A 104,760-nucleotide genomic window follows, 5' to 3' on the forward strand; every position below is an offset into this window, starting at 1 on the left:
GTAAATTGCTGATAGAGCTGAGTACTATCCCAACGATCAAGCTCTAGAAGCATTTTGGGGATTGGAAGAAATACTGGCAAAAGCTTGTAATGTCTAATAGGGACTACTTTGAAAGAGGTAACATTTATGTAGATGAATAAATAAAACTAATTGCAAAAAATTAAAATTCCTGATACTGCTTGACTGCACCTCATAAAAGATATTCTCAGAAACGTTACTGAAGAGAGTGGAAAAATAACTAAATCCACAAACTGGAGAGGACCGAGGAGGCTTCAGGAAAGGCAGATGGTGTGTACAACAAACCTTTAATCAGGAGCTGATAATTGCATATCAGAAACAGAGAAGAACGAATTTCATCCTCACATTTGTAGGCTTCAAGATAGAAAAACAACACTGAGTTTGGATGAAAAATCCAGTGAATTGGTTGAAGATACCTTAAGCATCCAATGTCAATTTCAGAGGAAAGCTTCCAGAGTCTTTCAACAGCAAAACTGGAGCCGGATTGGGGGATGGACTCCCACTTTGGCTCTTTTGTTGTTTCCTTGATAAATTGATCATAATGGTGACAAGAAATCAAATGAATGGTTGGAATGCAGTGGGAGACAGTTAGAATACAATGGGAGGCTAGAAAAGAGGAATACAATTAAATTGTCTGATATTCATAGATGACTGTGATATTGTTGGAATAATTAGAACAGGAGGCTAATCAAACCACACAACTATACACACAAGCAGCTGAAGCAGATCTACAGATCTCTGTCCAGAAGGCACTGTGATGATGAAAATAAAGACAGTTTGTGGATGAGTGACAGCAGAGGGAGGAAAAATTAGAATTCAGAGAGACTCAAATATCTAGGGGACTGGACAGCAACTAATCTGACAGAAAAAGAAGTAATGGGAGCTCGAATAAACAAGATGAATTTAGTAATACAAACTATGTACATCTACAATAAGAAGAATCTTTCAACCAGTGCAAAATAAAGATGTTAGCAGACAATGTCTGCCCTGAAGCCCTATACACTTCAAAAAGTCTGAACCACATAAAACAGGATCATTTGTGGAATGAAGAATTCTCAGGAGGATATTTGCCTCAAAGAATAAGAGCTGAGTTAATCAAAACCTATATACCCAAATAGGGAGTCTGACATCATCAGGAAAGGGGGCGTACTGGTAAGTGTTACTGGCTGGCATGCTGTGGGTAGCCACACCCCATCACTAGCATGTATTTGTTACTGAGTATTTATCATTTCTGGAAGGTTCCCAAAACTTCTTATGTTTGTAACACACACATATTTTTGAATATTCTGTGTTTGTATAAATAGCAACACTCTTCGTGCAAGAGTTCCGTTTTGTACTGGCAGTATGTTGATATCTGTTATCTCTCAGTGCTAAGTGTTGTACTTCATAGACAATTGTGTTCTCAGATTTGAACTTTATTGTTATTACGACATGACAATATGTAATGATGAAGTGAAATATATCAATGTGGTGGTGTAATTCATGAATGTTTACACTATTTATGTATGTCAGGGCAAAGGAAGCCAATAGGTAATTATATAAAAATTCAGGCTCTACTGATCACATGAAAAGCCCGTGCTTGTAGCCACTGTGTGTTGACTAGCCAGTGACAGCTACGATTTTATAAAGCAAGATTCCACCACCGTTCCCCATATGATATGTTCATAAAATGATTAAAACCTACAAATAACATGCCCAGTAGTAAAGAAACAACATATTTTAAATGAAGACTTAAAAGTATGATTGCAAATCTGGCATTTTTAAGTCTTGTGTTTACTTGTGCAGCTGTTCAAAAAAGTTGAAAGCAGCAGCCAAGTTGCTGAAAGACTACCACCCTGTCCAAGTACTAAATGTGGAATGGTATGAAAAAAGATGTCGAATATCAAATTAAGGAAGGACAAAGTTACTCAGAACAAAATGAGGATTCTGCTTAAAATTAGGACAACCCAGAACACATTTGAGTGACAACATTGATAAAGCGGGTACTTTGAACTAGATGAGTTGAGACAGTACATATGCTCTAAGACAAAAAAACAAAAACAAAAAAAGAACCTCACTGTGAAGGAATTTTCCAAATGGAACAGAAATCAGTAGATATGATATACATGTAGAGACAAACAAATGATTACAATTTCAGAAAAATTGAATAATTTATTCAACACAAAGATTTTCACAAATGGAGCAAGTCAATAATGCATTGGTTCACCTCTGGCCTTTATGCAAGCAGTTATTTGACATGGCACTGAATGCCAAATTCTATCCAATATGAGTGTTAAATCATCAAAATCCCGAGCTGGTTGAAGAGCCGTGCCCATTACGATCCAAACGTAACTCAGTTGGCGAGAGTCTGTTGACCTTGCTGGGTTAGGCAGGCAGTAGAAACTCTCACCAGAGGAGGAGGAGGAGGAGGAGGAGAGGGGGGGCAGGTATCTTGCTGAAATGTAAGCTCCAGATGGTCTGCCACGATGGGCAACAAAACAGGGTGCAAAATGTCATTGGTATACTGGCCGTGGATGACAACCAAAGGGGTCCTGCTGTGAAATGAAATGGTACCCCACGCCATCACACGTGGCTGCTGGGCCGTAGGGCCATCGGACATTCCACTATTATCTGGGATGTCTCCAGACACACGTTTGCTGGTCATCAGGGCTCAGTTTGAAGCAGGACTCATTACTGAAGATAGTTCAACTCCAGTCAGTAAGATTCCAGATCAAATGTGCCTGACACCACTGCAAATGGGCTTGGTGAGCAGAGGTCAATGATAATTAGTGCAGGGTGTGCTTGAGCTCAGCCCCCTCCCCCCCCCCTTTTCTGTAAGATTCCTATTAATGGTCCTTGTGGTCACTTAAGCACCAGTTGCATGTCAAATCTATGATAAAGATGAATCTGGGTCTCCGAGCACCTCGCTGATGATCGCTCAGTCCTTACGTTGTGTGGTCTCTCTAGGTAAACTGCTTCCATCTTGACACTAAGTTCAGCCATGGTTCACCCATTCCTGCCAGCATCATCGAATATGGCATCACTCCTAGTCAAATGTTGAGCGATATGCTGATTACTCCAACCAGCTTCTTTGAGCCCAACTACACGTCCTCTCTCAAATGCTGACATCTGCGTAAACTGTCTATGCAGCTGTCTGCAGGACATAGTTACTGTCAAACTGAGTATACGGAATTAAGACACTTGCATAAAGTTTTGGCCACAGCATTCATCAGTAAAAGACACACAAGCAAGCATACCTCATGCACACATGACTGCTAACTCCAGCATCTCGGGCCAGCCTGAAATGCCCAAGATGCTGGCTTTGATGGTCATGTGTGCATGAGGTATGTGTGAATGGTCTGTGTTTCTCTTTTCCTGATGACAGCCATGGCCAGAAGCTTTATGCAAGTTTGTTTTTAAGTGTTCCTATCTGGAGCTTAATGTTATCTTCTTTATGGTAAGTAGCAACCTGTCTTTTCCTACACTGTTGATATTCGTACCTTAGAGTGTATACAGTTTTGTCTACGATACTAGACTACCTAATGTGACTGGATGTACAGGAATTGTTCTTCAGATGAGTTTGTAATATTCCAAGGTCACTCGAGAAATACACAGCTGAAATATTGCACAGTTATGATGAAAGGGGGCATAAGAGTAGCTGGGTGACTGAGAGAGTGAATGTTGGACTACAGATTGAAAAACCTGGGGTTGAGTCCTCTGTCAGATCTAACATTTCTTATGTCACTTGCTGCTTCTTTCAACTCTGGCAATGGTTTATTAATATGAAAAATGCCTCCATGGTTTGTAGTCTACCTTTAACTAATTAAGTCAATGCAAAGGTCAAGCAAGCACATACCTCCTCCAATAGGTCCAGTAATTCGTAAAGCACTGTGGTGTTCAAACCAACCTTCCAATTCATGACAGTTACATCTTTTTTCTATGTGTCAGATGTACCAGTATGTGTGAGAATGGAACACACGTTGTAAGACAGAATGATACAGAAGGGCAAAAAACCTAAGGAGTTGTGTTTTGTCATTTTTTGTAACAATTATTGACAAGGTAGGTCTTCAGAGTAGGATAGCCAATGGTGCAGCCATTATACAGTAGTATGAATTAAATGACCAGTGATAGTAATTTGTGTAAAGAAACATAAGTACATCACCCGTCCATTCTAAAAAGAACAAAATAGTTCTTTTATTTCAGATGCCACTGTTATACATCATCAGTGGTATTGCCCCAATATTCAGAGTAGAGTAGCTAGAAAGGTTTCATTTTTCTCGTGGATTGTGTAACAGTATGAGCAACTTCGGAATCTACCATATAAACTGAAGTATTGCCAGCTGTTCCAGAGATTCTGCATAAATTTGAACATCCCAAGGTTCTTGCAAGATGAGTAGTTGACTTAAAGGAAGACTGCATAAAATGAAGATGTGTGTAAACTAAAGGCAAAGATAGGGGGAGCACAAAGTCAGTTTCTTAGGCATTCGAAGGACCAAATACTATTGTTAAATGAAATGAGACAGCAAGTAGCACACTATGAAGTCAGAATAAATAGATAGATACTAGCATAATTAAAGCTGTGAAGTTGAGTCATACCTAGGTAGCTCAGTCAGTAATAGTGTTGTTAGTAAATGTTAAACATTCAGGTTTGAATCCTTGCCAAGAAAACATTTTTAATTTATCTAGAAATTCGGGAAATTCCAGTCAGGATGAAAGGTAACTAAGAACAGAGACTCTGATTGCCATAAATTAGGTGACTAATGCAGCCAGTGTAATTTAGCATGTTGATTGCTTTGCCAACAGCCTGACACTGTCTGTCCGCCGCAAAGTGCCGGGTGTGGTCTGGCGATGAAACATCCATCACTTTGTGTGTGGCAGTCAGTATTTTAACATGCTGCACCATTAATACGATCTATTAATTTTGGCAAATGTAAAAAAAGGGGGTTGTCACCAGCACCAGAAAACATGAGGCATAACATGATGATATACGAGGGCCGTTTAGAAAGTAACCTCCGGTTGATTTAAAAAAATACACCAAGTTAAATAAAAATATTTTAACACTTTCGCTGCGGCATCAGTGCAGGCGTGCAACTCTCCAGTGCTGCCCGGCAAGTGCGTGTGCGGCCCGGTAACACTGTCAAAGGGCAGGTACCGCTCGGAGCCGACGCTCCTAAGCACACCTGAGCTACAGGCTGACGCCAAGACCTTGTAAGATCTGTAGAATCATGTTCTATACTCACCTAATGATGACACCCTAGGTGCATTACTTCAAATAAGCTTCGAATGTATTGTGGACATGTTTTAAAGTCTGTTTGCTATCTGACACTTGGGTCACAGGCGTCATTCAGATGTTCGTGATTTGTTGATAATGTGACAAAAAATACAATTTGGAATCCAAAACGCATATTCTTAAGAAGGAAAAAAAAGGAAACTGGATACATCTGAAATTATATTTACCTTAAATGTGCATTTTTAAGACTGACTCTGATAGAGGTCGTCAATTTAGTAACATGTTTGCTCCTGGTGTGAGAGAATTAGCCGTCTACATTTATCACAGCCGCCCAGGGGACGCCCGGATGTGTAGAAATTAGCAAGAGAAACACTTTTCCTGCTCCTTTTCACATTGGAAGTTCCGTTAACCGCCATTACGAACAATATACGTTCGACAACTGACCACACAAAACAAAAGTTTACAGGCTTTGTTGCTAGCTTAGACGCTGCAGCTAGACTGAGTAATATGACACTGAGCGCGAACGCTTATAAGCGTCAGTCGCACTGGCTCGTGGCTTGTTGTGACGCTTATAAGCGTCAGCCGCAGCGAAAGTGTTAATATATACATCTTACAACTACATCTTTGCACTATTTTTCTACATAGTCTCCATAGCGATTGAGGCACTTATCGTATCTCTTCACAAGCTTTGAAATTCCTTCTGCATAAAAATCACCCGCTTGTGCCTGGAGCCAGCCTGTGACCGCATCTTTGAGCTCTTCGTCGTCATCAAACCGCTGTGACCCGAGCCATTTCTTCAAATGCATGAAGAGGTGATAATCACTTGGCGCCAGGTCTGGGCTGTAAGGTGGATGGTTGATAACGTCCCACTTGAAGGACTCAAGAAGGGCCGTTGTTCTGCAAGCAGAGTGAGGATGGGCGTTATCGTGCAAAAAAACGATACCGGAAGTCAGCATACCACGGCGTTTGTTCTGTATAGCCCGTCGTAGCTTTTTTATTGTTTCACAGTACACGTCTTGATTAATGGTCGTACCACGTTCCATGAATTCAACCAACAACACCCCTTTGGCATCCCAAAACACCGTTGCCATCAGTTTTCTGGCAGAAAAATCTTGCGAGGCTTTTCTTGGTTTGGTAGGCGAATTTGAATGTGCCCACATCTTTGATTGTTCTTTTGTCTCAGGGTTCACGTACTTAATCCAGGTTTCGTCACCGGTCACGATTCTGTTTAACAATGGTTCTCCTTCGTCCTCATAACGTGACAGAAAGTCTAATGCAGAGGCCATTCTTTGAGTTTTGTGGTGGTTGGTAAGAATTTTGGACACCCATCGTGCACAGAACTTACGGTAACCCAATCTTGCTGTCACTATCTCGTACAAGAGAGTCTTAGAAATCTGTGGAAAACCAGTAGACAACTCCGACACTGAGAAACGTCGATTTTCACGAACTTTTGCATCAACTGTCTGAAGGAGTTCGTCAGTCACCAATGATGGTCTACCACTCCTCTCTTCATCATGAACGTTTTCTCGTCCACTTTTAAATAAACGTACCCATTCACGGACAACTCCTTCACTCATAACTCTTGGTCCGTACACGGCACAAAGCTCACTATGAATAGCTGCTGCAGAATATCCTTTGGCTGTAAAAAACCTTATGACAGCACGCACTTCACATTTGGCGGGGTTTTCTATTGCAGCACACATTTCAAACTGCCACAAAAACTAAACTAGCGCAGGTACGACGTTCACTCGACCACGGCTTGATGCCGACTGACCTGTTGAGTGCGTGAACGCACAGATGGCATCGCTACTCCCCCCACAACCCGCACTGTGACCAATCGGAGGTTACTTTCTGAACCGCCCTCATATTTGGGTGAGTGTAAATGCTAAAAGGAGTTCTGAAACTATTCTTGATCAATCCAGATCACAGAGTGAAATATTTAGAGATGATTAAGAATATTACCAAAGACAGAAGATTGCTGTTAGCCCTTACAGCTAAGAGTGGATATTACTTACTCTGAAACGTAAGTTAGTTTGTTTGTGTTCCCAGAAATTTGTTAGGTTGTGTGTTCATAAAATCTATCTGGAGTATTACTATTGGACATATACTTGAAAAGGAGTTATTGCTGATAAAAAATCGATCCATCTATCCATCCATCGTATTCCATAAATCTCAACAAGGATGTGGACTGTGTCAAGTTATACATTAACAGAAGATAAGCAAATCGTACATTGAAGTAACACTAAACTATCACTATACTGCCTAATGCTTGTTGTTCTTATGCCAGCTAATTTTCAGTCCTTGAATATATTCATATTGTGTGTGTGTGTGTGTGTGTGTGTGTGTGTGTGTGTGTGTGATGAGGTATGTTTTTAAATTAGGATAAATTCCCAATGTCTTGTTTTATGGTAGATAGGAACTTGTCAAATAGATTGCTAGACAAGCAAGTCTACATGATAACTATTCTGGTGTACATCAGAGTTCAATTGAAACTGATTTTTGTTATCGGTAACAAAAAGCTTTAAGGAATAAATATATAGGGAAGTGAGTACAAGAATTGAAAGAGCCTTAAAAAGCTTCTGCAAGAAATACAGCTGTCAACTTCACCCAATAGTCTTACTGCCTGCTTCTGCTGAATAAGCACATTATTTACTTTACATGCACTGCCCCTGAAGATAAAGATAATTCTCTGAGACAAAACGCAGTGAAAATATGCAAAATAAGCCAAGACTCTTTTTCTTTAGGTCAACACAATAAAAAAAATGGTTCTAAAACAAGCTGAACTAAACAACTTTAGTATATTTGTGTATTGAATCCCTTTAATCTGTTATCCAACTGTAAACCTAGGAATTTAACACACACTGTGTTTCATTCAGTGTGTGACCATTAACGTCTACTTCTGGTGCCAACACATCATTATTGCTTGTTTTATTTGCATCATACAGTTCTTTATGAGATTAAGATTAATAACAAAAGAGCTGGCTGTGAATTACTTGTAGGGTGTCTACTAAGTAAAGTTTGGATTCTGATCAGTATGCTTGTGTCAGCAAATGTTACAGGTTTCAATTCATCTTTTAAAGTCATTGGAAAATCATTTGTATAGGTTAAGCAGAGTTGTGAGACCTTGAATGTGACATTTCCCCATTTTGAGGTTACTTCCATGCCTGTGACACTATCTGTTAGTGAGATACTCGATTGAGTTTCAGTCCAGGGAGTTAGGTTGCCAGGAGCCTTCGGTAAATTCAAACCATGCCTGTACACATTTGCGTTGTCCTGGTGGAAGATGCCATTGTCGAACAGAAAAACAAATTGCATGTGGGCTTGAACATGGTCCCCGAGGCTATACACATGGTTGTGTTTATCCATTGAGCCTTCTAGATTGATGATATCACCTACGGAATGCCACAGAAACATTCCCCAGACTATAATGATCTTTCCTCCAGCCTGGACCCTTCCAATAATTGTTACAGTTTTTGCTTTCAGTAGTTTCATGCTATACATGCTAATGGTCATCTGTTATCTGAAAAGGCCACCTGTCACCAGTCAGTGGACGTCCAGTTGCACTTTTGGTGGGCAAATTCCGGCCTTCTTCACCAACTAACAGCAGTCAGAATGGGTGCATGAATCAGGTTTCTGCTGTGGAGGCCCGTATGTAGCAACATGTGGGCAGGCAGTTGCTCAACAGTTGCACATCTATTCGCCTGTACACATCTCTGCAGCTGTCATTTGCCCCATCATCTATGGCCCATGGGGCACTACTTTTGCTGTAGCACCAATTTTGTACAGTGCCATTTTGCCATGCATGGTATACTTTAACCACGGTGGCACCCAAACAGTTTACAAACATAGCCATTTAGGAAATACTTCCAGCCTTGGCCTGAAAGTAAATGATCATGCCCTTTTGGACATCAGATAAATTGTTCTGTTTCTGCATTATGACGATGATTACACTGTTTTTTGCGTGCCTTCGACGAGCTTTATATGCCCTCCACTGCTAGTGCTGACATCTTTGAGTGGTTATTGCATCTTGACATCGAACAAAGGTGGTGGTCAAATTAATATGACTACACCATGTACAATAATTGCTTAAAACAGAACAATATTCCAAAAATATAAACAAGAAAAGAGTCTTCAGTCCTCAGAGCTGTTGACCTATCTCATTATCATGCCATCTCCATAAGACATTTGAAAGGATGCTGTTCAATAGTCTGTCACCAAAGACTGACAGCTTACGTATATCTGAACAGCCCAGTTTCAGCCCCAAAGAAACTGCACAGCTGAGGTAGCTCATCTAAGGCGGCATACAGAGGACAGGTCTGAAAGTGGGAAGATCTATGGAGAAGCATTTATTGGTCTTTCATCTGTTTTCAATACATCCAACACCATATAATGCTGCACAGGATCTATGCTCTGACCCAGAACAATGGTCTGATTAGGATAATTACCACCGTCCTGCACAAGAAAACATTCTGCATTGAGTTGCAAGCAAGACACAGCCAATGGAGGAACCAAACAAATGATCTATCCCCAAGCAAGTGTATTGTTATGGTGCTCTTCAGCATTTACATAAATGATCAGCCAAGACATAATCCATCTAAAACTTTCATATACGCTGATGACCTCACTTTGACAATATAGACAAGTGATTTTGAAGAAGCAGAACAGGTCTTGACACAACCTGTAGGAATGTTTTCTGATTACTGTAACAAGAACAAACTGAACTCTAGTCTGCACTTTCCCCCTCTGAAACATAAAGGCAGGAAGAAAACTGAAAGTGATTTGGGAAGGCATCAAGCTGGGCATTGTTTTACAACCTTGGATTTAACTTAAAAAGAGTCTTACACAGTTCACTCAGTTACAGGCAGCACTGCCTTAACACCAAACAAAGTGTCCACTCAACTCTTACTCATCTGGAAATTTGTCAGTAGTAATTGTGGTGCCTGACCCCTGGTGGTCTGTACATGTGTTTGGCACTCTGTTTCTCGGCTGTTGAATATGCCTGCCTAGTGTGGTACAAATCCGTCCACACAAAATAAGTAGGCACAGCTGTTAATAAAACTGCAAGGCTGATTACTGAATGTCTGAAACCAGCTCTTGTTGATAATATGCACTGCATGGCAGGCATTGCTCATCCTGAAATACACCAGGAAGTAGCTGCAAATGCTGAAACAAAGAAAGTCAAAGAAAATGAGTTATACCCACTGAATGGAAGCACTCCATCAAGATCTAGGTTAAAGTCTAGGAAGAGCCTTTTACAGTCAATGTCTGCACTAAATTATCAGCTGAGAGAGCCAGATCAAACACGTGGGCAGCCAAAATAAGTCACCTCCAAGCAGGGGTAAAGCCAGCAGAATGTTTACCAGCTAAGCATCTCAGACTGGACTGCATGGAGGTCATTAAAAACATTACGAATGGGTGTTGGCAAATCTAAGGACAAATTAATGAAACAGGGATAATTGCAAGGGCCAACACTGTGTGAATGTGGAGAAGTACAGGCAACAGAACATCTGTGCCAGTGTATATATTGCCCTGATTCTTGCAACGAAGAGTTGTTCAGGGCACAAGAAAATGCTGTGGCATTTGCTTGTTTCTGCATAAAGAGTGTCCGATTTCCATTTTATATGTGCATATATGCATAAATTCCTTTGATTTCCTTACCTAAATTGTAAGTTTATAGAATCCAGTTGTATGCTCCTGACTCAAGTAAGTACATAAATTCCAAGTCTGCCACTCTCCACTAGATGGCAGCGGTATATTTGGCTGGTTTTTATTCTTACATTGTTGTATAGATTTTTTTTTTATATTGAGATATCTCTTGTTTCTAGGTGTTCTTGCCTCAAACATTAGGCCCTTTGCCCAATTTGTCTGTTTTACCATATTTAAGAAGCAACATTCAGAATGTCCTTTCCAAGACCGTTTTTGGACTTTATATCTGTACATCTAGAAAGGAATATTTGTACCTTAAGAAGAACATCTTGGAATCATCCATAAGTATTATAAATTAAGGCCCCCACCCAGTTTTTCTGTCTATGTGGAGGCTAATCTCAGTAATTACTGCAGGGATTTTGATGCAGTTTCAGTAATAGATTGCTTCAATAGCAATTTTTCTGGGCCAGGAGATAAGAGTAAGGCCAGATGACTGCATTGTGAGGCCATTACAAACTACTGCTACTGGGAGGCCTGCATGAGCTATCACTGGCTTCCTAAGTGACCTGCAATGCAGGTTATATCAGACATTAAACTGATACGAATAGACTTAGAATTAATGTTTAAGGGGTGTGAAGGGAAATGTAGGAAAAAGTCACAGAAAATGTAGTTTGCCAGGTGGCAAGGGGCTGTAGCTCTCACCAAACTAACACTGCAGTCAGACAGACCAGGTGGTACAGTAGCTCGTAGCTCCCATTATTCCAATGAGATGTCATACAAACATTAATTATGTATGGGATGGTTAACTTACATGCCTCTTGAGAACTTTGTTGGCATTCACTGCTTAGATTGTTTAAGTTACATGAAAGTGGTGATTTTCAGTTACTTATGCAGTTCTCTGGGGAAAAAAAAAGAAAGAAAAAAAAAAGAAAGCTGCTGCGCCAAACAAGATTTCCAGCAATTTAACTGATTAAAGGATGCTCATCATGACCAGGTGGTGTACATGTTGTGATCTGGGTGCGGGTGTGCAGTTGTACTTACTTTCAAAAAACTCACTAAAGATGGTGGACTATTGAGATTGGTGAAGATATTACACATTGGTTGTGAACAGGAAGGCATCAGAGTGCAAAGGTAGCAATATCTAGTCAAGATCATGGGAAAAATGTCTGAAAATCTTGACTTCACGTACTGTGCTGAAAGCAGATTCTGAGTTCATACATCATATGGAATGTCCACAGGACGAATAGTGTTTACCCATTTGCTACAAAATACTGCGAACTAATGCTTGTCAATTGTATATGGCCTATCATACATGAAAGAACTCTGTACAAACCACACACAGTTGGCTTCACCACCCTCTTCAGTCTAAATTTTTGTGTATCCATGGTAAACTGTGCAAATAAGATAATACACTGAATGCATTTTGGACTGTTACAAACAGAGTAACTGATCCACCTGCGACCATCCCAACTGGTTATCTGCCCCCACACTCATTATTTCAAGCACACAAAATAAATTGACATCAAAATGTAAGGAGTCTGTGAAATGAAGCATGAAGTAGTCATCATTAAGGGGGCACTATCACTGAGAGTACCAAGGAGTGAATAATATCCATCAGATTGGGAAGAAACAGGCTAGTGCCCAGTGAATCAATGCATAGTGCATCAGTTTATTCAGCTAATACACAACAGTTTACTTCAAATCTGAGGAATTCCACTTGTATAAAAAAGTTCCATCTAAATGAAACTCACTGTATTGCTTTGGAGGGCTCAATAACTCAAAGAAAGATTTTAACTGCTACTGGTTTCAAAAGTGGCCACTGTATATTGGTCAGAGACAGAGAGAGATAGAGAGATGTGCAGTAATTATCAGTAAGCCACACCAAAAATTATCTGCCCAGAAATGTGCGCAGGCATAGTTGCATTCTAAAACATTAGATAAAAGTTAATCTCGTAGTTTTAGTGTGTGGCTTGGTAATTTACCTTTTCTCCCCAATGATGTACAACAATGCCAGTGTGGCTGCAGCGGCTATTCTCTCTTTGTAAATAACTTTGTCTCCAAATGTGTCCATTTCAGTTTTCGTCACATCGGCAGAAGGAAATTAGGACGTAACTTGGTAGTAGAATGAAAACTTGTAACTTACATTAGAACTTTTACTTAACAAAATACTGAGGCCCAATTAGATGCATCATTCTCACACTAACTCAGAAGAACAAGTGACACCAAGATCGGTGAAGAGAGACAAATAAGTTATATAAAATAATTGATATTTTTGTTTTTCAATTTTCTGTCAGTGTAGATATAATCACGCATACCTACAATATCTTTTTCCATATGGAGATAGTGCGAATATATATTTATATGTATAGGCCACTTAAAGACCTATGCAACTGGTGTACTTCCTACTTCATCTTTAGTTTAGTAGTTAGATTCTTATCTGTTCTTACACATGTGTGTGGTCCCAGACTTGTCCAAATGTGTGGGTCATCTTTCAGCATCGCTGCTTCTCCAGTGCTAAACAGTAATTAGTTCTGATGGTCAAACAATTGTTTGGTTAGCCATTCTCACCGAAAGTGCAAGGGGTCACATTTACACAGGAAACTTGGCTTGAATGCATAGCCTGTCACCCCTTTAGAATGTTAGTATGCTGGATGTGACGCCAAGGAGGAGACATAGAACACTGACCAGCTCAGCAGCAGGTAGTCATCAGGCACAATGGGAACAATCAAAAGATTGGCGGAGTTATGGTGGCTAATATTGCACATACATACCAGAATCAGTAGTGTTCATACTATTTGCTATTCAGATCTCCCCATAGCCTTTAACTACAGATATAGTCTGTGTGGAAAGTGGGATGGGATCTTAGCTGATGAACAATAAAATTAATCATCACTGAAGTCCAGTTTTCTGGGAAAAAAAGAAGAAAAGCAACTGGGAACACCTGTGAAACCTCCTTTAATTGACTAGGCAAGTCATCTCAATGGTCACAAGGAAGGCCACACTACTACTAATAGGATAATGCCAAGTAAACACTAGAGATAATGTAGAGTTTATTATAGACAGAAAAGATAAAGTTGGTGACTCCATTGTGGCTGAATTAGAAGAAATAGTGCAGTGGATCACAATTAGGATTAAGTCAGACATAGATTACTTAGTCATTTCACAAAGTACAATGGTGTGAAAAAAGTCATAGGATACCTCCTAATATTATGCTGAACTTCATTTTGCACAGTATAGTGTAGTAACTCGACGTGGCAGAGACTCAACAAGTCACTGGAAGACCCCTTCAGAAATACTGAGTCATGCTGCCTCCACAGCCGTCCATGATTGCGAAAGTGTTGCTGATGCAAGATTTTGTGCGTGAACTTACATCCCATAAATGTTTTATGAGATTCATCTCAGGCAAACTGTGTGACCAAACTGTTCAGAATGTTCTATAAACCAATCGCGAACAACTGTGGCCAGATGACTTGGCACACTGTCACCCATAAAATTTCTGTCATTGTTTGGGAAAATGAAGTCCATGAATGGCTGCACATGGACTCCAAGTAGCCCAACATAACCATTTCCGATCAATGATCAGTTCAGTTGAACCAGAGGACCCAGCCCATTTCATGTAAACATAGCCCACAACATTATTGAGCCACCACTAGCTTGTACACTGCCTCGTTAACAACTTGGGTCCATGCCTTCATGGGGTCCGTGCCACAGAGTCCTCCCATCAGCTCTTATGAACTGAAATTGGGAATTGTCTGACCAGGTCATGGTTTTCCAGTCATCTAGGGTCCAACTGATATGGTGATGAGCACAGGAGAGGTGCTGCCATAGCCAGTTAACCTCAAATTTTGCCACACTGTCCTAATAGCTATGTTTGTCATACATCCCGCATTGATTTCTTTGGTTATTTCACGCAGTGTTGTTTGTCTGTTAACACTAACAGCTCTACACAAATGCTGCTGCTCTTGATCATCGAGTGACGGCCATCGGCCTGTCTGTGGTGAGAGCAATGCCTGAAATTTGGTATTCTTGACAACACTCGTAACATTGTGAATCTCTGGATATTGAATTCATAATGATTTCCAAAATGGAATGTCTCATGCATCTAGCTCCAACTACCATTCCATGTTCAAAGCCTGTTAATTCCTGTCGTGCAGCCATAATCATGTCGGAAATCTTTTCACAGGAATCACCTGAGTGCAAATGACAGCTCCACCAATGCAATGCCCTTTTATACCTTGCATACGTGTTACTGCCGCCACGTGTAGATCACTATCCCACAATGTTGAGAGGTGGAAAGGTAAAGAATGGGATTTAAAAAAAATTAAAATAAAGAAATCTATAAACAAGATTAATTCAAATTTCTAAGAATAGCTCCTGTTTGTAACTGTTTACACGAGGCCTGTTCAGAAAGTAAGCTCCGATTGATTGCCAAATTGAAACCACAGTGAACATCAGAAATGTTTTACTTGTAACAATTAGCTACACCTTTCAGCTACTTCTCTACGTAGTCGCCGTTCTGACTTAGGCTTTTGTCATAGCGTTGTACCAACTTTTCAATAGCCTCATCATAGAAGGCAGCCGCCAGTGCTTTCCGTCAATTCTCCACGCTGGCCTACACCTCGTTGTCTGTGTCAAAATGTTGTCTTCAAAGACAGCGGTTCATGTGACCAGAGATGAAACTCAGGGGGAGACAATTGCGGACTGTATTGTGGGTAATCTAACATTTCCATTTGAAAACGATGCAGGAGCATCTTCATTGCCCCTGCAGAATGCGGCTGAGGATTGTCGTGAAGACGAAACAGCACGACAGTTATGTAATGTTAGCTGCATAGCTTCATGCGAAATTTCTCACCAGGCCTCGTACTTGGCGGCAGACACTATTTTCTAGACATCTTTACGCACTCACTGCGAGCTCAGAAATGAGAAGAGCGACGTGATGCTAACTGGGGTTATACTAGAGATACTACCCAACACATCTGTGCAAAGCTTTATCGGATTTTCATAGTCGTTTCCATTTCGCGACCGATCGGAGCTTACTTTCTGAACGCCCCTCGTAGTATTACTTATAGATCCTACATTTAAATTGGGTGGGTTGGGGGTTCTTTATTATGCAATTTAAAGATCTGCTTCCTGAATCTGGGAGTAATTAGGAAAAAGGTAAATTCTTTAGTCATGCAACTTGAAAGTAATGCTGCCCAGAGTAGAAGCTGCACATAGAGGATTTAAAGAATTATGGTGGTCTTGATCACAATTTACATAAAAATGTTGATCTGAAGTGGAGTACCGGTAGTAGAAATTATGATTGGAGTTACTGAACTCTTCTTGTTATAGAAGAAAGTGGGTTGTTAGTCAATTTTGCTTAATTAAAGTAGGTTACCTCTCAATAATTATCAGATTCAAGGCAAGTTACAGACAATCCAGTAACTCTTAGGGAACTAGAGGAAGAAATCTGATATATGGTGTTTGGAATAATAAAAATGTCTAATGCCTAGAGCAACTTACAGAAAAATGGGAAATGGTTTATGACAATGCCCACGTCATATGCTGAGAAACAATTGGTCTAATGGGTTCATGAACTTGTTAACTTGGATATTTACAATTTAAGTACATACCTGATCATTTGTTACATAAAAAACAAGAGCAAAATGAAAAAAAAGTGCCTTTAGCAAAATGAAAAAAAAGTGCCTTCTGGTTACATGTGGAGTCTTCTGAGGAGAAAAATCAACAGTTTTGGATTTGGGGAATGAGATGGATGTGAGAATGAAAAGCCTTTTTGATACAAATCAAAGCTGTATTAAACATTCTTGATTTTTTTTTTTAGCTGCATCAAATCTGGGTGAGGCTTCTAGCTTTTGATGATCACCATCATCCTCTATTTCAGAGCAAATATCTGTTGTGGTTGTTGCTGTGGTGACCTTTTGTAGTTCACAGACGGCTTGTGATTTGCTGATGTCGTCATTACATCATGCTCCCACAGGTTGTCGCAATGTTACATTGGTGGCACCACTGCTCCCATAGAGGCAAAAACAATCCAACAAATTTCTCTGTATCTTCTCATTATCGAGAGCTTGCTTGCCCACACCACTAATATAATATCCACTGTTCCTTGTTCTCAGAGATTCTAGGGTCCTGGGAAGACGAGAATCTTCCCAGTACCCTAGCTGTTTTCCTATATGCAGCACTGCAAAAGGAAGAGCATCATGAGATTCTTCAGTATTTTTGGTTGTCATTTCTTGGCATGCTACATTTGTTTCTGACAAGAACCATTTGCATTCCAAGATTAAATATGGAATGGTTGTGGGGCACAAGATATAAAGCTGTAAGGAAAATTGATGAATCAGCTAACCTAGTGCTTGGAACTCATATACTAAACAAAATAATTGATACAGAAAGAGACTAACTCTTAATGATGAAAAAACTATTAGTAAAAGTCTTAGGGGCACCACACTTCAGCTTCATAGTGCTAGTCCTTTAGCTAAGGAATCTAGGTCTTATACATAGTTTTTATTCAAAGAGTAAAGTTAATAGTACTAAGCTTTACATTTTCAGTTAATTACATCTATTGTTTTTAATAGCTCTTCATCAAATCATCTGGGAAGAATCATTGGATAAGCTCATAAGAAAGGAATGGAGTGGGAAAGTTATTCACATGGCTCAACAGAAATGAATATAATTAGGAAATTAGATTATCTGGATTGTACATGAATCTTCATGCAAAGTAAGCTAGTATATAGTCTGTTCACAAGGTAGACTTGTTTGTCAAGAGTTTGAATTTGAGATAAAATGAATCTGCAAAAATCAAAATTCATATCCTCTCTACAGAGAATGCAGCTTGGGTGAGAAGAATGCAGAAGTTCAAATATGTTTTTTGAAAGAGGATGTGTATGAAAGGACCTACAGAATTATTAAGCAAAAATTACATACAAAACTCAGCTAATTTATATTATTAAATGATGTGGCCTCTCCAAGTATTGAGCTTCTTCCACGAGTAACGGACATGGGCAACATTCAGCTAGCTGACTCCAGTGATGTTCTGCAGGTCTTCATCCAATTAGTCTAGTGATCTTCTTATGGTCTGTCTCTATCTCTTGGACTCCATTCCAGCACTGCCCTTGTCCATTAGCCGTAATTTCTTCTGGCAACATGGCCATCCCATTGCCATTTCATAGAGGCTGTTTTTCCATATGTCCTTGGCATACATAATTGACCTGATGTCTTGTTATTTTACTGTTGTAAATTCCAACATAGACCTTTCCACAACTCTTTGCAGTTTTTAAGTTTCTATCTTGTATATTCATGAAGTGTCAGTCTCACAGCCATGAGTCAAAAACAGGGAACAGACGTTGGGCTAGAACTATTTTTTTAAGTTTCCCCTGAAGATGGTTGAATATCTTCCAAATGAATGTCAGCCTAGCTTAATGAGTTGAAAGATTTGCTATCTTATGTTACATAACCTATTTACAAGCTTGCCAGAGTGACAGTGTCCAGTAGTGTGTATTTGAGTTGTTTGTTTCCTACCATATTACATTTGTTTGACATAACTTTTGTTTTGGAAAGGTTTATGTCCAGCCCCACTGTCTGACATTCAGAGGTAAGACCCAATACCAACAACTATAGTTCTTGAAAATCATTTGCCATTAGTACAATGTTATTTCAACTCTCAGGTTGTTAAATCTCTTTCCGTTGATCCTAAATCCTTTTAATTTCCAGTTTACAGTTTTGACACTGCCATTTCCACGATAGCAGAAAACAGTTTGGGAGATGTGGGACCACCTCGTTTCACTGCTCTGTGAACTGGAAACTCTGAAGTTGTTTCCCTGACACTAATAAAACCTGTAGATGTTTCCTATATATGTTACAGGATTTTAATATAGGCTTTCTCCACCCCTTGTTCAGCTAAGGCATCCACAACAGCAGGATAGTTAATTGAATAAAAGAGCTTTTCGAACTATAAAAAGGCTATACACAGAGGCATCCAGTATTCATTTACTCTGCCTATTACTTCTCAGAGAACACACACATGCTCTAGCATATTGAAGCTGCTGCAGAATCGAGCCTGCTCATTGAATTGAGCTGCATCAAGGATGGGACTGATATAATTTAACAATATTCTTGTTAACGTGTTGTACACAATGCAACTTAAGCTTATGGGATGATAGTTTTTCATGTTGTGAATGCTTCATTTCTTGTGGAGCAGAATTGCTTTGTTCTAAGAGGGAGGGTTCAATGCACAATAAACAGATGAAGTAAGTGCTCATAAGTTTCCTCACAAGCAAACTTCATAATATCAACAGACAACTCCACATAACGAGGAGCGTACCCTCTTTCAAGGTATCAATAGCATATTTGATTTTCAAAGGATGTAAGTCAGGAACTTGGATACATTGTAGACTTTGATACATTGGAGACATGAGGTAATGTCGTAATTAGCCTTTGTTTTGCATGTAGGTGAATGTAAAAATTACTGATGAAATTTAAACTTTCCTCTTTGTCAGTAAGTTCACGATTGTCTCCATCTACTGCAATAATCTGTTTCTGGCCAATCATGAGCATAAATTAAGCTTGTTTTGTTTTCTAAACTGGATCTGAGAATGATCTCACTATTTTCCTTTCTCAAGGTTTTACAAGGTTCAGAACACTCTATCATGTCATCATAACTTCCCTCCTCATTTTAAGTAAATTTATAGTTTTAGCACTAAATTTTTAAAGTTATCTTTATTCTTACTTGAACCACCAATTTCCTGTGTGGTTAAAACAACTGCTTTTGCAATATCTTCTGCCACTAAATCTTTAAATTTAGGCCTGAGAATGTGCCGGAAGGTTCCTTTGTTTTCTTTAGCTTCTATGAGATTAATAATACTTCTCTTCAGTCTAAAAAATTTGTACGTTCATTCCCTTGCATTTATCTCAACACACTACTAGCCTATGGTCATAGCCAGTGCCGAAGTTGTTTAAAACAGAGGCATATTTAAGAATGTAAGGATTTAACGGTATAAAGTCTATCACACTTTTAACATTGAAGTTGGGCTTCTCTTTGTCCAACACACACACACACACACACACACACACACACACACACGTTTCTCTCATCAGCTGCATATTTACCAACTACCGTTTCAAATATGTAATGCACCATGGCTAATTGATAAGATATTGCATTCTAAAGAAGTGGTTTTTGTAGACCAAGTTACTGGGAACTATATGTAATATGGAAAACTCGACAGAAATATTCTCTCTTCCACTGAAGAAACAGCTTATGATGAGAGCCACAAGCATAAGTGAGACCATTCTTTTTATTACACAGATTAAAACACACTTTGTTCTGTTTAATAATACAATTTTCTTTTTCTTGGGATTATTATCTACTGAGGAAAACTATGCACATCACAAGAGGGGGATTCATAACCAATTGAACTGCACACTGTAGAATCGTCTGTCGTCTCTCTCATAGTAAATCTGTTTCACAAATATCATGTAAGCACTGCTGTTCTTATAAAGAAATGTACTGTGACACTGACAGTCTTGTCGGGATGAATGCCAGTTGTAGATTGTTAGATGGAAGAAAGAGAGTTGTTTTAGTTAACAGTTTATAATTTGTGTTTGTACTTTGTAAACAGATACCCAATAAATACAGTGAAAATTTGACGCACAGCCTGTTATCAGATATAATTAGCAAAACAAAATGGAAAGGAAAATGTGGGCAACTGTCAGTTTCTCAAAGACAGTGCTACAACAAAAAATGGGAATAAAGGGTCTACGACCACACAATATTTTTGTGTTGGGGCAGTAGCAGTTTGTTTCATACACAGTAATTGAATTTCATTTAATTTGTTTCCATATACTTCCTCAAAGAAGTGAATTGCTCCTGTGTATTTTACTTTGTAGGCTAGTGTTTAATAACTTCTTCTAAGTTTCTTGTGTAAATTTTAGTGCATTTTATCTTCCTAGTGTAGTATAAAGTAGAGGCAGCTTAGCAGCAGAACTTAAAGCAACATCCAGCAACTTCTTGGGATAATGTCACATTACTTACAATATAGACAAAAACTGATTAAATATGTCTAGGGACTGTGCATGTTGTGTACAGATGCAGGGGGAATTGGCCACTGTCCGTAACTGCTGAAAGCTGTGTTGGCCACTGTCGGCTGCTGCCTTGGGCTGTGGTGGAGTTGAGGCCCCTGAGATGAATGGTTTGGCTCCTCTGGAGCCTACAGCTCTGCTAGAGTTCCTGATGCTGCTGCACTTTCAGATTCACGCGTTCTGGCCAGTCAACATTTAGCTGACAGTGATTGGTGAACAGTGGCGAGGGTCGCGAATCTCTGGGTGGAAGACAAAAGTGCTACTGGCTAACGATGATGATATTTACTGTGTACTATTTTATTTAATATTTGTTGTATTAAGAAAGAGGATTTTATTTTAATTTGTATTGTATAATGTGTCAGATGAACTAAGGTAGGATGCCTGAACACTGCTTTCATCCACAATCTCTGAAATATTTGTGAATCATGTATGGTTTAAAGCTGCAATCAAGATATTGATAAAAAATAAAGATTATTATTCCAGTTGAGCAAAAGCAAATTTTCACTAAAGGCATTGTGACATGATACAGAACACAATTTTATTCCGACTATTCTAAAATAAATGATCCTCTTCTATATGAGACATTTTTAATGACGTTAAGAAAAAGTAATGAAAATTGTTAAGAAGAATATTTGTCTAAAAAATTCTGAGACTGATTTAATTCCCAGCTTATAAGCAATTTCTGCAGTGGCAGCTTGAACTAACAACTGTAAATAACACATGTGCATTCGACCAGTTGTGCAATTGTGAGCAGGAAATGTTAAGTAGCTAACATGCGGCAGCTGTGCATCAAAGTTGTTGAGTTACAAATCACAGCAGAACACCATATCTAAATCAAGACATTCTCCACATTATTTCGACGAAAAGAAAAGCGTTTGCAAAGTCTGTCCCACACACTGTGACTCCTGAACAAAAACAATGACAGACATTCATCTGCAGTGACTTGATTAAAATGCAAAATGGGGACAAATCTTTTCTGGAAAAAATCATGGGTGACAAGACTTGATGTTATCAATATGAACCAATTACAAAACAACAAAGTGCAGAAATTCACACAAAGGGTCAATGCTTTCATGGCATAACCGACATACAGACTTGTAGAGCACCTGAAGCATTAGAACCACCATCTCCAACTTTCCTCTATTTTTTTTTTTTTTTTTTAATTAATCCAGTCTCAAAAATTTTTGGACTGATGGCTTAAGTGGTTCTATGTTATGTAAATGACTTTTAATCATGGTAGGAAACTTATAATTCTTTCATACAAAAGAACAGATTGCTAATCACCATATAGCGGAGACGTCGAGTCACAGAGAGGCGCGAGAAAAAAGACTGCTTGACAAGTGAGCTTTTCGGCCAAAAGGCCTTTGTCTAAAGCAAACACATACACACACACACACACACACACACACACACACACACACACAAGAGGGATAGCAGGGGAGAAGTCGTGAATGGTAAAGAGCTTTATGCTCCTTTCGCCCACCACCCAGATTGCTTTTCCCATCGTGCACTGTGCAGTTGCTCACACTCTGGCTTCAGCGACCAGACACAGTGGTCGCGCATGTGTGTGTGTGTGTGTGTGTGTGTGTGTGTGTGTGGGGGGGGGGGGGGGGAGGGGAGGGGCACGTTTTGTCCACTTTAGGCAAAGGCCTTTTGGGCAAAAGCTAACTCGTTTAGCAGTCTTTTTTATTGTGCCTGTCTGCAACTCAACATCTCTCTTATACGGTTACTAGCAATCTATCCTTTTCATTATACTCTCATTATTCCAGCCTGGATTTTCTGTTGAAAGTAATATAAAATATATGATGTACTGTGTGTACAAATTTGTCACCATTAAGGGCCATGTCCACTGCTTTTCTCCAGAGGAAGGAGGTTTTCATAACATGCAGGCAATGCAGTATATGGAAACAACAGTGGTAGCCAGAATTTCTAAATGCGTGGATGGCAAGTCAGGTGGGGAGCCATAATAGGCTGGGCGGAACAGCTAGTAAATCACTGACACAGTGCACCAGAGCAAGCCATGGTCAGGACAAGCAACCACACACAGTGGATACATTCGGGCAGAAATCTAGTTTCTGCAAATGTCGTGGAAGAAATAATAGTGTTTTACACCCCATCGATGATGGAGTACTTAAAGACAGAGTATAGGCTCTGATAGAACAGGGATGATGAAGGAAATTGGCTGAGTCCTGTGCAAAGGAATCATCCTCACAGCTGCCATAACCATATAAAACTCAAATTGGCCTGCCCCTGTAACGATCTGAGCCCTATTCCTCCCAAATTCAAATCCATTGTTATAAGGATACAAACCTTTGCTATCAACTTTATAAAACAGACAGGTTAGCTGTTGTCTTGGATCCTATACGTCATCAGCTTTAAAAGTTGGTACTGGTCAATTTGTAACTTCCAGAGTCTCCACAGCGGTGGCAGGGTACTGTGTGTGACTAACACCTGATTATAACAGACAGCAAGTTGTAGAGCGTGTCTGTGAACCAGGAAGGAGCCTCTGCAAATGACCATGGAATGTGCAACACCTTAAGCATCCTCGAGTGATGTCATAAACTATTATTAATTTTCAATCTTACATGTTCTTTTAATAAAAGTTCCAGTCATTAATGAAAGTTCCAGGAGAGCTCTTCAACATGTTATTTGTGATCAAATGACTCAGTTGAAGTCTCCTGTGGTGATGAATATTATCTGAAGAGTAAATATATAGGAATGCTGATGTCACTTATTAGTGTGTAATAAAGGCAGTTGGAGGACTGAAAAGAAGTGTAGCATTCAAAGAAAATAATCTTCACATAAGAAAAAAGTAGTAAGTGAATAGTATTATGTTAAGGAGAAAAATATTGGAAAGCATTGATCCCTTGCACTGTCTTAATCACTGTACTCAGTGCGTACATGCAGTGAGAGCATATCACCTGTGAAGCTTTTGATGGTTATTAGTCAGTCAAGATACACTCTGTAGCAAGGTGTGCACTTCATTTTTGCACTAAATTTGCTGTTCAGTACTTACCTATGTGCAGGACCTCCTCATAAATTTGACCCACTACCGCCTTGCAGCATTCACACAGTCAAACATTGAATCTCTACAGCTGTCCCTTGTTTACCTGAATTAAATTTGTTGTAGTGAATTAACTAATTCTAAAAATATCTGGCTTGCCATTGATATCATGTATGACTACGCAGATGCAACACCCTCTCCTACTTTCTTGCTTTCACCCCTTTCTCTCCCAATCCGAAACCTCTGTCCTATCCAAAGGCCTCACCTTCAGCCCCACTCCCAGATTCAACCAAACAGCCCTTGTCAAAGATTTACTGTCCTACACTCATACTCTCTGCTGGAAATATCACTTTGCCACGAAGAAAAATGATCCTAATCCTACTCCTAATGATCCAACTCCCCAAGACACCATCCAAATTGAACCCTGCCTGGAACAGTTCCGTCCTCCGTCGCAGCGGGACCCATCTCCTCTTCCTCAAAATCACCCCCTCCAAACCTTCCAGGAATTTCTGACTTCCAGCCTTGCATCTCAATCCTTCTTAAAAAACCTTAATCCTACTCCCAACATCACCACTGCTGAAGCCCAGGCTATCCGTGATCTGAAGGCTGACCGATCCATCGTCATTCTTATTCTTCCGGCGGACAAGGGTTCCACGACCGTGGTACTTGATCGTCGGGAGTATGTGGCTGAGGGACTGCGTCAGCTTTCAGACAACACCACATACAAAGTTTGCCAAGGTAACCCCATTCCCAATGTCCAGGCGGAGCTTCAAGGAATCCTCAGAACCTTAGGCCCCCTGCAAAACCTTTCACCTAACTCCATCAACCTCCTGACCCCACCGACACCCTGCACCCCTACCTTCTACCTTCTTCCTAAAATCCACAAACCCAATCATCCCGGCCGCCCCATTGTAGCTGTTTACCAAGCCCCCACAGAATGTATCTCTGCCTACGTATATCAACACCTTCAACCCATTACATGCAGTCTCCCATCCTTCATCAAAGACACCAACCACTTTCTCGAACGCCTGGAATCCTTACCCAATGTGTTACCCCTGGAAACCATCCTTGTAACCATTGATGCCACTTCCTTATACACAAATATTCCACACGTCCAGGGCCTCGCTGTGATGGAGCATTTCCTTTCACGCCAATCACCTGCCACCCTACCTAAAACCTCTTTCCTCATCACCTTAGCCAGCTTCATCCTGACCCACAACTTCTTCACTTTTGAAGGCCAGACATACCAACAATTAAAGGGAACAGCCATGGGTACCAGGATGGCCCCCTCGTATGCCAACCTATTCATGGGTTGCTTAGAGGGAGCCTTCTTGGTTACCCAGGCCTGCCAACCCAAAGTTTGGTACAGATTTATTGATGACATCTTCAAGATCTGGACTCACAGTGAAGAAGAACTCCAGAATTTCCTCTCCAACCTCAACTCCTTTGGTTCCATCAGATTCACCTGGTCCTACTCCAAATCCCTTGCCACTTTCCTTGACGTTGACCTCCACCTGTCCAATGGCCAGCTTCACACGTCCGTCCACATCAAACCCACCAACAAGCAACACTACCTCCATTATGACAGCTGCCACCCATTCCACATCAAACAGTCCCTTCCCTACAGCCTAGGTCTTCGTGGCAAACGAATCTGCTCCAGTCTGGAATCCCTGAACCATTACACCAACAACCTGACAACAGCTTTCGCATCCCGCAACTACCCTCCCAACCTGGTACAGAAGCATATAACCACAGCCACTTCCTCATCCCCTCAAACCCAGAATCCCCCACAGAAGAACCACAAAAGTGCCCCACTTGTGACAGGATACTTTCCGGGACTGGACCATACTCTGAATGTGGCTCTCCAGCAGGGATACGACTTCCTCAAATCCTGCCCTGAAATGAGATCCATCCTTCATGAAACCCTCCCCACTCCACCAAGAGTGTCTTTCCGCCGTCCACCTAACCTTTGTAACCTGTTAGTTCATCCCTATGAAATCCCCAAACCACCTTCCCTACCCTCTGGCTCCTATCCTTGTAACCGCCCCCGGTGTAAAACCTGTCCCATGCACCCTCCCACCACCACCTACTCCAGTCCTGTAACCTGGAAGGTGTACACGATCAAAGGCAGAGCCACATGTGAAAGCACCCACGTGATTTACCAACTGACCTGCCTACACTGTGATGCATTCTATGTGGGAATGACCAGCAACAAACTGTCCATTCGCATGGATGGACACAGGCAGACAGTGTTTGTTGGTAATGAGGATCACCCTGTGGCTAAACATGCCTTGGTGCACGGCCAGCACATCTTGGCACAGTGTTACACCGTCCGGGTTATCTGGATACTTCCCACCAACACCAACCTATCCGAACTCCGGAGATGGGAACTTGCTCTTCAATATATCATCTCTTCCCGTTACCCACCAGGCCTCAATCTCCGCCAATTTCAAGTTGCCGCCACTCATACCTCACCTGTCATTCAACAACATCTTTGCCTCTGCACTTCTGCCTCGACTGACATCTCTGCCCAAACTCTTGGTCTTTAAATATGTCTGCTTGTGTCTGTATATGTGTGGATGGATATGTGTGTGTGTGTGTGTGTGTGTGTGTGTGTGTGTGTGTGTGTGTGCGCGAGTGTATACCCATCCTTTTTCCCCCTAAGGTAAGTCTTTCCGCTCCCGGGATTGGAATGACTCTTACCCTCTCCCTTAAAACCCACTTCCTTTCGTCTTTCCCTCTCCTTCCCTCTTTCCTGATGAGGCAACAGTTCGTTGCGAAAGCTTGAATTTTGTGTGTATGTATGTGTCTGCTTGTGCTTCTATCGACCTGCCAGCACTTTCGTATGGTAAGTCACATTATCTTTGTTTTTAAATATATCATCTTATAATTGTATCTAAAAACAAAGGTGATGTGACTTACCAAACGAAAGCACTGGCACGTCGATAGACACACAAACAAACACAAACATACACACAAAATTCAAGCTTTCGCAACAAACTGTTGCCTCATCAGGAAAGAGGGAAGGAGGGGGAAAGGCGAAAGGAAGTGGGTTTTAAGGGAGAGGGTAAGGAGTCATTCCAATCCCGGGAGCAGAAAGACTTACCTTAGGGGGAAAAAGGACGGGTATACACTTGCGCACACACACACATATCCATCCACACATATACAGACACAAGCAGACATCTTTAAATATGTCTGCTTGTGTCTGTATATGTGTGGATGGATATGTGTGGATGGATATGTGTGGATGGATATATGTGTGTGTGTGTGTGTGTGTGTGTGTGTGTGTGTGTGTGTGTGTGTGCGCGCGAGTGTATACCCATCCTTTTTCCCCCTAAGGTAAGTCTTTCTGCTCCCGGGATTGGAATGACTCCTTACCCTCTCCCTTAAAACCCACTTCCTTTCGTCTTTCTCTCTCCTTCCCTCTTTCCTGATGAGGCAACAGTTTGTTGCGAAAGCTTGAATTTTGTGTGTATGTTTGTGTTTGTTTGTGTGTCTATCGACGTCCCAGCGCTTTCGTTTGGTAAGTCACATCACATTTGTTTTTAGATATATTTTTCCCATGTGGAATGTTTCCCTCTATTAATTCATCTTATAATTGGGTAGATATGATAATTTTCCTATTGATCTCCCATGTAAAAAACAAAATCATTATTTTAAAAAGGTACAAAATGCAATTGCTCACTTGTAACTGATTACTGTGTATTGATAGTCGTGTGTAATAGCTCAGGAGGGAGGGGTGGCGGGGGGGGGGGGGGGGGGGGGGAGGGGGCGGGGGGGGGGGGGGGAGAGAGAGAGAGAGAGAGAGAGAGAGAGAGAGAGAGAGAGAGAGAGAGAGAGAGAGAGAGAGAGAGAGAAGCAGAGGAAATGTATTCTATGTTGGCAGAAAGCAATGGGCTGGATAGTAAACTTTGTATGTGGTGTTGTCTGAAAGCTGACGCAGTCCCTCAGCCACATACTCCCGACGATCAAGTACCACGGTCGTGGAACCCTTGTCCGCCGGAAGAATAAGAATGACGATGGATCGGTCAGCCTTCAGATCACGGATAGCCTGGGCTTCAGCAGTGGTGATGTTGGGAGTAGGATTAAGGTTTTTTAAGAAGGATTGAGATGCAAGGCTGGAAGTCAGAAATTCCTGGAAGGTTTGGAGGGGGTGATTTTGAGGAAGAGGAGATGGGTCCCGCTGCGACGGAGGACGGAACTGTTCCAGGCAGGGTTCAATTTGGATGGTGTCTTGGGGAGTTGGATCATTAGGAGTAGGATTAGGATCATTTTTCTTCATGGCAAAGTGATATTTCCAGCAGAGAGTATGAGTGTAGGACAGTAAATCTTTGACAAGGGCTGTTTGGTTGAATCTGGGAGTGGGGCTGAAGGTGAGGCCTTTGGATAGGACAGAGGTTTCGGATTGGGAGAGAGGTTTGGAGGGAAGGTTAACCACTGAATTAGGGTGTTGTGGTTCCAGATTGTGTTGATTGGAATTTTGAGGTTTTGGAGGGAGTGGAGCTGGAAGTGGGAGATTGAGTAGATGGGAGAGACTGGGTATGTGTGCAATGAGAGGAGGTTGAGGTTTGCTGGAAAGGTTGTGAAGGGTGAGTGACTTGCCTTTCCGGAGGTGGGAAACCAGGAGATTGGATAGTTTTTTGAGGTGGAGGGTGGCATACTGTTTAATTTACGGTTGGCCTCGCTGCGATGGAGCATTTCCTTTCACGCCGATCACCTGCCACCCTACCTAAAACCTCTTTCCTCATCACCTTAGCCAGCTTCATCCTGACCCACAACTTCTTCACTTTTGAAGGCCAGACATACCAACAATTATAGGGAACAGCCATGGGTACCAGGATGGGCCCCTTGTACGCCAATCTATTCATGGGTTGGTTACAGGAAGCCTTCTTGGTTACCCAGGCCTGCCAACCCAAAGTTTGGTACAGATTTATTGATGACATCTTCAAGATCTGGACTCACAGTGAAGAAGAACTCCAGAATTTCCTCTCCAACCTCAACTCCTTTGGTTCCATCAGATTCACCTGGTCCTACTCCAAATCCCATGCCACTTTCCTTGACGTTGACCTCCACCTGTCCAATGGCCAGCTGCACGCGTCCGTCCACATCAAACCCACCAACAAGCAACACTACATTATGACAGCTGCCACCCATTCCACATCAAACGGTCCCTTCCCTACAGCCTAGGTCTTCGTGGCAAACGAATCTGCTCCAGTCCGGAATCCCTGAACCATTACACCAACAACCTGACAACCGCTTTCGCATCCCGCAACTACCCTCCCGACCTGGTACAGAAGCAAATAACCACAGCCACTTCCTCATCCCCTCAAACCCAGAATCCCCCACAGAAGAACCACAAAAGTGCCCCACTTGTGACAGGATACTTTCCGGGACTGGACCATACTCTGAATGTGGCTCTCCAGCAGGGATACTACTTCCTCAAATCCTGCACTGAAATGAGATCCATCCTTCATGAAATTCTCCCCACTCCACCAAGAGTGTCTTTCCGCCATCCACCTAACCTTTGTAACCTGTTAGTTCATCCCTATGAAATCCCCAAACCACCTTCCCTACCCTCTGGCTCCTATCCTTGTAACCGCCCCCGGTGTAAAACCTGTCCCATGCACCCTCCCACCACCACCTACTCCAGTCCTGTAACCCGGAAGGTGTACACGATCAAAGGCAGAGCCACATGTGAAAGCACCCACGTGATTTACCAACTGACCTGCCTACACTGTGATGCATTCTATGTGGGAATGACCAGCAACAAACTGTCCATTCGCATGAACGGACACAGGCAGACAGTGTTTGTTGGTAATGAGGATCACCCTGTGGCTAAACATGCCTTGGTGCACGGCCAGCACATCTTGGCACAGTGTTACACCGTCCGGGTTATCTGGATACTTCCCACCAACACCAACCTATCCGAACTCCGGAGATGGGAACTTGCTCTTCAATATATCATCTCTTCCCGTTACCCACCAGGCCTCAATCTCCGCTAATTTCAAGTTGCCGCCACTCATACCTCACCTGTCATTCAACATCATCTTTGCCTCTGCACTTCCGCCTCGACTGCCCAAACTCTTTGTCTTTAAATATGTCTGCTTGTGTCTGTATATGTGTGGATGGATATGTGTGTGTGTGCGCGCGAGTGTATACCCGTCCTTTTTTCCCCCTAAGGTAAGTCTTTCCGCTCCCAGGATTGGAATGACTCCTTACCCTCTCCCTTAAAACCCACTTCCTTTCGTCTTTCCCTCTCCTTCCCTCTTTCCTGATGAGGCAACAGTTTGTTGCGAAAGCTTGAATTTTGTGTGAATGTATGTCTGTGTCTGTTTGTGTTTCTATCGACCTGCCAGCGCTTTCGTTTGGTAAGTCACATCATCTTTGTTTTTAAATATATTTTTCCCGCTTGGAATGTTTCCCTCTATTATATTGATATCAATTATAAGGTGACCCTGATATGAGACAACTCCCCCCCGCCCCCCCCCCCCCCCCCCGGCCCCCCTTTTTTTTAAGACTCCTCGAGAAAAACTCATTTTCAACATATTCTGACTAATCAAAATTACAAACTGTTTATTGATAAATTAAAAGAGTTAACAATATACCTGTTTGAAACATATGTCTTATATCAACTGTCAATAGTCTGATACCACAAGGAAGAACAAAATAAACATCCTTTTGTTGCTTACTATTAAGCCAGTCATCACCACTTTTAATCATAATCACTAGTATCATTATCATCATCATCATCTTCATCTGTAATTGCATGTTGCCAATAGGATGAGTTTCACCAAGCCAATGGGAAGCGGGAAAAAAGGCAGTGTATTTCTATATAAGAGCAGCATTGAAATTTGCAGTCTTGGCTGACACATATATTTGGCTGTTTCTTCAAAATATGTCATGATCGCTGAGGTTGTGGTTAGGGCAGGAACTAATAGTACAGGTTAAACTGCTGCAAGTGAAATGGGCATTAATAAAATTTATATTCGTGGTTGTCATAGATATTTGACTGTTTCTTCTGAATATGTTGCAATGTCTGTGGTTGTGTTGATGGTGGGACCTGAGAACACAGCTGTTTTCTCCAAATGCATAGGGATTTCACTTCTATATCGACATGAAAATGTGACAATATTCCTTCACCTCCTGCATCCAAACAAGTCATCTGTCCACTGCTCTCTCACTGGCTGTGTAGAATCAGCATTGACGCATCCCCTTTCATTCCCATCATACATCACAGCGAGCGTTGAGAACATTGCTGCACAAAACACATAAGTATGCCACTGGCCATGATCTAGAGTTACAGTATTCTGCTGAAATGTGTACTATCGTCGAGTATTTGTTTCATTTTGAAGTAAATTCAGTTCTGACTATGAATGGATTCAAGCAAATAGCCATTTAACTGTGGCAGACATTTGTAAAAAGCCAAAGTACAGAGTACACTTTACCATGATTGGCAAAATGATGACACATGTTGTCCACTCACCGCTCAACTCCTCAGATTAGTTCTAGTCCTTGGCAAAGCTGGAGTCACTATTCCCTCTCCCAAATTCTTCAAAGTAAATCTGCACATGATCTCAACTGCCAAAGCTTCATCTGCAAATAAATGTATGATGCCACCCCCCCACCCCCCCCATATTGCATTGTTAGACAGACAGACACTGACCTCAGCAACAATAGTTTAAGCTGCTAACGTAACAAGTTGGTTAATGAATTTGGGGAAAAACTTCGTCTTTTAATCTGGTAAATAGTAATCATTGTAAAGAACTCACTGGTTTCTACATTATTGTGTGTGTGTGTGTGTGTGTGTGTGTGTGTGTGTGTGTGTGTGTGTGTGAGAGAGAGAGAGAGAGAGAGAGAGAGAGAGAGAGAGAGCAAATTCTCTTGGTAATATTAAGAGAGACAGCAGTAATTGAATGTTTCTGTTTGTAAGTGAAGAAGCAACAAATATAGGGCAAGAGGTAATTCATATTTATACTTTTCTGTCATTTCCCATTTGGCAGACCAGCATTAAAAAAACTGAAAACAAGTATTGATGACAAATGTATCAGCATCAAATCAGTCTGCAAAAGTCTCTGAGTCTGGCACTACATATGAGGAACATTCAACATGTTTAAAATCACAGTAATATTCTATATCAGCATATACAATTATTTTCAAAATTATGATTTATTTTCTGATAAATTAGGTAGGATTTTTGCCATTCCCCTGTTTAAGACAGTCGCTAATCTTTCAAGTGTTGTACTATCCAATTGCAGTTTTTCTTTCAATTTAGCACCCATATTTTCAGCTTCTGAATAACCGGCATCAGCACAGTAGCGGATGCAGACCTGAAAAACCATAACATATAAGTTGACTTTTATGAAATTACAAAGCATCAGAAATGGAATAATGTTTAAAGAAGTTACTCACAACTGCTTTTTCACTATTGTTGACTGCAATGCAAGCATCCAGAAGTTGGTTTAAAACTGTAACCTTTGGCAAGCCAACAATTTTGTGATGTTCCTTGTCAAGCTTGTCCAATACTGCAAATGCCTTTTCAATCTCTTGGCCATTCAGCAACAGAATAATGATGTTTCCAAGATTTTGCCCAGTCCAACTGTTTAGAAGTACACAACATACACGCCTTTTGACAAGTACATTAAAATACTTTCAACCTAAGTATTTCATAAAATCTGTATGTTACCTGAGTGCAGATTTAACATCAACTTTTTCTTGAAATTTGTTAAAAATTTCCCAAGCTACATCAGCAAACTGTAGAGCAGTTGGTGAATCCACTGGTGGTAAATTTCTGGCCATTGACTCTAAAAGATTGGATATCAATTTCTCCCTATCAGTGTGATCAAAAGTGACCATATCTGACCACACTCTTGGAAGATGATCAACCTGGCCACTTAAGTCAATGGCTTTAATCACCTCCTGTACATACATAAAAAAGGAAAAGACATTTAGATAATATTTAAAAAACTTACAAAATACAAGGAGGATAACTTCTTTTAAATTAACTTATTTAAAGAACGATAACTTGGTGCCCCTGCTTCCAGTTTACCAAAGTGCATAATGCAGCTACCTAGCAATCAGTTACTTGCAGTTTTAGAAAGAACCTTCATCTTATACATTTAGATCTTCATTACCTAAAATACACCTCAGGTTGCCAGCTCATATGGGTGGAATTACTACATGTCATCTTAACGGCCCAAAAGAGTTGTGATCAACCAGTTAGTGTCACTAATTGCAGCTTCATGCCCTCATCTTCGCACAAAAACAGAAACTGTGTCACAATAGTGAAATTGTACAATGCAATAGAATGACACTTTATTTCATATCTGCCAATCTCTTGAATCTCCAAGCTCAGTCATGAATGTCAATGTGCCTTCACTGTCCCATTCATTTGCTTTTTTGGCTGAGAAGAGGCTCCTAGTTATTGCTTGAAGATTGAAATTTTATACAGTGCAAGTTTTATTTCACTTCAGAAAATATTATTTTTGTATCAGAAAATTATTCCATAGAACTAAAGACAAGCAACAACTATCCACTATTGCACTATGAATAAGCTTATTGTTAGCCACAATGTGAAATAAGTCAGTCAGATACAAATATGGCACAACTATGAGACAGAAAATGTATAGTAAAACAACCTTTAAAAAACTTACAAGACACAGAAACAATATAAAATACATGTAGTGATTGTGATACCACACTAATTATTTTTTGTTGCCAAGATTTTTACAACTGAGATTCAAGATATCTGGGAATAATTAAAAAGCACGTGTCTACTCAATCAAATCCAGCATTTTTTTTCTTCTGGACATTATGATCTCAGTGTGTTTACAACCATAAAACACCAAATGGGTTATTATTATTGTTATTATTATTATTATTATTATTATCATCATACTTCGTAGTTGGCGCTTTTCAATAACTGTTATACAGAAGAAATCACTGTTCAATAGCAGTAGTTGTGGATAGCTATAGATATAAATATTTGCCGAAATATGCTGTATTAATCATTTTCAAAACAGTAGATTAAAGAACCAGATCTAACACTGTCATTTAGCAAAATACACTGGCTTGAATCTTGACATAAAACAACAAAGATTAATTTACCTCCATAACACTTGGTTCTGGAATGTATATATGTGGAATTAGTTTATTGTAATATTCCATAAGGACATCTAGAGGCTCACTTACACACAGGAGAGCAAAAAAATGCCGACTGGAAGAAAATAAGAACACACTGTAAGACAATACAGCATAAAATCTGAAGACTTACAAAAGACTTATTTCTTAACATATTATAAAGTAGATGAATTATTATATTAGTTATTCATTGAACACCTGACCATTGGTAATATTTTAATAATGGTACTTACTAGTAGATTGACTCTTTATATGAGTCTCCAATCAGATCATAATTATTTCCTCTGTGCAGAAATTTATCCAACCTGTATGCCAGTTCTTTATCCTGAAGATGATTTCTGCAAACATCCATTGCAGTAACAAAGAAAAATGTGTCTTTGGGATGTGTAACTTTATATTCTTTATTTTCTATGTAGTTCATTATGTCTAAAAGAATGGAGCTCACAGGACCTCCTGAAAAGTTTGAAAAGAGACAATTCAATGAGTTACATAACACTTCAGAGTGAAATCAATGTACATATATATAAATATATGTACACTTACTTTCCTTGCAGAATATCATAAGTAAATAATAATAAGATCCTAAACTTGGTTCAATGTTTATCCTTCTGAACTCTGATAGTATTTGCAGAGCATATGTCTTACTGAGTTTCTGGGAACTCATACTACTAATAACCTCCAGAACGGCATTTAATGTACCAACATTTGGCACAAGTTCCTGCTTTGACATTGCCGTCAGCAACTCCTGAAAATTAATGGTGAATTAATGTCTGAATGAAATAAACATTTTTGCCTTTACTATGAAACTATGTATTTTAGACAAAATTTAGAAACCTACACAAACCTAGCAGAAAATTCCTAGTTATTAAACAATAACAAACAAGTACTAAATTTTCCTGCTTAATTTTCAATATTGTGAAGCTAAATTGGTTTACTTTTTGAAACACATTTCTTACAAAACACGAAGAAAATGATTAGAACTATGCACATACATTTACTTGCTTCTGTCTGCAATAGTTACAATAACTACATAGCTACAGCAGCCAATGCTACATTAGATGAAATCTTAGGGGGGGAGGGGGGGGGGGGGACATTAGAAAGACGCAATAATGTCATAACCCATAACTTAAAAATACTATTAAAGATTTTACACATTATTTTGATGTAAAGTCACTGAAAGCCATTTTCATTCCATTTACTGCAATCATCCTAGCAGAAGCACAGTTCAGGTGTATTATTACGTATGCTAAGTGCAGATTATGCAAACATATTTGGTGCACTACAAACTCATTGCCATTGGTTTCTTTGTTCAACTTGACAAAAGACACTATTGTTTTTCATGCACATAATTAATTAAACAGTGCAGATTAATTCAACTACCTGTTGCTGCCACTAGTGACGATTATGATTCTTGAGCACTAGCATACATGCACCATAAACATGCACTTAAGCCTATGGAGCAAAATCTATCAAAAGATGAACCTATTAAAAAGCTGTTACAGGGCTCAGCAGTTTCTGGCAGCCCATATACACTATCACTAAACAAATATGAGATGTTAACATGGATTTCAGAAACTTACTTCAATCAGCTTCCATCGCAATTCATTACTTTCTCGGAGAAAATTAGATACGCGGATGAGAGAATTGTATGCTTCAACTGTAAGTGGCATACTTTTCTGAAGCATTTCTTGATACAATTGCCAAGCCCTCTCTACCTGATAAAATCGGGTCATTCCCTGGATAAGAGCACAGTATGCAGAGGCATCTGGCGATTTCAAAGAGGTGAAGATTTTTTCAGCAAGACCATTATCTCTGAAATGAAATAATATTGTGATTCAATGATTATGTTTATTTATACAATGTATGAGCAATTTAGTTATCTTTTAACTTGAATTGTGCTTCAGTATTCTTACTTCCAAGTTTTTCTTAATCTTGCGTAACCTCGGGGACCTTGTCGAAACCAGTGTTCCTCAATCAGATCTTCTGCGTGAGCTTCTTCACAATTAAAAAAGCAGATTAACTCCAAAAAAGCTTGTTTTATACTGGCAGGAACATCTAGAACAAAAAATAATAAAACAGTCAAATGAAACATTACCTTGAAGGTGGCTGTGAAGTCAGAGCCAGATAAAATCTGCTCGACATATACTCATCTGTTTTAGCTTTCTCATTATTTTCTGAACAGGTTTGTAGCTATCTTTCTGTGTTACACTGGGTGCAGTACATAATTGATTGTTTACCTGGAGCTGCCGTATACTTAACTGTGACATTTTGAACAAGCTTCAAATGGCTGATATAGAACTTGTGTTTGCATTACGAGGAATTTCTTTATAGACTATTCATAATATTAACAAGAAGAAGAAACTAGTCTCCATTCAGTACTTGAAGAGTGTAACGAGACATCCTCCTCTAGCATTAATATCCTCAACAGTAGTTGTTGATACAAGTATTATTTTTCAAATTTTGGACACATCAATATTATCTCAGTTGCTTTTCTGAAAACTTTCATACAATTTTATACACAGTGCGTTATATTTCTGGCTAAACTTTATTAAAAGAAATTATTTTATACAATATTTTAGTTTCAATGTTGTAATCGTTAAGTACTAGTTCTGAATGTACAGTTATATTTTTTTTTTTTTTTTTTTTTTAAGGCAGACTTAAAACTTCTATTATTAATTACGCAATCCCGTACTGTTCACTGTGTTTATTTCTGGATTCATTTATGAAGTAATAATTGAAATTAATAATGTAACAGAAACAAGTAGGAATTCGTTTGTTAAGAAAAATTGTAAACCCTTTGGAATATTGTTATTTCCACAGAGTGTGGGAGTTGTAAGCATGCCTCTGATGTGACTGGACGTATTTTTGTGCGACCAATGTAATTTCAGCTTTGTTAATGTGAGAAATCAAAAGGCTGTATGATATAATAAAATTTGAGAAAATATATTTGTGTAAAAACAAAAATTCTGCAACAACAATCTTCAAATTTATTAGCTCAATCCAACTATGAGACCCTAAAATGTGAGATTTTTGTATAATAGCTTCAAAACTCAGACCCCTACCCAAGAAGAACAGGAGCCATCTCAACACGACAAGCTCAGTAAACTAGAAAGTTTATTTGAAATTTTGCTCCTCTCAAATCTTCATAAAAGACACTATGTAATGTGGACTATAGATGGAAGTAGGAAGGAGGGGGTAGATTACAAAAGTAAACACTACAAATGGCAGCAGGGTTCTCTTGAATGGTAACAGTGAGATGGTGTGGATGGAATATCTCACAGCTTGCATGGGAAGACTAAATATGAGTTTAATAACTACTCGTATGCCTATGCATGAGGCAGAAATAAAGTTAACAAAGCAGCGATGTGGGAAGTGTCTAACATTTCTGATTCAGCGGGATGAAATACAAAAATTTTTCAATAAGGCATAGCTGAAAGGTGTGAGATCATGCTATAGGGATGAAAAGTCACCTTCCATATGCCTGACCTGAAGATGAGCTCGAAAAGGTTAAAAAATTAGTTGTTGTTGTTGTTGTTATGGTCTTCAGTCCTGAGACTGGTTTGATGCAGCTCTCCATGCTACTCTATCCTGTGCAAGCTTCTTCATCTCCCAGTACCTACTGCAACCTACATCCTTCTGAGTCTGCTTAGTGTATTCATCTCTTGGTCTCCCCCTACGATTTTTACCCTCCACGCTGCCCTCCAATACTAAATTGGTGATCCCTTGATGCCTCAGAACATGTCCTACCAACCGATCCCTTCTTCTGGTCAAGTTGTGCCACAAACTTCTCTTCTCCCCAATCCTATTCAATACTTCCTCATTACTTATGTGATCTACCCATCTAATCTTCAGCATTCTTCTGCAGCACCACATTTCGAAAGCTTCTATTCTCTTCTTGTCCAAACTATTCACCGTCCATGTTTCACTTCCATACATGGCTACACTCCATACAAATACTTTCAGAAATGACTTCCTGACACTTAAATTTATACTTGATGTTAACAAATTTCTCTTCTTCAGAAACGCTTTCCTTGCCATTGCCAGTCTACATTATATATCCTCTCTACTTCAACCATCATCAGTTATTTTGCTCCCCAAATAGCAAAACTCCTTTACTACTTTAAGTGTCTCATTTCATAATCTAATTCCCTCAGCATCACCCGACTTAATTCGACTACATTCCATTATCGTCGTTTTGCTTTTGTTGGTGTTCATCTTGTATCCTCCTTTCAAGACACTCTCCATTTCGTTCAACTGCTCTTCCAAGTCCTTTGCTGTCTCTGACAGAATTACAATGTCATCGGCGAACCTCAACATTTTTATTTCTTCTCCATGGATTTTAATTCCTACTCCAAATTTTTCTTTTGTTTCCTTTACTGCTTGCTCAATATACAGATTGAATAACATCGGGGAGAGGCTACAACCCTGTCTTACTCGCTTCCCAACCACTGCTTCTCTTTCATGTCCCTCGACTCCTATAACTGCCATCTGGTTTCTGTACAAATTTTAAATAGTCTTTCGATACCTGTATTTTACCCCTGCCACCTTTAGAATTTGAAAGAGAGTATTCCAGTCAACATTGTCAAAAGCTTTCTCTAAGTCTACAAATGCTAGAAACGTAGGTACATAAAAATATAGTAGTATTTCACTAGCAATTGGTCACAGCTATCTGTACTTGTATTTAATGATAATCAATGTACAAAATTTGATTGGAATTATAGTGAGACAAGCAACAGATCAGATAACAAGGAGGAGGTAAGACAAAATTTTCATGGGGCCAAGAGCTTAGTCCCTTTCCCTCATACACTGAAGTAATAATTATGTTTTACATGGAATAACATGAAGTTCTTGGACTCCTCAAAATCAGCGATACATGGTCCCCATAGGACATTGTCTCTGAAAATGGAAATAGGTCAGACAGGAAATGTGACATTCAGCAGGTGTATCCACCAGATGTTTTTGACACTGCAGAATTACATGCAATTTTTTTATATGAAACAAACCATTTAACATACGCAAGAATATACTGAATGTTATAAAGTGAATATGTAAATAGCTAAATAAACACACCCCTTAATTCCTTTTGTTAAATTTTATTCAAATACAGACATGAGATTTGCACTGATGATTGATCAGTGAGAGAAGCATTTTAGAGAAATGGCCTGCAAAGCTCGACTCATAATGACATGTAATGGCTAATGAAGTAATTGTACATGTGGATGAAATTTTAATAGCTAGCTAAAAGTGTTAACACTCAGTGAGTTAGTACACATGGTTCTAAATGCTCTGGAAAAGGATGGTATGAATTATCTAAGCTTGAGTTTTTAGAAAGAGCACTACAATTTTTGATTCATGTAATCAGTGAAAGGTGGATACTACCTAAGATGAGGAAATTAAAAACAAGAAAGATTTTGCTCTTCCTACTAATGGGAAACAGACAAAAGCAATGCTGGTGTAGTTTGTACATGGTAAAAAAATTTATTTTACAGTTATTTAGTGCTAGATGTTTTGGAAAATTATTGAAAATAAATGAATTGTGGGCATGGTCTAAGGAGTGTGAAGATACTTTCAAAAGATTAAAGAAGGAAGTGTCCAACAATAAGGTTTCATGTTGCCCAAATTTTGACTTACCATTTTGTATGCCAGCTTGTGTCTGTAAGTGTGGCTCAGCAACTGAAATTGTAATTAATGTGGAAGTTGATCACATGTCTATTGCTTTGGCAAGTAGGTCCTTATCCACACATTAAAACAATTACAGTCTTTCAAAATTAGAAGCTTTAACCATGGTATGACAGTTTCAGAAGTTTGAGTATTACTTGTTGGGCTACAAAACCATAGTTTAAACAAGTAATAAAGCATGTTTAAAGGATGGCACGACAAGTATAAATAAGGAAGTAAAAACTATTAATATGTGCCCGTGTAACATCTGTATCTAATTGCAATAGAAATACGGGTACAGGATGATTTAAGTTTTTTAGTAATGAGTTTTGACCTGAAGTAAGGAATGATCTACATATTCATCAAATTTTACTCTATCATAAAATACGTAGGTTGGAACTTAGTGGCAACACTGCAATGGAGACATTATGCAATGGAATCTGCTATTGTCACTGATAGCACATGTTGTTGACATACCTACCTTACCTCCGAGCAAATGGACTCACCCGTCCCATGTCACCAGCATGCGCACAATCAAGGGAAACACAGTCACTTGTGAGCGAGCAGTCTAACATAACGGTGTCACTATGTTCTCGAAACAGGAACAACGGAGTTGGATGAAGATTGAATGTGCCAGAGGTCGTACAGATTGACAGTATCATCAAGGTCTTCAAGAGGCATGCGGGGAATCGGCATTGCCATACAGAACAGTGGCATGTTGGGTAAAAGCCTTCAACGAAGGTCGCCAAACTATGGCAGACATGCATCGGGCAGGTCACCCTAGTGTCTCTGAAGAAGTAGTGGATGCTGTTACCGCGTTAGTGGACAGTGATCGATGCCATACGATTCGTGAGCTTGTCCACGAAGCCAGATTAGTGCATACGACTGTGCTTCGCATCCTGAAGGAATGCCTGGGCATGCATAAAATTGAATCATGATGGGTTCCGCATTACTTGAAGGAAATGCAGAAATGGATGCATTATGACGCTGCTCAGACACACTTGGAGCGCTATGAGCATGAAGGAGAGGCTTTCTTACGCCATATCGTAACACTGGATGTGACACGGGCCACAACTGAAACACTAATCCAATGCATGGTGTCATTATGGGTTGCTGCAAAAGTCGAAAGTATGTCAGAGCCCCAGTATAGTGAAAGTTACGGTGATTCTCGTGTACGACTGAGATGATGTTATCCTAACGCATTACATTCCTCCACAGCAGACAGTCAATGCACAGTATTACTGTTCATTTTTGGAGCATCACCTGCGACCAACTTTGCGAAAGAAGTGGCGACACTTTCTGTGCAACCCTCTCATCATTTTGCATGACAATGCTCGGGCGCATACAGCGCAAGTTGTGGCTGCTCTGTTCAGTCGATTGGACTGGGAAGTACTGTACTATCCACCATACTCCCCGGACTTAAGCCCTTGTGACTTTGATTTGATTCTGAAGATGAAAGAACCACTTCATGGCATTCGCTTCAGAACTGTTCCACAGGGGGAATACATGGGGCACATTTCAGTGAACGGAGATGGAGATTCTGACAGAGGGAAGTGAGATGCATTCCAATCAGCAATCCCACCAATGGGTGGTGATCAGGAGGGAGACGTCCCGCACTTGCAAAGAAGACAGAGTACACGGGATGGTAAGGGAATCTGCGAACTGCGATTGTGCAAGAAACCTGGAGTTGGCTTTGTAGAGCGGGAATCTCCGTTTCTGTGAGGGGACTAGCAACAGGACTAGTGCGAAAGGCACCATTAGCCATACGCACCTTGCAATGGTGAACAGGATCAAGTATTTTCAGAATGGAAGGAGCTGCTGAGCCATAAACCTGACTTCCATAATCTAGTCTGGACAAAACAAGAACACAGTAAAGATGGAGAAGAGTAGCATGGTCTGCACCCCAAGATGTATGGGCCAGGAGGAGGAGAGCACTAGGTTTCCGCAAGCATGTAGTCCTCAGGGGGGGCGAATATGGGCCAGCCACGTCAGCTTCTCATTTTAAAAAAAGCCAATGAAACGGGACTGTGCTGCAACATCTAGGAGCTGGTCACCTAAATAAAGTTCTGGATCAGGATGTTCTATGAATTGATGACAAAAATGCAAAACCTGCGTTTTGGAGGGAGCAAATTGGAAGCCACGGGAGACAGCCCATGCACAGGTCCGGCGGATGGTGCCTTGGAGCCGGCACTCAGCAGACGCTACCGAATGGGAGCTGCACCAGATGCAAGAATCGTCGACATACAACGCAGGGGTAACCTGAGGGCCAACAGAGGTTATAAGCCCATTGATGGCTATGAGGAACAGTGTGACACTTAATACAAAACCCTGTGGGATACCGTTCTCCTGAATCTGTGGTGTGAAGTGTCAACTGAACCCGGAAAAGCTGGTGGGATAAAAATTCGGAAATAAAAATCTGAAGGGGACCACGAACTCCCCAGTCATGGAAGGCAACTAAAATGTGATGACACCAAGGCATGTCAAAAGCCTTATGTAGGTCAAAGAAGACTGACAATGTGCCGACAGTTAGTAAAAGCCTGTCAGATTGCAGTTTCCAATCTGAGTAAATGGTGAGTTGGAGATCGTCTTTCCCAGAAGCCACACTGATAAAGCCCTGAGATTCGAGTACCCAACATAATAGGAAACTGACCATCCTCTACGCAGTTTACAAAATACATTCATCAGGCTAATTGGGTGGTAGCTGTTGAGAGATGTTGGGTTCTTCCCAGGCTTAAGGACGGGGATAAGTATACTGTCTCAGCACTGTAAGGGGAAGGCACCCATGAGCCAAATGTGGAAGGGAAGAGTTGTGTAAACCAACACAGTAGGTGACTGCCAATAAAATGTTGGGTCTATTACATTTGTTACTGTCAGTTACTACCCACTGTGTTATGTCTATAGTGCTACAGGTATTGTATGGTTCTTCTTTCATGAAATATATGAGTACATAGTGTACAAACTGCCAGTGACTGCCATAATTTTCTTCCTCTTATCATCCATACTTTCTAATATACAAACTACTTTCCAAGAGCCAAAATGTACTGCAATAAATGTCTATAAAATGCTGCACTGTACAATTTTCTTGCTGTGAGACAGTTGCAATTCCTGAAATCCTTTGTCAGTGGTCTCTGGCCTGCCAAGGAGCACCGCTGTCCTGAGTCCGTGGATAAACCACGAAAATCTGCTGCATTACGCCACACACAAACAGATCTGGCATGCAGGCAGATTGGTGAGACTAGGTCCAATGGGCAGGGCCTAACAGTAGTGGGAAATGATGGGTTTTAGATTGGCAGGCTCGATCCTTTAGAGATACCCATAGAAATGGCCTGTGGTTTTTGCCCATCATAGAAGGCCACTGAGGCCATGGTGATGAATCCATGCAACAGATGACTTGCGTGAATACTCTGAAAGTCAATACTAATGAGGATAGGTAGCAACTCACCTTAAAGATGATCACTGACCTGCAGACAGGCACATAGGAAAGACAATTACATTCTCACAACTAAATTTTTGGCCATAGCCTTGGTCAGAAAATGAGAGCGCACGCACATTCACACAATCATTCAGACACAACTCTTGCACACATGACAGCTGTCTCCGGCCACTGCATCAACAGTCTCTAAGAATCAGATCCAGACAAACCATTTCTCACACCTCCCTGCTTATCATCAACAGCTACCAGGTTAGCAGCAAGAAGTGGTGGCAGCACCGACTGCAAGCTGAGGGGAATGGTAGAAAGAGAAGAAGCAGTAAGAATGAGGGAGTAGATAAGTGGCTCACGTACTCAGCTGCACCCATCCAGCGACGATGCATGACACCTCAGTAGACGAATCATTCCCTCCTATGAGACAAAAACGAGATTTTTCCAGTGTTTTTTGTTTTTTCAAATTTCCCTGATATTCCCGACACATATGAAATTACCTGATTTCCTGAACTTGTGGCAACCCTGGCATCAATTGTGGAAGAGAGTATTTCGAAGGAGACCATGCATCATAAGCAAAAGATAAGCGTAGAAAAATTTTGCGGACAAAGTCCCGGAATTTTCTGAACAGACCTTGTACATATGGTGTCCATCAAAGTTTAGCACTTGCCTCATACCTGTTATTTGACCTAGATAACTGTTTTACTATATGCTAGAAGACTATTTAAAAATGACGATTTTTTACTGATTATACTAGTATAACGTCAAAGGGACCAAACACATTCATACAGACATAGCCAGGAAAATAGTGCAACATGCTTGTAACTGATTCAACGCGAACACCTTAACCCCTATCTAACTCACATTACGCAGCTAAAACAAATAAAAATGACTTGCAGCTATAAGTAGCAGAGAGAAATTAACACACACTACATGTGTGAAATTACAAGACACTCAGATGGATAAAAAACTGAGATAGCACCACCATATGACAAACTTAATCAAAATTCTTAGCTCTGTCAGTTTTTACTTACATATCCCTCTCATTCTGTAGACCTGCAGACAGAATTGCAGGCATACTTTTACTCAATATTGTTCTGTGACCTAAACTTTTAAGCAATGCAGAACATAAGAAAGTACTTATTCTACAGAAGTGTGCTGTAAGAATACTATTTGCAGAACCCTCTTCAGAGACCTAGTGATTATTACACTCAAATGCTAACACATATACTGCCTAACAGTATTTGCGGTAAATAGTAACAGAGAATTCAGGATGTGCGCTGAAATTCACGACTACAATCTTAGAAGTAAAAACTATCTCCATGTTGTCTATGCATCAGTGTATAGGGATCAGAAAGGAATTTTGTGTTCTGTGGCAACTGTCTGTAACTGGTTGCCATCAAATATATGCTAGCAGATAGTGTAGGCTAATCCATTCAGTTGATTTCTACCTCCTGGAGGAAAGTGTTCATGTGGTGGGCACAGTGTCCTCACACATTATTGTCTTGAGAGATGAACCCATCAATGAAACGTTGACTGTAGGGCTTCCCAATACCACACAGCTCTTAAAATACTCTCAACAGTGATAAGAAGTGTCCTACATCTGTATATGATGCTATCCCAAAACACTGACTCATCTCCATGTATACTTGAGACATGTACTGGCACCTGGCCTCTGTACATTCTTAAAAGACAATTATGGGGCATCAGACAAATCCTCCACTCACTGGTGAAGGGAATCCAATGTTGGTGACACAGGTTCCACTTCCTTTGCTCACCTGTTTTTTCCCTCCTGTTTGTAATGTGTGCTTAGAGACCACACTGATCATGTGGAGATGACATACTGTCTGGTTTGATACAGAACTCCGGGTCGCCTCTCGAAAGCAGCAGTGTGGCACTCTGTTGCATTTTTCTCAGATCCCAGCAATCTGTTAGCTGGTATTATACCGCGACAAGATAGGTCTTCAGTGTTCTGCCTTTCACTATAGCTGCTGGTAATCCTTCCTGTCATAAACTGCCACCGTGTGCACAATCTACACTTGAAATGGCCCTTCAAAGCAGGTTTGGGGACTGAACAGGGTGCTCAAGCTGCGTAATCCTCCTCAAACTTGGAGACTAAGTATGTCTTATCGAATTGCACACAGAGTGGATGTTTACTTCTACCTGCATTAGACAGTTTGCTGTGTGTCGTGATTTTCTGTGGTCAAAATACTATTGAGAAGTAGGTTTCTGAATGAAAAATAAAACTATGCAAATTATGAATGTGGTGTGAAACTCTTTTTTGTGCAGTTTATATTTAGAAGCAATATATTTAGAACACATCTACACAGGTACCCTGCGCATCACACTTAAGTGCATGGCAGAGGATTCATCATATCACCTTTACGATAATTCTCTGTTATTCTACTCTAGAACAGTGCACAGAAAAAATGAACACCTATACCCTTCTTTGTAAGCTCTGATTTCCCTTATTTTATCATTATGATTGTTTCTCCGTATGTAGGTTGGCACTAATAAAATATTTTCGCATTTGGAGGAGAAAGTTGGTGACTGAAATTTTGCGAGAAGATTCCACCACAACGAAAAACACATTTGTTTTAATGGTGTCCATCACAAATCCTGTATCATGTCCATGACAATCTCTCTCCTATTTTGCGATAATACAAAACGTGCTGCTCTTCTTTGAACTTTCTCAATGTAATACATTAATCCCATCTGGTAGGGATCCCAGATCGTGGAGCAGTACTCGAAAAGAGGACGAACAAGCATAGGGTAGGCAGTCTTTTTAGTAGATCAATTATATTTTCTAAGTATTCTGCCAATAAAATGCAGTCTTTGGTTTGCCTCCCCCACAACATTTTCTATGTGTTCTTTCCAATTTAAATTGTTCGTAATTGTAATTACTAGGCACTTAGTTGAATTTACGACCTTTAAATTAGACTGACTTATCATGTAACCGAAGTTTAGCTTATTCCTTTTAGCACTCATGTGAATGAACTCACACTTTTCATTATTTTGGATCAATTGCCAATTTTCGCACCATACAGATATTTTTTCTAAATCATTTTGCAATTTGTTTTGACCTTCTGATGACTTTCCTATACGATAGACGACAGCATCACCAGCAAACAACAATGGCTGCTCCGATTGTCTCCTAAATCATTTATATAGATAAGGAACAGCAGAGGGCCTATAACACTACCTTGGAAAACACCAGAAATCACTTCTGTTTCACTCTATAACTTTCCATCAATTACCATGAACTTTGACATCTGTGACAGGAAATCACAAATACACTCACATAACTGAGATGATGTTCCATAAGCACGCAATCTTGGCACTTGTGTGGTACTGTGTAAAAAAGCTTTCTGGAAACCTAGAAATACGAAATCAATTTGAAATTCCTTGTCAATAGCACTCAACACTTCGTGTGATTAATGTGTTCCACAAGAATGATGTTTTCTAAATTTGTGTTGACAGTGTGACAATAGACCATTTGCTTCAAGGTAATTCATAAAGTTCAAATACAATACATGTTCCAAAATCCTGCTTCACATCAATGTTAATGATATGGGCCTGTAATTTAGTGGGTTACTCCTACTACCTTTCTTGGGTATTGGTGTGACCCGTGCAACTTTCCAGTCTTTGGGTAAGGATCTTTTGTCAAGTGGGCAGCAGTATAAGATTGTTGAGTATGGAGCTACTGCATCAGCATACTCTGAAAGGAAACTAATTGGTATACAGTCTGGACCAGAAAACATGCTTTTATTAGGTGATTTAAGTTGCTTCTAGAACTCCAAGGATATCTACTTCTAAGTTACTCAGGTTGGCAGCTGTTCTTGGTTCGAGTTCTGGAAATATTTACTTCGTCTTCTTCAGTGAAGGAATTTCGAAAGGCTGTGTTTAGTGGCTCTGATTTCACAGCACTGTCGTCAATAGTATTTCCACTGTTATCGCGCAGAAAAGGCACTGACCGTCTTGCCCCTAGCATACTTTAAATACGATCAGAATCTCTTTGGATTTTCTGCCAGGTTTCGAGATAAAGTTCGATGTTGCAACTATTATAAGCATCTCACATTAATGTTTGCACTAAATTTTGCGCTTCCATGAAAGATTGTCAATCTTGGAAATTTTGCATTCATTTGAATTTGGCATGTTTTTCCATTGTTTCTGCAACAGCGTTCTGACCCGTTCTGTGTACCAAGGGGAATCAGCTCCGTCGTTCATTAATTTATTTGGTATAAATCTCTCAACTGCTGTCGATACTATTTCTTTTAATTCAGTATACATCTGGGCTACACTTACACTGTTAATTTAGAAGGAGTGGAGATTGTCTCTCAGGAAGGCTTCAAGAGAATTTTTATCTGATTTTTTGAATAGGTATATTTTTTGTTTATTTTTGGAGGATTTGGGGGTTACAATAATTAATCTTGCAATGACAACCCTGTGTTCACTAATGCCTGTACCTGTTTTGATGCTTGTTATTAGCTCAGGATTATTTAAAGCTAATAGGTCACGTGTGTTTTCACAACCATTTATTATTCATATGGACTCATGAGCTAACTGCTCAAAATAATTTTCAGAGAATGTGTTTAGAACAACTTTGGATGATGTTTTATGCATACCTCCAGGTTTAAACATGTATTTTTGCAAACATATTGAGGGCAAATTAAAGCCACCACCAACTATAATTGTATGAGTCAGGAACATGTTTGAAATTAAACTCAAGTTTTCTTTGAACCTTTCAGCAATTGTATCATCTGAGTTGGGAAGTTGGTAAAGGATCCAATTATTATTTTATTCCAGTTGACAAGAATGACCTCTGCACACACTAATTCACAGAAACTGTCTGCTTCAATTTCGATACAAGATAAACTACTTCTAACAACAACAAACATGCCACTGCCAACTGTGTTTATCCTATCCTTTCGCAACACCATTAGGTTCTCTGCAAAAACTTGAGCTGAACTTATCTCCGGCTTTAGCCAGCTTTCAGTGCCTATAACGATTTGAGCATCAGAGCTTTCTATTAGTGCTTGAAGCAGTGGTGGTAATTTCCCAACACGGTTCTGCATCCATGTAGGCCGCATATTCCTTGATTTGCGCCACAGGGTGGTTGGATTTCAGATTCCGCTGGATAGGTCAGGAGTCCACTACATGCAAGAGGCAGCTACACGGGTAGCAGGGGCTGTATGGATTGGACTGGGCGGTTTCTTGGGTTAGAGGGTCTCGGAGAAATACAAAAAGGGCTTCAGTCTCAAAGGGTGTAGGTAAAACACAGGAAGAACATAGAGACAGGAACCATTGGTATAAGAGTTGTAAATTGTCATCAATTTGCAACTCTTATACTGCTGGTTCCTGTCTCTACGTATGCACCTGAAAAAATGTTATAGTTTGAAATCTAAGATCACAGTCTCTCTTCATCCTAGGATCTGAATTTCCGACCTTCGCCAATGTATTCCTTCCTCCTTCCCGAAGAGGGAACTATCAGTTCCAAAAGCTAGGATAGAGTATGGCAGTAATGAAATTTTGCCATCTTGAGATAAGTACTGGCCAGCAATTCTAAATCTTAAGTTTATAAATAATTTAGTGACATTTATTGCAGGAAAATAATTAACTGTTCTAAAACGAAAATTTCTCATGGCATTATCATTCCTTGTCAAACATTTTGGAAATAGTAATGTACTTAGGGATTCATATTTACATATATACTTAACACTTCTTGAGTCACAATGTAGATTCCTAAACAACCTTTAACATTTCAACTACCACTTCACTGTAACATTTTCTTCTACCCAGCTTTTCCCCCATCTATGATCATTCACATTGCAAATAATTTTGCAGAAATTTAAAATTTGTGCCTCTGACAGTAGGCTACTATGAATGACTCATTCACATTGTTTTTAAGTAATAAAAAGCACAGGCTCAAGTTAGATAGCCCAAGCTGTTCCCATAATGGATCATCTAGTGAGGGATAGAACACTACTAATTTTCAGCAGGGTTTGTTAATGTATTCACTCCTGTGGCTATAGGTAAATAATGCTCTTTGCAGGTGGTGTAAGCATCACAATTAACCCCAGAAGAGACACACAAACAGATGGAATAACAAATGAAATTTTTACAAATATTATAAGTCGTGTTTCTGAAATTGGTTGATCACTTAACCTCGAAAAAATAATTCATTCATTTCTGTGCAGCACAGGATATATCATCATCAATAACAACAAAGCAAAGTGTAAAGGAAATACGCAAAATGGAATGTTCAGAATACCCGGCTGTACACACTGATAAGAGCTTCAATTGGAAATGATGTATTATAGGGGTACTTAAAGCATAAGTTCAGCAACATTTCCTCTGAGAGTGACTGCTGGCTTCAGCTACCAAACAGTATTTTGCATATGCTTATTCATTAAAGTCAAATGGAATAAAATTGTAAGGTAGTTCCACTCTCAGGCACAAAGTACTTATCACACAGAAATATGATGTAAAGACACTGTCAGATGTATATAATCAAGAATCATGCAAGCTGAACAATTAGTTATACTAAAGCAACACATTATGTTTATTGTATCAGAAGGAAAATTCACTGTACCAAACTATAAAATAACAAGAAGACAATAATGGCTGGTCAGTTTTATCTTTGGGAGATGAATGAGAAGAAGAACCTTTAAGGATGTTCACTGAATTAAGATATCCATTACCGAAGTAAAGAAGCTACTACAAACTGGATTAATAATTGACTACAATTAAAGCACAGAAGGGAGAAAAGTATGCAGTCACAAAAATATTTGACCATGTTCCTTGTGAATTACACACACCAACGGACAATGATGAAAACAAAAAGTTTTTTTGCTTTACAACTCCCCTTTATCTAATGAATTTTTGGAGAGATTTTACAAGTAGATTAAGGAGAACACAGAAGTCAATTATGTGATCAAATTTTTATCCAAAAAATGTACAATATTTTGAAACCAACTGATTTGTCCTATATCACATCAAGTTACCATACAGAACTTGCATACAGCTGAACAAAACTACACATAACACAATCCAGAAAAGCGGATATCGTGACTTTTGAAACATTTACTTCTATGGCATAACAATCCACTGCTCTACAACAATTTTAAACTTTCTCTCATCATATGTCAAAGAGCACAGTCATGTACACAGAGAAACAATTTCTTTACTTACCAATATTACATAAATTCAAAACTAAATCCATTTCTTTCTTAAAATATGCACAAAACAATATTATACTTGTAGCTGGACCAGAAAACTGGGTAAAATATTATTTCCCTATCTATGACATCTTATGCTCTGCTGCCTCACCTTTCCCTGCATTCTCAAGAAGTTGATAAACTGTTATTGCATCCGAGACACGACAGTCTTCAATAAGTGTCTTTAAGGTATCTGTGTCCACATTACTCTCCTCTGTATACACTTCCAGTGGAAAATAATCCTGAAACAATAGGTGAGAAAATTAAACATGAGGATACACAATTTAAATATTTTTTTCTTCAAATAATCACGAGGAAATATCTTCCCACAGACAACAACATCGCAATTAAGATATATCGTCTCAAAATTTACATCACATAAAATGAAAGTAAGTTCCATAACTGAATTAAAAACAATATGTTTTCAATACAAAAGCATCAGCAATGTAATGCTTGCAGATTTTTTACAGGGTAAAATAATGAAATAAGGGATTTGAGCCCAAGCCATTAAACTTATTGCAAGGCTGTGTCTCAATAATTATACGCTGTAAATTACTTAATAGTGCATACAAACTGTATTCATCGGGGTTGTGGGAGTGACATCAGTCTGTAACCATTGACATTCAAATACACAATCTAATAGTAACTATTAATGTTATTAGCCATTTCCCTTTACATCTCTTTCATAAGCTGACCTGAGGAACAGCTACAATTATAAAATTGTATGAGCACTGATTTGGATACATTACTAAACTCTGATTAAAATTACTTGATAGTTGACACTTCAAGGGCTGGAGCTGGTTTGCTCCAACCAGAGCACTCAATGTCATGCCCGAACTGTTCACCATTGCCAAACTTCCACCACGCACACACACACACACACACACACACACACACACACACACACACAAAGGATGCTAATGATATAAACGCGTTTCATACACAGCACCAACCAGACGCTACTGGGGCCTTCCGTACTACACGTGATTTAGTGTAACACGTACAGTTATTATAATCACAGAGATTGATTTACACTGGAAAAGTTTCACATGACATTATGTGAAGCCAAATTTATGAATGTTGTAATTCATTATTGCCACTGGAATATCTGATTAATAAAAGTAACAGCATTACACATCATAGTGTTATGGGGTAGTGATTAGCACATTAACCTGTCTTGTTGAAGATTGTAGGTTCGAAACTTGTGGAACACAGTGATTTTTTTATTTTTAAATTTAATGAAAAACTTTCATTGCTATTTTTATTCATTTGAACTGACTTAAATGTAATTTTTTTTCCCTAATACTTTGCTGTGCCATTTTCATTGGCATATTAGCTTCTTTATTTGCCCCTATTTTTCTTCCTAGCATTCTTTTTTCGTTTGGAACCTGCCAGTATCGTCTATAATCTAAAAGCACCAGCCAAGACTGCTCATCAGTTGGTAAAGAGGTAGTTTGTGTAGGCATTGTGAGGATAGTTCTAGGTAACCAATGAACGGAAGCGAGAAATTACAGTTTGCTTTTTAGCAACAAAACTGCAATTTTTCTGTTTTGAATTTGGTTGTAGAGATTAAGTTCAATCATTGTGAACAAAGCAATTGTGATTTTAGTTCTGCTACAGATTGTTGACTGCCGTTTCCTCGGATACGTTGTATATCACGAGGTTGTGGTTAAATCAGGAGATGGGTTAAAATTAAGGGCTACAAAACAAGTTGCCTGCCACAGTTCAGTCATTCGGAACTTAAAATCAGCTGTCGACAGAGCATCTCGCATTTCTGTCATATCTCATGGGGGGAGGGGGGGGGGGGGGCGCCTCCAATGTCGCTCCGCATTACACATTTGTGAAGTCACCCACCATGTTAGTGTGTCACCTATAATTGAGCAGTAGCTGGCAGCCAATGCGGCAACACTATAGCAGCAAGTGACAGATGTCAACTATCACATAATTTTAATCACACTATAACCAACACATGTTGTGTCACTTGCAGAGAAACAATGATTTACTTAAAACATTGTTGATACCTTTATTGGTGGATCAGCCACTCGATGCTGAAAGAATTCTGGATGTTGAGCCCTAACCCATTTTGCTGCTTTGCGACCAGATTCCTTAGCCAATGCAAATGTTCTTTTCCCAACATTAGACATTGGTATAAAATATGGATCATCATGATATTTATAATGTGGTGCTGTCACATCTTGCTGTACAGTATTTGCCAAAGCCTGAAAAAAATAGTAATAATTTATATCTGAAAGTCTAACACTCTTGAAATTATTAAATCATGTACCCATATATAATAAACAGCACACTGGATGATTTAATGCTTTTTACTGTTTTATAATATTCATACAAAAATACCTCTTCATAGAGGTGTGTAAATGATTCACAATAGAAGTTTTCATTTTTTGTTAAAACAAACATTTTAACTGCAAATTAAATTATATGGAGCTAATGACTAGGTAGGAAAAAGGAACACAATATTATCCTATGTTTGCAAACAATGTCCTTCAATGACTCATATATAGTTCTCTACTGGTTCCTATACAAAGAAGAATGTTTAGAGACATGGAAGAAATCAAAAAACACCAACACAGAGAAGCAAAGATATGTAGCAATTATAAAAGTGCTAATTCATTAATAATTTGTACGTATGATGAAAAAGGCCAGAAACTGCAGTACGAGGCATCTCCAAATGAAACATAAATGCAGTAACATAACAAAAAAGTGTTCTAATTTAACGATTTTGTTACTTCATTCTGTGACGGCATTCAAGCGGTGTGGTATTATTTACTTTGTACCTATTTATTTCTTCATCCAGGGATCATCTAACAACAATGCAGGATTTATCACCATAATACAATGAAAATACATAGCTCAAAATATATGTACACATAGATTATATAAATATGTATTTAAGAGGATAGAACAGGTGGTTGGTCATGGGCATGCTGAAGGAACCACGCTGGTATTGGCGTGAAACAATTTAGGGAAACCATAGAAAAACTAAATCAAGATGGCGAGCCATCCATCCTCTCGAATTTTAGGTCATTGTCTTAACAACTGCACTGCCTCATTCAGTTGGTCCCTGCTGTATAATGTTCTTTGGTCATGCCCTATTTGTACCCCATAACTTATTTTATAAAACATAGTTTATCACTAGTCACATTGTGAACACTCGCTAATGACTCCTGGATGATCAACATGCAACTATGCCCTTTGCACTCCTTTCATTTGTTCAGAAAATTGACTCTAGGCCTGAAAGCATTGCTTGTATGGAACTCAGCCCTTTTCTTGCACAATATCCTGTAAACCATGGATGAAGGGCAACAGGCAGATTCCATATTCCTCGATTTCCAGGAATTGTACCACACAGTGCCCCAGTACAGACTGTCAAAGAAGGTAAGAGCGTACAGAATAGGTTCCCAGTTACGTGAGTGGTGCAGACTTCTTAAGTAATAGAACCTGGTATATAGTCTTCAGCGGTGATTGTTCATCAGACACGGATATTGTCAGGTGTGCCCCAGGAAGTGTGATAGGACCGCTCTTATTTTCCTTTACACATAAATGATCTAACACACAGGGTGAGCAGCAATCTGTGACTTTTTGCTAATAATACCGTGGTGTGCAGGAAGCTGTTATCACTGAATGACTGTAGGAGGATATGACATGACTTAGAGAAAATTTCCGGTTGGTGCAATGAATGGCAGCTTGCACTAAATAGAGAAAAATGTAAGTTAATGCAGACGAGTGGGAAAAAGCAATAGTATGCTGATTGACACAGTCGCATTGATTAAATATCTAGGCATAGTACTGCAAATCAATATAAAATCGAACGAGCACATATGGATGGTAATAGGGAAAGTGAATATTCAACTTCAGTTTATTGGTAAAATTTTACGAAAGGAGACTGCATACAGAACACGAGTGCAACCTATTCTTGAATACTGCTGAAGTGTCTCGAATCACTATCAGGTTGGATTGAAGAAAGACATCAAAACTATTCTCAGGCAGGCTGTCAATTTGTTACTGGTGGTTTCGATAAACACGTGAGTATTGCAGAGATACTTTGGAAACTCAAATGAGAATCCCTGGAGGCACGATGCCATTCTTTTCGCAAAACACTATTGCGAAAATTTAGTGAACTGAAATTTGAGTTGACTGCATAATGATTCTAATGCCACTAATTTAAACTTCACATAACGAGCGTGAAAATAGGAGTCGATAAATTAGGACTCATACAGAGGTATACAGACAGTAATTTTTTCTCTCATTCTATTTGTGATTGGAAGATGAAAGAAAATGAATAGTACGAGGAGAGAGGAGATTAGTGTTTTAAGATCCTGTTGACATCAAAGTCATCATAGATGGAGCACAAGGTCGGATTAAGGGAGGATGGGAAAGGAAATCGGCTGTGCTCTTTCAAAGGAACCATCCCAGCATTTGCCTGAAGCAATTTAGGGAAATCATGGAAAACCTAAATCAGGCTGGCTGGACACAGGTTTGAACCATCACCCTCCCAAATGCAAGTGCAGTGTGCTAACTACTGTCCCATCTCACTTGGGAAATGACTAGTAGTGGTACAAGGTATCATCTTGCCATGCACCATACAGAGGTTTGCAAGAATACATACATAGATGTAGGTACAGAACATGCAACTATCCGCCACCTATATCTTCATATCCTTGCTTCAGTTGATCTGAAAAACTGAGTCAGCAGTTCTCCATGATGAGTAAGATGTTGAGCTCCGGAGAGTGACAAGATATTACTCTTGTGCACTATACATCTTGCCACATCATTTTCTTGTAAATGTAGTACCTTGTCATCATGTATTGTAGTGTGACAGGTGTTGTAGCCATCCACTTTTATTATCTACCATTACTCTTGAGTTTTCTAAGTAATCTTTAATCGTGTAGTATGAATTCCTTATAAAGTACGTTCTATCTGTTTTTTAAATAGGTGCATTTTGGTAATCTTTTTCAAATCTTTGGGTAATTTATTATTTGATTTTATTTCTTGATAGAAAATGCTGTTTTGGGATATTTTTGTTTTTGCTTGGTAAATGCTAAGTCCAAAGTGCCTCTGTTCCACAGTTAGGTACAGAACTATTAGTGAAATATTTAGTAATGTTTCCCCTGATATGGACAATACATTGCTAGATGTGCTAAACTGGTAACTAATGATACCCAGTTTCTTAAACAGTTCTTTACAATGAGCCTGACTACTACTACCACCACCACCACCACCACCACCACCACCACAACAACAACAAGTTTGAATACTGTATCCAGTTTTTGTGCCTTTGACTCCCACCATGCTGATGATATTCTTTTTGCCAGTACGTTATGTGATCATTCATGTTAATTGAGAATCAATTGTCACGCCTAAAAACTTTGTTTTTGCCACACAATCTACACATTTATCACTTTTGTTTAAAGCAATACAATTGTTTTTCCTTTTAATGTGTGATTGCATGTTTTTATATGTTCAGTGTTAATCTATTACATACTGCCCAACTATAAACATCCTCAACAGTTCTATTTGCTTCCTCTAATAGGAGTTCTGGTGTTTTATCAGTGACTGTGATGTTGCTGTCATTAGCTGTAACCAGAATCTGACAAAGATCAGGGTGGGGGGTGGGGGGATGGGCGGTGGCAGGCGGGGGGGGGGGGGGGGGGGGGGGGGGGGGAGGAAGACCCACAGAGGCTGGCCAACCTGCCTGCAGCTGTCACCAGTGGACTGCCAAGTGCAGATGAAAAAAAAAAAAAAAAAAAAAAAAAAAAAAAAAAAAAAAAAAAAAAAAAAAAAAAAAAAAACGAAGAACAGACAATTGGAGACAGCAGAGGCAATAAACAAGTGCAGTAAGTAATCCAAGCAGAGTAATCAAGACATAGTGAGGTGGAATGACAAGAACAATAATGCAATACGGTTGGCAATATGGGTGCGAGGTGAATATATCACTAAAGGCAGAGCTGTCTATCGGCCAAGATCAAGTTCCATGCCTTGTGGCGGGCTTTCAAAGTCACTGGGCCAGGATTTCAGATCCCCCCCCCCCCCCCCCTGAAATGGGTGCACAGGGACAAAGGTGTTCTGGACAACGGTTTGGCAGATCAAGTAGAGATACATTTGGTACTCCAGTGCTTATGCCCACTGGCCAGTGTGACGAATCAGGAGTGTCTGGCATCATGCTGGAATGGCTGTGTCCACAGAAACAGCTGCTGGTTTTCTGGAGCACAATTTAGATCTGTGCTCTTGTGGGGCCAGCAATAGTGCAGTTGGGAGGTGTGGATGGAGTTGGTTGGTATGATGGCACTCCAAGCCCTTTGGAGTATCAACTGTCATAAGGCACCACCCACAAATGGTAAACACTGTATCCAGCACCCACAAGTCTTTTGCTCCTTAAAAGTGTGCTCACATTGCTGACCCTGGGGAATATAGCCTGGCATGCTAGGTCTGAGGTTCCCAGGGCTGTCGGTTCAGGAGATGGAGGAGAGCTGGTGCTTGTCTCAAACGGAGTAGCTCTGCTAGGCCACACTCATGGAGGAACATCACTTTCAACATTTGCTACTTAAACAGCCACACCGTATGCTCAGCTTCACCACTGGAAGATGGGTGAAATGGCACACTAAAGAGAGATTTTATGCTGTTGAAGGGACAGAACCGTTCAAAAGTTGTCACCTTGAGTTGAGGCCAATTGTCCAATGTGATATCTAAAGTCTGAACGAGCTGAGTAATGATGGTGTCTGCTGCAGTGGACGCCATGCTGACCACATATGGATAGTTAGAATAACTGTCATAACTATGAGCCACACAGAATCTAGGAAGGGGTCTGCAGTGTTCACATGAATGTAGACCCAGGGGCGATGGAAGTGAGCCAGGGAATGAAAGATTGGGGTGATGCGGCCTAATGCTGGGCACCAGCAGAGTAGCTGCACACTGTGGCTTCCATATCTTGTTTAGCCCTGGCCAGTAAGCATGTCACCATGCCAAAGCTTTCATCCGGGACATACCCTAGTGCCTGTGATGGAGGACTTGTAAAACCTGAGACTACATGGCAGCCAGGATGACGACATGGTGAGTATGTGCCATAGCATCTGTCAGAAGGATACAATTGACAACTAACAAATGGTGGTAGAGGCAAGCCCAGACACTGAGCTCTGCACTGGCATCATGTGGAAACTATGCAGGCTACCCACGGAGGAAGTTTGCAAGATTAACAATAAGATTGGGTCATGGAGCATGTCTGGGGCAATTTGTGTAGCTGAAATGGAAAATCCATCCAAGCTGTGTGTTTCATGCTGGCGGATACTAGGTCTGCTCCCATATGTAAGCAAGTAGAGAGTTTACATTTGTTTGTCACTTTTTTTGGGCCTGTATTTAAGGGTACAAAATTTTAGATGCTGAGAAAAAGTGCCCAACACTGTAGCTGCTCTGCTGTCCATACTTGGAGATTGGAGTGCAGCCTGAACAGCACTATCAGTTGTTTTTGTTCCGTAATTTATGCGAACTTAGTCCTGAAAGGTAAACATAGGACTTTTTAATGGAAAAGTGATTCCTTTTATATCTGCAAGTAGTTATTTGAAGCGAGTGTCAGTGTCTTTGATGTAGACGCAATTGGTTGCTCAGTACAGTCATTGCTCCTATGCACCAGGATTGTTTAAAGGCCATATGGAAAGCATCAGCAGGCAGAACCAGTGGATTCGATGGAGAAAAGGGCACAAAGCAGGGTGCCAACTGCAGCACATGCTTCAACTGCATGAAAGTTCACACAGGTAGCCATCCACCTGTACTGAATGCCTTTCTTCTGTGACAGGTTGAGAGGACACATCATATGGACTACTTGTGGGGGAACTTAGAATAATAATTCGCCTTTTCCAAAAAAAAAAAAAAAAAAAAAAAAAAAAAAAAAAAAAAAAAAAAAAAAAGCTTGCTACTGCTGTAAGTCTTGGGGTTAACAAAGAAGGTCAATAACTGTGAGATTGTGGTCAGGGATGAGATCTCCATCTTTGTTGAGCAAGTGCCCAAGGTATTCCACTTGTCCCTGGAAAAGTGGAATTTGTCTAATAAACACTTCAGCCCCCCTTCGTGTAATGTGGTAAAAGGGGGTAAGGGTTTCACAAATGGTTCCTGACGCATAGTGCCCATGACAATGAAGTCAGTGAGATAGTCAGTGCACACAGATATGAACATGATTAGCTATTCCAGGTATCTCTGAAAGATTGCCAGGGCAAAAGACACCACAAGGCAACTGCTTGAATCTGTATATTTCAAAGGGAATGATGATTATTACAATGCTTTAAACTCCTCTAGTGGTATCTCCAAACATACTTTGGCAAGATCAATCTAAGAAAGATATTTTCCTCTGACATGCTTTGTGAGGGTGCCTTCTGGGCATGGTGTATGGTAAGTTTCCACATGTGCCTGGGCGATAATTGTCTATTTAAAGTTACTGCATAGCTGAAGGGAGCCACCAGGTTCTTTGCAAGGGAGTCACCAGGTTCCTTACCACTACCTCGGACACAACTCAAGCCCTGGTTTTCACAGGTTCTATCAGCACCGTCTCATGGAGGCAATCGAGTCCCTGCTTATCGGCTGTCTGTAATGAGACCTGAATGGATTGTTCCCAGCAAAACTAGGACACTGTGTTGTGAAATAAGCAGATATGTGTCCGGAAATTTGTGGCACACCACAGGTTTGAATACAGATATGAAAGAAGCACAAATGTCATCAAGTTCCTGGAAATGAACTGTGTCACAGTTGACATGGAGAAGCCAAACAATGAGAAGGCATCCAGACTGAAAATATTGCCAGGCAAGTGACTATTGACAACAAACAGCATTGTCAGATGTGCGATCTTTTTGAAAGCAGTAATGAATGTTTATTGACTGCAGAGGGGAACTGTGCTGTCACTCTAAGGACAGCAACACACAGAAAGGCAAGACTAATTCTGGGGAGCCTACACTAGCATACATTTGGAGGTTCAATAAAGAAATGGCAGCTCCTGCATCTATCTGGAAACGGACGTGTGTTCACAATGGTAAGGTTGATAAACAACAAGGAAGTGAAAGATTCACCCTGGGGAACAACTGCCGCACTTCATGCACCATTCCATGACAAATGTGGGGAACTGGGTCCAGTTGTCCTGACAGATTATAGCAGACATCACAGGGATCCCCCTCTTTTCCACAATGGGTGCAGTGTACCCAGCGATCTGAATAAGAATTTGCAACTGTCAACATATCATCCCACAATGAGTTGTCCAGCTCAAAGGCCAATAGGTGCACTTATGAATCACAAACCACCTGGATCAGTACGTCTCAAATTAAAGAGCCTGCATACGAGCTTTTGCTTGCTGGGTTCACACAAGTGAAATCACAACAGCAATTCAGCTGTTTCAAATCAGTCACCCAAGAGTGATACAGCTGATCTGGTTGCCCACAGTATTGATAACACTCAATTCATAATGCCAATTCATAATGCAACAACATCGAATCATTGCAAATAATAAATCTAAAGCAATGTGCATATCTCCTCAAATGTGAGTGCACAGTATTTGATAGGTGGACCAACTTTTTCAGTGAGACAATCAGCTCAAGGAAAGCCCAAGAAAGAAAGAGTGGCCATTGGAGAGCATCATCAGAGATCTAAAAGGCAGTGAAGTACTGCTTCAGCCACTGCAAATAAGTATCCCACTCCTCTTTGGCATCGCTGAAGGGTGGACATGTAGGAGGGTGGCCCTCCACCTGGGAAGTGACTACTACCTGTACTGGGTGAGTACTCTGAATCTTCAGAAGCTGTATTTCTTGGTGGACCAACTCAGTTAGCTGCTGAGACTACTGTTTTAACTGCTGTTACAGAAGCAGCTGTTCCTGTTGCATGAGCATTGTGTCCAGGACAAGCTGCTAACATGTTACCTTGTCGCCAATTATTGTGACTGGAATCTGGCAAAACTAAAGGAAGACTAAAAAAAACCTGCAGAGGCTGCCCAACCAGCCTGGAGATGTTACCAGCCAATCACCGAGTTTGGACAGAAGACAACAATGAGGAACAGACAATTAGGGATGGCGTGCAAAAAACAAAGTCCAGTGATTAATCCAAACAGAGTAACCAAGACATAGTAAGGCGAAATAACAAGAATAAAGGTCCGTCGCAACCAGCAATATGAGTGTGAGGCAAATACAACAGTGAAGGCGAGTACGCATAAGGCCCACTTCGTAGTGCCACTATGAGCATTAATTGGCCAGTGAGACAGGATGTGGCCTTGCGGCACATTGAGGCAAGCACTGCGGACGGCGATACCAGCACTCATAGCTTTAATAGTGCTGCCACTCAGCTGAGCTCAAGCTCCATGCTTTTTGGTGGGCTTTCAAAGTTGCCAGGCCGGGGTACCAGAGTCATCAGCCAAGAGAACGCTTTCTCCAAGTCTTATACTGTTTGAAAACTCATTGATATACTTTAAGTACACTACCCTGAGGCACACATATGTTTATATGTTTCTTGTCTGACAATTGTTTTACTGAAATTTAACATCAACAGGCATGTGAAATATCTATACCTTTTGCACTCCGTTTTTCAAGTAAGACTGGAACCACGTTTGCTCTTCCTCTTACACTAATTGCTTCCAGCTTGTTTAGTATTTTATGGTCAAAAGCCTTGCACAAGTCTAAGATAGTGACTACACAATTATTCTTGTGAAGAGTTTCAAGTAACACTTTTGTGAACTCTGTAATCGCTAATATTGTACATACTTCTCCCACTTTGGAAAACAAACTACGTTTTCTCAAGAAACTTGGTCTTCATGTAACTCATTAGCATAACTTCCATGATTGATTAAATTATTTCTGAGAATGCTGACATTAGTGAAACTGGCCTGTGGTTTTCTATACTCTCTGCATTACCTATCTTTAGTAAGTACACAATTCAGTGTGCTTTAAATCCTCTAGAAAAATAACTGAGCTACAGACTCATTTATTATGTGTGTCAGTTGGGCTTGTATGTTGTCTATGCATTCCTTCAGGACAAGAGACTGGAACCTCACCTATGCCTGCTAACTTCTTATTTCTTGATTTATTTTACTGTGCCCTACGCCAGAAGAGATGAGCGAGTTTTGTGCAATCATAAAGGTAAGTCCTATTTAGATTGCAATGAGAGTTACGTTACTATTGATTACTTACTAAATATGTGTATTATTGCATGTTTTAAGTCCACTATTTATGTACTATTCCAAAAATTAGGAAAAGCTCACTGAATTGTGTTGTAATGGTATTTTTGTTTATGTTTATGGACAGTAAATGTAGAGAATACTATTTAATTGTTCTTTTTTCTTCCCACCAATTTAAATTGGGTGTATCCCTATATTATTTAATTCATATTTCTAGAACAGAGTGTACATTTTAAGTTGTTTGATTAAAAAACTCTGCACAAGTGGTTTGTTTACATACAGCTGAATATAGGTTACATTTCTGTAAATACGTTTTGTTGTTTATTGGTAATTAGACTGACTTATTTGTAATAGAGCACTGCTTTATCATCAGTGAAATGTGCCTGTCTTGCCACAGAATTGTTAGTTTCAAGGTATGGTGTGATGGATGTTGTAGTTTTTTTTTCAGAGGAGTGACTGTAATGGTGTGGGAAATGCATAGGTAAATGAGGCTCTTCAGCAGTTTTGTATGAGAAATAGTAGAGATAGGAAGATAGTGGAACAGGAGAGGTAAATTGCTGCTCTTCCGAGAAGATGCTTTTGTAGGCTTGCAGTTTTGAGGATTTTAGCACAAGCCTGTCTTTTCAGCTTTATTATTAGCTGACAGTAATGATCAGAGAGGCCAAGCTATTTCAAAAATACTTCTCAATACTCCCTGTTGATATCTGAAAGTACATGACCTAAAAGCAGTGCTGAACTTTTTGATAATCAATCAGAAGTGTATACTATTTGAGCCACAACAAAAGTGTTCAAAATGTTTACGAAATTATTACTGATTTCAGTCTAAACAACTGTGTTGATTATTATTATGTTAATTTCGGAAACTGAGACCCTTTCTAAACATTAGTTAACCTGTTGAAGAAAGTGCCTGTTACTGCCTAGAGAGCAGTACACACATAGGATGATTAACTTCTTATGGATATCTAGCTTTGTTAGTTCAGTAGCTGCAGAGTGAAAATCTCATTCTGGAAACATCCCCCAGGCTGTGGCCAAGCCATGTCTTCGCAATATCCTTTCTTTCAGGAGTGCTAGTTCTGCAAGGTTTGCAGGAGAGCTTCTGTAAAGTTTGGAAGGTAGGAGACAAGGTGCTGGCAGAAGTAAAGCTGTGAGGACGGGGCGTGAGTCGTGCTTGGGTAGCTCAGTTGGTAGAGCACTTGCCCGCGAAAGGCAAAGGTCCCGAGTTCGAGTCTCAGTCCGGCACACAGTTTTAATCTGCCAGTAAGTTTCAAAATGTTTTAACCACACAAATTAAGGTCAGATATCTACCTTTAAAATATGTGTGATCTCCGATATAAATGCGTGATCCCTCATCCTTTAAGATGGTTCTACAGTAGCAACTGGCACATCCATATGATGAAAGCACTATATGCTGTATTTCAGAGTCCCTACAGCAGTGCTCTATAATGTACACCACTTTGCTGTTCAAAGATTGTAATTCAACTTCAATCTGGTGTACTATATTTTTAACACTGTTCATTTTAATGAGAAATAGGCAATTATAAGCAAATTTCTGTAGTGTCTACACACTATGGTCTGGTACATACTGTATTAAGGCCTCCTACCCATAACAACAGGTACTTGGCTGTGTGTGGCCTTACACCCAATTGCTATACTCTCACCAATTAAGGCCATCAATCTTCCCTTCCTAGTCCTGATGAGGTGCAGACCACGTCAATTACAGCACCATCTCCCGATATCTCAAATGGCACCGTGCAGGGTGCATCCAGTCAACAGTTACCCACGCCATCTCCAGCTTTGCACTGACTCGTTGTACAGAGCAGCCATAACAACTCAATGACGGTCACACTGGTGCTAACAGTTAGGGAATCTATCTTGCTGGGATCAGCACATACAATGCATGTCCTGTCCCTATCTGAGCCACTCCCTGTCGTACCAACTATCAATATCTAATCATCTTTCATGGGATACTGACACAAAGATCCTGAACCCACCATCATATGATTCAGCCCAGCGTCAGCTTGAACAATGCTGGTGACCTGAAATTCTTCCCCTAACTTCTCCTGTAACTGACAGCTTACACCTCTGCCTCCTACCAACACTTCCTAACATTAGTATTATTCCTTCTCATAGGTAGAGTATGCTGTGCATTTGCTATTCCTACAACATCCCCCTCCCTCGTCAACTCTGGTAGTTAGTAACTGTTACTTGTAGACACAAAAGAACTGTCAGACCGCATCCTCCTCCTGCTCGTCTTCCTACCAACTGCCAGTTCCAATCATCCCCTTTATCACTGCTATTCTTCCTCCTCACTAGTTCTCTCCTAGCTTCTTTCTTTCCTGCCCCTCTATTAACTTTTTCCTGTTGCATATCTTCCAGTTCAAAGATAGGGCCTCAGTAACCTCTCCAGAGTACTCCCCACAACATCCCCGTCCAGTGATACCAACTGCAACAGCTCCCACACTGTTTCCCACTGCCGACTTTTCTTTGGCAATCCTCACAGTTTCCACTCTTTTGTTAAATAAGATATCTATAGCACAGAACAAAAACGTAAGTATGTGAAACTAAAAGAATATTCTGAGATACTATTGTTGCTGTTGTGGTCACCAGTTCGAAAACTGGTTGATGCAGTTCTTCACACTACTCAGCCTTTTCATCTCAAGATAACTATTGCATTCTACATTCGAAGCTTATTACTATATTTATTCCTTAGCCACATTTTACAATCCCCTTTTCCACTTCTCTGTATTACGAAAGTGGAGATTCCTGCATACCTCAGTATATGTTCTGTCAACCAATCCCTTCTTTTAGTCAATCACAAATTTTCTTTTCTCCTCAATTCTGATCGGTATCTCCTCATTAGTTATGCAATCTACCTACCTAATCTTCAACATTCTTCTACAGTATCATACTTCAAAAGCTTCTAATCTCTCCTTACCTGAACTGCTTATCATCCATGTTTCACCTCCATACAAAGTTGTACTCCATACAGATACATTCAGAAGACTTCTTAATGTCAAAATTCGTATTAGATGGTAACAAATTCCCCACTTTCATACTTTGACCATCATCAGTTATTTTGTTCCCAAAACACAAAATTCATCTGCTATTTTTAATGTCAAACAATGGTAAATCCAGGATGGAATGTAACAATATTGGTTGCCCAATGTATGAACTAAATGACAATAAGGTTTGGCTACAGTCCTATCTTACTCTCTTCCAAACTATTTTTTTCCTTTCATGTCTTCCAAATCTTATAACTGCAGTGCAGTTTCTGTAAAAGTAGTTGTCAATCTTTCACTCATTGCATTTTATCCATGCTATCGTAAGAATTTCAAAGTGTATTTCTGTCAACATTTTGAAAAGATTCCTCAAAATCTACAAATATTCTAAATATATGTTTGCCTATCTCTTACCTACCTTCTAGGGTAAGTCAAAGGGTTAGTATTGCCTCGAGGATTCCTACAGTTTTCCTGAAACTAAACTATCTTCCCCAAGGTCAACCTCTACCAGTTTTTCAGTCCTTCTATAAATAAGTCACATCAGTATTTTGCATTCATCATTTGTTAAACAGATTCCATACTTTGCTAAAAGTCACACCTGTCAACACCTGCCACTCTGGAATTGAAATTATTATGGTTTTCTTGAAGTCTGACTGTATTTCACCTGTTTCACGTATCTTTCACACCAGGTGGAATAATTTTGGCATGGTGGCTCTCTCAGGGATCTGAATAATTCTGAGGGAATGTAATACTGATATTGTTTCGACTTCGTGTTTCAATACCCTGCCAGATTCATGACCATATATCCCAACTCATCTTCTTCTCTTTCCTTTTCTCTTTCTACAGTATTACATTCAGGTTCATTTCCTTTACATAGCCCTTCTAGATATTCCTTTCACATTTCAGCTATCCCTTCTTCTGCCATCTGAGCTGTTAATATTCATACAGTTGTTTCTCCCTTATCTATAGGTCTCTCTAATTTTGCTACAGAAAGCATCTGACTTACTCAGATGCATGCACGCTTCTATAGCTTTGCATTTATCCATGAGCCATTACCAATTTGCAATTCTGCACTTTCTGCCAGTCTCATTTTTAGACATCTATATTTCCTTTTGTCTGCTTCTGCTGTCTGTAACCAATAAATTATGGTCAGGGGCAACATCTGCCCCTGGAAAGATTTAGCAGTTTAAAATCTGGTTTTGTGATCACTGTTTTACCATTGTGTAATCTATTTGAAACATCCTGGCATCTCCAGGTCTTTCACATATATAACCTTTCTGATTCTGAAACCAAGTAGTAATGATAACTAAATTATGCTCTGTGTACCAGCAAAATTCATTTTTTCTTATGAGAACATTCTCGTTAGTGGCTCCTGCCTGAAGATCCAAGTGAGGCACTGTTAGTCCTCCAGTATATTTTATCCAAGAAGAAGCCATCATCATTTAACCATTCAGTAGACCACCTTGAGCTCAGGAAAAACAGCAGTTGTAGTTTTGCCCTGGTTTCAACCATGTACAGTACCGCCATACCAAGGCCATGTTGGCTAATGTTACAAGGCCAGGTCAGTCAGTTATCCACACTGTTACCCCTGCTACTACTGGAAAGACTGCTGCATCTTCACAATTACCCCTACTTTATGATTGCATCTACAGTATGATTATCTACATTGTTGAGGCACACCAGTCACACCATCTCGGAAAAGCCTATGGTTCATGGGGACATATTACGTTTATTCCAATATAAAAGAATATAACCTCACAACAACATGGTGAGTCTTCTATTAAGTGAGAGTCCAGTAATAGGGGAGACAGGTATTCAAATGAAACATTAGACCAAGTCACATCTAACAGAAATTCAAAACAACATGAGATATTTCCTAAACACAACACAGAGATGTCAAATCTTCACTTGTGTGACAAGATAAAGATACTAGTGCAGACATTAAGAACGAAAGGTACGTGTAAAATATACATGGATGGAACAGTTCATTATGAGTGTTGAGTTCAGGATGTAACAAAAGTCAAACCTAAATAATGGCTACCCGAAATTCATTTGCACAGGTAAACATTCAACACAATAACGGCTTAAAAATAATAAATATGCATTCAAAACTTGCAACAGATAAAAAAGGGACAAAAATATGATCAAAACTTGATATTTTAATAAGCATTAAAATCACACTTGTCACTTGGTGGCTTCTTTCAACAAATCAGAAGAAAAGAAAGAAAAGATTTTACAGATTTAAAATGAAATGTGTCACAATTCATGAATAAACATGTAAATGAAACCTGGAGCTACACTCAATAGTAAGCCATCAAAAGAAAGATTACCTTTTGAAAAGCCTGAGCATCCAGACCAGAACCCCCAACAATACAAACATCAGATCACTTAGAAAACAGCATTATTGTTAATAACTTTTAGAGATAATTCACCCATGTTCAACAAATATTTGAGAAACTGAAACAATTCCCTAGGATTAGAAATATGGACTGAAACATTCACTGCATCAGGAAGCTGTAATAATGCAGTCCAACTACTACAGACATGTACCTCTTTTTCTGGTCCCATACAAAATTATTTCTAAAGTTCTTCTACATGGTTTGTAACAACAGACTGATCACTTGATTGGTGACCACTTATAAGAATTCAAGAGTTGTGTACCAAATAGATATGGAATCGAAAGATGATATTAACAAGCTGATGATGTATCAGTGCAGCTGTCACCTTGGTGGACGTTAAAAAGGCTTAACACTCTGTCATTGGGCAGCTGGTTTTGACACTCTAGAAGCATTTATAACTGACAGGAACACCAGAGAAAAATTATGCCAGACTCTTACAGATACGAAATCAAAATTCCGTGATGAAATCTTGGAGCCTTTTGAGATAAATACATGTATCTGTCAGCAGTACACATATATCACATTTAACCAGCTACCATACCATACAAGGATGACCTGTATATGAAACAATCGGTACAGGACATCTGCTTTCATCAGTGACATAGGAAACATGTAAAAAACGCCATAAACAGTATGGTGACTATGATGTGATGTTACTGATGGTTTTTTCAATCATGGCAAGCTATAGATCAGTCTTTCACCGCAACCAGGATTTTTTTGGTATCGCACTTGTTAGCTTTCCAACTCATGACCAAATGTCACCTTCCAACTTAACCTAGACCTCGGGCAAAACTACAGATCAGTCTATCACCACAACCAGTTTCTTTTAGTACTACATTTGTTGGCATTGCCAATTTGCAACCCTGTCCAACCTAATGTATACCTCGGGCTAAGCACTCACACACCCGGTCTTTCTTTACCTGCATTCACTGACTTCACAGCTAACAACAAAAATGTGAATATGTGCATCAGTAAGTGATGCAACAGCAGCAATTATCATTACATCATTGGCCAAAGCTGATAGCACGTATCGAACATTCCTCTTGACCCTAAGGGCCATTCAAAATTTGAAAATTGAATGTCGCTGGGAAGGAACATATTAGGGCACAAGAAGGGTCAAAAGGAAACGGAGACAAATCTCAACAGTTACGAAAAAATGATACACACAACACTACCAAACAATGATGAACATTTTCGAGGTCAAAAGGAAAGATGGGCCTGTATTTGGTAATTTTTGCATTGACAGGAGTACGAAGACAACAAAGAAAACCTATCTGGTTCACTGATGTGAAAAGACTTGCACAAGACAAGAGGTATGGGTTGAAATCATGTCCACTGTGACTACGAAATAAACAACTACATGCTGTCATGAATGTAAAAAATTGCATGGGTACATACTAAAAACTATCTCCGACGAGTTATGAACTTAAAGGTGTAGGGCGTAAAAGACAAGACTAGAAATATAAACAATGCCACAAACTTAAGTATGGATTTTACCCTTAAGATGTCTGTTGAGCTACGTGGTATACGTTTGGGGATAGTGAACTCCACAACTTCCTTTTTGTAACATGCGGATGTTGAAAGCTTTGTTTCAAGGGCGCTTCTGTTTGGTATATTCCTGCAAGGAAAAACGGATGAATTCAAGTCAATTTGTAGCGGATACGCATTAGTACATCAGAACTACGGGTTCCAACCTCAAAAATGTATGTGCCTTTCGAAAATTATTCATATTGGAATTTGCTATTGGCAGTGTAAATCAGTTCTGGTTCAGTAACATCTCCAGCTGCTACAATCAGAAGATACGAATTGTACTCTGTTACCAGTTTGTCTTTTCCACCCCTTCGCGCGACTTCGTACAACTACCCAAAACATAATAGATCGCCAACCTTACAGCACGGAATGCAGATGAAGATACCTTACAATACACAGATACATGTGGCACGAGTATTAAACTGGAAACGAGTTTAGCCAGCTATGATACGAGACCATGTCGTTCTTCGTCTACTTTCACAAAACTAAAATATAAAAACTTAGAACGACCACGTAATAACTATAATATGAGCAGTTTCCCTTCTCTTCAAATGTAGTAATATAAATAGTTTTCATGCAATAACTGAAAACTTTTTTTAAAAAAGTGGCATGTTAACTTTACGTTTACGCATGTAGAGATATCGCATTTTGTCGTGACGTAAATATGTTTACAGTTGAACAGTTTGCATTCTGACAGACTTACTGATGTATTATCTTTCATAGAGCTCTTTGCTTGAGTCCAAAGGCTTGTGAGTTGCGATTCTTGTGTTTGCCGGTAAGTTACGTTTCGATTGATGTTTGTTTTGAATGTGTTGTAAATTTGGTTCGGTGGCCTGGAGAACGCGTATGTATATACTTTATAGAGATTAATGGTAAAAATAGAAGTTAATATGTACGTTGTTTGGAGCGATGATTTCATATTTAATTTTCGAAATCCAAGTTGGTAACTTGTGTGTTGATGCAAGACAAGTACTTATATAGAATTCTTATTTTTGTAAGCAGTTGCTGGATCAGATATTGTGCTTCTTATAGTTATGATTCTATTGATCTTGTAATAAATATGCTACTTAACATGGACATAAACCGAAACATGCTTGGGAATTGTAGCCTGGGAAAAAGAAATATTTGGCTTTCCTACTGAAAGGCAACACTTCATGATAGAGAACAAAGTAGAAGAGCTAATTCACCGCGTTATAAAGATTGCCCAGTTTCGAAGATTGGTTCAAGCTGTAGAAGTACGTTCCAAGATAATTATGAATATTTAGCCTAATTGTTTCATTATGCATTGCATACGTGGGATGAAAGTGATCGGGTTTATGTCGCCGTAAGTAAAAATTATATTTATGATAGATCATGGTTCGAAGGTGTAATGAAATTGAAAACCTTGCCGCTTCTTCCCTTGGTTTATTTGATATTATGTGATCTATCATTTGTACCGTTTGAAGGTTTTTTTTGTCGAAGTTAAACGTATAATTTAATTCTTTGTGATTGGTAGAATATGTTACTTTATTTTCATCTGATTAAATGTAAATTCTGCCTGGCTCTTGTTAGTGAGATGATATATTGGATACACAGGCTTCAGATAACATCCAGCTGTCCAGTTTAGGTATTCTGTAGTTTCCTGTAGTGGATTAAGGTGTGTACTGGGATTGCTCCTTTGAAAAGGACGCTTTTGATTTCCTTATCCATGTGGTTCACAGTACAATAATGACATAGCTTAATGTGCATCACCAAAGGCCCTTAAGTTAGCCTTACATGTGATTTACATTTCCGAATATAGCTGTTCCTGTTGGCAGTGGCATTTGTTGAAATGGATGCCTTCCTTTTACTTTTGTTATTTCAAAATTTTATTTTGCCCTGTATGTTCCTGTCGTGTTACCGCCCCCCCCCCCCCTCCCCCATGTGTTACAAATAGTTTTTTTTTTCCTTTCAATATCTTATTTGTTCATGATGCTGTCTGCACCCTCATTCAGGGCCCTCGGTAAGAGAAGATATGCCAAAGTGTGCAAGGAAATTTATTTTGAGCCACATTGGACCTCTTTTCCAGCACCACTTCCTACCTAATTTTTGGTATGTTCTCCCTCTTTCATATTACTTTTCCCCTCAGGACCACTATTTTCTTTTTCAATTATGTTTGCATACTGTTGATTTGTATTTTGTTATGCTTCTACTTCTGTCTCTCCTCTTTTTATCTTTGGCTTGTAATCCTCTCTCCCCTTCTAAATGTCATGTACTTATTCGCTGTGCACCAGGTATCTCATTCATTCTTTCGTGGTACTGCTGCCTCTTCCTTTTCTCTGTCATGAGTGAACTTCCTGGTTACAAAGCCTTGCATCCTCTAACCATTTGCACCCTCTCTTTTTTGGACAAAGGTGCTGGTATATAGATTTTTCGTCTTGTTATTAAATAGTAATCTTAATGGTGTAGTACTTACTTTTTTTCTAAATAAGATTGAGTTATTACATATAGGCCCTAATTTTAACTGACTGTACCCCGCTGTATTAATTTCCAATAACTGAAGACACAGGTGACCAGACAGGAAATTAGGCGATGTAATTGTTCTAGAGTATAGTTTTTTTATTGTTTTGATTGCAGCTATTTTTTGTTCATGTAATAACATTCTCTTGATTTCCTTGCCTTTTTTTTCTAAGTTGTCATGTTATGTAAAATATTTGGAGGCTTATGAGTATTTACCCTGTCTCTCATATCTTTATTCTGTAACTTCCCTTACTCATCATCATCATCATCATCATCTTGGACAGTTTCCAGCCCCTGGCTGGGTCTGTCGGGAACACAAGCCTCTCCATCGTGTTCTGTCTTTCCACCATTCCCCCTCTTCCACCTTCGCCCAGTTCTCTCCTCTTCTCGTCACACATTCCTTCACTCCCTTCACCCATCTATCTCTTGGTCTTCCCCTGGGCCTCTTCCCCTCCAGTTGCAGATCAAACATCCTCTTTGGAATTCTTCCCTCATCCATTCTCTTCATGTGTCCATACCACTGCAGTCTTGATTTTTCTATCCTGTCCTGTACTGGTTCCTCCTTTAGTCTTTCCCTCACATACACATTTCGCAATCTGTCTCGTCTTGTTACGCTCAACCTGCTCCTCTGGAACTTCATTTCACTAGCTTGTATTCTACTTTTGTCGCTTTTGTGCATTACCCATGTCTCACTTCCGTATGCCAATATGGGGACAAAGTAGGTTCGGTATATAATTCCCTTGGATTTCTGTGGCACCTCCTTGCTCCAAATAAGCCCCCTAATGCATTTGAAGAACTGCCCTGCTTTTCTGCACCTTTCATTTATTTCCATTGCGTTTCCCCCCTTACTTTCAATCATGCTTCCCAGGTACTTGAAGTTCTCTACCACTTGTAGTTTTTCCCCTCCACAAGTTATATCCACATTTGGCCTTTTCTTCTTCCTTGTTGTGACAATTATTTCACTTTTCTTTGCAGAGAAATGCATTCCATATTGTGCTGCCATTGCCTCCCATACATCTAACTGCTCTTGCACCTCCTACTCGCAATTTCCCCATAACATCAGGTCATCGGCAAAAAGCACTGCTTTCATTTTATGATCTCCAATTGCATCTAATACTTGCTGTAGGATTTCATCCATAACAATAATAAACAATAAAGGCGAAAGTGCACTTCCCTGTCGCAGCCCATTTTCCAGCTTGAACCATGCAGTACGTTCCCTCCCCACTTTCACACAACTCTCACTTCCCTCATACATTTTTCTGACTTTTCGTGTTATCTCTTCATCTATCCCTTTTGCGTTCAGCACATCCCAGAGCTTGTCCCTATAGATACTGTCATACGCCTTCTCAATATCTAAAAAGGCCATGATTAAGTCCTTCCCGTACTCATAGTGCCTTTCCTGCAGTTGCCTTACCGCAAATATGAGGTCCGTTGTTGATCTTCCCGGTCTGAAACCATACTGCTCCTCTTGCAGTCTTCTTTCAATACTGCTTCTTATTCTCTTCTCCAGGATCTTTTCATAGATTTTTCCACAGTGGCATAGCAGGGTGATTCCTCTGTAGTTCTCACATCTCCTTTTATCCCCTTTCTTGAAGATCGGGACTATAATTCCTTTCTTCCAATCCTCAGGAATTCTGTTCTCCTTTCACACCACCCTCAGCACTCTGTATAGCCACTGGGTTCCTACTTCTCCTGCTGCTCGTATCATATCCACTGTTACTTTGTCCCAACCTGGTGCCTTGCCCCCTTTCATCCTCTTTATGGCTTCTTCCACTTCATTCCAAGTTAGATCATCAATTTCCCCACTATTATAATCGTCTGCTGCCTTAGGCTCTCCATCGCTGTTAGTTACCTGCTTGATGGCATTCAACAGATCTTCAAAGTACTCCTTCCAAATCTTTTTGAGCTCATGCATTTCCTCCACAACTCTTCCATTATTATCCATGATCTTCAGGCACTCGCTTCTGTCGTTCCTCTTATTTCTTACCATGGTGTAAAGTACTTTTTTGTTCCCTTCACTGTCCTCTTCTAACATTCTTGTCCATTTTTCCATGCACTTCTTCTTCTCCGCCCTTACTATGGTCTGTGCCGCTTTCTTGCTTCCCTTATATTTTACCCTAGCTTCCTCTGTTCGGGTCTGGAACCATTCTCTGAAGGCTTTGTTCTTTCGAAGTACTGCCTCTTTACATATGTTGTTCCACCATGGGGTTTCCTTACTTCTCCTCTTTGTGCTAGTTCTTCCGCACACAGTCTCAGCTGCCTCAACTAGAGCCCTCTTAAGATCTCCCCATTCTTCTTCCACTGTTCTCTGATCTTCCTTTGGCAGCTTCTTCCTGATCAGTGTCTGGTACTGGGTCCTCCGTTCATCCTCTTTCAGCATCCATGTCTTCAACCTTTTCTCCTGTATGTCTGTTGCCCTCCTATCTTTTTTCTCTCTCAGGGTGGCTACCAACAGCCAATGGTCACTGTCTAAGGCCTCAGATGGAGTGACCTGTGAGGCTGCTCATCATCTGCCTATCCACTAGTACATAGTCTACTACTGAAGTTTGGGACCAGTCTCCACTGTACCAAGTTATTTTGTGGCTACTTCTCTTCTTGTACCAGGAATTTGCGATTGCCAGCCCATTCCTCTTGCAGAATTCCAGCAACAATTTTCCTTCTCTATTTCGCTTCCCCCAGCCCTCTGGTCCCATTATCTCCTCGAATCCTTTCCTGTCTGTGCCAACATGTGCATTGAGGTCCCCTATTATAATCTGATTACCTCCATTTAGCTGCTTTTGCATGTCATCTTCAAATTCCTCCTCCTCCTTTTTTGTACACCCCACCTGTGGGGCATATGCTTGGATGATTTCAATGCTTTTTCCTTTCACTTGTACTCTGGCTTTTATCATTCGATCATTGATACCTTCCACCTCCTCCTGCAGACCCTCTCTGACCACTATTGCCACTCCATTTCTTCCCCTCTCATTCCCTATCCAGTACAGTTTACATCCTTTACTTAGTGGTTTTTCCCCAACTCCTCTCCACCTAGTCTCAGCAAGTCCCAAGATGTCCAATTTCCTCCTTTCCATCATTTCTACAATTTCTTCTAACTTCCCAGTTAGAGTCCTTACGTTTAAGGTGCCCAGTCGTAAACCATCTCGTAATCCTTTTCCATTGCTTGGTCGGTTTCCTTTAAATCCGTTCCGTGATCCGAGGCATGTTCCCTTTTTGAAAGCAGTTGATTTATCCACTACTGGCTTGCTAGGCCTATCGCAGCTTCACCAGAGCCCCGTTAGCCGTCACGTTTCAGGGTTCCCATAGGGCTTTCCCAGCTACCGTAGCGGTCCTGGGGCACACGAAGTCCCCGCCGTACATCGCCCCTATAGGCAGTCCCCTACTTTGTGCCGTTGCCCATCTCCCACGACTTGGACGAGGGGTTGGACTTATGGTAGACTTCCCTTACTACATTTGTGAAATTTTTTGAGATCAATACAATTTTTTTATAATAGTAATTGGAATGATGATAGTAACTTTTATGAATATAGTAAGAAAAGTTCTGGCAGATAGTAAATACTTTAGGAGTAAAGGAGACCACTTACCGAACAGGAGAAGAGATCAGTCGTTGACAGGTGCAGGAGGAAGGGGGGATGCTTAATCTCAGGCTAAGTTCTTTAGAGTTCAAAAATACACATCCCTGTGTGTGTGTGTGTGTGTGTGTGTGTGTGTGTGTGTGTGTGTGTGTGTGAGCAGCCCGCATCTGGCAATCTATATTCAGACCCAACTTCAGGTCTTAACAAACATGAATAACGAACTGTCTGGTGAACTACTTATCGATGACGATGAACTTGTTTCTTATAAACAATGGACACACATGGATCGCACAAGTTTTGAAACAAAGCAAAGTACAGGGAAAGATTTTGTTGAAATGTTTTGTCAAAAACCGGACAAACTGACCACACACAGCTTCACAGCAACAGCACACTCAGCTTATCTCCAGTTTTGTAAGGATAATTTGAAACAAGATGAAATTATAGTAATACTAGAATTTTCTGAAAATTATGCATTTATAGTTCAAGATGCCATCCAAGGATATCATTGGGACAACAGTCAAGCAACTCTCCAGCCATTTGCGATTTACAATAGAGGTGAATTACGTGATGTGTCTGCCATGAACCTGTGCGTTTTTAGTGACTTAATTCATGATGCCATTGCAGTTCATGCCCACATTCGCACTGTCATGGCATATGTGAAAAACAAGCTGCCTCACATACATTTTGCGAAATACTTCAGTGATGAGGCAGCTAGTCAGTGCAAAAACTGTAAAAATCTCAAAAATTTGTGCATGCATTACCATAATTTTCAGATTCACGCAGAATGGAATTTTTTCACAAGAAGTCATGGTAAAAATGTATGTGATGGTATTGGTGCTACCATTAAGTGCATGGCATCACGAGCTAGTGTGCAGCACCCTACAGAAGGTCGCATTCTAACACCTCTTCAATTATTTACCTGGGTACAGAAAAATATCTATGGCATACAATCATTCTATGTTTCGAAAAATGAGGTGAAATCAGTCGAAGAGTTGCTAAAAAGCAGACTAGAACATGTTAAAACTGTCGCAGGCACAAGGAGCCATCATCACTTCTCTCCAGCGGACTCTGACAATGTGCAGATGAGCAGACTGTCCAGTTATAACTATAGGTTCATGCACAACGTGTCTCTTCGCAGTGTGTCTGATTCAGGATTCAGAAGTAAAAGCAGCAACATACAACCAGGTTGCTATGTTATTGCTGTTTATGATGACAAATGGTACGTAGGATGTGTTGCAGAGTGCTGTGAAGCAGAAGGTGATGTACTTGTGAACTTCATGGCACCAGCAGGACCAGCAAGATCATTTCATTGGCCATGTTTGGCAGACAGGTGTTGAATTCCTTTCGAACATATTCTTATGACAGTTCCAGTTCCTGCCAGTGTCAGGAAGACAGTACAGTTTGCCACTCAATGTACATCTACATCTACATCTACATTGATACTCCGCAAGCCACCCAACGGTGTGTGGCGGAGGGCACTTTACGTGCCACTGTCATTACCTCCCTTTCCTGTTCCAGTCGCGTATGGTTCGCGGGAAGAACGAGTACAGTAGCTAAAGTGTGGGAGAACTTCTGTTTGAAGCACAATCAACTGGTTTTTAGCAGTTAAGATGCAGTAAACATTAATGATAGGTTGTGTTAATATGTCTATTGTTGTTGCTTAGTGTTTAAACAGTTGTGGGAGAGGATAAGAAGAGGTAGAACAGTTTACGATATGTTTTTACAAAATTTTGTTGTGGAACAGTGTCCAGTACATCTGTCAACTTCCATTGTACACAAATGTCTTGCAATAACATGCTGAAATTTTGAGATATATATCATTATGGTCTACTTATGCAGTGTGTTAAATTTGGCTTGGATTCCACTTGTCCCTTTTGTGCTACCACACTTAGAAAATCCATGTTTTTCAGGTAATTTTTCAAATTTTTGTTTTTCATGTGCTTGTAACTTGGTTTTTGTGACTGATATGGGCATGATGAGTTCTGTGTGTGTTTAGGCCACATTAAGCTTACCACAAATTTTTTTTTACCCTTTTTGAGTGAATTATATTTGGCATAGAGGGCACTTACAATATGTACCTTTTAACGTATTATATTTTTTTAATCACATTTTGGAATTTTTTGTTTTCCCTCAGAAATATGTTGTTGGTGTTTTGATTCATGGGGTGTGTTCTCTAAATGGATGTTACTGGGTTGTAAAAATTTCACTGGACTGTGTGGAATAGTTCCAAAGTTATTAAGATCTGAAGTTGGGTCTGTAGATAGATTGCCAGATGCGGGTTGCAATTTTTGGGCCACGCCACCTTCTTTCACAAGTCATAATTCTGGAATTAATTGGCAGGGGAAACTAATACTTTGTACTTGAGTGTTCCACACATGGTAAAATTAGTGTACTGAATTTCAGTCAAATCTGAGACTATGAGCTGGAGCCCCTGGTTGAACTGACATGGAATGACCCCTCTTTCTCTTTTGCGTGTGTCTGTTTACAGCCTAATGCTTCTGTTATTCAGTGAGTGGTGTGTCCTTTACTCCTGAAATATTTACTTTCCGAAAAAAAATTATTGGGTATTTCTATAACGAAATGAAATTACTTTTCAGGGGCAGCTCACAGGAAACTCAAGATTCAAATGATGACATAAATTTCTATTTCTGGAAGAAAAACTGCTTGTTGTGGGCTACAGATGGTATTGGGGAAAGTTAGTATGATGGCTGATGATGGATATGAAAAAGTTCGCAAAATTAAATCTTTACTGGCAGAGTGCATGGTACCACCAAGGGAATCACAGTTCTTAAATTTAGATAGGTTAGTATATCATTGACAGGAATTAAATTGTTTGTGCACCAATGTTTGTTAAAATAGTTGTTTGGTGTAATGTGATGGTGATACTCTTGTTTTTCTGCTGATGGTGCTATTGTGGAACTTCTGTTGACTGTAGTACAATGTCAATGACTACATGATATGGGTGATGGCCCCCTCGCTAATCAAAAAAGGAAGTTTGCATTCTCAAAAAAACGTTTTGTACAAGTGTCTTTAGGGCGTGAAGTAATTTTCAATAACATAAGAAACATAAGTCATGATTGGAATGTTGTTGTTATATTATTGAAACAAGGAGTTATGGAAGTGTCTGATTCCACCCTTCTGCTTTGACCCATGACGTCATCAGTATGGCAGAAATGGATAATCTAAGTGTCTCCAATATGGCGTCAATGATGTCACCACATACACACGGCAACAAACACGAAAATACGTATAAATAAAACAGTAACATGTATCTCATAAAATACAATCAAACTAATGGGACAACTGTGGGAAACTGGGGATTTTAGGTAGGGGACAAGCTAAATATAACAGAAAAAAAAACATCACGATCCCAAAAACTCACAAAATGATGAAAAAAAAATTACAAAATCTACAGGAATTGGACACTTCCCTAGGCCTATTTAGGTCAACCGCAGCTGGTGATACCAAAACACCAACGCCTACAGCAAACAATATGGAAATTGGAATCGGACATTTCCCTTGGCCACAGCTGGCAATACCAAAACACTAGTACCCACACATAAAACTACGAAAATTTGAATCGGTACCTATATAGGTCAACCATAGCTATTGATACGAAAAAAACCAACACCTACAACTACGAAACACACACACACACACACACACACACACACACACACACACACACACACACTCAGGGCACCATCAAACACAACAAAACGACATCTGCAAACACAACCAACTCATAAACTCCGCGCCTTAACGACGTCACACACCAAACACCCTTACACTATGGGTCAAAGCAGCCGGGTGGAGTCGGATGCTTCTGTTGACCTGAAACAAGTTACTGTGCATCCACAGTGTGTGCTAAATGAAAGGACTGTCTATTGAACATTATTCAGATAGGTACAAGAAAGCGACAGCTGCTTTACAGCAGGATTACGATTTTCTATGAAGCAAAGCATGACGTGAACAACAACCTGCATTATTAATTTGTAATAACTAATGGAGAAAATATCTTAGCAGAATGCTACTGATGTATGGCTTATGTAGCTGTTAAAGATGAAGTGAAGACTGCTTATAAATTGTGTGGCTTTGTTAATTAGATCGAGAGTTTGAACTGATGGTACTAAATTAGTAATAAATTGCCTTAGAGGAGGTAAATCAAGATTTAAATTTTGTAAAGTAAGTATTCTACAAAACTTTGATGGTACTTTAAATTTTTGTCTTCGACACCCCAGCTTAAGTTAAAATATTATCCACACCATTTAAGTGCTAATTCTCAATAGAACTTGATATTTCTAGAAAAAGTCAGTTATTAATGTTAAGTGAAATATTTCAGTAGGAACTATAGCAAAATTTTAATAATTCCAGTATTTGCATCACAGTGCATGGAGAGTATAAGTGATAGACTTTTTAAATTTTTGCCAAGAAGTACAGCTTTATGCTGCAGCACCAAAAGGGGACTCACAAGAAAGCTCAGAGTTTCGAGAAGAGTGATGGAACAAATTTAAGTGGTTTTTCGTTAATTCTGCTAGTTACAAATGTAATGCTTACCTGGTCCAATTTTCTGAAAACAATTGCGAACTACAGAAAGTTGTACCTCATGGTTAATGAGGGACTATTTAGTTAGAGACTGCAAGGATACTTCAAAAATTTGTAAATCAATTAAAGCAACCAACCTTTAAATACATTATGTTTTGCCATATAAATAAAAAAACTCTTTTGCAACTGAATTTCTTTATGTGCACCAAACTTGTTTCGCTAGTTCATTCCAGGTATCTTCAGTAGTGTATTATAGACCTCTGAAGATACCTAGCATAATGGGTGTAACATGTTCGCTACTCGTAAATACTTTGTTATAAAAGACAGAATTTTCATTAAAAACCTTAACTGGAGTAGTAACTAAGAAGATATGACAGTAAATATTAACAGTATTTTAAATGCAAGATAAAAAAAATTGAAAAAGATAACAAAATGGAAAGATGAATCCAAGAAAGTGTAAAAATTCAAGAGAGAGGGCTGTGAAATAAAAATTTTTACACCTAAGTAAAACAGACATACCTACCTTGGCGTGTGGTAGCTGGGATGAAGGTGTGGGTGTTAACAGCTTGTTGTAAGCATTGATACAAATTCTAACAGTGTTGGTTGTTTCATTAGACTGTGCGAATTACCGGCATGAAGATCTGAGTCATCTGACCAAAAAATAGGTGAAAAAAGTTTTTGGAAATTGCAACTCCAGGATGGCTTTCAGCAACAGTGAAGGAAGAAGGATTAATATTGGTAACAGTACACGAAGATGGATAAATTGAAAACGTACAGTACCCAGAAATTTTAACAGTACACGAAGATGGATAAATTGAAAACGTACAGTACCCAGCAATTTGATGGTAAAAATTTCCAACTGTGGAAATATCAATCACAAATTATTTTTCATGCTGAAAAAGTGCTCGATATCGTTGAGAGGAAACCGAGGCCAAATGAAGTTGGTGAGAGTCAAACTGCTTGGGACGACTTAAATGCGAAGGCGATACTCATTCTGTCTACTGCAATGGAAATTGACCGATTGCAGTCTGTTATGACATGCACAAGCGCAGCGGAAATGTAGGCCAGACTAAAGAGTATTCTTGGACAGCGGTCCACAGTTAATGAAATGGCCTTGAAGCAGAAATTTTTCGATTACTGAATGTTGCCAACAGACACAATCACACAACACATCAGTCAGGTTGAGTCCTTAGCACAAGCATTAGCTGATGCTGGGGAACGTGTCACAGAAGCTGACAAAATGGCTAAAATTTTGGGAAGTCTGCCAGCAAAGTTTAGTTTTTTCATCTGCCTGGGACTCTTGTGCTGAAGCTCATCAAATGTTCCATAATTTGACTTTAAAGGTTATTGAAAGAAGAACAAAAACTTTTACAATGTGGTGAAAACTCAACACCCTTTGCAGCAGCTAATGTGGACAAAATGCGCAAGTTCAGTTCAAATACCAGTAACAACAATACGTCTAACATGGTCAGTAGAAAAGACATTGAATGTTATTACTGTCACAAAAAGGGACATTTTAAATCTGAGTGCAGAAAACTTATAGCAAAACTTAATATGAAAACTGATACGTCTGAGCACCAAGCTTTGAGTGCAGAACACTTGTATGTTTTTGCTGCAGGTTGCGAAAACATTTGGTTAGCTAACAGTGCTAACTGCACCAAAACGTATGACGTCACACAAAGAGTGATTCAACACATTTAAGCCAATTCGGTCGGATGACTCATTTTTTCAGATTGGAAACAACTTGATCATCAAAGCAAAAGGCATTGGATGAATTGAAGTAGTGTCATTAGTTGAGGGCAAATGGCAACCTCACACTTTGGAAAACATATTAGATATTCCTAAGCCAAAGAAAAATTTATTTTCAGTGGCAGCAGTCACAAAAGGAGGAATTAAAGTAATTTTTTACAACAAGAGAATGGAAGTTTATTGTTCAGGTCTAATTGCAGCAGGAATTAAGATGGACAATCAGTGTTATCAAATGTTTAAATGTCCAGATCCTGCTTCCCTGAATTCTGCCATGATTTGGCATGACAGACTTGGGCACATTAATTTCAATGGTCTCAAGCATATGGCTGATCAGAAATTAATACTTGGTTGCAACACGAAGAAAGTTGAAAAACTAAATTGTGAACCGTGTTAGTATGGCAAGATGAAAAGAAAATCTTTTATTCAAATTTGGAATCAAGATGGAAAGTTCCTGGTGAATTTATTCATGTAGATTTGAGTGGATGGATGAGAAAACTGTCTCTTGGAGGTGTACAGTAGTACAAAGTTTAAAGGATGATTGCACTTCATACAGGTTTGTGTGTTTTCTTAAAAGTAAGCATGATATTTTTCCTGTGTTTTTGGTATTTCAGAGACTGGTTGAAAGAAAAACTGGAAACAACATCAAAAGTTCTGAGAAGTGACAATGGAACTGAATTCATAAATAAGCAATTTGAAGATTATTTCAAACATAAGGGTATAATACTTGAGAAAACAAGTCCCTATACACCTTAACAGAATGGCTGAATTGAATGAGAAAACAGGTCCAATGCTGAGTGTGCACACACTATGTTATTAAGTACTGACTTGTCTCACAAATTGTGGGCAGAGGCAGTTTGATATTAAGACTGCATTCCTGAATGGGGATTTGGAAGAAGAATTTTACATGGAGCAACCAAAAGGTTTTGTTGTAGAAGGCCCAAATAATGTTTGCGATCTGAAGAAGAGCCGATATGGACTCAAAGAATCACCACATTGTTGGAATAAAAAAATTTGTACAGTTTCTGACAATGTTTGGCTTTGTGCAGCTGAATGCAGACAAATGTGTTTTCCATGCTTTACCTGGCACTTTGTGGATGATGGCTTGCTTATTTGTAAGTCTACAAAAATACTGGAAAATGTAGGTTAGATGTAGGTTAGGTAGATAGTGTGAAAAGAGAATTTATTGTAGGGGCAATTCCCACTTGTGTTGTTCAGAGGTACTGGAGCTGGATGGAAGGAAAGAAGTAAATGGCATAAAAACAAGAGATATATTCGAAGGACTGTGTGTGACTTTTAGATACATACACTTAAGATAAAGTCCTTTTATTTCTTCAGATGGTTTACAAAAAAATGCTTTCTGTTTCCAGTGGTCATCCCATGTTTATTTGATAAACTGCCGATAAAAATATAGAACTAAATTGTCCATATCAAACTTATCATTATAGTGTAAAGCCAGTTTCCATACATTTGTATGGTATGGAAGTTTTTTAATAAACTTCTGCTGTTTCAGATATATCGAAGAAAACAGTGAGGTATCATTTATTCCTGATCCCCCTAGCTGGTGCAATATAAGCTTTCGTGGCTTTCAGGAAAGAGTGCTCACTTATAGACCACAACATTGGGGAGCTGATCCAAATGCTGTTCTGTGGTTCTCGAAATATGGCTGGCGATGCACTGAAAAATTTGTGATAAAGTGTGATATATGTTCTTCAACAGTTGAATGTTCCTCATTGAGTAAGTATGAAAATAATTCTAGATTTATGAAGGTATAAGAATAGGGCTAAAAAATTTCTAATACTGCTTATTATGAAATTTTTTGTTATTTGACTGTAGTGAGATGACAACTTGTGAAATGTATTAAGAAATACCTTCAAAGATGTTTTCTCAGAATTTGGAAAATGATTTCACAGAACGAACTATTATATAGAGGGAAAAGTTTTGTATTTGCCGCCATCCTGAGGCAGCACTGATATCTAGCTTGTTAATGAGCACACATGTGCCTCCCCCCCCCCCCCCCCCACACACACACACACAAAGAGAGAGAAAGAGAGAAATAGCTGAATATGGGCATGACAGACCTTGGGAACCTGGCTTCGGGATGGTCAGTGCCCCATCCTCTAAGATTTTGAATCGTGGACAAACCCTCCATCTCAGTGTGTGAGCTATACACTAATGTAGAACTTGTACAGTGTACATACAGTTTCACAATACATTCACAATAAACATTCAGAAATGCCTCCACCGAGTTTAGTGCATTTAGCTGCATGTGTATGAACAGATGTTGTTGCTCTTTTCAGTTTCACAGGATTTTTCTTAATTTCATCTATTGCATTCATAATACAAGCAGGTAATGCCTCACATGTATTGACTTTGTCCTCATAAACTATGTCTTTCATCCTTCCTGTATTAAAAAATCCATTGGTGTTAAATCGGGCGATGTGGACGGCCACAGACTTGTAGCACCATGAGCAATCCATTTCTGGGGAAAATGTTCATTTAAATGTGTAGTAGCTGCGTTGGTGAAATGTGGAGGTGTGCCATCATGTTGAAAATACATTTGCAATCGCGTAGCAAGTGAACATCTTCGAGCAAGTGGGGCATTTCTTCTTGAAGGAATTGTAAGTACATCTCGCCAGTTAAACGTCCTGGGAAAATGAATGGTCCAGTATTGTAAGTGTGTGTTAATTATACCACACCATACATTTATGCTAAATTGCTGCTGGAAATTGTGTTGCACTGTTGCATGTGGGTTTGCTGTGGTCCATAGGTGCTCATTATGTACCAGGTGTACTGGTATGAAATGAGCGTTAAGATACAAATGTGTCGATAGGGAACATTTGTTGTGATCGAGCCTTAATTTTTTTTGTTTGGTTGGTATGACATCTGTCAAAGATATTTAGTATACATCAAGTCATGGAACAAACATAATATGTTTTCATCATGTTAACAATGTCGAATTTTGTACCAGAAGGTGATGATTTGCAGAAAGCATTAATTTTTTGTTTTCATTTGAAAAAAAGTGCTGCAGGGTCGCATCAGATGCTTGTCGAGGCATCAGAAGCAACATGCAAAAGATGGTATCAACGGTTCAGAAATAATGATTTTGATGTAAGAAATGAAGAACGTGGAAGACCACCAAAAAAGTTCGAAGACGCCGAATTGCAAGCAATATTGGACGAAGATGATACTTTGAATCAGAAGCAAATGGCAGCCATGCTAAATGTTGCACAACGATCAATTTCTGACCGTTTGAAAGCTATGGGAAAGATCTAAAAGTGTGGAAAATGGCTGCCACATGAATTGAATGAAAGACAGATGGAAAACCAAAAAAGCATTTGTCAAATTTTGCTTCAAAGACATGAAAAGAAAATCAGTTTTGCATTGAATTATTACTGGTGATGAAAAATGGATTTATTTTAAGATTCCTAAATGGGAAAAATCATGGGTTAATCCGGGACAACCATCAACATCGACTGCAAATCAGATTGATTTGGCAAGAAGACAATGCTCTGCATTTGGTGGGATCAGAAAGGTGTGGTGTATCATGAGCTTCTAAAACCCAGTGAAACTGTGAATACTAATCGCTACAGACAACAAATGATCAATTTGAACTATGCATTGATTGAAAAAAAACCAGAATAACCAGAAGACTTGACAAAGTAATTTTTTTACACGACAATGCACCTGCTCACAAAGCAAAACTGGTTCAGGATACAATCAAAACACTTGGCTGGGAGCTGCTACGCCACCCGCTGTATTCACCAGGCTTGGCCCCTTCCGACTACCATTTGTTTTCATCAATGGGACACGCATTGGCTGAGGAACACTTCTATTCCTACGAATAAGTCGAAAATTGGGTGTCTCATTGGTTTGCTTCAGAAGATGAACATTTCTGGCGTGGTGTCCACAAATTGCCAGAAAGGTGGTCAAAATGTTTAGAAAGCATTGGTCAGTACTTTACCAATTACAGTAGAGTGTCGATTATCCGAAGTAATTGGGGGACATGGGTGTTCGGAAAACTAGTTTGTTCGGATAATCGAACTGTACATGTTTATTTGCCAAAAAGCTGGCAGCTTGGCCGGTCAGCAGCACATTGTGAAGGCCCCATTAGAAGCAATGTTCCTCCAGCGGTGGCCCAGTGCGTCGACTATTGTGGAAAACTTGGTTTGGGAGTGAGGGGGATGATGGACGGTGGGGTGGGAGAGTAACAGGTGCGAGCGAGGAGTACACAGTTCGGGTAAGCGGTCGTTCGGTTGACCGACGTTCGGATAATCGATGCTCTACTGTAGTATTTAACCAGTTGCACAACTCTAAGCGAAGGACAGGATCTCCTGGATGTAAATGATGTACTTTTTGTTTATGGTAAGGATACAGATTATTGTACTTCATTGCACGCCATACCTTAGATTGTGAAATGCCTAATCATTGAGAGCTACATTGTGTACTGGAATGCAGGCTATATGGAACACGGCCATAATATCCTCATCATCGCCTTCACATATCGAGCACTCATACTGATTCTCAATGCTAGGTAGAGAACCTGTCTCCCATAACATAACTCTGCTAATGATTCATGTATTCGGAATCCTCCGAGTGGGATAATGTACACGATATCCATTAACTGCAGTCGTATCATTACCATCACATTTGCCATAAACAAACACCATGTTGATGTATTCCTCTGTCGTAAATTTGAAAGGCATCCCTATTTCATAAATAATCTACAAACTACAACAGTTACTATGTGGTTTTACTTAAATATACTGTACAATACAGAAAACTAGCTCGTTTCAAGGTTAGGAAAGGACTGAAACAACTCACTAACGGTTACCAGCAATGACATAAACATTTCTACATTCTTAATGGAAAGTAAACAAATTTACTTGTATAATAATCTTTGCTTCTCTGGATGTTCTGGAAAACTATTGCAGATACACATCTGAGACATGTTTTATTAGATTCACCAGACCAGTAACAACAAAATAAATGAAAATCACACTTTACTTTAACCTCGTACAGTTTTGCGGTGGCTTCATATTAGCAAAGTTGCAAAATTTCAGTCAGAATCTGTTATTAGATGTAACTCCATAACTAAACATTTGCGGATCTATGTTCTTATGAACTTTTTTCTTTAGTTTTACTTTCAGAATAACATATTAAGATATCTGCATATCTTTGTGAATCACTCTGTATATACAGGAGCAAAACTTAAAACTTTAATTAGAAGGAAATTTGGTTTGTTTTTATGAAATAAATCAATAAAATGTACTGGACTTATTTTTTGTAACTGAAAAACTCTTGAGATCACTGTGTACGTGGGGTATTAAAAAAAACACATAAGAAGCTCTGTTTCCACTTTTGCTACTGTGAATGGTAGGAAAAAATAAAAATTATTAAAACTTTAAAAAGTTGTGTACTAACAAATATAAATATAACAACATTTAACAAGTATAACCAAATAACACCCTCTGGTTTTGCTCCTGGAAATTGCTTAATCACTCCATCAAAATGAAATTTTTCTGCCTCCTCCCTTTTAGTACTAAGCAGAACAAGTCCAGTAAGCTGACTCTCTTCCATAGAAAATAATAATAATAATAATAATAAAATTTATTCAGTATCGCATAATCAATAAAGTCCCTAAAATAATACATCATCAGTACATTGTACATCTGGTAAGAACATTGATGTTTACAATTTATGAACTATAGTTTTGGGTTTAACAATATTTTTCTACATTTTATGTTTGTCAATGTACAAGAGCAATGTTCAGTCAGATTGCTTGCAAGTTACTTACTGCTATTAGCCTGAAATACTTTTGAAGCATGAAGACATAGAACTCATTTAGAGAACAAAAGTGGTGTTCTTTTAAAATTATTTTTCGTTGAGCATTTAATTTGACCAAGACAGAAAGGAACTAATGACATTAGGTGCAAGTGAGCATTGATTTAAATCAATGGAGAAAGCTGATAATTTGTGCCAGACTGGGATTCAAACCCGGTTCTCGTGCTTTCCACATGTTGCAGTGGTAACCAGGGTACCCGGATTTGAATCCCACTCCAGATCACATTTTCAACTTTCTCCACTGATTTAGATCAGCACACACTGCTAGCTAATGTCATTAATTCCTTTGTGTCTTGATTGATTCATAATGGCTACAGGATTGAAATTGTGTCTTCTCTTTCAGACATCTCCGAAAGTACAGACGCCTCATACATATTTAATTTGGTAGTGAGATTTTAAGATTAGCCTTGGCTAGCTTCAGCCTGGCATGAAGTGCTTGATTTTAATATAATGCTCATGCCTTCAGCATTGGCTAGCTTCAGCCTGGCAGGAAGTGCTTGATTTTAATATGATGCTCATTCCTTCATCATTCATGAATGAACGAATGAATATAATGCTGTTCTGTGGTTATTTACATTGTATTTTGACTTTTGTCTAGTAGTATGCTGGTGCATGTCTTTGTTTTTATTTCATTGTTTTCACAAGCTAGCTATATTACCTTTACATTTATAAAGGAAACAGTTTACAACCTGGTTCTTTGTTTGGCACCACAAATAGTTGTGACATCTTTTTCTTGTAGTTTTGGTGATGTGTTTCTACATCCACACTTTGCAAACCACTGTGAAGTGCACAGCAGAGGGTACTTCTCATTGTACCATCTATTAGGGCTTCTTCCTGTTTCACTCACATATGAAGTGCAGGAAGAATGACCATTTAAATGCCTGTGTGCAAGCTCTGAGTGATCTAATCTTCTCCTCATTATGCCTACGAAGTGATACATATGGATTCATCATTCAGGGATGTTTCTTAAAACTTTGTAAGTAGGTTTTTTGTGTGTGTGTGTGTGTGTGTGTGTGTGTGTGGATAGGTTATCAGTTTTGTTTGTGATGCTTAACCCCATATTTCTACTGCATCTACAGATTGGATGAGAATGATGAGTGATGTGCAGTTTTCACCACATTTATATGTTTACAATGTTTGGTAATCATATTCGTGATAAATTGTTTTTAAGATAGCTTACATGCAAGGAATCTCAATGCCTGTCCTACTGGAGACTGTCCCTGATTGTGATACACAAGAATTATGTCCAGTTTTCCATTTTTACAGTGGAATTTTTTACATTTAAATGGCTTTCGTTGAAATACTCGACTATTTCATTGGTAACACTGTTGCACAATACCGTTAGCTTGTCATAGGCTTTGTGTTTGCATGTTTGTTTTAAGCCATGCAAACTTTTTCCCATTGCTACTATACAATTTTATCAATTAACAGCCAGCTCCTTCGATATCTAGCCTATCAAATAGTATAGTGCTGTTAACAAACTCAGATTCTATTTCAAGATCAAGAAACACACCAATAATTCTGTAAGCCATACACAAAAGTAATAATAAATAAGTCTAGTAACATACTCCTTGTTCTGTGGCAGTTATTGTGTTGTGTATTAACTCTGCTCCAGCTAAGGAAGCTGATTTATTTTTCATAAAGCTGTTCTGTTTCTCAGATATTAAATTGTGTCGACTTAGAATGTTGAGGCCAAATATCTCCTTTTTTTATTATTGGAATGCCCTTGTATCTATATTATAGATTATTGATAGATTTTCCAACAGAGGGAAAGTACCCATTGAAAAGATTTGCAGTCTGTTGTTTGAATTTGATGATACTTCATTGATGGTTGTTGGTAAGATCACTAGGTGATTTTCCCTAAAGCTGTTGATAACTTTTCAAATAACTATTCCAATATTATTTGAGTTTCTGAAGAGTGTGGCTGCATAGTTCCTTCTAGATGCTAGTAGTTGATCTTTGTAAATAGTCTTGATAGTTCTTAAATTATACTGTTAGTTCTGTCATTGTTGCAACCTTTAGCATTCCACATTGGAAAAGTCTTATTTTTTTCTCTTTTCACTTTGATGTATACACTTTTATTTTTTTGTCATCATTAACTAGCAGTAAGCTTTTTGGCTTACTGTTGAGATTTTTCAGCATTGTTTTTGTGTGTGGTTCCTTTTGTCACTTTGTAATATAATGATTTTTCAGCTTCCATCAGTACCTAAGTAGCATGGTGGTTAGAAAAGGCAAGCTACAGAACTTACGCATCCTATGTGTAATAAAACTTATTTGTTATAATGTAGCCAATGAATAATTCACTGCTATTGATGTGTTTAATGGGGCTCAGTCCAGTGATCTAGTATTAGCTTTAGTTTTTTCGAGCTGTTGTCAGTAGACAGCATGTCAATCTTTATAATGAAAAATAATTTGTAATACCTTTTAACGAATCGAATTTTGGCTCAGAAAGGGTTGAAATACGCAGGTGTAAAACTCTTTGGCAATCTACTCATAGAAATAAAATGTCTGACAGATAGCGGAGATGTTTTTACATGTAAAGTAAAGAGCTTTCTCCTTAACAGCTCCTTCTGTACCGTAGAGGAATTCCTAAGTAGAGGAAATCAGTCATTTAAATAAATTCTGTAAATGGCCATGTAGCCATATAAACATTATTTTTTGTTTAGTTGCATATAAGTGTACTGCGCGTGCTGACACATTCAACATCATAATGTTTATTGTGGATTTGATCTATGGAACAAGTAACTAACTAATTATACCTCCTATTAATATAATGTTAACCCAGCCATTTTTATTGCTATCTTAACTGTCTATTTCAACAATTAGGTCATTAAGAATTTCAAAGAAAAGATCTAGGCTATTACAAGGGGATCTGTATAACCTATAATGATTAAGTTCTCTTTCCCCTACTTACAACCAATTGCTGCAACTTCTATAATACCATGAAGTTTCGTATATCTGTTACAATTATGGTTGCTACCTCTCACACCTAAGATGACTACCCTGCCGTCACATTTCTGTTTTCTGGTGAAGACAAAGCATGATCATGAAGAATGACACGTACACTAATTAGCTCATTTGGATATCTGTGTTCTCTTACAACTAAAATACCAGCCCCTGGTATCCAGGTCATTGTGCTTATTCTTAAGACTTTGAAAGTTTTGTTGAAATAATTTGAATCAAAGTTGGGATTTCTGAATGCTGGTTGGACGTGACACGTTCTCAGTGTGTACCATTTTGAGGAATGGAAATATGAGCTTAACTTTGCTAAATGATCTCTCTCAACTGGTGATGGAGGCAACGAATGTCTGCAAGAATTCTTCTGTTCTTGACAGTTTTATGGAACCACAGCTTTAAAAGCACCCCACAGTCTTAAATTTCTGCATATAGTTGTTCACCATCTACATCCCAGCTTAAATTAGACCAAAAGGCGCAATGAGAGATTTTCAGTCTAGGTGTGTCATTATTCGTAATGTCACTCATCCCTTGCTGTTAATTTCCTAACAATGTAAGGTATTGCTGTGAAATGATCTCCGCCTCTGGCAGTTGCAAGACAGGCATGTTTGCTGAGATTTGGGAGGGTCATTTCACCCTGCAAGTTTTGCCTCAAAATCCTCTTAAGATTTGGCATTGCCAGGAGTACTCCAAAATGGCTGATACATGAAACCTATTTCGTATGTTAAAAAGAGGTTTCTAATTTTGGTCTATAGGACATAGTCCTTGCAATGTAGTATGTGGGGAAAGCCTTTGTTGTTCAGTTCAGTTTACTAAATTCACTTCTCCATATACAACAGTGTACACACACACACACACACACACACACACACACACACACACACCTCTGTGTGTGTGTGTGTGTGTGTGTGTGTGTGTGTGGGGCGGGGGGGGGGGGGACGTTTCAGTCTCTCTTCCCCCCCCCCCCCCCCACCCCCCCACCCCACCCCCCCCCCCCCCCACCCCCCTTGTTGTAGCCGCGACTGGAACGGTTGCAGGGTTGCCGAGTGCGAAAGTGCAGTGGGACCAAACAGGAGCGACCTGCGAACAAACAAATTGAACGGGGAATGATGGACATGAACGACGACAGACGACCGAGCCAGACCTAATGAACAACAACAAGCAAATAGCAACAGGGTCACAAGCGAAACCTTACGAATCCACAACGTCCACGGAAACAAAGTAATGTAAACGTGCTGTCTGTAGGCGAGATGTCAGTAGACTAACACGAATATCAGACTGCCTGCTGATCGAGATGCAGGCGCTTAAATACATGATAGAGTATGTTGCTATTGGCTGCTGGGACCACGTGCTCCACCGTGGCGCCCTCACATTAAAAGTGGGCCACCAGCACGCATGCAGCCACGCCTTATGGCGCGATGGCTGGAGAGACCTCTAGTGGTAATTGAGGTTATTGCCGTCTGGCGCAGATTCGAACCCCGTGGCACTCGGTACCAGATCCCTCCCCCCTAAAACTTGCACGAATGGGCGGAAACGCCCTGGACGGTGCCGAGGTGGTTGGCAGATGGGAGAAGACCCAGGCTCACCAGCTGCCGGTGGCAGGGAGGAAGGGATGTCTGGGGTGTCCATGACTACCAAACCAGAGGCCAGGGTGGAGGAGGGAGCCGCCAACCCACCTAGGGGCAGGGAGGGCCAGCGGCAGGCTGCGGGGAGGCAGCAACCAGGGACAGTGGCAGCAACTCAAGGACCACGTCTGTACCCTAAGGAGGTAGTGGAGGAGGAGGAGGCGATAACGGTGGGCATCCCGCGGGGGCACGCAGGCGGAGCTGGTTATGATGGCAGCGTTCCAGCCAGCAACTACCATGGCAGACGTCCAACCTGCCTTGCTCCCGTACACGGGGCCCACACAGCCGTGCTGGGGGTGTAACGCTGAGAGAGACGGCATCAGCAAATGGAGCAGGGTCTGCAACTGTCGCCCATGGAGGAGCTCCGCCGAATTGCGGCCATCAATTGGCGTGATGTGATAGGTGCTCAAACACAGGGCGAGGGCCGATGTGGTTGGAGATGTGTCAACCGCCTTCATCAACTGTTGTTTAAATGTGCAGACAAGCCTCTCCACCGTGCCATGTGAGGAAGGGTCAAAAGGCAGGCTATGGATATGTTTGATACCGTTGGCCTGACAGAAGTTGTGGAAGGAGGATGCTGTGAATTGGGGACCATTATCAGAGACCATTGTCTGAGGCAGGCCCTCCATGGTGTGAACCTGGGCCAAGGCCATGAGTGTGGCCTCTGTGGTGGTGGACGCTATGCGGACGACATATGGGTATTTGGAGCAGGCATCAACGATAAGTAACCACATGGCCCCCAAAAAACGGGCCCACAAAATCGAGGTGGATGTGATCCCAGGGCCGGTGAGGTACAGGCCAGCATGCAAACAACTGAGTTGGGCTTGCCTGATAACATGCACATACAGTGCACCCGCAGACCAGACAATCAGTATCACCATGAATGCCAGGCCAATACACATGCCGGCGAGCTAAAACTTTCATGCGGGACATACTCCAGTGTAATAAATATTGATGCCACAAATCTGGAGGGATGACTACCCTATGCGCATCCGACTCTGTGGCCAACAGAAGGACATCATCGACCACAGAGAGCCTGTCGAACAGGTGGTGCCAGGGGCTGAAATTGGTCCACATCCAACGAGTAATGTAGGAGGTCCACTTGTGGACCATGTAGCGGAAAACCTGCCGCAAGATAGGATCGCGTCAGGTAACCGCACCAATGTGAGCAGCCATAAGAGGCAGACCATCCGGCACAACCTGGCATCCGGAATCAGTGTGAAAGCAGAGGACCTTCTGTTTGTCAAACGCAGGACCGGGGCCTGCTGGGAGGCATGACAAAGTGTCCGCTTTAGCATGGTGGGTGGTGGGCTTATCCTGGATGGTGTAAGCATAATTTCGTAAAAATAATGCCCAGCACTGCAGATGTTGCGCCATCCGCTCTGGAAGGTGAGAGTGAGGTCCGAAAAGCGTAACTAAGGGTTTATGGTCCGTCAGGAGGGTAAACTTTGCCCCAAAGAGATAAGTACGAAATTTTTGGATGGCAAACACGATCGCTAGGGCTTCCTTTTCAATCTGGGAGTAATTCCGTTGTGCTGGGGTCAACATCTTAGATGCATAATTGATGGCTGTTCAGAGCCGTCGGCATTCCAATGCATGATGACGGCCCCACTGCCATATGCCGACGCATCAGCCGCCACAACCAAGGGGTGGTCTGGAGAGAAGGGAGTAAGGCAACGGGTGGATTTCAGCATCGCCTTTAAACAGAGAAAAGCCTGGACACATGCAGGAGTCCTATCAAAAGGCACCCCTTTGTGACCCAAGTGATTGAGGGGCTGAGCAACGGAGGCAGCCTGGGGTAAAAACTTTAAGTAATAACTGACCTTGTCCAAAAAGACCTGCAGTTCAGATAAGGGCCTCAATGGCCGCAACGTTATGACCCGAAGGGCGAATGCCAGCTTTGCTAAGCCATTAGCCTAAGTGTTCCATTTCCGGTTGAAAAAAAAAAAACAACTTATCCAGCTGACAGTATAAACCTGCAGATTGCAGAGCGTGAAATAAGGCACTGACGTTTTGCAAATGTTCCTGGCGAGAATGCCCGCTGACCAAGATGTCATCCAGATAATTCACGCAGGCAGGGATAGGCTGCGTAAGCTGCTTGAGGAACTGCTGGAAAATGGTCGGTGCCGAGGAGACACCAAATGGAAGGCACTTGTACTTGTACAATCTGAAAGGCATATTGATAACAAAGATGCTCTGGGAATCGGCATCCAAGGGTAACTGGTGGTATGCCTCAGCCAGGTCGATCTTGGAAAAGTACTCTCCCCCAGCAAGCTTGGTGAGGAGGTCTTCCTGTCGGGAAATGGGGTAAATGTTTACGAGGGACTGAGCATTGACAGTAGTGCCGAAGGCCCCACACAGTCGATGGGACCCATTGGGTTTTCGTATGACCACCAATGGTGTCGCCCAGGCACTGTATGTCACAGGTTCCAGAATGCCAGGGGCCTGGAGCTGATCAAGTTCCTGCTTGACTTCCAGCCGTAAGGCCACCGGAAGGGGTCGAGCCCGGAAAAAGTGAGGCTGCGCATCTGGCCGAAGTGTGATGTGCCCCTGAAAATCAGAAGTACATCCAAGATCCATTGCAAACGATGACACAAAAGCGGAAAGCACAGATCGTCCAAGTCCTGAAAAGGAACAGCCGTGGAAACGACATTAACTTCATCGGAAATTGAAAAGCCAAACAGCTGAAACGCATCCTGGCCAAAAATATTCAAAGCCAACGGACGGTCGATGACAAAAAGGGTAAGGAACCAGGCAACACGTTTGTACATCGCCTGGACGACGAACTGCCCACAAAGGGGAATAAAACCATCTTCGTAGACGACCAAACGCCGAGAGGGAGGTGACAACTCAGGAGAGCCCAAGCGGATATACGTCGATGTGTTAATCAGGGAGGTGGTGGCCCCAGTGTCAACCTGAAAACTACATCCTCATTGAAAAGGCAGAGCATGAGGAAAAGCTTCCATGCTGATGGGTCATCCTGTGGGACTACAAAGTGCAGAGCATGGACGGTACCTTGAGGCCCTGGAGGGGCAGGACTGAAGCGAGTCGAGTGACTGTGACAAACCGATCAGATGTGGCCCACCTTGTTACACAGCATGCACGTTTTCTAGTGGTGGAGACAATCAGCTCGAGAATGTGCAGTAACGCACTGAGGGCAAGATGGAAGTGGGCCACACGATCAGCGACGAGGGGCGACCAGAGGCACCAATGCCATAGAGACATAGGACAAACAGGAGTCGCGACGGTGCTAGCCTCCATCGGCAGGGCCACGTCGACGTCGTGAGGGCGGAACCTGCCGAGACACATCTATTGCCGCCACTTGCACCCACACCATAAGGCGCTCATTAGCTGCCTGCGCAGTTTCGAAGGAGTGTGCAGTGCAGCGAATCTCTTCCAAGGACGGGTTATAGAGTTTCAACACCTCAGTGCAGACCTCAGGATTGGGAGCCAGCTGAACCACCACATCCCAGATCAAGGAGTCCGCATAAGAAGCCTTACACTGCTGATTTGTGCACGTAAAATATCATCGACAGCTGAGACCTTGCAAGTCCGTGACCCAGGAACAATGTTATTGACCATGCTGTTTATGGTACTGGTGAAACTCCAGCCGAGAGGTGACCACATGGTAGCTTTGGGAATAATAGTTTATCAGCAAAAGGCATATCTCCTGGAAAGAGCCACAGGATCGGACAACAGTGCCAACTTGCGGAGAGGAAAGAACCTGTCTGGGGAAGCGCAAGACAAAAACAATGACCACTTCAAGGAGTCATCTGTGACTTGAAAAGCTGTTAAATGTTGTTTCAGCCTATGTAAGTATGTTTCCCAGTCTTCTTTAGCATCATTAAATGGTGGGAATGACGATGGACCAGGGAAGCATCGAACACCCGAGGACTCGGTAGCTGTTGTGGGAATGCGTCCCGGGCATCAACTTTGTCCTTTAGAACTGCAGCGACTGTTGTAAGATGTCTAACTGGAGCTGCTGCTGCTGCATGAGCTGCTACTGTTGATCCATAAGACAGACCAACTTCACCTCCATGCTAACAACTACCACCGTTTACCTCGTCGCCAAAATGTTGTAACCGCAACCGGAACGACTGCGGGGTTGCCGAAAAGGAAAGCGCGGCAGAACCAAACAGAAGCGGCCCATGAACAAACAAAACGAACAGGGAAGGGCGGACATGAATGACGACGGACGACCAAGCCAGACCTAACGAACAACACACATATAGCAATGGGGTCACAAGTGAAAACTCACAAATCCACAACGTCCACAGAAACAAAGTAATGTAAACACGCTCTCTGTAGGCAAGTTGTCAATACGTGAAATCTTCTCGGGTGATCAGCCGAGTAAAGGCGTCGTCTTCTCGCAACGTTTCGAAGGGTTTCGTACCCATCATCTTCGCTTGAAGAAACCCTTCGAAACGTTGCGAGAAGACGACGCCTTTACTCGGCTGATCACCCGAGAAGATTTCACGAATGGAATACGCCGAGAAAGTCTCAAATCACATTTAAGTTGTCAATAGACTAACACGAATATCAGACTGCCTGCTAAGCAAGAGGCAGGCACTTACATACATGATAGAGTACATCGCTATTGGCGGCTGGGACCACATGCTCCACCGTGGCACCCTCACATTATACGCGGGCTAGGAGTGTGCGCGTGGTCACAGTTTCTGGCGCAACTGCTGGAGAGACCTCTAGTGGTAATCGAGGTCCATGCTGTCTGGCACGAATTCGAAACCTGCAGCGCTAGGTACCAGACCTCCTCCCCCCACCCTCCCCCCCACCCCGCCCTCTCCCCCCTTCTCCCCGCCTCTCCCCCCTTCTCTCCCCCCTTCTCTCCCCCCTCTCCACCCTTCTCTCCCCCCTCCCTCCCCCTTCCACTCCCCCCTCCTCTCCCTCCCTCCTCTCCCCCCTCCCTCCCTCCCTCCCTCCTCTCCCCCCTCCCTCCCTCCCTCCTCTCCCCCCTCCCTCCCTCCCCCCTCCTCTCCTCCCTCCCTCCCCCTCCTCCCCTCCCTCCCTCCCTCCCTCCCTCCCTCCTTCCCTCTAATGTCAGTACGGCAGGAGAATGTTGTGTAAGTACCTCATATTGTTTGTATTACATGCTTCTATGCAGCAAACACCTACCACCTCAACTAAGAGTTGCACCAAAAAGCCATAAAAAATTAGTTAATGAAAATAAGAAAACTATTCCAATCTCGTAAGTCCATTATTTTATGTGTACAAAAGCTACAGAGTTTAGGCATTTAAGATAGTCTACAATATGTGACTTTCATATCACGTGCTTTTGAGAATACAAATACCGAAAGAATAAAATGTAGGCCCTCTAACTAGATTTTGAGATTTGAATAATTGACATTGCTGTACTGTTGGAAATAATTCATCCCTTAAAAGAGAGAATATTAAAGAAACTGGGGGCAAAAGATGAAAGTGAGCAGTATGAACACCAATTCAAATTTGCCATCACACCACTTCCCATCAAAACAATCCACAGTGCTTTTCAAATGGTGGCACTCGCACTGGCTGTCAGTGGGTCATCACGTCACATCACTGTTTCTCAGGTAGAAAGTTTCCACGGTGTCATAGTCTGCTAACAATGAAAGTGAATTTATTTTCCCTGCATTCACTTATGTTATATTAGTGGATTTCCTGCTTTACTTTCTTCTTAATTCTTATTTTATTATTTTACTTTGTTTTCGTGACAAACTGCAAATGTTCCATGACAGCTTGGATGTTTTTCCATTGGGTGTTCTTCCATAAGCATTGTCAGGTATTTGATGGTGAACAATTATTAGGTTTTACAATAACAGAACAGAGCTGAAGTTTGCACTACGTATAAAGAAAACATATGTTGATGAAGCATTTTTAGTAAATAACATTTTTAGGTGAAAAGATCAACGCTAATGAAGGAGAAAAATATAATTTATGACTATTAGTTATGCGAGGAAACAAAATTGTGGGTAAGGTAAAGAGGATGTGTTTGTTTCCATATAAATATTGTTTTCTGTGTTTATGTGTATATATTTTCGCTAGCAAATAGATGTTGATATCTTGAAATGTTGTTTCACTTCTCACTACTTTACCACACAAAATTGATCAAGAACCTATGTTATGAAGTTCGTTTCGTGCAGTAATAAAATTTATCATTGCTAGTCTCTCAATTCATTACTATATTCTGACTTTTTGTATCCCAGACAGTATCTCATAACCTCACTTTCACCATTTGATACTGGGTTTAAGTGAATTGACAGGACATGACCTCCAGTGCGAATACAGCCTGACGTGACATGATGCTTAATTGATGTGTGTGGTGAATTGGCAGAAGATTAGAAGAAAAAGATATGGTAGAAACAATTACTGGACCACGTAATCCAGTAATATTGAAAGAGTTATTTATTGTATTGTTTTTGAGTCTGTAGTATAATGAAAATGAAATAACTTGACGTAAGTCTATGGAGTCAGAAAAAAAAGTTAATGAGGAGTGACTGCTTAACTTGTAAAGAATATCAACTATGTGAAAACAAAAAAACTGAGTTGAAATTCTGATGTTTGTAATTAATGTAAACACTTTATTTTCTTATCATTAAGGCATTTTCCAATAACTTGTCATAAAAGTTCTTAGTTAACTGTCAATTATTTGTTTCTTTGCAGTCCAGAAACCAGACTTGTGGGGCGATATTGCTCATAAAGCACATGATAATTTGTGCTATTGGTCATTTTGTCCCTGTCCGGATAGATTTATACAGATCATAACTCATCCAAAAATTTTGTGCAAAAATATATGCCACAGTTGGAAAAAAATTATTATGTATGAAAGTGAGTTACCAAAGATACAACAAGTTGTGTTAGATAAAATGGTAATTATTTGGCACTTGTGTATAAATTTTATAATAATTACATGCATTTATAGATAAGAAATGTGAATATTTTGTGTGTTGATCATAAGAATGACTAAGATAAATGCATTGGATTTTCCCATTTCTGCCCTCATATGTGCCATGTGGACTGTAAACCAGAATGGCTCCAAGGACACTATGCAGATTCTTTGTAACTGATTGGAACAGCAGTAGCAACAGTGTTTTATGACAAAAACTATACTGAATTTCTCAAAATATTTTAAGTAAATTATCGTGTTTAGTCCATACTGTTTGTTCCAGTCAGGGTGAACTCTTTTTTTGTCTTGTAGTTAATATTTGACCTACAATGAAAATTGCAATTGAAAGTTCACAATACCACCTCACTACATATGTTTTCTCTCAAGTTATGAGGTTCTCCCTCAATATACATCAATTACGAATTCCGCGTAGCTAATTTGTGTAATGAAATCGTCAAATTAAGGATACATTGTCTGATACGGCCAGGAAATGTCATTTTGTCATATGCTGCTTTCATCTTTTATCATTATTATTTTTTCTCCATTGCCAAACTATCTGTTTCTTCAATTCCTATTGTTAAACATTTTCACTGTAAATCTTCATGGAAGTTAAAACCATGTTATGGTCAAAGCTAAACAAACAGCTTTCATTAGCTGCCACTGAACGATGGTAAAAAGAAAATCTTGTGCCAAATTTGTTGTCTGTGAAAACAGATTTTAATAATCGGCTCAAATTAGAGTGGGAGTAGCAATGTGTAGTTTAATCCTTTACCTTGTTTTCTAAAATTTTAGTATTTACTTTCGTAAATTAAGCAAAGAATCATTTGGATAATTTTTTAAGTTACTTTTTTTCCATTTTTATGTAAAACACTTTACACAAGGCAGAGCTAATTCATTTACATATTTTGTTCTAGGGCCTGAGCAGAGATATTCTGGAGCATTTGTTTAAAATCATTGAAACAAATTGTTCTGAAGAAGGAATAAGTGCACTGGTTTTAGTGATCTGTGGTTGGCTGAAGAGCTCAGAAGATAACACTCTAGAATGTGCATATTGTGAGAGGCATTTAGCCCTGCGTCACTTTTTTAGCATTGCAGACAGCAGCAAAATTAATGACTCTGTACCTGTTCAAGATGATGTTCGCCCAGGGGATGAAGCAACGAAAATGGACATCTCTGAAACAAATGCAGGCAAGAGCTTGTCATCAGAAACTAATCGAGATAATTCAGTCGCTGACAGTGGATGTAAAATTGAGAGTGTTCATACGTTACACCCAATGAAACGAATCAGAAGGGGTCAGCCTGCAGTTCATACAGGAATCGCACGTCATCGGGCACGTGCTCTATCTTGTGTGACTAAACAGAAATTCCCCTCTTTTTGTAATATGCTTCATTTGCGGTATGGTGTTAAATTACCCAAACACAGAGGATCCCGTAAAAATAAAAAATACTTGGGGAGGAAATATTCAGGAAGTGACATAATTGTGGAAGATGAGATAACAACTAATGGAAATGAATCAGCTTCTGAGAAACCTACTCAAGAATTATATTACATTGACAAAACTGATGGGGAAGACTCTGGTCCTCCGAATGGAAAAAATGGTATTAAAAGAAAATTTCCTGATAATGAAGACACTGAGAATATTGAAATATGTCAAATTGACAAACAGCAGAAAGTTGCTGCTGATGTTTCTAAAATTGAGGATAATAATTCTAATATGCATAAAGTGGATATCGATACAGTGTCTAATGTGAAATGTAGTACTGAAGATTCTGTAAAACCAGAATCAGATTCAGAGATGATTACAAGAAATTTGATCTCAGAAAATGTTGAAATAAGTAGAAACATGACTGAAAGTAATCTGCCAGTCAGCGAACAGCTTGTAAGTCCCCATGAACTTGAGGGAAAAGAAGCCTCATCCTCTTCAAATTGCGTGCAGAATACCCTTCGCAATAAATCTGATGATGTGCCTCCAGCCGAGGAAGAATACAGAGGAGATAGCAATTTTGAGAAAAAACAGAATGAAATTGCAAAAATAGCTGCCATTTCTGCCTCTGAGGAAATTGGTCCAAATGTTGGTAAACGACAGCTCATTTGTGATGATGACCAACAAACAGAGGGACCAAACAAGAGATTGAATATTAGTTCAGAGAATAGTCCACTGAGGAAGAAAAACCTCAATCCTGTTGTTGAACATAGATTTTGGTGTATATGGAGGATCAAAACAGTTGACAGGCTTCTGGGATCTCCCAAGGAAGGCTGGAGACAAATCCTGGATCTCTTGAAGTTTGGTGTTTCACCACAAAATTCTGAAGCTGAAGAGGAAGCTGTAAGTCTTTTCCTGTTTTTATGTGTAATGTGTAGTTTATTTAAAAATACATTTTAATAGTCATGCACACTTACAGGCACTTAGGGTTGTACTAGTTAGCTGAACGGTCAACATTTTGATCTCCAGCATACACGAGACAAAGGATGAAGTTGTAGTCCCATGCAGTTTATAGTTTATTGTTATTAGTGTGAGAGTTCCTGTTTTAATTTCTAAGCCACACATGAAATGAGGACTTGTGATACTGTCGTAGTGATCTCTATTGGAAGCTTACTTTCATTTTCATAATGATCCATAATAACGTGCACAGCGCTACAGTGCACAGTACACAGATATAGCTCGAAATACTCCACTCACTTGAGACAAGGGATTATGTCACATTATTTCAGTATGTCATGTGGACATCTATGTTCATGTTTGATTTAATGAGTAGACCACTATTAGACATATAAAATATTGCAAAAGGTGGCATATATGATGCTATTAAATTGCTTTAACCCAATTAAGCTGTAACTTCTGTAAATGGCAGTTTCAAAACACATTTTGTGCAAACATTTAATAATTGTATATGCAGTTCAGCATAATCCAAGTGCATGATTATTGTGTGTCAATTCCATTCTTCAGAGTCATTATTATTCAGTGCCATTAGCACATTGCTAATCAGAAAGAGAATGGTATTCCTTGAAAGATTGGCTGCATAAGAAGAGACACACACATTTGCCCTTCAGATGTTATATCTAAGAGAAGATTTTTGCAAACTTTTACTTTTGCATGCTGTGTCACTGTCAAGTAACATAGCTTGACCAAACTTTAGAGTGATATTCAAAATAGCGTGTTCAGCTTGATTTGTAAAATTTTGACTTGAAGCATTAACACACTCAGAAAGTATTAGTAATTTTGAAGTTAAATAAGTTTTGGTTATGTCTGAGCTTACTACTGACATGTTCTTTACTTCCACAAACTCCGGTACTTCTCATTCCATTTACAAACCAGCTGAGTCTCTGTTCATTATTTCCCTTCAACAAGCAATACATTAGACTCAGTTTTTGTTCCCAAGACCAAAAAATGAAATGATATAACTTAAACATAAAACATTTGAATATTACACTCACTTCCCTGATCATTTGTCAGGAGATTGTGAGAGTATGTGCATACATTACAGTAAACTGGAACCGCTAATATTTACATAATTAATACCCTGTCAGAATGAAACATAATTATCCACTTTTAATAAATTTATCATACACAAAATACCTCCTAATCTTGACTGTTGAACCAAGTGCTCTCAAAACTGAAATCTAACAGACATTTCTATTTAAGCTGGTCTAACAGTCCCTGTTAAGATATTCATTTCTGGAGTATCAAAAAGACTTTCAAACTATCAAAAAGTCTTTGAAACTCTGTTTCAACTGTGTTTTATCTGAAACCAAATATTTAATGGTTGCAGTCAATTTATTGAAAATGTGTGTTCCTGTATATTGAACCAAGGTAAGTGATTTTAGGACTTTATGTACGAGGGGTGGAACTTTAATTGTGGCAATTATTTATTTACAGCTAATGCAAAATAGATATGTGTTACAAAGTTTTACTGACCTTCAAAGTAGTCACCAGCATTGTGTATAACCCGTTGCCAGCAATCCGGAAGTTGTAGGATACTGTTAGCATAGCCACTTGTGTTGACAGTTCGAGCGGTGCGGTCTATCGCGGGACGAATTTGTAGCAGTTCTGAAGCGAATACTGTGAAGTGTTTCCTTCAGTTTAGAAATTGAGTTGAACTTATGAGGGCTTAAGTCAGGGGAGTGCAGTTGGTGGTATAGCACTTAGCAGCCCCATCAGTCAAAGAAATCAGTAACAGCTTGCACTGTACGTGCTTGAGCATTGTCCTGCAAAATGATGGTCAGGTCCTGCAGAAAGTGTCATCACCTCTGTCTTTATGCTGTTCATTTTTGGAACACAACCTACGACCAGCTTAGAGACAGAAGTGATGACCAAAATTATGCCTTTTCGATTACATAACACTGAGGCCGTGACTTTTTTGTGCAAAATTGTGGTTTTTGAATTTTTCCGTGTGAAGAATTGGTGTGATGCAACAGTGACAGCTGTCTTTTTGTCTCAGGCATGTAATTAGCCACCCACGTTTCATCTCCAGTCACAATAGAGCTCAGAAAATCCACTTCTTCCAACAAGTCGCTCAAGAAACTTGTGGGCACTATTGACCCGATTTTTCTTGTGCTGCTCTGCCAGCTGTTTTGGGATCCAAACTGTACACAGTTTCCTGCATGCCAGTGTTTCTATGTGAGTCTCATGTAAGAGAGTTCTGAAGAGTTGTGGAAACGTGTGGAAATTTCGTCCACTTTCGATCAGTGGTCTTCATGAACAGTTTCGGTTCTTGCACCATCAGTTAAAGTGGAAAGTCTTCCACTCCTCTGTTCATCATGAACATTTGTTTGGTCTCAACTAAACTCCCTACACCATTTAAACACACTCATTCTGTTTATAACACCTTCATCATAGACACTTTTTGAATCATGAAAAAATTTCAATAGGAGTTATTCCTTCGATGAGTAGGAAGTGGATCACAGCACATGGCTCGCATGTCAGGGGATCTCCCTCTACTGTTCAGCATTGCCAACCCTCAAAAAACCATAGCCTGTTCTAGTCACAGTACACTTACCGTCTGAACAGGCCTCGTATTTGTCCTTATTTACAAACTTATATGTGTTTTAGTTCATACTAATGTAATCCATTTCCTTCATATGTCACTGAACATTTCATGAGTGTTATGTATTATTCGCTTTCTTGCGTATTCCTCAACGTAATTTGTTTCCTTCTTGCTGTCCATCTTCATGCTCCATTAAGCAAGGTTATTAAGAGGTTAAGACACTGAATTTACATTTGTAAGGAATTCTGGGGGGGGGGGGGGGTGTACCAAATTCATTTATCTTTATTGTTTCCATATGATTTAAGGCGCAAATGCTAAGTTCATTCTTTGAAAAAGACTACAGCCAATTTCTTGCCCCAATATGAGCTGGCACTATATCTAATATCACTACTTGCAAGATGTTAAACAACATTCTTCCTACTACTCCACACATACATTCTGCCAATTCACCTACTGCTCGAAAATTCTCTCTATAGCTTACTTATTTCCTGTCTGTTTGTGTTACATACACCAGTGTCTAACAATGGCAGCAACATTGCAGGTATTGAAAAAGTGTGACAGGAGTTCTTAATTTATGCATTTCAACAAGAAAATCCTAAGAAATCACTGTTTTTTTACATTGTGAATTTGTGTTTAACCAACCGCCATAAAATATTATCACCTGTGTGGTACTTTTGTTTACCTGCACAAAATAAGGCATGTTCTTGTGCTGTCATTGAATAATTGTTTTAAGTAGATCCAATCTGGCAGTGTACAGTAAACTTGTTTATTTTGAAAAACATATATATTTTTATTTTCAGATGTTCTGAAACAAGAAAAAAATTTAATTCTTTATATGACTTTATTTTTAAATTTTTCAATTTGTGTATTTTCAGGGTGACATGTTTGAAGAAGTGAAGAAAATACACTACATGATGAGTGGCTGGTGAGAGTACACAAAATGCAAACCTTGGATAGTTACGAAAACCATTCCAACAATCATTGTGAATGGGTCATATGGATGAATGTTTTGTATATGTGAAAATACAACTGAATAGCAATAGACAGTACTCTATAAGTGATTAGATGTGACTTTTCCTACCAGATTATCCTGATGTTGCCATCTGGAAACAAACTGTTGGGCACAGTAATAGATCTCAAATTGCTGACCAGTGCTGTCAGCTACATAATTGATTTTTCTGGTAGTTTATGTAAAAATGTGTTGTATATCATTTATGTAGTAATATATCATTTTTATGTCATAAATCATTAAAAATGCTTATTTATTATAGTAGTTCTGAATTATCACTCATCTCCTTTGTTGTTGCACTGCAAACATATGGGACTAACATGTGGAGGCCTGTCTTCACAAACTAATGTTCAACATTCCTGCCAGATGATCGACTAACTTGAGAGAAGCTCCATCACATTTTGTACAAATATTAATTTCAAGAGTAGATGTGTTAGCAGACTTCCCATATAGTTAAATTGATAAGCTATTACTTTTTATTAAGGGTCCATGAAGTCTGGAATAAGAATAAAGTGCAACTCTTTGTAAACCTTGAGTTTATTTTGATTTATGTGGTTATCAGAGCTTTTAACTCTTAGCTTAATTAACATACTGTGTATCTGCAGACAGTTATGTTGTAAGTACTTTGGGTATTGAGGGTTTCATTGTAT

The 104,760-nt window shown here is 39.9% G+C and overlaps 2 protein-coding genes across 7 annotated transcripts; one reads left to right on the top strand and one right to left on the bottom strand.

Moving 5' to 3' along the window:
- Window positions 1–32,104: 32,104 nt before the first annotated feature.
- Window positions 32,105–68,977, bottom strand: LOC124600920 (protein PTCD3 homolog, mitochondrial). 2 transcript variants are annotated; one of them, XM_047136202.1, is made up of 13 exons: window positions 68,638–68,977; window positions 68,441–68,561; window positions 52,412–52,609; window positions 50,503–50,632; window positions 39,726–39,767; window positions 36,008–36,149; window positions 35,675–35,906; window positions 34,638–34,839; window positions 34,328–34,547; window positions 34,062–34,170; window positions 32,641–32,873; window positions 32,367–32,553; window positions 32,105–32,284 (listed from the first exon to the last, which is right to left on the bottom strand). In XM_047136202.1, the coding sequence occupies exons 1-13, from the start codon at window positions 68,670–68,672 to the stop codon at window positions 32,117–32,119; spliced, it is 2,019 nt and encodes a 672-aa protein (XP_046992158.1). In that variant the 5' UTR covers window positions 68,673–68,977; the 3' UTR covers window positions 32,105–32,116. The 2 variants fall into 2 exon arrangements, with proteins under 2 accessions (XP_046992158.1, XP_046992159.1); XM_047136203.1 differs by lacking the exon at window positions 39,726–39,767 and having other exon boundaries at window positions 68,638–68,975.
- A 156-nt stretch (window positions 68,978–69,133) lies between these two features.
- LOC124600947 lies at window positions 69,134–104,374 on the top strand. 5 transcript variants are annotated; one of them, XM_047136206.1, is made up of 6 exons: window positions 69,134–69,248; window positions 77,121–77,325; window positions 82,328–82,551; window positions 97,893–98,098; window positions 99,030–100,442; window positions 103,977–104,374. In XM_047136206.1, exons 2-6 carry the CDS (start codon window positions 77,204–77,206, stop codon window positions 104,028–104,030), a joined length of 2,019 nt encoding a protein of 672 aa, XP_046992162.1. In that variant the 5' UTR covers window positions 69,134–69,248; window positions 77,121–77,203; the 3' UTR covers window positions 104,031–104,374. The 5 variants fall into 5 exon arrangements, with proteins under 5 accessions (XP_046992162.1, XP_046992160.1, XP_046992163.1 ...); XM_047136204.1 differs by having other exon boundaries at window positions 69,214–69,317; XM_047136207.1 differs by lacking the exon at window positions 69,134–69,248 and adding an exon at window positions 69,465–69,797.
- Window positions 104,375–104,760: the final 386 nt, after the last annotated feature.

This window comes from Schistocerca americana, chromosome 1 (genome assembly GCF_021461395.2).
Source record: "Schistocerca americana isolate TAMUIC-IGC-003095 chromosome 1, iqSchAmer2.1, whole genome shotgun sequence".
Taxonomy (NCBI): domain Eukaryota; kingdom Metazoa; phylum Arthropoda; class Insecta; order Orthoptera; family Acrididae; genus Schistocerca; species Schistocerca americana.

Excerpts from the sequence above, each read along its gene's own strand:
- LOC124600920 (XM_047136202.1), bottom strand. The coding sequence starts at position 68,672 with ATGAATAATTTTCGAAAGGCACATACATTTTTGAG. Across the intron at positions 68,562-68,637 it reads AAGGCACATACATTTTTGAG|GAATATACCAAACAGAAGCG; the intron begins GTTGGAACCCGT and ends TTTTCCTTGCAG. Across the intron at positions 36,150-39,725 it reads ACAAGCTGGCATACAAAATG|ATGTTCCTGCCAGTATAAAA; the intron begins GTAAGTCAAAAT and ends TTTTTGTTCTAG.
- LOC124600947 (XM_047136206.1), top strand. The coding sequence starts at position 77,204 with ATGGTATTGGGGAAAGTTAGTATGATGGCTGATGATGGATATGAAAAA. Across the intron at positions 77,326-82,327 it reads CAGTTCTTAAATTTAGATAG|ATATATCGAAGAAAACAGTG; the intron begins GTTAGTATATCA and ends CTGCTGTTTCAG. Across the intron at positions 100,443-103,976 it reads CTGAAGCTGAAGAGGAAGCT|GGTGACATGTTTGAAGAAGT; the intron begins GTAAGTCTTTTC and ends GTGTATTTTCAG.